At 35.7% G+C, this 144179-nt stretch overlaps 1 protein-coding gene and 1 pseudogene across 4 annotated transcripts; one reads left to right on the top strand and one right to left on the bottom strand.

Annotated features, from left to right (window-relative positions):
- Positions 1–33669: 33669 nt before the first annotated feature.
- On the top strand, positions 33670–34489 carry LOC119508252 (annotated as a pseudogene).
- Positions 34490–38738: 4249 nt separating this feature from the next.
- On the bottom strand, positions 38739–138095 carry TNPO1 (transportin 1). 4 transcript variants are annotated; one of them, XM_037800812.1, is made up of 25 exons: positions 137985–138095; positions 108004–108117; positions 105061–105136; positions 101331–101480; positions 96774–96880; positions 93467–93600; positions 87607–87688; positions 83605–83727; positions 81543–81661; positions 70977–71037; positions 70261–70429; positions 66317–66469; positions 65420–65645; positions 63272–63443; positions 62148–62234; positions 61267–61374; positions 60991–61149; positions 60823–60910; positions 58352–58450; positions 58052–58147; positions 55349–55424; positions 54371–54470; positions 51986–52060; positions 46582–46724; positions 38739–44453 (listed from the first exon to the last, which is right to left on the bottom strand). In XM_037800812.1, the coding sequence occupies exons 1-24, from the start codon at positions 137997–137999 to the stop codon at positions 46617–46619; spliced, it is 2697 nt and encodes an 898-aa protein (XP_037656740.1). In that variant the 5' UTR covers positions 138000–138095; the 3' UTR covers positions 38739–44453; positions 46582–46616. The 4 variants fall into 4 exon arrangements, with proteins under 4 accessions (XP_037656740.1, XP_037656741.1, XP_037656742.1 ...); XM_037800813.1 differs by lacking the exon at positions 137985–138095 and adding an exon at positions 108251–108365; XM_037800814.1 differs by lacking the exon at positions 137985–138095 and adding an exon at positions 108255–108362.
- Positions 138096–144179: the final 6084 nt, after the last annotated feature.

Raw genomic sequence — 144179 nt, 5'->3', positions numbered from 1 at the left:
TATAGCAAGTCTTATGTATACCCAACAGAATAAATTCAAAACATTTCCATACTGTAATTCATGGTGATGAAATTGCACCAAAGACAAAACAAGATCTTAAAAATGGAGAGAAAAGGCAGATCACCTATGAAATGATAACAATTAGACTAAAGACTGACTTCTTAAAATCAACAACATAAACCTTGAGAGAGTGGAATAACATCTTCAATGTGTTGAGGGAAAATAAACATTAATCTAGAAATATCTTCCAAGTAAAATTATCTTTCAAGAAAGAAAGAAATTTTTTTTTTCAGACAGGCAGACGTAGAGTTTACGCACAGACCTTCACTACAGGGAAATTGTAAGGTATGTTCTTCAAGCATGTAAAAATAACTTTAGATGGAAGATTCAAGATATATGAAAAAATGATAAGCGAAGTTAGTAAATAAATGAATAAATATATAATATATACATATATAATAAGTATAAGATTATCTATAATGTGTATAATAATATATGAATAATCTAGAAATTAAATATATGAAATAAAAATAATACATAATTTATAGAGTTATAAAAAGGGATAGGGACTGAGGCAAGATGGCGGCATAGAGAGGAGTGGAAGCTAAGCAGTCCCCCTGGAACAACTACAAAAAACCAGAAACAACTAGTAAATAATCCAGAATAACTGCGGGGGGACAAACGAGACTATCCACTCATCATACACCAACCTGAATTGGGAGGAATGCCCGAGAACACAGCATAAAATCTGTAAGTAAAACCTGCGGAACCAGGTTGGGAGACCCCCTCCCCCATAGCCCAAGCTGCGGAGCCGCGTGGTGCCTGAGAGAAGCTCTCTCCCAGCAAGCAAATACAGCTCAGCTGAGCTCCAATTGGGGTTTTAAGTAGCGAGTGTGAACTGCTCACTACAGGTACGCAACCCCAAAAAACAGACAGAGGCTTTGGGTGACGACTGACCTGGGAGAGCCGGAGGGTCGCCTTGACTGGGTCTGAAGGGGACTATCTGTTTCTTTTTCGGCTCAGTGGAGAAAGCCCCAGTCATTTTAAGTTTCCAGGGCTGTGACTCGGGGAAGGGTGGAGACACCACAAGCAGAGAGCAAGACCATTGAAATGCTAATGACCTCCACCTGGGGGCTCTGTCTTCTCTAGGAGGAAAGGGGTGGGGCCCTTTCCATTCAGAACCAGACCCCAGAGCCTGGGGGAACATGGCCACACCTCCTCACACCAGTCAAGAATTACAGGCTAACAGGCATCACCTGCTGGGCAGAAAAGCACAGTGACCTGAGGCATCACAGGGTGGAGCAATTTTCTAAGACACACCCGCAGGGAAACCAGATACTGAATATTTCTTCCCTCTGTTCTGGTCTGGGAAAACCTGATTTGGATAAACAAGGAAACCATGACTAGACAACAGAAAATTATAACCTACACTAAGAAAAACAAAGTTATGGCCCAGTCAAAGGAACAAACGTACACTTCAACTGAGATACAGGAATTTAAACAACTAATGCTAAATCAATTCAAAAAGTTTAGAGAAGATATTGCAAAAGAGATAGAGGCTGTAAAGGAAGCACTGGACCTGTATACGGCAGAAATCAAAAGTTCAAAAAACCTACTGGTAGAATCTATGGAAATGAAAGGCACAACACAAGAGATGAAAGACACAATGGAAACATACAACAACAGATCTCAAGAGGCAGAAGAAAACACTCAGGAACTGGAGAACAAAACACCTGAAAGCCTACACACAAAGGAGCAGATGGAGAAAAGAATGAAAAAATATGAGCAACGTCTCCGGGAACTCAAAGATGAAACAAAGTACAATAATGTACGTATCATTGGTGTCCCAGAAGGAGAAGAGAGGGGAAAGGGGGCAGAAGCAATAATAGAGGAAATAATTCATGAAAATTTCCCATCTCTTAAGAAAGACATAAAATTACAGATCCAAGAAGCGCAGCGTACTCCAAACAGAAGAGATATGAATAGGCCTACGCCAAGACACTTAATAATCAGATTATCAAATGTCAAAGACAAAGAGAGAATCCTGAAAGCAGCAAGAGAAAAGCAATCCATTACATACAAAAGAAGCTTAATAAGACTATGTGCGGATCTCTCAGTAGAAACCATGGAGGCAAGAAGGAAGTGGTGTGATATGTTTAAGATACTGAAAGAGAAAAACCACCAACCAAGAATCCTGTATCCAGCAAAGCTGTCCTTCAAATATGAGGGAGAGCTCAAAATATTTTCTGACAAACAGACAATGAGAGACTTTGTGAACAAGATACCTGCCCTACAGGAAATACTAAAGGGAGCACTACAGGGTGATAGAAGACAGGAGTGTGTGGTTTGGAACACAATTTTGGGAGATGGTAGCACAACAATGTAAGTACACTGAACAAAGGTAACTATGAATACGGTTGAGAGAGGAAGATGGGGAGCACGTGAGACACCACAAGAAAGGAGGAAAGATAATGACTGGGACTCTGTAACTTGGTGAAATCTAGAGTATTCAACAATTGTGATAAAATGTACAAATATGTTCTTTTACGAGGGAGAACAAGCAAATGTCAACCTTGCAAGGTGTTAAAAATGGGGAGGCATTGGGGGAGGGATGCAATCAGCATAAACTAGAGACTGTAACTAATAGAATCATTGTATTATGCTTCCTTTAATGTAACAAAGGTGATATACTAAGGTAAATGCAGATAAGAGGGGGGGATAGGAGAGGCATGTTAGACACTTGACATTGGTGGTATTGTCTGATTCTTAATGGTGGGTAATGTCCATGATCAACTGTACAAATACTAGAAATCACTTCATGAACCAGAACAAATGTATGACAATACAATTAGAAGTTAATAATAGAGGGGCATATAGGAAAGAACTATATACCTATTACAAACTATATACTACAGTTAGTAGTATTTCAACATTTTTTCATAAACAGTAACAAACGTACTATATCAATACTAGGAGTCAACAATTGAGGGGGGTTGGTTAGGGATAGGGGAGGATTAGAGTTTCCTTTTCTTTTTTTCTTTTTTCATCTTTCACTTTATTTCTTGTCTGGAGTAATGAAAAGTTTCTAAAAATTGAACAAAAATTAAGTGTGATGGATGCACAGCTGTATGAGGGTACCCAGGGGCAAGTGATTGTACACTTTGGATCTTTGGATAATTGTATGGTATCTGAACAATCTCAATAAAAATGAAAAAAAAAAAAAAAAAAAAGAGACAACCAAAGGGAAACAACTTGCAGGCGTTTAGCTGTACAAGCCTGGAGAAAGGCCTGAGCTAGAGAAGAAAATGGGGTCACCAGCTTATCACTGGTATTTAAAGCCTGGGAGAGAATGAGATGACCCAGGAATGTGAAAAGGAGAAGTAACTATTACTAAATTGATAAAAATCAATTTATATGATGCTCAGATATATCTCATAGGGATATGCACATGGTTGATGTCCAGCATTTTTTGGACAGGTGGAGGGAGAAGTGCCCATGAAGGATATGGAGGTAAGAGGAGAACCACAAGGGTGATGTCATGGGAGCCAAAAGATGAGGCTGTTTCTGGAAGGTGGTTGTGCTCAAATGAATGTTGCTGGAAGGTCAAACAAGGTGAGAACAGAGACATGGATTTGACTTGGAAACCACAGTTTTAATTGAAGGGTGGGGAAGAAACCTGAGCGGAGAGTGTGCAAGTGAAGATGAGCCAGGGAAGTCGAGATGCACCAAGGCTGAGCCTTTTGATAAGTTCAGCTGGAAAGGGAAGCAGAGAAATTGGGGTGGGAGCTGGAGAGAAAAGTTAGGTGAGAGGAGGGCTTCTGTTTGTTTACTATGGAAGACAGTAGAGAATGTTTGCATGCTGGTGGGCTAATTTCCTGGAAAGGGAGGAGAAAATGTGAACCGTTGCAGGAGCCACATCCTCAAGAAGGCAGGAGAGGACCCACCGCATAAGAGCAGAGGTGACCTGCGAGTAGAGGTGGCCTCACAAAGATGCAGCTGCAAAAATGGCCCTCACAGACCTGGTTAGTGTGAAATAGCAGCGCGTCCCAAAGTAATTTGGGTGGAGAATAAAAATAAATGTGCAGGACCTCCCTGAGGAGCTGGGGGAAAATGCAGAGGTGTTGGGCTTCCTCACCTGGATGGTTGCTGATGTTCTCACAAACACTGAGGACTGGTGTTTTGATGTGCCGAGCCCTCTATCTTGGGACTTGCCCTTATGAAGCTCGTTACTGCAAAGGAGAGGCTAAACCTGCTTATAATTGTGCCTAAGAGTCTCTCCCTGAGTACCTCTTTGTTGCTCAGATGTGGCCCTCTCTCTCTAGCTAAGCCAAATTGGTGGGTGAACTCACTGCCCTCCCCCCTACATGGGATCTGACTCCCAGGGGTGTCAATCTCCCTGGCAACACAGGATATGACTCCCGGGGATGAATCTGGACCCAGCCTCGTGGAACTGAGAACATCTTCTTGACCAAAAGGGGGATGCGAAATGAAACGAAATAAAGTTTCAGTGGCTGAGAGATTCCAAATGGAGTCCAGAGGTGATTCTGGTGGGCATTTTTATGGACTATATAGACAAACCTTTTTAGGTTATAATGTATTGGAGTAGCTAGAAGGAAATACCTGAAAGTATCAAACAAGGCAACCCAGTAGCCTTGACTCTTAAAGACGATTGTATAGCAATGTAGCTTACAAGGGGTGACAGTGTGATTGTGAAAACCTTGTGGATCACACTCCCTTTATCCAGTGTATGAATGGATGAGTAGAAAATGGGGACAAAAAGCTAAATGAAAAATAGGGTGGGGGGGATGATTTGGGTGTTCTTTTTTACTTTTATTTTTTATTCTTATTTTCACTTTTTCGGGTACAAGAAAAATGTTCAAAAAATAGATTGGGGTGATGAATGCACAACTATATGATGGTACTGTGAACAATTGATTGTACACTTTGGATGATTGTATGGTATGTGAATATATCTCAATAAAATTGAATTTAAAAAAAAAAAAAAAAAAAAGGGATAGGACTAAAATACTATTCAACAATAGCACATTAGTTACAGAGAGTGATGACTTGAGTTAAAATGTTCCAAGGCACTTAGATTGTTCAAGAAAAAAGAAAAGATACTGGTTAATTTAGACACCATTGGATGACATTATTGGGTGTGCATAGTAAAAGAGCTGAGGTCAACACAAAGTAATAAAATTAAAGTATATAACTTTCAAATAGTTTAATCAATCAAAAAAAAATCAAGGAGGGAGAAGGAAAGAGAAAAGGAACAGAACATGATGGGACAGAGAGAAAGCAGAAATAAACCCATACATAATAGTAATCACATACTTGTAAACAGATTAAACTCTCCAGTTAAAAGACAAAGATTAACAGAATGGATTTAAAAAAGCAAATCAAATTATGCTTCCTTATTTTTTTAAATGAGACACCTAAAAGATAAGGAAAGGTAGCAAGTAAAATGATGGAAAAAATACACCAGGCAATACAAACCAAAAAAAGGAAAGAAAAAAAAAAAAATGCTGGTGCAATAAACTTCATTTAATACAAAAGAAATTTTAATTAAAAAACATTACTAGAGAAAAAATGGCTCTTTGCATAAATAATAATAATAATAATTATTATTATTCCCTGGGAAATTCTAATGACTCCTAACAAGATATTTTTGAAATACATAACAAGATATTTTTGAAATACATAAAGCAAATAGTCAAACAAGCGCAGAGGAAAATAGGAAAATAGGAAAGTTCACAGTCATAGTAAGAGATTTTAATATACCTCTCTCAGTAATTGATAGATCAAGCAGACAAAAATAAGTAAATATATAGAAGTTTGAATATCAAAATTAACATGCTCAATTTTATGAATAAAACCGTTTATATGAAGAAACCATTACTACCCACAACTGGAAAACACACATTCTTCTCAAGAACACACAAGATATTTCTAAAAATTGATAATATGCTCAGCCATAAAGCAAGTCTCAAAAATTTCAAACGTAAGTATCACATATAGACTACATTCACTGATCATGATACAATTAAAATAGAAGTCAACAACAATGACAACAAAAATCTAGGAAAACTCCGTATATTTGGAAATGGAATCACATTTTAAAATTGTAAACATCAAGAAAGAAATCATGGAGGAATTTAGGAAATATTTATAAGTGAAAGATAACAAGAATACTATACAACCAAACATTGGAGTTGTGCTAAAACAATACCTAGACAGAAATCTGTAGCTTCAAAAGCTTGTTTTGGAAGGGAAAAGAGACTCAAAATTAATAACCTAAGAATTATCATACAAAGTTAGAAAAATAAAGCAGAATAAATCTAAATAAAGTAGAAGCAATGTAATAGTAAAGATAAGGGCAGAAAATAATGAAGTAAAAAATGATGATATAATGAGGCATCATTTCACACCAAATAGGATGACAAAAACAAAAAAGATATGTTAGGTAAATAAACGGGCCTCTTGATTTTATATTGATGAGGTCCATGTCGGACTTCTGACCTATAAGATAATAAATTGCATTGTTTTAAGCTATTAAGTTTGGATAATTTGTTACAGTAACAACAGGAAACCTATAAAACAGATACTAACAAGTGTTGACAAGGATGTGGAGAAATTGGAATCTTCATAGATTGCTAGTGGGATTGTTAAATGGTGCAGACAATTTGGAAAATAGTTTGGCAGTTTCTTGAAATGTTAAAACATAGAGTTACCATATGGTTTAGTTGACTAAAGCTGACAACAGGCAATATACCAGAAATGGGTTGGCTTTTGCAACGGGACTTATTAACTTACAAGTTTACAGTTCTGAGGCTGTGAAAATGTCCAAATCAAGGCATCAACAGGTGATGGTTTCTCCCCAAAGACTGGCTACCAGCGATCTGGGACTCCTCCATCACATGGTAAGGCACATGGTTGGTGTTTGCTGGTCCTTCTCTCCTAGGTTTCCTTGCTTTTAGCTTCTGGCTTCTTCTCTCTCTGCTTCTCTGGCTTTCTCCATGTCTTTTATCTTCTAATTAAGGACTCCAGTAAGAGTGTTAAGACCCACCTGGGGCATGCATAAACTGAAATAACATAATCAAAAGGACTCACCCACAATAGGTCTACACCCACAGGAATGGATTAGCTTTAAAAACATGATCTTTTCTGGGGTAACATACAGCTTCAAGCCCTCATGCCATATGACCTAGCAATCCCACTCCTAGGTGTTTATCCAAGAGATTGTAAACATATGTCCATAGAAAAACTTGTACACAGAAATGTTCATAGCAGCATTATTCATAATAGCCAAAAAATGGAAGCAACTCAAATGTCTAGCAACTAATGAACGGATAAATAGTAACAAATAAACAATGGGTAATCCACACCAGTGTTCTGCCATTAGAAGGAATGAAGTTCTGATACATGCTACAATATGAATGAACCTTGAAAACATTATGCTGAATGGAAGAAGTCAGGCACAAAAGGTCACATATTGTATAATTCTACTTTCATAATGTCCAGAATAGGCAAATCCATAGTGACAGAAATTAAAGTAGTGGTTGTCAAGGTATTGGTGGAGGAGGGAAGCACGAGTATAGGCTCTCTTTTTGGAGTGATGGAAATGTACTATGGACTTAGATAGTGGTGATGGTTGCATAACTTTGTAAATATACTAAAAGCCACAGAACCGTACACTTTTAATAGGGCGAATTTGTGGTATGTGAATTATATCTCAATTTTTATAAAGGTCATTATTCAAAAGTCAGATGCATTTCTATACATAAGGAACAATCAGTTTGAAAATGTAATTTAATTAATAAATACCATTCATAACTGTCCTAAAGCATCTCTATTCCTTTATACTCACAGGGCTGATATACCTGAAAAATCAGATATAGAATACGATACACGGGATGCAAAATTAAGCCACAAATAAATTCACAGAATTACCAAGTACAAATTCCACTACTGATTGTGGGACCCTGATAATGATAATGGGGGCATTCAGGAGAATGTGGATTACTCCAAGTTCCTTGAACATTCAAGCCCCCTGAGCTTTCAGTGCCGGCAGAAGTTGCCACTACAACTCTGTTGAATTACTTTTGTCTTGCTTGCAGACTTTATAATAATGGGACTTGAGATAGGTTAACTTGCAAGGGAATGTGAATTTTTCGTCTCTGCCCCCAACCCTGCTAATGGCCTGTAGACCCCTAACTAGAGTCAGATCCCAGCCTGCCCTGGGGGGATAGGTTCAAAGTCTCTCAAGAAAAAGGAGCTTACACATTCAAGATTTTTCTAATATAAATCAGCAAAATATATGTAGAAATGGATTCTAAGAGTTCCATTTCAGGAAAGTAGAAAGATAACTTCAGATCTGGCTGAATTTTTCAAGTTGGAAGTGTTTACCAGAGATTTTGAATTCATTAGTTCAAAAGCTGGAAATTGTCCTAGCAGTTTTCATGATCAGTTGACTAAAACCTGGATTCAGTGGTGGCATAAATTAAATGAAATCAAGATGCCAGACATTCCTTGGTTTAATGAACAGGAAAGATGCCAAATACTTAGGGAGATAGGAATGTTGAAGTGGATTTATCACCCACTTTCTAACTATGCCCTGTCAGAAGGCCTAGAAGACATTCTGTCCCTCAAAGAACTGAGAAATTACTTTGGTGAGGGAATCATCAGCAGTCTTGAAAGTACTGTAGTTGTCCTCAGGAATGAATGCAAGGAATGCTGCTCTTGAAATGAGATTGCTGATGATGGTGGGAATGAGTGGATTTCAGAGTGGCAGAAGCCAAAGGACACACTGAACTCAGAGATAAGGGGAGCATGATTACCATGACAGGTAAAAGGGCCAGAACCTGAACTGTCTGAAGAATTTATGCCACAGAAATCTTTGGCAGTAACTAATTGATCATTGATTATGGTGCCCCTGGGACAATAGCAGATAAGCAGCCTTCTAATTTCTTATTTGATTTGTGTGTGTGTATGTGTGTGTGTGTGTGTGTGTGTGTGTGTGTGTGTGTACATATTCAAACAAACAACAAAACTCTAGGCCTGAAAACAGGCTCCCTGCAGCACAATTACAAATAAAATATGCACTTGCTTCCAGCCATTTATCAAGGTGAGTGTGCACTGGGGAAGGAGAAATGCCTTAAATTTGAGAAAATTGCTGGCCTATGACTCTGAACTTATATATAAATCCTTGAAGCCTCTGAATGCAGCTACAGGATACCAGGCAGAGGGAGAGCTTATGGCATTTAGATGATGCATGGAGTTTTGGCAAATCTGTCCCACAATAAATCCAATGGGTCCACGGAACCACCTAAAGTTATCTTCCAAGTAAATGAGATGGAATGGACATATTTGGAAGTAGCAAAAAAAAAAAAAAAAAAGCCCCAGTGGACGGTATGCATGCCAAGCATATTCCTTCCTGCTCCCACTATTTAGCAGCAGTTCTACCTCATGATAATCAAAGCCAATCACCCCACCAGTAAGATCAGTCCCTCTTTTGCCTACTGGTCCATTGTCCTAACAAGCCCAAAGTGAACAAGTAGCAGTCGTACCTTTCAGTTTAGTGGGACTCTCCCTGTGTTTCCTGTGCAAGCATCTCTGGGGAACAGGTCCTCTACATCCACAGAGTTGAAAGTTAAGGCAGCAAGAAGCACAAATTGCCCAGCTGGGTTACTGGGTGTGATGGTGTGCTTGCAGCACCAGTGCCCAACAGGTGAGGGTGATGCTCAGTGGACAGGTGCAGCTGTGGGCTGTTGGCAACCTACATTCCAGCAACAGGGAGATGGCAGCACTGGTTTTGTAAAGAGGATCTGGATGGACACCAATGGATCTACTATACCAACCAACTGCTGAACTGTAGCTTTCAAAAAAAAGCTTGGCTCACTTCACCAGCTAAAGAACTCCAACAAACTGAGGTACTGGTTGAAAGTAAGAGAATACTGAATGAGGAGAGGAAGAAGGATGTTGCAAATATCAACTAGTGCCCACTAACTGGCTGCAGGAGAAAAATAAGGACTACAGCAGCCATCCATGGTCTCTTCCTCGCCTTGTTGTTAATATATAACATTAATATGTAATACCTAATATATTAATATATAACCAATAGTTAATATATTAATATATAATATGTAATATATAACATTAATATATAATATGTTTTTTCCTGCAACTTAAATCTCTTTTTTTAATAAATCTTCATTTTATTGAGATACATTCACATACCACACAGTCATACAAAACAAATCGTACATTCAATTGTTCACAGTACCATTACCTAGTTGTACATTCATCACCTAAATCAATCCCTGACACCTTCATTAGCACACACACAAAAATAACAAGAATAATAATTAAAGTGAAAAAGAGCAATTGAAGTAAAAAAGAACACTGGGTACCTTTGTCTGTTTGTTTGTTTGTTTCCTTCCCCTGTTTTTCTACTCATCCATCCATAAACTAGACAAAGGGGAGTGTGGTCCATATGGCTTTCCCAATCCCATTGTCACCCCTCATAAGCTACATTTTTATACAATTGTCATCCAGATTCATGGGTTCTGGGTTGCAGTTTGATAGTTTCAGGTATCTACCACCAGCTACCCAATTCATTAGAACCTAAAAAGGGCTGTCTATATTGTGCGTAAGAGTGCCCACCAGAGTGACCTCTTGGCTCCTTTTGGAATCTCTCAGCCACTGAAGCTTATTTCATTTCCTTTCACATCCCCCTTTTGGTCAAGAAGATGTTCTCCATCCCACGATGCCAGGTCTACATTCCTCCCCAGGAGTCATATTCCACGTTGCCAGGGAGATTCACTCCCCTGGGTGTCTGATCCCACATAATGGGGAGGGCAGTGATTTCACCTTTCAAGTTGGCTTAGGTAGAGAGAGAGAGCCACATCTGAGCAACAAAGAGGCATTTGGGAGGAGGCTCTTAGGCACAATTATAGGGAGGCCTAGCCTCTCCTTTGCAACAACAGTCTTCCCAAGGGTAAATCCTGTGGTAGAGGGCTCAACCCATCAAACCACCAGTCCCCCATGTCTGTGGTCATGTTAGCAACCATCGAGGTGGTGTAGGCCAATACCCCTGCATTCTCCACAGGCTCCTCAAGGGGGCTCTACATATTTTTTTTCCTTGTTTTTTTTTTTTAACTTCTTTTTTTAAATCAAGTGTATGAAAAGTAAAAAAATTAAAAAGAAACATACAGTAAAAGAACATTTCAAAGAGACCATAACAAGGGAGTAAGAAAAAGACAACTAACCTAAGATAACTACTTTACTTCCAACATGTTCCTACTCTACCCCAAGAAAGTTACCTAATATAGCAACATTTCTGTGAACTTGTTCCTACTGTACCCATCAGAAATTAACAGACCATAGTCATTCCTGGGCATTCCCAGAACATTAAATTTACCCATTATAGCTTATCTGTTCTTCTTGGATTATTGTTCCCCCTTCCTTAATTGCTCTCTATTGATAGTTCCCCTACATTCTACATTATAAATCATTTGTTTTACATTTTTCAAAGTTCACATAAATGGTAGCATATAATATTTCTCTTTTTGTGCCTGGCTTATTTCACTCAGCATTATGTCTTCAAGGTTCATCCATGTTGTCATATGTTTCACAAGATCGTTCCTTCTCACTGCCATGTAGTATTCCATCGTGTGTATATACTACGTTTTATTTATCCACTCATCTGTTGAAGGACATTTGGGTTGTTTCCATCTCTTGGCAATTGTGAATAATACTGCTATGAACATTGGCGTGCAGATATCTGTTCGTGTCACTGCTTTCTGATCTTCCGGGTATATACCAAAAAGTGCAATCGCTGGATCGAACGGTAACTCTATATCTAGTTTTCTAAGGAACTGCCAGACTGACTTCCAGAGTGGCTGTCCAACCAACAATGAATAAGAGTTCCAATTTCTCCACATCCCCTCCAGCATTTGTAGTTTCCTGTTTGTTTAATGGCAGCCATTCTAACCGGTGTTAGATGGTATCTCATTGTGGTCTTAATTTGCATCTCTCTAATAGCTAGTGAAGCTGAACATTTTTTCATGTGTTTCTTGGCCATTTGTATTTCCTCTTCAGAGAACTGTCTTTTCATATCTTTTGCCCATTTTATAATTGGGCCGTCTGTACTACTGTCATTGAGTTGTAGGATTTCTTTATATATGCAAGATATCAGTCTTTTGTCAGATACATGGTTTCCAAAAATTTTTTCCCATTAAGGTGGCTGCCTCTTCACCTTTTTGAGAAATTCCTTTGAGGTACAGAAACTTCTAAGCTTGAGGAGTTCCCATGTATCTATTTTTTCTTTTGTTGCTTGTGCTTTGGGTGTAAAGTCTAGGAAGTGCCCACCTAGTACAAGGTCTTGAAGATGTTTTCCTACATTATCTTCTAGGAGTTTTATGGTACTTTCTTTTATATTGAGATCTTTAGTCCATTTTGAGTTAATTTTTGTGTAGGGTGTGAGGTAGGGGTCCTCTTTCATTCTTTTGGATATGGATATCCAACTCTCCCAGCCCCATTTGTTGAAAAGACCATTATGACCCAGTTCAGTGACTTTGGGAGCCTTATCAAAGATCAGTCAGCCATAGATCTGGGGGTCTATCTCCGAATTCTCAATTCGATTCCATTGATCTATATGTCTATCTTTGTGCCAGAATCATGCTGTTTTGACAACTGTGGCTTTATAATAAGTTTCAAAGTCAGGGAGTGTAAGTCCTCCCACTTTGTTTTTCTTTTTTAGAGTGTCTTTAGCAATTTGAGGCATCTTCCCTTTCCAAATAAATTTGATAACTAGCTTTTCCAAGTCTGCAAAGTAGGTTGTTTGAATTTTGATTGGGATTGCATTGAATCTGTAGATGAGTTTGGGTAGAATTGACATCTTAATGACATTTAGCCTTCCTATCCATGAACATGGAATATTTTTCCATCTTTTAAGATCCCCTTCTATTTCTTTTAGTAGGGTTATGTAGTTTTCTTTGTATAGGTCTTTTACATCTTTGGTTAAGTTGATTCCTAGGTACTTGATTTTTTTAGTTGCTATTGAAAATGGTATCTTTTTCTTGAGTGTCTCTTCAGTTTGTTCATTTCTAGCATATAGAAACATTACTGACTTATGTGCATTAATCTTGTATCCCGCTACTTTGCTAAATTTGTTTATTAGCTCTAGTAGCTGTATCGTCGATTTCTCAGGGTTTTCCAGGTATAAGATCATATCATCTGCAAACAATGACAGTTTTACTTCTTCTTTTCCAATTTGGATGCCTTTTATTTCTTTGTCTTGCCGGATTGCCCTGGCTAGTACTTCCAGCACAATGTTGAATAACAGTGGTGATAGCGGGCATCCTTGTCTTGTTCCTGAACTTAGAGGGAAGGCTTTCAGTCTCTCACAATTCAGTACTATGCTGGCTGTGGGTTTTTCATATATGCTCTTTATCATATTGAGGAAGTTTCCTTCAATTCCTACCTTTTGAAGTGTTTTTATCAAAAAGGGATTTGGGATTTTGTCAAATGCTTTTTCAGCATCTATTGAGATGATCATTTGATTTTTCCCTTTTGAATTTTTAATGTGTTGTAATACATTGATTGATTTTCTTATGTTGAACCATCCTTGCATGTCTGGAATGAACCCCACTTGGTCATGGTATATGATTTTCTTAATGTGTCTTTGGATTCGATTTGCAAGTATTTTGTTGAGGATTTTTGCATCTATATTCGTTAGGGAGATTGGCCAGTAGTTTTCCTTTTTTGTAGCATCTTTGCCTGGTTTTGGTATTAGATTAATGTTAGCTTCATAAAATGAGTTAGGTAGTGTTCCATTTTCTTTGATGTTTTGAAAGAGTTTAAGTAAGATTGGTGTCAGTTCTTTTTGGAAAGTTTGGTAGAATTTCCCTGTGAAGCCATCTGGCCCTGGGCATTTATTTGTGGGAAGATTTTTGATGACGATTGGATCTCTTTGCTTGTGATGGGTTGGTTGAGGTCTTCTATTTCTTCTCTGGTCAGTCTAGGTTGTTCATATGTTTCCAGGAAATTGCCCATTTCCTCTACATTATCCAGTTTGTTGCCATACAGTTGTTCATAGTATCCTCTTATAACTTTTTTTAAATTTCTTCACGATCTGCAGTTATGTCACGTTTTTCATTCATTATTTTGTTTATATGGGTCTTCTCTCTTTTTGATTTTGTCAGTCTAGCTAGGGGCTTGTCAATCTTGTTGATCTTCTCAAAGAACCAACTTTTGGTTATGTTTATTCTCTCTATTGTTTTTTTGTTCTCTATGTCATTTATTTCTGCTTTAATCCTTGTTATTTCTTTTCTTCTACTTGGTTTAGGGTTGGTTTGGTGTTCATTTTCTAGCTTCTTCAGTTGATCCATTAGTTCTTTGATTTTGGCTCTTTCTTCCTTTTTAATATATGCATTTAGTGCTATAAATTTCCCCATCAGTACTGCTTTTGCTGCATCCCATAGGTTTTGGTATGTTGTGTTCTCATTTTCATTCATCTCTATATATTTAGCAATTTCTCTTGCTATTTCTTCTTTTACCCACTGATTGTTTAGGAGTGTGTTGTTTAACCTCCAGGTATTTGTGAATTTTCTAAGTCTCTGATGGTTATTGACTTCTAATTGTATTCCATTGTGGTCTGAGAATGTGCTTTGAATAATTTCAATCTTTTTAAATTTATTGAGGCTTGTTTTATGTCCCAGCATATGATCTATTCTGGAGAAAGTTCCATGAGCACTAGAGAAGTATGTGTATCCTGGTGATTTGAGATATAATGTTCTATATATGTCTGTTAAATCTAATTCATTTATCAGATTGTTTAGGTTTTCAATTTCCTTATTGGTCTTCCGTCTGGTTGATCTATCTATAGGAGAGAGTGATGTGTTGAAGTCTCCCACAATTATTGTGGAAGCATCAATTGCTTCCTTTAGTTTTGCCAGTGTTTCTCTCATGTATTTTGTGGCACCTTGATTGGGTGCATAGACATTTATGATTGTTATTTCTTCTTGTTGAATTGCCCCTTTTATTAGTATGTAGGGGCCTTCTTTGTCTCTCAAAACATCCCTGCTTTTAAAGTCTATTTTATCTGAGATTAATATTGCTACTCCTGCTTTCTTTTGGCTGTAGCTTGCATGAAATATTTTTTTCCATCCTTTCACTTTCAATTTCTTTGTGTCCCTGTGTCTAATATGAGTCTCTTGTACGCAACATATTGATGGTTCATTTTTTTTTAATCCATTCAGCGAATCTATATCTTTTAATTGGGGAGTTTAATCCATTTACATTCAACGTTATAACCGTGAAGGCATTTCTTGAATCAGCCATCTTATCCTTTGGTTTATGTTTGTCATATATATTTTTCTCCTCTCTCTATTAATATCCTTTAATGTACCCATACAAAATCTCTTTAGTACTGAACCTTTCTCCAAGTCTCTCTCTCTTTTCTTTGTTTCTCTGTCTGTAGGGCTCCCTTTAGTATCTTCAGTAGGGCAGGTCTCTTGTTGGCAAATTCTCTCAGCATTTTTTTGTCTGTGAAAAATTTAAGCTCTCCCTGAAATTTGAAGGAGAGCTTTGCTGGATAAAGTATTCTTGGTTGGAAATTTTTCTCACTCAGAATTTTAAACATATCATGCCACTGCCTTCTCGCCTCCATGGTGGCTGCTGATTAGTCACTGCTTAGTCTTATGCTGTTTCCTTTGTATGTGGTGAATTGCTTTTCTCTTGCTGCTTTCAGAACTTGCTCCTTCTCTTCTGTGTTTGACAGTGTGATCAGAATATGTCTTGGAGTGGGTTTATTTGGATTTATTGTATTTGGAGTTTGCTGGGCATTTGTGATTTGTGTATTTATGGTGTTTAGAAGATTTGGGAAGTTTTCCCCAACAATTTCTTTGAATACTCTTCCTAGACCTTTACCCATTTCTTCCACTTCTGGAACACCAATGAGTCTTATATTTGGACGTTTTATATTATCTATCATATCCCTGAGGTCCATTTCGATTTTTTCGATTTTTTTCCCATTCTTTCTTTTGTGCTTTCATTTTCCATTCTGTCATCTTCCAGGTCACTGATTCATTGTTCAACTTCCCCTAGTCTTGTAGTATGAGTATCCAGAATCTTTTTAATTTGGTCAACAGTTTCTTTAATTTCCATAAGATCATCTATTTTTTTATTTAGCCTTGCAATGTCTTCTTTATGCTCTTCTAGGGTCTTCTTTATGTAGCTTATATCCTGGGCCATGGTCTTCTTGATGTCTTTTAAATCCTTTGCCATGCTTTCGTTCCTTGATTGTGTTTCTTTGATTAATTCTGCAAGGAACTTCGTTTCTTCTGATAACTTGATTTGTGTGTTTGGAGTTGGATTCTCCATATCGTCTGGTTTTATCATATGCATTGAGATTTTCTGTTGTTTTTGGCCTCTTGGCATTTACTCTGCTCGACAGGGTTCTTTTAATTTGTTAAAAAAAAAAGAAACCTATCTAATTTTTCAGAAACACTGTTTGGTGACGTACACTTTCTCTAACTAACCAGCAGATGGTGTCTGTGAGTCATCTATACCTCATAAGTCAGTTCTCCACCTTGTCCCTGCGTTATATGGGGAAACGATTCTTGTGGGGTCCAGCCGGAGAACTCAGCCTGGGTGTGTTGCTGGAGCTGTCCGTCCCGAATGCGGGGCGCTTGTACGGGTGGTCAGGGAGGAAGGACAGCCTCAATATTCAAATCACCCCGGTTCCCAGAGATTCAAGGCCACCGCAAGAGTCCAAGCCTTCATTTCATTTCAGCCCCAGCCCCTCTCTCTCGATGTCCCACAGACCACCGGACTTGGCGTAGTGTGTCTGGGATCTCGGAGCAGGTCCCCCCGCCCAGCCGCGATCCTCCAGGACCTCTGCTGAGGTAATGCTGTGCTATGTTATCAGCGCACGCCGTCCCTCAAGGGAAGCCCTGGGCCGCCGGGCTGAGCCGGCTCGCTTTCAGCTTTATGCAAAAATGGCCAAACGGGGCATTTCCACACCCCACTCCTCGCACAGTTCCTCTTTCCCAGCTCCGGGACAACTGGCGGGGCTCTGGGCTGTGGGCACGGCCCCAGGCAGGAGTTTATCCAGCCCCCCCAGGTGCGAGCTGCTAGCCGCGGGGATTCTTTTGGCTTCTGGCTCTCTGCTCCATTCCTCCGGCCCCAGGGATATCTGCAGTGGGCTATCTTCCAGGCCAGACACCAAGAGGCCAGCCCAGCCCCCTCTTGCTGTGTTGTACTGCGTGTTTCTCATAATCGCACCTGCAGCGGCTCCTGGCTTTTCCCCTTTTTTCTTTTCTTTTCTTTTTTTTTTTTATTAAAAGAGCCCGTTGGTCTCCAGACGCCAAACCCTGGCTTCCCTGGATCGCTGCGTGGCTGCGGGACTTTCAGCCAGCTTACTCACTCGTTTCAGAATGCAGACTCTCAGTTTCACCAAGTATACAGCCCCTGGGAACTAGCAGATCTCGTCCAGCTGGCACATCACTGTAACCAGTATTCTGGGTCACTCTCTGGTCCTTATCTAGTGTTTTCCATGGAGGTGTTCCTTAGCCCTTTCTCACCTAGCCGCCATCTTGGTTTCTCCATCATTTTGATATTATATATCCCCTGATGCAAGATGATAATGAGGGCACTTTGCCTCTGCGTTCTTCCTCAAAACCCATAATTCCAGTTTAATCATGAGAAAATGTCAGACAATCCCAAATTGAGGGATATTTTACAAAATATCTTATCAATAATCTTCAAAATTGTCCAGGTCATGAAAAACAATGAAATTCAGAGAAACTGTTAAAGATTGGAGGAGACTTAGGAGACAGGATAACTAAACAAGTGTTATGCAGAAACATAAAACAGGGAGATATGATGGTAGGTTAGTTTGACTGGTTAGGAAAGATCCCTGTGGGGTGGTGACATTGAAGCTAAAATATAGAAATAATATGTTATATGTTCACCAACAACTCCCCACCCACACCATAACCTGTGTAATCTACTTTCTGTCTACATTAATTTGCTTATTCTAGGTATTTCATATAAGTGGAACCATATTCTATTTGTCCTTTTGTGTTTGGTTTATTTCACACAACATATCTTCAAAGTTTACCCATGCATCATAATTTCATTCTTTTTATGGTTGAATATTCCATTGTATGTATAGACCATATTTTGTGTATCTGTTCATTTGGTGATGGACACTTGGGTTGTTTCCACCTTTTGGCTACTGCGAATAATGCTGCTATGAACATTGGTATACAAATACCTGTTGGAATTGGGATTAAAAAAATTGGGATTACAAAATTCCTAAAATTGGGATTGCTGGACCACATGGTAATTTCATGTTCAGTTTTCTGAGGAACTGCCAAACTTCTCCACAGCAGGAGCACCATGTTACTATTCCACCAACAACATACAAGGGTTCCAGTTTCTTTGCATTCCTGCCATCAGTTTTTTTTAATTGCATCCTAATAGGTGTGAAGTGGAATCTCATGGTTTTCACTTGCATGCAAAGATGTTGTGCATCTTTTCATGTGCTTATTGGCCATTTGTATATCTTCTGTATATTTTTGGATAAATATTTTCTATTTAAGTCCTTTGCTCACTTTTTACTTGGGTTGTCTTTTTGTTGGGTTGCATTAGGTCTTTCTATATTCTGGATATTAAACCTTTAACAGATAAATGGTCTGCAACTATTTTCTCCAATTCTGAAAGATGTCTTTTCCCTTTCTTGGTAATGACTTTTGATGTACAAGTTTTAAACTCTGATGAAGTCCATTTTATCTATTTTTTCTTTCATTGCACATATTTTTTAATCATATTTTTTATTGTGGAATATAACATATATACAAAGAAGTGATACGTTTCCAAGTGAAATTTACCAAGTAGGTAGCAAATTTCAAAGAATGTTATGGGTTACAGTTCCATAGTTTCAGTTATTTCCTTATTGTGAAATATATATGAAAAAAGGTAATAATTTCAAAGTACAATTTAACAATTAGTTATATAGGAAATTTCCAAAAATGCTTTGAGATACAGTACCATAGTTTCAGTTATTTCCTTATTGTGAAATATATATACAAAAAGGTATGTATAACTTCAAATTACAATTTAACAAGTAGCTATAGAACAAATTTCAAAGAAAGCTATGTGTTACAGTTCTACCAACTGTAATTATATAGAGATTCAGTGTTCATAATCCTTTGTTAAATTCCACCATGTCTGTTGCTACCCCTTCCTCTAGTTTAATCACTTTCCCCATCTTCAGGGATGTTGAAGCAGTCATCACCTTAACTTGTTCATGTTGAAAAGGGTTGTCGACATTATGGGAAAAAGGTACGTATCTAGTTGATATTCTTGAAGAGGCTATCGACTTTAGGTTTTGAGAGTTAGCTGGAATAGGAGTTCTCTGAAGGATTTAAGTTTCTAAAGAATAAACTTGGTGAGTGAAACCTTTGTAGAGTCTCAGATAGGGATCCGGGTTTTAGGATTTTCGGGACCACTATTGACTTGGGCTTATCATACTGACGCTATTTGGCATATCTAGCCGAAGCGTGCATAAGAGTAACCTCCATGACAACCTCTCAACTCTATTTGAATTCTCCCAGTCACTCAAACCTTATTCTGTAGCCTTTCTTTCCCCTCTTTGGTCAAAAAGACATTCTCAACCTGTTAATGCCAGGGTCAGGTTCATTCCTGGAATCCGTGTCCCATGTCACCAGGAAGACTCCTTCACCTGAGGGGTCCTGTCCCACACCAGGGGAGGGTGATGAATTTATTTGCAGAGTTGGGTTTAAAAAGAGAAAGTCCACATTTGAGCAACAAAAGAGGTTCTCTGGAGGTGACTCCTAGGCATAATTAAAAGTGGGCTTAGCCTCCTTTACAACCATAAGTTTCACAAGAGCAAGCCTCAAGATCAAGGATTGACTTAAAAGTAGGGGGCTCCTAAGTTCACACAGCATATATTATGTCCATGATTATCCATCCACATCTCACATTATCATCACTTAGTTGTACAATCCTCATCAATCTCCATTTTAAACAACTTAAACATTTTAAACAATTGCTGTCTCTTATATTGAGGACTTCAATCCACTTAGAGTTAATTTTTGTATAGAGTATGAGGAAAGAGGTCCAGATATCCACTTCTCCCACCCCACTTGCTGAAGAGACTGTTCTGTCCCAGTCCAGTGGATTTGGGGGCCTTATCAAAAATTAGCAAACCATACATCTGGGGATCTATTTCCAACTCTCAATTTGATTCCATTGATCAATATGTCTATCTTTTTGCCATACCATGTGTTTTGCTAGTGTGGCTTTATAGTAGGCATCAAAGTCTGGAAGTATAAGTTCTCCCACTTCATTCTTTTTTTTAACAATTCAAGTCCCTTTTCCCTTTGAAATAAATTTAATAACTAGCTTTTCCAAGTCTGCAAAGTAGGTTGTTGGAATTTTGATTGGAAATGCATTGAATCTATAGATCAGTTTGGATAGAATTGATATCTTAATGATGTTTAGCCTTCCATCCATGAGCTCAGAATATCTTTCCACCTATTTAGGTCCTTTTAAATTTTTTAGTAAAGTTTTGTAATTTTCTGTATAGAGGTCTTTTACATCCTTGGTTAAGTTTATTCCTAGGTATTTGATTTTTTTTTGGTTGCTACTGTGAATGTAATTTTTTTTTTGATTGCCTCTTTGGTTAGGTCATCATTAGTGTACGGGAACATTACTGATTAATCTTGTCTCCTGCCACTCTGTGAATTTGTTTATTAGCTCAAGTAGCTGTGTCGTCGATTTCTCAGGATTTTCCAAATATAAGATCATATCATCTGGTAATAATGACAGTTTTACTTCTTCCTTTCCAAATTGGATACATTTTATTTCTTTGTCTTGATGAATTGCTCTTGCTAGAACTTCTAGAACAATGTTGAATAATAGAGGTGACAGTGAGTATCCTTGTCTTGTTCTCAATCTTAGGGAAGATTTTCAGCCTCTCACCATTGAGTACTATGCTGGCTGCAGATTTTTCTTATATGCCCTTTATCATATTGAGGAAATTTCCTTCAATTCATACCTTTTGAAGTGTTTTATCTAAAAGGATGTTGAATGTTGTCAAATGCTTTTTCAGCATCTATTGAGATGATAATTTGATTTTTCCCTTTTGATTTGTTAATGTGTTGTATTACATTGATTTTCTTACGTTGAACCACCCTTGCATGCCTGCAATGAACCCTACTTGGCCATGGTGTATAATTCTTTCAATGTGCCTTTGGATTTGATTTGCAAGTATTTTGTTGAGAATTTTTGCCTCTAAATTCATTAGGGAGATTGGCCTATAGGTTTTCCTTTCTCATAGGAAAACCTATAGGTTTTTGGTGTCAGAGTGATATTAGTTCATAAAATGAGTTAGGTAGTTTTCCATTTTCTTCAAGTTTTTGAAAGCGTTTAAGTAAGATTGGTGTCAGTTCCTTTTGGTGTCTTTTGTAACAAGACTGTTTTTAATTTTGGTGAAGTTCAATATACCAAATTTTTTTCATTTGTTGCTTGCACTATTGGTGACATAAATAAGAAATCATTTCTTAATCCAAGGTCACAAAGATTTATGCCTATAGTTTCTTCTAAGAGTTTTATAGTTTTAGCTCTTATATTCGGGTCTTTGATCCATATGGAATTACTTTTTTTTCATTTTTTTATTGTGAACTTAACATATATACATAACAGTGATAACTTTCAATGTACAGTTTCACAAGTAGTTAGAGCAAATCTCAAAGAATGTCATGGGTAACAGTTCCATAACTTCAGCCATTTCCATTATTGTAAAATATAACATACATACAGAAAGGTGCAATCTCTTAATATACAGCTCAACAAAAAGTCATATAGGTAATTACAAAAATTGTTATGGGTTACAGTTCCACAGTTTCAGTTCTTTCCTTATTATGCAATACAAGGTATATACAAAAAGGTGAAGACCTTCAAGGCACAATTCAACAAGCAGCTATAGAGCAAATCCCAAGGGATGCTATGGGCTACGGTTCCACCGTGTCATTTACCTCCTTCCAGCCATTCCAACACCCCAGCATCCCAAAAATATATATAATTTTATAAAGTTTCAGTATTCATAGACCTTTGTTCAATCTTATCTTGTTTGTTGCTACTCCTTCCTCTCACTTAATCTCTTTCTCCATCTCCAGAGGTGTCTAGGCCTAACTTGTTCATATTAAAAGGGGGTGTCAACAGTATTGGGAAGGGCGCTGCATCTGATAGTTGATCTTAAAGAGGCTGTTGCCTCTGGGTTTTAGGACTTGTCTGGCATAGAAACACTTTGGTGGATTTAAGTTTCTGAAAGATAAAACGTAGTGAGTGCTTTTTTTATAGAATATCAGGTAGGGACCTAGGTATTTGGGGACTACTTTTGGTAAGGGCATGGCATGTTGTGGCCAGTTGGGATGTATAGCTGGAGCTTGCATAAGAGAAATCTCCAGGATAGCCTCTTGAATCTATTTGGGATCTCTCAGCCCCTGTGACCTCAGGTTGTTACTCCCCTTGCCCCCCTTTTGGTCAAGTAGGCATTTTCAATCCCTCACTGCCAGGGCCAGGCTCATTCCTGGAATTCATGTCCCACATCGTCAGGGAGATTCATTCCCCTGGGAGTCATGAGGGGGAGGTTAATGAATTTATTCGCCAAATTGGGCTTAGAGAGAGAAAGGCCACATCTGAGCAACAAAGAGGTTGCCTGGAGGTGCCTCTTAAGCATAATTATAGGAGGGCTCAGACTTCTATTTACAACCCTAAATTTCACAAGAGCAAGTCTCAAGTCAAAGGCTTGATTTATTACGTAGTGGGTTCCTAACTTCACTTAACATATTCTATCCCAAGATAAACGGTCAGTTTCTGACATTATCTTCACTTTGTTGTGCACTCATCATCACTCTCAACTTTAAACAATTATCATAACATAATACATCCCAGAGCTCTTATCAGCTGCTAATTATTCATCCCTAGTATTAGAGTTGGTAAGATATTCCTATTAAATATAGTTGTTAATATGTAACGGGTAGTTTTTCCATACCATTCTGTTGTTAACCCTCTGCAGCAGTGTCATACCTTATAAATATATCACACTAACACTTATTTAGGTTTGTGGTGCTACTCTGTGGGTTACTTGCCTTTAAACAACCATTTGCGAATATGTTCACCTTCAATGCATCACTTATACTTATAATCCCATTAAAACCATAGTCACTCCTGACCATTCCCATACCATTAAGATTACCTTCATTAACACATCTGTACATATTATTGTCCCACCTTCACTATGTTCTGAATATCTCTAGGTCCCCTATATTCTACATTTTAAGACACTTATTTTACATTTTCACAGAGTTCACATTAGAGGTAACATACAATATCTCTCCTTTTGTGTCTGGCTTATTTCACTCAACAGTATGTCTTCAGGGTTCATCCATTTTGTCATATGTTTCATGATCTCATTCCTTCTTACTGCCACATTGTATTCCATCATGTGTACATAACACATTTTGTTTATCCACTCATCTGTTGAAGGACATTTGGATTGATTCTGTCTCTTGGCAATTGTGAACAATGCCACTATGAACATCAGTGTGCAAATATCTGTTCATGTCACTGCTTTCAGATATTCTGGGTATATACCAAGAAGTGAAGTTGCTGGGTAGCTCAATATCTAGTTTTCTGTGGAACCACCAAACTGTCCTCCAGAGTGGCTATACCATTATACAGTCCTACCAGCAATGAATAAACGTTCCAATTGCTCGACATCTTCTCCAGCATTTGTAGTTTCCTGTTTCTTTAATGGCAGCCATTCTAATTGGTGTGAGATGATAGTTCATTGTGGTCTTTATTTGCATCTCCCCAATAGCTAGTGAAGATGAACATTTTTTCATGTGTTTTTTAACCATTTATATTTCCTCTTCAGAGAAAGGTCCTTGTATATCTTTTGCCCATTTTATAATTGGGCTGTTTGTACTATTGTCATTGAGTTGTAGGATTTCTTTTTATATGCAAGATATCAGTCTCTTATCAGACACATGGTTTCCAAATATTTTTTTCCCATTGAGTTGGCTGCCTCTTTATCTTTTTTTGACAAATTCCTTTGAGGTACAAAAACTTCTAAGTTTGAAGAGTTCCCATTTATCTATTTTTTTCTTTTGTTGCTTGTGCTTTGGGTATAAGGTCTAGGAAGTTACTGCCTAATACAACGTCTTGAGATATTTCCCTATGTTATCTTCTAGGAGTTTTATGGTACTGTCTCTTATGTTGAGGTCTTTAACCCATTTTGAGTTAATTTTTGTGTAGGGTGTGAGGTAGGGGTCCTCCTTCATTCTTTTGGATATGGATATCCAGTTCTCCCAGACCCCATTTGTTGAAGAGACTGTTAAGTCCCAGTTCAGTGGATTTGAAGGCCTTATCAAAAATCAGTTGACCATAGATCTGGGGGTCTATTTCTGAATTCTCAATTCAATTGCATTGATCAATATGTCTATCTTTATGCCAATACCATGCTGTTTAGACTACTGTGGCTTTATAATAAGCTTCAAAGTCAGGAAGTGTAAGTCCTCCCACTTTGTTTTTCTTTTTCAGAATGTTTTTAGCAATTTGAGGCATATTTTCCTTCCAAATAAATTTGATAACTAGCTTTTCCAATTCTCCAAAGTAAGTTGTTGGAATTTTGATTGGAATTGCATTGAATCAGTAGATCAGTTTGGGTAGGATTGACATCATAACGCCTTTAGCCTTCTTGTCCAGGAATATGGAATCTCTTTAGGTCAACTTCTATTACTTTTAGTAAAGTTATGTAATTTGCTATGTATAGGTCTTTTACATCTTTGGTTAAGTTTATTCCTAGGTACTTGATTTTTTTAGTTGCTATTGAGAATGGAATCTTTTTCTTGAGTGATCCTTCAGTTAGGTCATTTCTAGTGTATAGGAACATTACTGACTTTTGTGTATTAATCTTGTATCCTATCACTTTGCTAAATTTGTTTATTAGCTCAAGTAGCTGTGTCATCAATTTCTTAGGGTTTTCCAAATATAATATCATATCATCTGCAAATAATGGCAGTTTTACTTCTTCCTTTCCAACCTGGATACCTTTTATTTCTTTGTCTTGGTGAATTGCTCTGGCTAGCCCTTCTAGCACAATGTTGAATAATAGAGGTGACAGTGGGCATCCTTGTCTCATACCTGATCTTAGAGGGAAGGCTTCCAGTCTCTTGCCATTGAGTACTATGCTGTTTGTGGATTTTTCATATATGTTCTTTATCATCTTGAGGAAGTTTCCTTCAATTCCTACTTTTTGAAGTGTTTTTATCCAAAAAAAGATGCTGGATTTTGTCAAATGCTTTTTCAGTATCTATTGTGATGATCATTTGATTTTTCACTTTTGATTTGTTAATGTGTTGTATTAATGTGTTGATTTTCTTATGTTGAACCACCCTTGCATGCTTGGAATGAACCCCACTTGGTCATGGTGTACAATTTTTTTTAAATGTGTCTTTGGATTCAATTTGCAAGTATCTTGTTGAGAATTTTTGCATGTATATTCACTAGGGAGATTGGCCTGTAGTTTTCCTTTTTGTTGCATCTTTATCTGGTTTTGGTATTAGATGGATGTTGGCTTCATAAATTGAGTTGGTGTTCAATATTCTGCAATTTTTTTGACAGCATTTAAGTAGGATTGTTGTCAGTTCTTTTTGAAAAGTTCACAGAATACCCCTGTGAAGCCATCTGGCCCTGGACTTCTATTTTTAGGAAGCTTTTTGATGACTGATTGGATCTCTTTGTTTGTGATTGGTTGGTTGAGGTCTCCTATTTCTTCTCTGATCAGTCTAGGTTGTTCCTGTGTTTCCAGGAAATTATCCATTTCCTCTAAATTCTCTAGTTTGTTGGCATACAGTTGTTTATAGTATCGTCTTATGATTTTTAAAATTTCTTTGGGATCCACAGTAATGTCCCCTCTCTCATTTCCGATTCTGTTTATTTGGGTCTTCTCTCTTTTTTACTTTGTCAGTCTAGCTAAGTGTCTGTCAGTCTTGTTGATCTTCTCAAAGAACCAACTTTTGGTTTTATTTATTCTATTGTTTTTTTTGTTCTCCAAATCATTTATTTCTGCTTTAAACCTTGTTATTTCTTTTCTTCTACTTGCTTTAGGATTAGTTTCCTGTTCATTTTCTAGCTTCATCAATTGTTCCATTAGTTCTTTGATTTTAGCTCTTTCTTTCTTTCTATAATATGTATTTAGCGATATAAAATTTCCCCTCAATACCACCATCGCTGCATCCCATAAGTTTTGACATGTTGTATTCTCATTTTCATTCGTCTCTAGTTATTTAGCAATTTCTTCTTTGATCCACTGACTGTTTAGAAGTGTTCTGTTTAACCTCCAGATATTTGTGAATGTTCTAGATCTTTGATGATTATTGACTTCTCATTGTATTCCACTGTGATCAGAAAATGTGCTTTGAATAATTTTAATCTTTTTAAATTTATTGAGGCTTCTTTTATGCCCCAGAATATGATCTATCTGGAGAAAGTTCCATGAGCACTAGAGAAGAATGCATATCCTGGTGATTTGTGAGGTAATACTCTATATATGTCTGTTATGTCTAATTCATTTATCACATTGGTTAGGTTCTCAGTTTCATTATTGGCCTTCTGTCTGGTTGATCTATCTAAAGGAGAGAGTGATGTTTTTAATTCTTCCACAATTATTGTGGAAACATCTATTGCTTACTACAGTTTTGCCAATGTTTGTCTCATATACTTTGGAACACCTTGATTTTGTGCATAAACATTTATGATTATTGTCTTTTCTTGATGAATTTTCCCTTTTATTGGTATATGATGTCCTTTTTGTCTCTTATGAACTTCTTGCATTTAAAGTCTATTCTATCTGAAATTAATATTGCTACCCCTGCTTTCTTTTGGCTGTAGCTTGAAAGGAATATTTTTCTCCATCCTTTCACTTTCAATTTCTTTTTGTCACTGGGTGTAAGATGAGTCTCTTGTAAACAACATAGTGATGGTTGATATTTTTTATCCATTCTGCCAATCTATATCTTTTAATTGGGGAGTTTAATCCATTCACATTCAATGTTGTTACTGTGAAGGCAGTTCTTGAATCAGCCATCTTATCCCTCAGTTTTTATTTGTCAGATGTGTTTTTCCCCCTCTCTCTATTTCCTTTAAGGTACCCTTACTAAAACTCTTCAGTACCGTGCTCTACTCCAGTCCTCTCACTTCTTTCTTTTTATTCTCAGCTGATAGAGCTCTCTTTAGTATTTCTTGTAGGGAAGGTCTCTTGTTAGCAAATTCTCTCAGCATTTGTATGTCTGTGAAAATTTTAAGCTCTCCCTCAATTTTGAAGGAGAGCTTTACTGGCTAAAGAATCCACAGTTGGCAATTTTTCCCTTTCAGAATTTTAAATACCACATACCACTGCCTTCTTGCCTCCACGGTGCCCAGTGAGTAGTCACTATTTAGTCTTATGTTGTTTCCCTTGTATGTGGTGAATCGCTTATCTCTTGGTGCTTTCAGAACTTTCTCTTTCTCTTTAGCATTTGATAATCTGATCAGAATATGTCTTGGAGTGGGTTTATTTGGATTTATTCTATTTGGAGTTCACTAGGCATCTTTGATTTGTATATCTGTATCATTTAGCAGGGTTGGGAAGTTTTCCACAACAATGTCTTTGAATACTCTTCCTAGTCTTTTACCCTACTCTTCCCCTTCTAAAATACCAATGATTCTTATATTTGTGTGCTTCATGTTGTCCATCATCTCCCTGAGATCTATTTCAAATTTTAAAATTTTTTTTCGCCATTCTTTTGTGCTTTAACTTTCCATCATACTATCTTCAAGTTCTTTAATTTGTTCCTCTACTTCTCCAAATCTGGTGTTATGTGTCTTGAATCTTTTTAATTTGATCAGCAGTATCTTTTATTTCCATAAGATCTACTATTTTTTATTTACTCTTGAAAATTCTTCTTTATGCTCTGCTAGGGTCTCCTTCATGTCCTTTATATTCCAAGCCATGATATTGATGTTTGTGAATACTTCTTTGATTAATTGCTCCAAATTCTGTGTCTCCTCTGCTTTTTTAATTTGGGCATTTGGGTTATCCATCTCTTCTGTTTTTTCATATGCTTTATAATTTTCTGTTGTGTTTGGCCTCTTGGTATTTGCTTTCCTTAATAGGGTTCTTTTAGGAAATGCAGGCTTATTTGAATATTTAGTGATAATTTGACAGTGCTACAGCTTGGTGGAGTGCACTTTCCCTGACCTACCAGTAGATGGTGCTCCTGAGACACCTCATACTCTCAAGTTATTTCTCCCCAACTTTCTCTATGCACTGAGTGGGGGCCCAAACCATGTGGAGGTCCAATCAGTGCACTAATTTTCTGTGTGCAGTGGAGATTGCCATCCCTGTGGGTGGGGGCATGTCCTGTGCAGTATTGCAGGGAGTCTGCTCCAGGACACAGTGGTCCTGGCTGTTCCCAGGGTGCAGTTGGAGTATCCTTGGGATGCAGAACTGCACATTGTCACCCTCCAGCTCAGATTCCCCACTGTTCCTCTCTGCTGTGGGCCCATAATTTCTAGCATTGGGAGAGGGCTCCTGCCATTTCCCTGCAGCACCACTCTTCTAGGCTGTGTGCACCATGGGCTTCCATGAAGGAAGAGTGGGTGCTGTCACAAGCCCACTGAATCCAAATTCCCTCAAGGAAGCTTTCAGCCATGGTGCCATGAAGGGGTGTCTCCCAGCCAGCTGCAAAGATGGCTGCTCAGGGAGTGGAAAATACCCCCTTCTGTGATCATCTGCATGCTCGAAAGATCTGTCCATGGCATGGGGGCTTTTGGCTGTGGGTCTGCAAAGGGTTATCACCCATGCCAGGTACTGAGGAGGGTGCCCAGGGCATGGAAGGGTACTCCCATTGTGCTTGACTGCTGCTGTGGCTGCCCATTACCCAGTTGCACTCCAGGTCAAACACTCACCCTTCTCCAAATGCAGCCTCTCAGTTTCTCCAAGTATACAGTCACTATGGGTGTAGAAGTTCCTGCCCAGCTGGTGGAACCCTGGAGCTGTTCTGGAGCACTTTCTGTCCTTTATCTAGTATTTTTCATGGAGGAGAATTTTGCTCTGTCTCTCCTCATCCACCATCTTGGATCCCCCCAGTACTTAGTCTTATATTGTTTCCCTTGTATATGGTGAATTGCTTCTCCCTTGCTGCTTTCAGAACATTATCCTTCTATTCAGCATTTGTGAATCTGATCAGTATGTGTCTTGTAGTGCATTTATTTGGATTCATTCTATTTAGAGTTTGTTGGCCATCTTTGATTTGCATATTTATGTTGTTTAGAATGGTTGGAAAGTTTTCCTCTACTATATCTTGAAACACTTTTGCTAGCCCTTTATTCTCTTCTCCTTCTGGGACACCAATGATTCTTACATTTGTTCACTTTATGTTGTCCATCATTTCCCTGAGATCCATTTCAAATTTTTTTTTTATTTTTTTTCACCATTTGTTCTTTTGTGTGTTTGCATTCAATTGCTTTGACCTCTAGTTCACTTATTCTTTTTTCTGCCTCTTCAAATTTGCTGCTGTATGTCTCTAGTATGTTTTAAATTTGACCCACAATGTCTTTTATTTCTACAAGACCTGCTATTTTTTATTTATTTTAAAATTCTTCTTTATGCCCTTTTAGAGTCCTCTTGATGTCCTTTATGACTTTAGCCATCTTGTTGAAATTGTTTTGGAGATTTGTGTGTGCTTCTTTAATTAATTGCTCCAAATTTTATGTCTCTTCCGGCTTTTTATTTTTTCATTTGGCTTGTCCATATCTTCTAGATTTGTCATGTGCTTTATGATTTTCTGTTGGCCTCAGGACATTTGCTTGTCTTGATAAGGTTATTTTGGGAAACACAGGATTATTTGAGCATTTATATATAATTTGGCAGAGCTGCATCTTGCTGGAGTGCAGTTTCCTTCTCCTGCCAGTAGTAGGCCTTCTTGAGCCACCTTTTACTCTCAAGCCAGTCTTCCCTGTACTTCTCTTATGTGCTGGGTGTTATCCAAACTGGGTGGGGATCCAATCAGTGCACCTGTTCTCCGTGTGCTCTGGGGACTGCCTGCCCTGGGATTGTGATGTGGGCCCTGTGCAGTTTGGCAGGGAATCTGCTCAAGGCACCCTCCAACAGCATTTGCCCCTTGGACAAGCTAAGTGAGAACTCACAGACACTTAAAGAGAGACGCTAAGACAGACATTTTGGAGAGAAGCTAAGATATGTAACCTAGAGTTTGCCCCTGGGAGAAGCAAGGAGGACTCACAGGAGCTGAGAGAAGCTAAGAGAGGTGCTTAGACAGAAACACCCTGGAAGAAACAAGAAGAAAGCAAAGAGAAGCTAAGAGAGACAAAAGCCCAGAGACATTTTGGAGAAAGCCATTTTGAAACCAGAACCTAGGAGAAGGACTAGCACACATCACCATATGCCTTCCCATGAGGAAGAGGTTCCTTCCCAGAGGAACCCCAGATGCCATCGGCCTTTCTTCAGAGAATGTACTGTCCTGTTGAGCCTTAATTGGGACATTTTCATGGCCTTACAACTGTAAATTTGTGAACTAATAAACCCCCTTTGTAAAAGCCAATTCATTTCTGGTGTACTGCATTCTGGCAGCTTAAGCAAACCAAAACAGATTTTGGTACCAGAGAAGTGGGGTGCTGTGATACACAAATGCTAAAAATGCTGGAATGACTTTATAAATGGATAAGGGAAAGATTCTGGAAGAATTGTGATATGCTTCATAGAAAAGGCCTGGATTGCTTTTGAAGAGACTGTTGGTAGAAATATGGACTTTAAGGATACTTCCAATGAGGCTTTAGAAATGATTAATGTCATTGCCAATTGGAAGAAAGGTGATCCTTGTTTTAAAATGGCAGATAATTTGGCAAAATTGAGTCCTGGTGTAAGATGGAAAGCAGAATTTGAAAATGATGAATTGGGATACTTAGCTGAAGAGATCCCCAAACTAAATGTGGAAAATGCAGCCTGACTTCTCCTTGCAGCTATTCTTGGGTACAAAGAAACCAGAAATTGATGGTCTGGAATATCCTGGGCTTCCAGAAAGCAAGACCCCAGAAGATAGTACCCCATGTGAGTATTTGACCAGCCAGCCACTTCAGTAGAAGCCAGGATTGGAGATGGAGTTATCCAGGAAGGATTTGTGAAAAGTCATACTGTCTGGTGGTTTCAACCCCTGTATGCTGCATGCCAAGCCAACAAATTTTTGTGAGATCTGTATAAACCGAACCACAGCCAGTCTGGACTAAAAGGGACAGAAAAGGGAAAAATTGGAGGAAAGATGACTTCAAAGGCAGAACCACAGAACCTAAGGTCTAGAGTCAAGAAACGTCAGGCCAGTAGAGTGGACCTACCCCTGCACGAACAGGGTGAGTTTGCCCCGAGTTTAAGAGTGCTGCAAGTGTTCTCAGATGGCTGGGGAACTGAGGGGAGTTTGGCCACTGTTGCTTGGAAAATGTTGCTGTCCCAGGCTCTAGAGAGGAGCACATTCCCCAGGAGTTGGGCAGAGCCTGGCCACCACCCCACTGTTTGGAGAGGGGAGAGCCCGTGCCCCGGAAATGGCAGAGTCCACATGTAGTCTCCATACTTGAAGAGGGTGGGGCTGAGAACAAGGTGATCTCCCCAATACTTGGCTGTGTTAGAGAAATCACACCAACATTTGGAGAACAGGGCCATCACGAAAGCCATTGGAAAGGGTGAGACTCCTGCTCTCTCAAGCCCCAAGGATAAAACAGCTTTCTATAGGTAACTCTCAGACTTTGAAATCTAAAGGAGTTTGTCCTGCAGGTTTTAGGAAATGTTTGGATTCCATGACCCCTGTTTTCTTTCCAATTTCTCCCTATGGCAATGGGAATGTTTATCCTATGACCATCCCTCCTCTATATGGGAAGCAGATGACTTGTTCTAAGTTTCACAGGTTCACAGCCAGAGGGGAATTTTTGCCTTAGAACAAACCACGCCTGTAACTGATTTTGATTTTGTTACTGAAATGATTTAAGTTTTTGTGATTTTGTGATTTAATTAATGTACTTTGCATACAGAAACAACATGCCTTTTTGGAGTCCAGAGGGTGGAATGTGCTGGTTTGAATGTTATGTACCCCATAAAAGACTGTTCTTTTAATTCACTCTTGTGAGGGTAGACCTACTGTGGGTGGGAGCTTTTGATTCGGTCATTTCCATGGAGATGTCACCCCACACACACACTGAATTGTGGGTGGGATCTTTGATTATTTCCATGAAGATGTGACCCCAACCATTCAAGATGAATCTTAGTTTACCAGAATCTTTAGGAAAGCTCAGGGAGAGCACTCAGGGCTAACACAGACCCAGAAGCCTGGAGAACCCTGGAGATGCAAAGCTAAGAGATAAAGCCCAGAGTTTCGCCCTGGAGAAGCTGAGAACCCAAAGATGCTTAAAGAGAAAGCCACTGGGATCAGAAGCTGAAAGCAATGCAACCCAGGAGCAAAGGACCAGCAGACACCAGCCACATGCCTTCCTGGCTGACAGAGGTGTTTCAGACGCCATCGGCCTTTCTTCAGTGAAGGTATCTTCTTGTTGATGCTTTAGTTTGGACACTTCTATGGCCTTAGAACTGTAAATTTGTAATCTAATAAATCCCCTTTATAAAAGCCAGTACATTTCTGGTATATTGCATTTTGGCAGCTTTAGAAAACTGAAACAGGGATGTGATACATCTCAGGCTACTTTGGCCTCCCCACTCTTCACAGCTTTCAAATTTCTTGAACAATTTGTTTTTAAAAAATCAAAGCCACTTTAACTCAGCTTTGAGAGAAAGGGAAGTCCAAGATCTTTAGGAATATATAGCCATACAAAAATGAGAAAATCATCAGTGACTTCCACATTGCTAAAAGCAAAAATTTCTGCTTCTTACTCTATACTGTAGAATACAATGCTCCTCTTGTGTTACTACTCAATTCTTAGACCTCAGTTTTGGAGTGCTCCAGGTTCAGTTCTTGCATCTTTTGTCTTTACCCAGTTCTTGGATAATGTTATTCAATTTATGGTCTGAAGTACCATTTATACACTGGTCACTTTAAGTTTTCCATTTTCAGTCATGTTCTCCCTTAAACTCCAACAGCTCCGCCTTACATGGATGTCTCAAGCCAAATTCCACATTCTATTTGTTAGTTGCAATTCCACCTGTCCACCTACTTGGGTCAGGCCAAGTCTTTAGAACCAACTTTGATTCTTCCCTCAGAACCCATCATCATAAAATCTTGATTTCTCCTTTAAAATACACCCAGATATTCAACCACTTTTCACCTCTTCCACTACTACACTGATCCAAATCATCATAACTCCCCTTATCTGCTCCAAGCTGTCCCTGGCCAAGGGCAGTTTCATCTTGGCGGCACTGCAGAGACCTCTGCACAGGATGCCCCCAACCCCCTCAGGCTTCTCCCCTCTTGGCTGGGAGCCCCCCGGGCTTGTAGGCTCCTTGGATCTGATTATCATGTGGTGAAGTGCAGGCCCGGGGAGGGTCGTTACCGCTGAGGAGACACGATCGTGATCAAGATGACAGAGATCTTGACAACTCATCCTAAGAAACTGCACCACCAGCTGAATGCCCTGTTGGAACAGGAGTCTAGACGTCAGCCCAAGTTCTGCTGCTTTGAGTTTGCATTTCCTAACGGCCTCAGTGTGACTGCAAGGCTAATGGATTTTGAAGCAAAATATCTTAAGTTTAATTCAGTTATTTAGCTTTTGATACATTTTCCCTAGCTGTGAATTTACTGGACAGACTCCTGCCCAAAATGAAGATACAGTGCAAGCAGCTTAGGTGTGTTGGGCTGAGCTGCTTTTATTTGGTCATAAAATCAACTGACTTGATCTGTACAAGCCAGCATAGGTTCACAGTTTCAGATTTAATGAGTATGGAAATTACTGTGTTGGAAAGTCACAGCTACTACTGTTTTTTCAATTTCTGCAACTCTATTATTCACTCATTCAAGAGAACATGTTACGTGAAAGGAGAAATAGCCTTAATTTTTAAAGACTAGAAGTTCAACTTGGGTATCCCACTGCAGGATTACATTTTCTAAAGCAAAGCTTTCTGTGTTGCCATTATCTATCACTGCACTGGAGATCCAAGTGCAGAAGTATGTAGAACTAACAGGAGTAGAATGTCTTCAGAAACATTCCAACATAAATGGCAGAGATTTGATCTTCTGGCAAGAACTTGTATTCAAATGTTTAACTGAATATTCAAACAAGTATTCCAAATCAAATGTTTATAAGTTGAAATGGATTGTTTTTGGGCATACTGCATGACAACTGAAGAATGTTTACTACAGAATCACCCAACCTTCCAACAATTGCTGAAATGGTTCCTTAATCAGATTATTACAGCAGCAGTATCTCTTCTCTGAAGCATTTTCCCACAACCCTGAGCTATGGATTCATTAGTGCTATAACAGATTTAAGCTGTGAAATTTCAAAACATCGTAACTAGATTAACATCAATGTTCTGACTTGGGAAAACTGCCTTAGTATTATGCATCTATGATGCCTACAAATCAGCTAACAGCATAAATATGAAACTAAGGATAAACCTAGGAAGGTAAACTGTGAATCTTCATTTCTAATATTGATCTAAATTTCAATATTGGATCAATATATTTTAAGTGGTACTGAAAGTGGTAACCTACTTAAATCATCTTGTGTGCATCTTAAATTGTGAGCTTTACATCAAAACCAACATTTCACATGTGCCCTTTTCAAGCGTAAGTTTACTATTTTAGGCAGTATAAGTAGTTTCTTGGTACTCACAGGTGCCAAATAAGTGATAAACTAAAGGTGTGTACTTATTGATACATGGTAATTACCTTTAAATTTGAGGGAATTTTACATAAAGCAAAAAATATAGACCTGGTAAGGCTGGCATATTAACATTTTTTCTAGAACACAGATGTTTATATTCATGATAAAAACTTACAGAATTTACTGCCTAAATCTAGTCCCACTGAGAAAATTAGTTTCTCTTTTAACAAAATAAGTTATCACCCCAAAAACTTACTTTACCCCACCAAAGCACTCTACAGTTTTTACTAAAATAGCCATTTCCCTAATTTAGAATTCTGCTTAAAAGGAAGAGAGTATACTTTCAGTAATGCCTATACTGTGTGAAAACAGTCTTAAATAAGAAGGCATCCTCATAATAGGTCATGTTCAGGATTTTCCATGTTAAGTCAGTGAAGGTAAAAGGGTCTATAGTATGTGCAAAAATGTGTAGACTGGGTCCATCCAGAATGGCAGTAACCAATTCAGATTTACTTTTGACATGTTATGGATAAAAACAGACACTGAAAAATAAACCAAAGAACAACAGTAATACCTAAAGTTATACCCAACTTTCATAAACTATGTTTGTGGATGTTTTCAGTTTTCCCAAATGGCTGATACATTCCAGTATTTTGAATATATCAGTGTTAATTTTGAGCTGGCAGAGGTAACCTAACAAACTACTACGTTTGGTACTAAAGGATATACCTTTCAATAAAATTACTGAAAAGGAAAACAAAAACTCTCCCGATTACAATAGCCTCTTCAGTGGGTATCCTTGCTTCTGCCCTTATTCTATGGTGCATTCTCGGTTATATCACTTTCCTACTCAAAACTCGTCAGCACCCCTCTACTTACATTGTAAAGTTGACCCATACCACCTGGCTTGTAGTTCTCAGATCTTATCTACTACTCTTCTCCATTGCTCACTGTGTTCAAACTACAGCCATCTCATTTTCAATACATGCCCATCACATTACTGTCTTGGGAGTTGGATTTTTTGCTCACTTTGCCTGAGGCACTCTACCTAAACATCCATAGGCTCACACCTCCCAATCCCATTAAAAGTAGCACGTCTCCCCCACTATCATTTCCTGCTTGTTCTCACTGGCACTTGCTACTCATGTAACAAACTATTTTACTTATCTGTCCTCCATGAGACCAGGGAAAAATACCTGTGTTAACTGTTAAATACGTACTATGAAAACAAGAGATTTCATAAAAAAATTTTTTTAAATTAGAAAACTGAGCTATTAAAAAAAAACAAACTGCTGAACACATATGTGAACATTGAAGCATACGGACATTTGTCCTAACTTTGGATCTAAAAGTAAAAAGTTAAGAAATAACTTCTGAATGACCAACACTAAGACAACTGTGTAAACTGTTCATATAGAATACTATGTAGCTACATAACAAAGCATATTTATTAATAGACAAATTGGGATACAATATGAGTAAAAATGAAATGCACAAATTCACTACATATTCCTATGCAGAAAAATATCAACAATAGTCTTAACACTGGGTAGTTTTATTTAAATTCATTTAAAAGTAAATTTATATTGTCTTTAAGCTTAAGTCACTTGTTTAATGAAGCTTTTCAAAAGAAAACATAATGATGAAAAGAAATTATTTGGAATAAAATTAACCGGGGCAAGAACACTATAATATGCACAGCTAAGAATTACATTAATGTCTGGCACAAAGACCTAAAGGTTCTTAGTATAACGATTCTCCCCTGTTACTCTTGCTAATGGTTTAGAAATTCTAAAATGTGACTTATAAACTGTGTCAACTGTACACTGGAGATATATGTGGATGTTTCAGGAGGGTCTTTTGACTTTTGCATTGAATTACAAGACCTTGAGATTAATTAACTCATATCCCTAAATTTGTAGATGACAGTCATAGCTTTAGCAACATCTGTATTCAACTGCATACTACAGAGGAAATACAAATTCAGAGCTGTGTACCTCCAACTGCTAATTGTTTCTTTTTCCCTTTTGCAACAACCTTGTCTTATAGCTGCTGTACGTAAGGGCACTCTTCAAAAATTCAACAGTACATTGGGAACTTTGTTCCAAGTTATGTACAAACTGGGCTACACACACACACTCAGCACTGAAATTAAATCTCGAATTTTCCATGGGTAAATATGCTTTTACAATCTAAAATACACTGACTTCCTTTTGCAAATCCCAATCTTGGGAAAAAAAAAAAAATCCCTAGTCAAAAATGACAAATAATTTTCCAACCATTCCTAAAGAATCACATGTAAATTACTGGAATCAAGTTGATTATGAAATCATTTCAAGATAAAAATCCCTGTCAGTCAATTAAAAAGTAGATGTATAGTGAAAACAGCCTTATTCATTTGCCATTATTAAGATGGCTTAATCACTTAAACTGAGATTAAAGATCATTTACCTGAAACTAATCTTATTTTAGTTTCATTAAAATGAAAAAATACCGAAGAAGACAATTTTTAGTTTCAGGCACATTTTCTTGTAGGGCAGCAAATAAGAATCTTGAACAATTAATGATTAGGCTATTTATAATTATCTTCTCTCACAACTTAAGTCCTAAATTCTGGAAACTTAAAGTCTATCTTGAAGGTGTGTCACATTTTTTTTTTCCTACTGTGAACTTTAACATATACTAACAGTGACAACTTTCAATGTATGATTTCACAAGTAGTTAAGAGAGCAAATCTCAAAGAATGTCATGGGTCACAGTTCCACAACTTCAGCCATTTCCATTATTATAAAACATAACATACATACATAAAGGTGTCATCTCTCGATGTAAAGCTCAACAAGCAGTCATATAGGTAACTTCAAAAACTATTACGGGTTACAGTTCCACAATTTCAGTTCTTTTCTTATTTATACAAGGTATATACAAAAGGTAAAGACCTTCAAGGCACAATTAAACAAGCAGCTACAGAGCAAATCCCAAGGGATGCTACAGGCTACAGTTCCACCATGTCATTTACCTCTGAAGATATGCTTTAGAATGTGATACTCAAGTTTCAATTTTTGTTCTCTTCAACACCATCAAGATATATCAAATACTTCATGTGTAAATAAAGAGAAGAAACCTGAGCCGCCGCCTCCTTAAAATTTTTTTTGGATTGCACTGAATGGTCTTTATTCTAAGACCCCCTCCTGTTAAAAAATATCCTAAACCTCAAATAAAAAACCAGGCTTGACAGTTACACACAAATCTTCTTAAAATGTATTAATACATTTAATTTTAATTAGGAACATGCAGCTATAATAATGGATTACAACCTGAAGAATAAACTTCTACTTGCATAAATGTTAATTTCCAAAATTACAAAATGAGTCTTAATTTTTAAAGGGTTAACACAAAGCCTTAAAAGGACACACATTCACACATACATGCAATTTATCCTTACATCAATGTTTTATGACTTTACCTTTCGTTATAATTCCATTTTTGCAGAGTAGTATCTCCCATCCTCCCCTCTCCCCCCAAAAGCTGACTACCTGGAGTCAACTGTTAGAAATTTATCAACAGGAGTAATTAGAAAGTGGGAAAAAGTTTTAAACTCCACTATAAAGGAAAAAAATCTCAAGTTTAAAAATAGATGGTGCTAAACCACAAGAATGCACTAACGTGTAAGCTAAAAAGAACAAATTTAAAAAGCAGAATAACCGCCCCCTTTCCCCCAAATAACCAAACAAAAAAACACAACATAACAAGACCTATCTGGACTCAAAATTCAGGGGAAAGGGAAGCTTATTTCCTTTCATTAAAGATCAGAGTGCAACATCTATAGTTAAACAATTTTATTAACATAGTCAAGCAGTGATTAACATTCACATCTATTATGTCACATCATACAAATGTAAATACAAAATTACTACAGTACAATATATATTCTCTGCATGATCCAAAATATTTGGTGGCCCCAAAAAACTCTCTTTAAAATTCAGCAGCTTATCAAAAATTAAAACCGTATTCTATTTAAAATGAAGATCTGTTAGCACAGTTAGACTTCAAGAAATATCAATTTTAGTACAGTTTGAGAAGTTGCAGGAGGATATGTTTGAAGGACACATTCTAACATAGTGTGGCAGGTACAGGAAACACCAGATTTAAAGCTTTTAAGCATAACTCATACAACCTAAGTTGTCAGCAGAAAGATCCAGTTATTTATAACTAAAGCTAAAACTACCAAATTATTGCACCCAATGTTAACATGAATATTAAGTGTAAAACTTTTTATATTATGAAGTGAAGTCATTTACAATGTTTAAACAGCTCTTTTTACAAGATGATAACCTATTAATTATACAGTGTCGTCTAAATATTATCTCCATAAAATCAGCCAATCTTAATTTGGTTATATATTGACCGAGGAAAAACAAGGAAGTAACATGGGGAAAGCACAACAGAACTCCTTTTATGAGTTTGTTAAATAGAGAACCAACACTGCCTTGTAGGCTAACCATAATATATTAGGCTTTTAGGAAGACAGACCTGTGAAACAGTTAATTCTGCGTAAGTATAAGGGGATTCTATGGTAGTTGAACAAAAAGTGTAACCAAGGGGAAACTACTGGCTTTCTAATTAGTGATATAGTGCTTGGCTAATAAATTTGGCCTGGTTTTAAAATGTACAAAGGGTGAAAAAAAAAATCATGTTAACTTCCCTCAAAATCATGCATACATTCAAATATTGTTTGTTTGTTTGTTTGTTTTTTTTTAAACACAATACACTCTGGGATACAAACCACAACAGAAAAAGTTGCTGTAGCTTAAATGTATACCTTAAAATTCAAATGAATAATAAGTAGGCATAAAAATAAAGAATCCTCTACATATAAGTCTCACAATGGGGGAAAGATCATCAGACAAAAAAAAAAAAAAAAAAAAAAAAAGTCACAAGTCATTATGAAAAGTATACAGCTGAATGAAACTTATGTTAAATTTAATTTTTGAGGGGCATTAAAGTTATCTCCGTATTTAATACAGTATGAAAGGTACTAAGTTGGTGTACAATAATATTGCGTGATATTACTAGATAATTTGTTAAAAACACAGCTCTTTACTGATCTCATTTTTCTTCTAGACTACCACAGGCCCTTAAAATTTGAAGTTTTTTAAAGACTTCAATGTCTACACTTCAGTAACAGTACTAGTAGCAAATAAGTGTCCCCTCCCTTGTATTATTTGCAAAAAAGAAAAACAAAAGACAGGCAAACAAAAAAATAGTAAGTAAAGCTGTGTGTGTTTTAAAGTACTACCAAAGAAAGGACAAACTGCAGTCATGCATGATACACTCTTCTCCCGGGAAGAATGTTTTTGCACCAGTATCCTGTTAATACATTCAATATGAATAATATAATTAACTATATGAAGCAAAAACAAAACAAAACAAAACAAAACCCAACACCTTTTTCCCTCATGGTAAAGGATTTAATTTAAATTTAGACTAAGGGTTTAAGACAGAGTTAGTCTAACTCTGGCATTTCAGTTACACAGGGTGATATGATACAAGGGAGAACAAATTTCCACTTTCCTATCTTGGGGGTTTGGAGAAAAGGACGACTAGACCAACTTACTTTCAGGTAAACTTGCATGCAAAAAAAAAAAAAAGCTTGCCAGGATGGATTTGTAGTACCCCAGTCTGGTAAAATAAGGGTTAGAAGTCAGATGAAATGGGAAGATTCTCAATGAAATATACTAAAAAACAAAGAATACAAGTATAATGACTCTTTATATAAGCATGTCATCAAAGCAAAAAATGATACAAGAGTATTCACCTGAGATAAAACTTGTATCTGAACACTTTATAACTGAGTAGACAAAGCATTTCAATAAAGTCAGTTGAAATTACTTTAAAATATACATCTGATCCTATTTTACAATATATGCAATTTAAGCAATTCAGATCAATGAAAAAGTCTTAAAAGAAATCACAGTGTTTATCAATATGTTAATTACAAAATGTATGCTACTTGTTTTGTTTTTAAGATGTAATGGCTTAGTTAAGTGTTTTAAAATCTATTCTGAAATCTAACTTGCCTCACAAAATCAAGTAGCAATAATGTAAAGCATCAGAAATGGCTCTTAAAGATTATTTACATGTTGATTATTTGGGAAATAACCAACCAAAAATACGTAAAAAAGGGATTTTTTTTTTTACACAGTATGAAGTCATTAAAGAGATTAGACAATACAAAAAAGCAGAATTCTTCCTGAATAAATGAATATCTGTGGCACTAAGTTACTAATGTACTATAATATGGAGCCAACATGCATTTAAATTATATTAAATACACTTTCTGTTTCCAACTTAGGTTGATCAGCAGCTTTTGTTGTTAGAATCCTTCAAAGAGAAAAGCTCAAACAGGAAAAAGAAGGCATATATAAAACAGTAAACACTGACCTCCTGAGGTTCCTACAACATAAAAATATTCAAGTAGAAAATCTACATCACTTAGCAGCGGCTATTTCTGTAGTTGAGCACACTAACAGCACTTTAGTGTGTAAGGAGCAGATGAAGTAAGCCGTGCTTTAAGCATGCCAAGAGGCAGAAACACTGGAATGTAACAAAGACAAACTCACAATTTCATAGACATTCTGTCAACATTCAAAACTACTAAGACTATACCACAAGAATTAAGTTGCTTTTTATATATCCCATGATGTTATTAAAAGTTTTATCAGAACAATAAATGCTAAATCAGATAGAGCTTACCTCAAAAGATAACTTAAATGGCTTCTGCAAATTCCTGTACTATACTAAACACATCTGAAATAAATTTAATTAGGAAGAAATCAAATAATCTTGGGGGTGGGGACCCAATTTCATGTTGCCTTTCAAATTCATTTTATTTCTTATTTTAAAATTAAATTTCCTAATAATTTAAAAACAGGTCCAAGTGGGTACTAAAAATAGGTACATATTCTTACAACATTATTTATCTGCCTAATTGGAAACTGATTTTTTATCAAACAGGTGACAACACTGCTTTCAGTCAATATATAATTGCTAATCACAGATCCAGATTACTATACTGAAGGTTGTTTTTATTTATTTGCTTACTGTTTAGAGAGTAATGTTATCATTTCCTTCCATTTGAAATATTTGCCTCCTTTTCCAGAATATTAAAAATATCTCCCATATTAAGTTCTAAAAAGTATTGAAGTACTAAGGATAAAATAGCTATCCTTCTCAGGTTTTAAAGACTGAAGTACAAAGCGAATTTTCAGCTCCCAATCAGGCAATGGTAGTAGAAAGCAAAATGCCACACACCCTTTGGATCCAAATGATAATTAAAAAAAAAGGGGGGGGTGCACATTACAAAATATTGTTCAATTTAGGCTCTACAGACTGAAATTTGCAAAGCCAATGCAGAGGAAAGGTGAAAGAATGTTAAAAAAAACACAAGAACACATATACACACATACAGTAACAAAAACCTTTCCGCATGCTATCATGCATTTGAAAATTTTTGAAACAGTATTTATAAATTCACACGCACACAGCTCAAAACTTCAGTGCAATGGCTGTATCATTTAACACCTTTAGAGAATAGAACCATGCAAACAGGAGCAACTGCTTATAAAAATGGTTATTCAGTATTTATTCTGCAATGCAAAGGTGACAAACTAAAATATAAAAAAGGTTGTTATGGCTTAACATTTTTGTTGCAGATTAAATATGCAGCATTGAAAAATGGAAAGGTGTGGCATCATCTCTGACCAGCAGAGTTAAAAGAAAAATCCCTCCATTTTCCTTCATCATCATGGGATACACTGTTCAGGCAATCCAAATTAATAAAGACTTGCACTTTCATATGGACACAAGATCAAGTGTACCAGTTAGGTTTTCACATTCACAGTATATAAGAAAATACACATGAAAGGAAAAGTAAAGGGTTAACTTAACAAGGATTTATTCACAGGAATACATGTAAGTAGAGAAAAATAACAGAAAAGCTAAACAAATGAAATGAAGAGGATCCAAACTAACTTTCACTCTGTAGCTTTAAACTTGCACCCTTTGTGCATATATTTAGGGCACAGAGGGCCACCAACATGCGCCAATACAGTGTAGGAACCCTGCATTACATCCATTAACTTAAACATATCTTTAAGATCATGCTTTGAACAAAAAAAAGAAAGCTTAGAAGGCAATATGTTGAGTGGGAATAAACATTGAAATATAGCAATCATGTCTTCAACTTCTACAATTGTCTTTATGTGCTGACTAACATTTATGCAGCCTTTTACAGATCTTTTACCATGTAATTTAAGTTTTAGAAGTTTTGATAAAATCACTAGTATATAACCATGCAGAAAGCACATCACACTGACAGCACAGAGGCAAAGATTTTGCACGGGTATATCAGCTTTCCACATTGTGCAGGTTACACACAATACAATATCAATCTTATTCCTAACAGATCCTAAAAAGATATTTCAAGGCCTAGCTGTAAACTACAGTACTTTATATCTATATTCTTAAAAATGATATCCACAAATCTTAAAAAAGGAATTTTAAATGCAGGGCTATATCGAATTGGTAAACTGCAACACAAACTGGCGCAACATAGGTAAATGAATACCAGTCTCAGTCTATGTGATGCAAGCATGCTACTCTCCCACTAATTTAAATTACTTTCAATCACTATGAGCCAGAATGCATGCCTGAACCTTAAACTGCACATTAAAAATAATATTTTGGCCTAGAAATTAAATCTAATGAAATACAGCCATCAAATTATACCCACTACATTAATGTCCTAATGCAAAATTAAGGTGTCAACCTTTAGTTTGATATGCCCAACCCCATTTATTGTTCCCTCCCTGCCCATCCCACAAAGGTAAAAGGAGTGACTCATTTGGCATTTCACAGGGTGGTTCATTGTTTAAATTTGTTTCATTTTATTTCCAACTTCTTTTGGGGTACCTTAAATTGTAACTTCCAAGAACCTGCTTCTACTATGGGTAGGCAAGCTGATTTTAATTATATTAGCTTCATTTATGTAATTTCTTTATCAGCATGCAAAACAAGGCCCCATCATGTGGAAAAACTTATATAAAATTTTTTAAATTAAAAAAAAAAAAGCTTCTTTACTGTTTGTAACCCCATTCTTAGGTTTCCTTTATTGTGCACTATAGAATTTTTTCCTCTTTCTTATCCCTATGCATCATTTATATGGTTCTTGTTTTGGTACAATTCCCCGTATTTCAGAATGTACTGTTTTGTGAGTAGACTGAATAGACTTTTTTTTTTTTGCTTCTTCACATCCAGTGCGGAGTTGTAATTGGAGACAGATTTCCACCCACAAAGGCTCCAGATGTTAAAACGTTTCCCAACATCGACTTAATACAGTGACGGCAACACCTCCCTCCCGCCCCTCCCAGTAGGGTTGGGATTGTACTGTATTCCCTACTGGTTTACCCTTCCCCCTGTAAGGGGTAACATTTTCCCTGGGTGCAGAGGCTCCCTCATAGTCTCCAAGACTGAAGGACCTGTAAGATAAAACAAAAACAAAAAAACAACCTTTATAATTTAACAATTGTTCTTTCAAAGCCACTGGAATACAACAATTTTAATCAAGTAACAATGCTAGCTCTAACTATAAAGAAAATGATAAATTAGACAACTTGCCTAAGGCCTAAGATCATGCTAGTCAATTTTACCCTATGTTGCTTCATTCTGTCGTATGAAAAGTGATGTCAAGATGGGGACATGCATATAGAGGTGTGTAGCACTTCACACAGATAAAATGTGCCTTGTAGGTTACTATCAGTCTCATCCTATATCCCTTTCTGCACAATGGGCCCCAAGGGAAACTGCTTATTTCTCACATACCAAATCACCTTATTTCTTTCAAAGTTAAATAGCACTTTCTTCAAGATAATCACGTTCCTTAGTGAAAAGAAGTGTTCATTACCACAATAGGGTGATTGTAGTCAACAAATATTAAAGTAAATTTTAACACATGCCTTCTCAATGTATCTAATTATTATTACTTTTGACTCCACTTTTACTTGGTCCTTCCTATATTCTGGGGTCACTTGATTTTCCTGATAAGGACTTTCTTCAGTGTTAACATGGCTTTGATGACGAGAAGGACATTCATAAAGAAATAAAGATAGATTATGAGGAGATGCTTAGCTAGCACCTGACAATGGTCCATTCACAAGAAAACTCTACTACCCACTCAAACCAAACTTTGGATTATTTATGATGGTTCACGTGAATTCACAGAGGGCAAGAAGTCCATCTGTGAAGAAGTACAAGTAAACCCTTTTGTCCTGCCTCTGATAAAAGAGAGTGTAAAAAGGCAGGAATAAAATTACATATCTACTTGTATCTCTAATTAGAAAACTGAGAATTATTTCATACCTTCTCTTAGAAATAGTTATCACTACAGTGAATTTGTCACTGGTGATAATGACAGAAACCACTGAAGGTAACAATAAATTTAAAAGTATTTATGACAGAAACCACTGAAGGTAACAATAAATTTAAAAGTATTTAGTACTTGTTCCACTGTTGAACTTGACAGCCCTGTGAAGCAAAAAGTCATTCTCATGTACAGCATTCTCATGATTTAACATGTAAGTGTATCAAGCACTTTTCTGAAATATTAAGGCCATGAGACAGCTCCAAGGACTCAAGACCAGGGTGGGACAACACAAACAAAGGACTGGGAAACATTCCAGAGGCTGGAATCCATTTTGACTGCCTTCTAGGTTAAAAACCTTAAATCTAGGCTCAGAGTAAGAAGCAAGCAAACAAAAACTCCAATTCAAAGTAGAGGGTACTTAAACTTGGTGTAAACATTCTGTAGCACACTAAGCACACCCTCTGGCTTTCCAGTAAAATACTTGAAATCAACATCAAAACCTAAAGAAGGGTGTCCAAACTAGCTCATAGTACTGGCCATATATTCCTGAAATTTATTGAGCCAACTTATTGTGTGCTAGGCAATACACTAAGTTTTGGCATCACATATAATATCATAACACTCACAATAACTCAATGAGGGAACTGGGGCTAAAAAAACTGGGATTACTACTACTCCCCTACCACCCCAAATCAAAACAGAATCTTCCATTATTCATTATAAAACCCAGTACTGGGTATGTATGAAATGCTTGTTATCTATGAAGCCAAAACTAGATTTTCCCTGAAGTGTAAGAAGCATAGAAAGCCCTTAGATGTATCAGAGATTATAAATTATTATTTCAAAATTGGACCACTTCTGTGAATACTAATGTCCTCTAGCAGGGCAAAAATAGGAGGGGAGGGAATAAAGAGGGAAGGGAGAGGGAAGGGAAGAAAGCAGAAAGAGAAGAAAGGAATAGTTAAAAGCAATGTTGAGAAATAATAAGACATGTATTTTTCCTTCTAACCTAGGATTCAGAAATAGAGCCATTCATTCTATTTTACTTGCAAATTATTTGCAAAAATTCTCTAGCCTTCGTTTAAATCATTTTAAATTTAATGCACCAATAAATGAGACTATGTTTTATTTAATTGCTGGGTTAAATCCCTGTAGAATACAAATGTTTTTATTCTACTCAGCAGTTTTAGATAGCAGCCCTCAGTTTCTTCATTCAGAAAACTTTCAATTGCTTGATAACTTACCCCTAATTATGGGACTGCAGCCTAAGTGCATGAGTTTAAACACCATAAAAAGCTGCAAGACGCTCTTTTAAGGGAAGAGGAAACTGATCAGAGAAACGCCTCCAATTTTCATCCCCAACTTGATTTTTAAATCCATGAAGGATCTGCAGAATGAAAAACCATGTTTATCAATAACAAAAAAGGAAAACTCAGATCTGCATAGCTTCTGAAGTCAAACTATTTTAAAATTTTTTCCATTTAAAAAGTTTTTCTCAAATGTTGGATTCCACATCATTCCGTCTTGCCTAAAAACGCACCTCATAAACTTAACTTTGCTTTGAGAAGTTTGTAATTCATCAGCAAGTGTCTGTAACAGATGTGTACTGAGCAATCACTGACAAAGTATTAGTAAAATGCAAAGTACAGAATTCATTTAAGGAACAAAATTTTAATGCTACATTATGTGTTTTCAAACTAGAAATACGCAAATTTTGGGTTTATGGTGATAATTTCACAAATTTTAATATTAGATAATTCAAAGTGTAACAGCATTTCATTTCTTATGTTGTTATACTTGATTGCTGACTGAAATTATTCAAAAAGTGGCATTAGCAAAGCAAAGAACTATATAAATTTTATCCCTGTGGAAGCCACTTAGATTTACTCTGTTCAACAGCTGCAGATTATACTCCAAAGCTCAGTCAGCCATCTTGGAAATATATGCTATTTTGCATAACTGGGACATAATGGGAACTCATGAAGCAATGATACTGTTTGGGAAAATAAGTTAAAAGTGCATGCTTTACTGACAGAAAAGTCACTGCTGTACCTTAAAATCAGGCCAATTTTTTCCTTTTTATAGTAGCATATATACAACCTAAAATTTCCCCCTTTTAACTGCATTCAAATATATTATTCATTGCTGGTAATTACATTCACAATGTTGTGCTGCCATCATCAACATCAATTACCAAAACTTTCCCATAGTCCCAAAAGAAATTCTGCACATTTTAATCCTTAATTCCCTATTTCCTAACCTACCTCAACCCCTGGTAATCTAGACTATATTCTAACTGTATGAGTTTGCTGATTTCAATTATTTCAGTGAGATCAAACAACATTCGTCCTTTTGTACCTGGTTTATTTCAGTTAGCATGAGGTCTTCAAGACTCATCCTCTTGTCTCATGTATCAGAACTTCATTCCCTCATGTGGCTGAATAATATTCCATTGTGTGTACATACCACATTTTGTTTATCCATTCTTCAGTTGATGGATACTTAGACACTTCTTTCTTTTGGCAATTACGAATAACGCCACTATGAATATCATAAAGTGTATCTGTTTGAGTACCTGCTTTCAATTCTTTTGGCTATTTACCTAGAAGTGAGATTACTGGGTCATACAGTGATTGTATACTTAACTTTTTTGAGGAACTGCCAAAACCTGTTTTCCTAGTAGCTGCATGATTTTACATTCCCACTGGCAATGAATGAGTGTTGTTTCTATTTCTCCCATTCTTTCCAACACCAGTAATTTTGTGTTTGTTTTAAAATAGAAGCCATTTTACTGTATGTGAAATGGTATCTCATTGTGATTGAAATTGGTTATTTCCCTAATGGCTAAGCATGTTGAACATCTTTTCGTGTCCTTTTTGGCCACTGGTATCTTCTCTGGAGAAATGTCTATCCAAGACTTTTTGTCCATTTAACAATTGGAAAATTGTCTTTCTGCTGTTGAATTGTAGGATTTCGTTAAATATTCTGGATATTATAATCTTGTAGATATATGCTTTCCAAATATTTTCTCCCATAGGGCAGGCTGTCATTTTACTCTCATGATAAAATCCTTTGAGGACCCGAAGTTTGTAATTTTGATGAGGTTCCATTAACCTATTTTTTCTTTTGTTGCTTGTGCTTTGGGTATAAAGTCTAAGAAACCTTTGCCTTGCACAAGGTCCTGAATATGCTTCCCTATGTTTTCTGCTAGGTGTTTGATAGCACTGGCTCTTGAATTTAGGTCTTTGATCCATTTTGAGTTGACTTTTGTATATGGTGTGAAGCAGGGGTCCACCTTCATTCTTTTGCAAATGGAGACTCAGTGTACCCAGTACCATTTGTTGAAGAGACTATTCTTTCCCAATTTGGTGGTCTTTGCCCCCTTATCAATAATCAGTTGGCCATAAACATGTGGGTTGATTTCAGAGCTCTCAATTCCATTGGTCTATTTTTCCTTGTGCTAGTACCATGCTGTTTTTATTACTGTGGCTTTGTAATAAGTTTTAACATTGAGAAGTATAAGTCCTCCAACAGTGTTCTTTCTTAGGGACCCTTTTTCTACCATATATATTTGATGACTGGCTTTTCCATTTCTGTAAAGGTGGCTATTAGAATTTTGATTGAGACTGCATTGAATCTGTAACTGCTTTGGTAGAATTGCCAAAGTGACAGTATTCAGTCTTCCAATCCATGAACTATGGAATGTCCTTACCTTTATTTAGTTGTTCTTTGATGTCTTTCAGCAATGTTTTGAAGTTGTCTGTGTATAAGTCCTTTACATCTTTGGTTAGATTTATTTCTATGTATGATTCTTTTAGTTGCTATTGTAAACAGAAGTTTTTCCAATTGTTCACTGCTACTGTGTAGACATACCACTGATTTTTGGATGGTGATCTTTAATAACATGACTTTGTTTCCAGGATTTTCTGTAAGTAGGATCATGTCATCTGCAAACAGGGAAAACTTTACTTCTTCCTTTCCAATCTCTATGCCTTTTATTTCTTTTTCTTGCCTAATTGCTCAGGCTATAACTTCCAGTATAATGTTTAATAACAGCGGTGGCAGTGAGCATCCTTGTCTTGCTCCTGATGTTACAGGGAAAGTTTTCAGTCTGTCACCAGTACATATTATGTTAGTTGTGTGTTTTTCACATACGCCCTTCATTGTGTTGAGGAATTTTCCTTCTATTCCCAGTTTTCTAAGTGTTTTTATCAAGAAGGGGTACTAGATCATCAAATGCCTTTTCTGCATCAATGGAGATGACCATGTAGGTTTTTTTCCACATCTGGTGTGGTAGAATACAAAGATTTTATATTGACTCACCCATGCCTACCTGGGATAAAACCCACTTGATCATTGTGTGTAATTCTTTAAATGTGCTGTTGGATTTGGTTTGCTAGTATTTTTGCATCCAAATCGTGAGATACTGGTCTGTAATTTTCTTTTCTTGTGGTATCTTTATCTGGATTTGGTATGAGGGTGACGTTGGCTTCATAGAACGAATTAAGGCATGTTCCCTCCTTTTCTTCTTTTGGAGGAAACTGAGCAGGATTGGTGTTAATAATTCTTGTAATGTTTGGTAAAATTCTCCTGAAAAGCCATCCGGTCCTGAGTTTTCCTTTGCTGGGATGTTTTTGATTACTGACTCAATCTCTTTACTAGTTACTGGTCTGTTGAAATCTTCTATTACTCCTTGAGTCACTGTAGGTAGTTTGTTTCAAGCAATTTGTTCACTTCTGCTAACTTACCTAATTTGTTGGCATACAGCTAATCATAGTATCCTTGTACAGTCCCATTTATTTCAGTGGGGTCAGTAGCAGTGTCTCACTCTTCATTTCTGATTTCAGTAATTCTTGTCCTCTTTTTCTTTGTCAGTCTAGCCCAAGACTTGTCAATTGTACTTATCTGTTCTAAGAACCAACTTTTGGTTTTATTGATTCTCTTTGGTTTTAAAATTCTCTATTTCATTTATCTGTGTTCTAATCTTTATTTCCTTCCTTCTGCTCACTTTGGGTTTAGTTTGCTTTTCTCTTCCTAGTTCTTCCAGTTTTGAGGTTAGTTCTCTGACGAGAAATCTTTCTTCTTTTTTAATATAAGCATTTAGAGCTATGAATTTCTCTCTCAGATCTGCCTGTGCTGCATTGCATTGGTTTTGGTATGCTGTATTTTCATTTTCATTCACCTAAAGATACTTCCTATTTTCTCTTGTGATTTCCTCTTTAATCCATTGGTAAAGTGTATGTTGTTTAATTTCCATGTATTTGTGAATTTTCCATTTCTCTTTCTGTAGTTGATTTGAAGCTTCATTCCACTGTGGTCACAGAAAATACAGTTTGATTTCAACTGATATCAATTTATGGAGATTTGTTTTGTGATCTTAGATATAGTCTATCCTGGAGAATGATCCATGTATTCTTGAGAAGTATGTGTGTTCTGTTGTTAGGTAAATTTGTATACATGTCTAATAGATTTAGTTTGTTTAGGGCATCATGCATACGTTGTATTTCCTTACTGAAATTCTATCTAGATGGTCTACCCATTTTTGAAAGTGGTGCATTTAAGTCTCCTACTATTAATGCAGAATCATCTATTTCTCCCTGCAGATCTGTCAATACTTGATTCATATATTATGGGTCTCTGCTGTTAGGTACATATATATTTGTAGTTTTTGTGTCTTGTTAAATTGACCCCTTTATCAGTATATACTGACCTTCTTTGTATCTCATAACGGTTTTTGCCTGATGTTAACAGTTTTTGCCTATATCTCTTTAACAGTTTTTACCTGGTATCAGTACAGCTATCCCAGATAACGGTTTTTGCCTGATGTTAACAGTTTTTGCCTATATCTCTTTAACAGTTTTTACCTGGTATCAGTACAGCTATCCCAGATTTCTTTTGATTACTACTTGCATGGCATATTTTTTTCCCCTTCCTTTCACTACCAACCTACTTAGGTCTTTAAATTTAAGGTGAGTTCTTATACACAACTATTTTATCCATTGGGTCATGCTATTTTATCTATTCTGCTAATCTCTACCTTTTGACTGGAGAGCTTAATCCCTTTACATTTAAAGTCACTACTGATAATGCAATACTTTCTCTTCTGACATTTTGCTTTTAGTCTTTGGAAGGCTTGCACATTTTTTGTCCCTCAATTCTTCCATTAATACTTACTTACGTATTTATTTGACTTTTCTTTTTTTTTTTTTTTGCATTGTACCATATTGAGTCCCTTTTTCTATCTGTTCATATTTTTCATGTCTTTTCCTTGTGGTTACCATGGGGTCAAAACTTAACATTCTAAATATACAATAATCATATCTGATTTGAACCCAAGTTGACTTCAATAGCTTACATATGCACTGTTCCTTTACCCCTTACCATCTACCTTTTTCATACTTGTTACAAATTATATCTTTGTTCACTGTATAGTTTCTACCCCAAACTACAGATTTATCATTACTTTTTTTGTATTTCCATTTTGGCACCTGTAGGAAGTTAAGAAGTAGAGTTACATACTCCAACTTTTATTTACCAAGAACAAAGGTTTACCATTACAGACATGAAGAGGCTAAGCGTCATTTAAACACAGGAACAACTAGGATTATAGCAGTCCCAAGACAAGGTATCACAGACACTTTTAGTTACCTTACAGAACATGTCTCTGAGATCATCTTTTGGGTTAATCCATGATGCAACAGCATCACAAAAAAATATAAAATCCTGTAACAAGAAACACATTTTACATTGATGTATCTACCAGAGATATCAAAAAATACATAAACTTCAGAAGTTATGACATGAAAGAATCCTAGCTATAAAAAAAAAAACCACACACATTGAAAATGATAAAAAGAAATTAGGAGTGATTACTTTGTCCCTTCCGTATCACTCCATCATGAAAGAAACTGCACGCATTCAGTATATATTTGAAACTTCAATGCCGTATTGTATTTTACCTCAGAAAACAAACTAAATCCCATTCCAGTAAGTGTTCAGCATCAGTAAGAGGCTGAATTCAACAAATTTGCATAAACAAAGCAAAACAAAAATGCATGATTAGATTAAAGGCTTATATAAATTCAGTATCCTTACAGTTCTGACTGGCCTAGAAATACAGTTTAGTATATACCAAATGTGCTTGACTTATGTATAGGCATTAAGAAAACTAAATTTGAAGACCTATCTTCAGGCAAAGTGAAATGACAAAAAAAAAAATTAAAAAATAAAAACTATTAAGCAGTTATAAACCCAACTCAACCCACTCAACGAGAACAATAAAAAACCAAACTACAACATTTAAAATACTGCTGATGGTCTTTAAAATTTACTATTAGATTCGGAGAACCTCATTAGTTTCAAAATTTACCTAATACTCCGTGTATGTGAGTATGTGTATAAAATACTTTTATTAAAGCAAATAAAATGCTTGGTTTGTTCAAATTATGACTCCTCATGTCTTCCAAATATCAAAAAGTCTAATGTTGAAAATTTAAATATACATATACCCAGAATTTGTCATTAAAAATTTTAAAATAAAATCAAAACTTAAGACTTTATTAAAAAGCCATAATTCCAATAAAGTATGTCAATTATAGTAGAAAAGTAGAAATTTCTAGCAACTCTTCTGGAGGGATTTTGTTACCAAAAGTTTGTTACTTTTTACTATTTTAAATGCTAATGCAAAACCAAAAAAAAAGGGTAACTAAAATCTCGTAATCTTCCTAATTTTTTAAATGTGGCATGTCACATTAGCTACTTCTAAAACACACTTAAATGACAAAAGGTTCTTAAGTATGGAAAAAAAAAATACCAAAAGGTTATCTTGCACGAGGTAATACTGTCTTATTCTAATATTAAGTTGATGTCTTATGATTGTAAAATTAGTCAAAAGATTTTTCCATTCTAATTTGTATGTTTTCAATGTCTTATCATCTTCATCAATTTGAATTTTATAAGCTGATAATTCATAGTATTTCTAAAACTGAGTTAACAAACAACACAATATTACTAGATAGGATATATCAAAAGGGCTCAGTTTTAAAATGTTTAAAGCACCTTTGTCTTAGAAGTGAAAGGTTTTCACTTCCAAGAAATAAAAACCCTCAGGAAATAAATGTCAACTAGCCTAGTTAATGTACTTAAAAAAAAAACACACAAAACCCCCCCCCTAAAAACTCTTATCCAGAAAGCCACTCAAAACAAACGTATAATTTAATGATAGTATAGGGCTAGTATCCTTCCACTTACCAAGCAAATCAAGTAGAATTTTTGCCATTCTCTACAAAAGTCCTTCCATATGTCCTATTTGAATCTCAACCTCTTTAATATCTCCCTAAAGTAACCATTACTTTGACTTTTTCAGCAATCATTTCCTTGCATATCTTTGTAGTTGCATCCTTCAAGTCTACAGGTCTAGACACCAAAATTTAGTTTGCTGCCCACCCTTCCAATTAATTTGATTTTGTGTTGCAGGTCTCTTGTAATTTATAGGTTTCTCTTCCATTGCTTTCTTTTCCTTATAATTTATCTGTTGAAGAACCTGGATCATTTACCTAGTTTCCCATAGCCTGCATTTTGTTGATTGCATACACATGGTATAGTGCAACATTTCCTGTTTTCCATATCCTGCAAACTGGCAACTGGATCGAGTTTTGATCAGATTCATGTTTGATCATGTTGCCAAGTAAATTAAAAAAAAAAAAAAAAAAAAAAATCTGAATGTGGATAAAAGAAAATTTGGATTACTTAGTTCCAGACACAAATAAATACCTTAGTAGATTTAATCTGCTATTACTTAAGATCTTATTTCCTGACAAAAAAAAAAAAAAAAAAAAAAAGGAAATAAAAGCAGGCATTATTTCAAGATACTGTGAAATACACAATGTTTAAAATGTCTAATTGTGTTTTAATAACTTTAAAAAAACGTAATATAAAATATCTTTGTAATTAAAGTCTTAAACTACTTTTTCCTTTAAAATTTCATTATTCACAATATTAAAAGTTAAAAATACATCTTTGTAGTCATCTTACTTGGATTACTCCACTGGGATTCACACCGATCATGGTACAAATCCCACGGAATGCAGAATCTTTTTCCTCATTGTCCCTTATGTTTCTCAGAGAGGTGCACCTATTAAATTACAGAATTAAGTTTAGAATATAAGTACAAAGTAAGTTCAATTACAATACTCATGGACAGTATTTAATGGAATAAGCACCACAATACAGAAAAAGATTATATTCATGGAATTTTCAGAAAGCTGAAGTTTCTTACACTACCTATATGTTAGGCCCATCTAATCTCAATATAGAAAACAATGAAATTCACACTTCCTTAATAATAGATTGCATCTGAAATGGACAACTGATTTGAATCTCCCATCTAAACTATGTTAATGAGGTTGAGCCATGAGTAAATTGACAAATTAATTTTTAAAATTCTATTATGTCTTGAATTCCATTAAACACTAATAAAAATGATTTGAACTGAAAGCTTATCAATTGAAAAAGGAGAACACAGAATATACTGTCACAATATAAACTATTATACAACTTATGGTGTAGATGTTTGACATTTACATCAAGCAAAAAAGATTTTTATACATAAATTTAAACACGTATTTCTTAATGCAATCCAAGTTTTCAAATTAATTCTAAAAAAGAAACGTAATGTAAAAACCTAAATTTTTATAGTATTTGCATGCATCTTTATTCTTCTGGTGGATATTTAAATGCTTTTATGTATAATCAAGCTTTTTAACACAGCAAGCATGTGACAATCTTATCCCATGCATCAATTAGTCGTTAGCCACAACATAAAATAAATATACATGACGATGCTACTGAAAAACCTCACAAACCTGATAGGACAAGATTAGTCACATGGTTGGCAATGATAAAGGACTGTGATTTTTGTAACCAACTGAAAATATATCTAAAAGTGAGATAGAAAGAGAAGGAAAGAGTGAAGAAAAATGAATTAAAAAAAAAAGATTGAATAATACACACCAGGGTCTTATAAACTGCTGTAGCATGGGGGCCACCTCTTGAGGACAAACGTAACCAAGACGACCAATTGTTATTGCTAAGGTAACGCAATCACGGTTATACACCACCAAACGCCAACCAAGACATGAGCAAATGAGGGGGAAGGAGAAAAAATAAAGAAAAAACAACAAATAACTCAGAAACAGAAACCAACAGAATTTGTGTATGATAATAAACATAAGATTTCACCAGTGCTGTTTATTACCACCCCCTAAAATGAGGGGCAGCAACATATATGGCATACTCTTGGAAAAGAAAAACAAAAGGAATCAAAAAAACTTTAAAATTGAGAGAACACCAAAAACCATAATAAACTGCTTTTCTAGCCTAGTTAAGTGTCAAGATATTCTCAGTTAATAATGTGAGATTAAAAGGATGGATTCAGAGCATCTTCATTAAAAGCCAATCAAAACTTCAAAATTTAATAAAGAAATGTAAAGTTTTTCGCCAAGAAATACCAGTAAACGTGAGTAAATTTCTGAATTGTCTACTTGAACACATTTCTCTGTAGTTCAAATAACAGACTACTAATTTCAAATCACATTTGACACAAAACTACTAAAAGAAAATGGACAGTCCACTATAATAAGATATGATATGTGGACCAAAGGAAATATTCTGTCTTTGCTATAAAAGGCACAGCACAAAACAGATGATAAAACATTATACTGATTACAAGCTAATATTTTGTTTTAAAAGTTTTTAACCAGGAATTAAACATGTTCACATCAAAAGTCTTTAAACTTACAAAGAGTTAACATGAGTGCAACTTAGAACTGCATTCTGCAATTCAAAGGTATATACATATAAATACATTTATACACAACAGGGAATAAAATACAAACAAAAAACAAACTATGGGGTGCTTTAATGGTGTTCTCTCAAAAACTTACAGGTTAACCTTTCATAAAAAAGGGTGGGGGGATAAAGAAAAATGTTTAAGGATTACTTGAAGCAAACTACACAGATAATACTAAAATCCAGCAGATTCATATGAAGCAAGAGAAAGAAAACCTATGTTCAAAAGACACAAACTATGCAACATTCTCATTAAACAGGCAAGTATGAACAATCCAATGAAACATGCGATAAAGCAGATGATGGTCCATTTAAAAAGTTCAGTGCAGGATATACTAATTTGAAAAACGCAAATACTCGTATAACTAAGGAATTGGCTTTATCAAATTTTAAGATAATGGCAATTAAGTTGTAAAAATTACAGACATTAGCCATAAACAATGATTTTATTTGAATTGAAAAACCAACAGACCACCCTTTTGGGAAGGAATAGGCAAAACACTGTCATGCAGCTACTTGTGCAAAGAGTAACTCAATGAATTCAAACTGTGTTTCTCAATCACAGCAATTCAATCCAGGAAAACTTGAAGAGTACTGCCTACCATCTTATGATTTATTTAGGATGGAATCATCCTTAGAATATAATCTTATATATAAAGCCAATTTGTTAAAGGAACTATAACAAATTCACCAGCTGATATCCCACAGGAAACTTTAATATACATTACACTCAACATTTATTTGCAGTTATGCATTCACATTTAAAAATAAGTTTAACTTCAACAATAATTTTATAATGGCAACTGTTTCAAAACTGCATGTCATGTATAGGTACTGCATTCTAAAAAGATAAATCCTGGCAAAGTTGCATAACATACTATATATACATTTTATACTTTAAACAAGAAAATCCAATTCACCTTGTGAACAAACAGTACCTATACAGCCAAACAGCCAGATAACTATTTCATAATGAAAAGATTTCCTTCCATACCAATAAACTTATCAATATTTAACCACATTACGGTTAAAAAAAAAAAAAAAAAAAAAAACTTAAAAAAGTTTCCAGAGTTTAAGTTCAAGTTCCTTTGAAAACAAACTTTCTTATATAGAAAATGTAATTTTAATCTTTGTACAGAAATTTGAGCAAGATCCTCATTGACTATGAATAAAACACCAGAATTAACTTACTATATAAAGAAAGGAATATGCTTAACTGAAAACAAAATATCAGGCAAAGTAGAAAGAAAAGAACCCAATCAACTCCCAATGTGTTCTATAGTATGGAAGGTATTCTTTAATATAAACATGCTCTCTATAAATGCAAAAGAGAAACGAGCCTCCTCGATATAAAACCCATAAGATATCACTCAAGTTCCCAATTGGAAGAAAATTACAGTATGAAACATATATGCCACTATTAACCAATGAGCCACTCAATTGTAATTTGGGCCAAATTTTTCCAGATTAAAAAAAATATATTCTTTCCCAGCTCTCATCACTTCAAAGTATAAATGCTTCAGATGTGCAAAGAGACACACTTTTAGAAGTTACTCTCTGAATTAATTTAAAAGCAAAATACATATGATTGAATAGTTATCCTGGTTGGGATCAATTTTAAGGAATATTAAAACACTGAAACAGAGGAGAAAAGTTTTTTTTGAAAGTTTCTGAAAGCTAGTTTAGGAGTATAGCTAAAATAATACATTTCATTACTATTTCATTACTGAGAATACAAAAGAGCTGTTACTAACAAGCTGGGTTTTTACAGCTAGCCAGCTAACTTTGCTTTGGTTTCTCTACGCATCTTAATTTAAAATTAAAAACTAATATTTTCTTCACTGTAACAGTTCAATCATATGGTACCTGTATTCTCTAACAACGTCTTTGGTGTGTTGGGTCTGTTAATGATTTCTACAAGCTGGTGCAACACCATAGGAATATAAGGCTGCATCTCTATGCCTAGATCACCCAAAAAAGAGAAAACAAAAAGAAAGATTTGAATGTTAAAATATCAATGTAAAATACTTTGCTGCTCTTATAAAACTGTGATATGTTACATAAAGCTCATTTAAATAAGAAAACAAAAAAGAAATTACGAAAATATCAAATATCAAATATCAAGGCACCTAATTTTCATAATTTTAAAGGAAAAAAATATCTTACCCATTTGAATGGAAATTTCTCCAATTGCCCATGTGGCATTGTTGCAGACTGAAATGAACTCTGGATTTAGGTTGGTTCCCAATATTGGCATGAAATCAGCTGGGGGGAAAAACATTTAAAAAACTGGTGTAAACAGCAGTTTATTATGCTTACATTACAACACCAATTATAAAAGTGTTGATAAAACAGGCAATTGCATTTAAAAATATATATTTTAAAGGCATCTGTTATATTTATCTTAAGTAACTGAAGGGTCAGGAGGCAATACCTAGTCACTGAACTGTCATATGAAGCAAACCCAGGATATGTTAAGTTTTGGTATATTTTAGGTACCATAACAAAAAAGTTTATCAGAGTAATGTCTTTTATCATCAGACTGAAAAAATTCAGAATAAAAGGGAAAAAACATAAAATAAAATGGGATTTTCTTTAAAGTTAAGCTTTTCACAAGATCAATGTTTCTGGCTTTTAAAGCAACTTTCAACCCTAATGCTCAGACTGTGGTCTCTTACCATTTTCCAATGAAAGAAACGAAGGCTTTTCAGAGAACTGCCTGCTTACCAGGTTAATGGCAGGAAGTGTACAAATGTACAAGCCTGGACCAGAAATGACTCAGAAGTCAACCTGATTAAGTTCCCACTGTCAATGGAAGGACAACTGGAGCATCCTGAGTACATATTCATATTCAAGAAACAAAAACCAATACCCCAAAATATAGCAGACACTTTTGGAGGATGCTAGGTATCAATTCATTATTTTGAGAACTGGCAATAAAGGGAGAAAAATGAAGCAATTACTCTGCCTCTCCTATATTATCTGTACTACTTCACGGTAACAATTTGTTGACAGAGAGAAATTTCTATTTATACAAATATTCCCACTATTTAATGAAGCATTAAAATATCATTTTTTTAACTCATAATAAATTAATGGATCCAATCCAGAGCTTTCAACTTCAGCAGTATTGACATTTTGGGGCCAGATAATTCCTTGTTGTGGGGGGTTGTCTTGTACACTGCAGGATATTGAACAGCATCCTTGGTCTCAATCCAGTAGATGCCAGTATCACACCCTAGAAGTTGAACCAAAAATGTCTCCACACATTGCCCAATGTCACCTAGGGTGCAAAACTGCCTTCAATTGAGAACCACTGATCTAAGCAATAAGCACACAATACTGTCTATGAAGTTTTAAGAAAAACAACAACAAAAAAAATCCGAATCCAATGTGAATGTCATTAAACTTCAATCTCTAGATCTAACCGCTAATTTATAGGTCATATAAGGGGCATGTTAAATTACACCAAGGAAATGCAATCAGCAAAATCCACTGTGTGGGAAACTCTTTAGGACGAATGACCTATTTCATGAACAACAAATAACAATCATAAGGAAGAGAAATGCACTGAAATATTAAAGCTGAAATGATATGTCTGAGATTTGCTTTAGAATATCTGGGGTCATCGTGTCTGTGCATGGATGACGGTATATAAAAACCAAGATTGTACATGTTCTGATAACTGTTGAAAGCTGGATATTAAAGTGCTCATTATACTATTTTTCTACCTTTGTATGTTTAAAATCTATTTATAATAAAATGTTCAAAACAATCCTTTCACACATTCAACACAAAAAAACTAAATTAGGTGGTAAACATCTGCATGATAGGCTTCCTTCCCTTAAGACAAGAATTCATTATACTTTAAGTAGGAAAAAGCTAGGTAAACAATTAGGCTTAAATTTGATAGCTCTTTACAAGACAATGTTAATATGCAAAGTTCAGACTTATTATTTAAAAGCATAACTTTATTGAATGAAAAAACCATTTAGCTTAATGTTTTAAAATAAGGTTTAAATCATGTCAAATAATTGTCATCCCAGACATCGGGATGCAGAAAGGAAGAATAAAACCCCAATTAATCCATGGATTTGAGAGCAATTCACGTTATATTATCCAAGCAATCCCTTGTTATATGTATCTTCACCAAAGGTTAAGGCAAATGCTTGGCTATTAAAATAGAAACAAATCATTACTTACTTTTACTCTGATAATCATTTAATAAGTTTCCTATGATATCTGAAAAAAGTATGCTGTTTTATCAGAAAAGAAAACCTGATTATTTCTGGGTACTTCCACCAAAGAGGCTACTAAAAATGTTATCTACCAACTAGCATATAGTACCAAGGCTTCACTGGTAGACAAGTCTTTTAACTCTAAAGCAGTATTTTTCCAATTTTTCCCCAGTCACAGAAGTGTCCAAAAAGCTGCTGAAGTGATGGTAAGTGCAATGGAATGAAACACATGGGTTCCCATCTTGCCTGCTTTAATCAGAGCAGCTTTAACTAGTAAAATGTGCATTTATAAATGTTGGGATGCCATAAGATTTCAGTTTATTACAAATTACAGCTGGCATAAATATAATGCTAATAATGTTAAAAAATCACATCCATAGCAGTAGAAAATAGTCATACCTATACAAGGCTTAACATGCTGAAAGCAAGCTTTCGTCAGGTCACCTAACAGGGCAAAGGAACTCTGTCGAACTTCTGGCATTTTATCCTAAAAGAATTAGGGAGAAATTAACCCAATGTGACACACAGAACAAGGTTACAATTCTTTTATAATTTACGAAGTCTCACCTGCATGCATTGGTACATTAGTGTTAGAATGTTACTTCGTGCTACTAGCTGCTCAATGTTGCCTCCAAGTCCTTCAGCCAGGCCACTGAGTAAATCAAGAGCCACTATCATAAAATCTTTATCTGGAGCTTCATACTGATCTGGTTGAGCATTATTCAGCTGAAATTAAACATAGTATTTGAGTCAATTGCTGAAAAAGTTTATATATATTATGCGTATCCCCAGAAAAATGTTTATGATGCTAAGAGAAAGATATATATAAAAAAATAAAAATACCATGGCTTGTGCAAGAGTCTTCTGTACTAGATTTACACAACGCTGATATACAGGTTCACAATAAGGGAGGAAGCCAGACTGCAGGGCTGTGGCAACTGAAGATAGGCACTAGAAAGAAAAAAGTACATAAACACAGGTTCTTATGCTGGTATTTACTAAATGCGAAGACCAGTATTTACTAAATTTTCTGGCTATATCTGAGACTATGACAAACACTTCAAACTGTACTCAACAAGATCCTGATCATCTGTAAGTCTGCTCTACTAGTTTACAGTGGCAATTTATCTTTTCAAATCTCTTCTTTGGATGGCATTCATTGCTGTAAGTTTGCCAAGCCAATAGTATACTCATAAGAAAATGTAAAAACTTAAACTAGACAGAAAAGGTGTAGAGTGAAGTCCCTCCTTTCTAGTACCTAGTCCCAATGCTACTTCATATATATGTGTGAGTATATACATATACTAGATAGAATATAACAGAATTTAAGCTATGTATGTTAATTATGGTATAGCTATATATCTAAATAAAATACTGTTGAATAGACATAGCTATACATATGCTGATATGGAAAGATCTAGATATTTATCATCAATTAAGTAGAGAAGTTTAGAGAACAGCAAAAATGGGATCTTTTGTCTGTTTTTCTTTTTGTTAAAGTCTAACACGTCCATTATGCTTTTTCTCTTTTACAGTATTTCTTTGTATATGTGTTAGGCTAACAAGAAGTTACATATTTATTCAGCATTTCAACAAATGGTTCAGAATGAAAATTTATTAACACTTGACTTACTTATTATCACATATAACCATTTTTGATTAGGACATGTATTTTTAAATTAAATACACTGTTAGATTAATCAAATGCTACCAGCTTACCATACCTCAAGTAAAGGGAAGAGATCTTTATCTTCGTCCTTTAACATGTTCCACTTCTGGATCAGTGGAGGCATTAGCATCTGAATATATTCCTATATACAATGATGAAAAACACATAGAACTCCACTAATTACATGCAAATAAGCCCATTTTCAGTCTAGAAAAATGAAAACCCATCTAGAGCAACTATGTCAAATCATTCTTACCTCTACTTTGTCCCTTTTAAAAATTTCCCTTTCTTTTACTTACCTTTTAATCTACATGACTTTGTTCTAGGTTTGTCATCTTACACCTATTTTAAAATTAAATATATACATACAGACTACATAAGAATATGTTACTTGTTAAGTCACAATCAAGGATGAAGCTAAATCCCTTTGTACACCCTCCTATGACTGAACTCATTTAGTCCTACAGCCTGTGACATGTAACGTGACTGTTGCTGTACGATTTTAGAAACTATTTTGAGGCATGTGTAGACAAGAAGAATCAAAATATTTAAGTGTCCTTATTTAAACTGAAGAACAGTCCTTAAAATCAAGTAAACAAGCACAGAATCATGTAAAGAGACAAATTCTAAAGGGTCTAAGATCCTCAGAAAAGAAAGCAAAAGGAACCAGAGCAAACCAAATTAACACCAAAGCAAAGCATACCACACCTCAAAACAAGCATAACTTAAAATAAAAATAATTTCTTAGACACTTGATACAGCAGTCAAATATGTTAAATCTTTCTATTCTTCAGCAGGGAATTTTGAGCTATATTAAAATTCTGGTATTACTCAAATCTTATTTTCTAAAAATACAATTCCATTCTCTCTTTTCCCTACTTTTAACTTTGCTAGAGACAGGATTTGGCTTTCCCAGTCAAACTTCTTTTGTACCGTGATTTAGCATTTTGTACCTATTACACAACTTTCTAATTGTATTATTTAGTGTGATCCCCCTATCTGGAAAAGCCAAGAGTATAAAAACTTTTTTTAAAATCCTTTTCCTTTTTAAGACTTTATTCTTAAAGCAGCAAATGTTATTTGTTCATATCCCTCTGGAACATTTTAATGTTAATTTAATATTAACATTTAATAACTATTCTACATAATTTTTAATAATAGTTAACCACGAATACTTACTGGTTTGTTTAAATGATGTCCTACTGAATCTGCTAATGTTCCTATGGCATCGTAAAGAATGAGCAGGTTCTTATGCTGGTATTTACTAAATGCGAAGACCAGGGTATCAAGTATATAAGCAAGGTAAGGAACAAGTTCTGTACAAGCCTCCTCTTCTAGGGTAGCAAAGGCACTACAATTTTTAGAAAAGAAAATGATTACTTACTGTTGTATAAAGTGAATAGTTTATAAAAGAGATAGGAAACTAAGTCTCTCATTTAAAAAACTTCTATTTACACTTTACATGCCCATTTCCTTGCTTCACCAAACCATATGCTTATTTTTATTATTTCTCTCCCATTCCTCATCATTTCTTCTTTTCCATAGGCTGTCACCCATAGACATTTACTTAATTATAATGGTAAAACCTGAGACTAAAATGTTTCTAGTACTTAGATTATTTCATTCAATACATTTATTTGGTACTATCTATTTATTTAGTCAGCGAGTGCTGAGAATACTGCGAAGAACAAAACACAGTTCCTGTTCTCAGGGAGTTTACAGTTTAGTGATTGCTACAGATCCTTAAAACAGAATTTCAACCTGTTAGGCTCTAATTTACACTTTAGCCTTCACATGTACATCAAGGGTCACAAGGCTATAGAAAATTTTTTAACAGTGTGTTTGAGATGTATAAGAGTTTGCATTATAGTAACTGTTACAGATCACTGAAATTGCAATTTCAAACTGTTAGGCTCTAATGTACACCTTATACTGCACACGTACATCAACGGTCACAGAACTATAGAAAATTTTTTTACACTGTCTTTGAGATTTATAAACAAATAGCAATATTGCTACTTCTGAAATGTTTCTCTAAGCCCCACACTGTGCATTATTTCAAATTTACCTCACCTATTAGGAGAATTATATAAGGATAAAATTTCAGTGTTTCAGTGCAATTATGTTCAACTAAGACCTAAATTTGTCTCAAATAAGATACATCCAGCTTTAAATTTCTAAAATGTTTGTATATTTTCTATTTTATCCAATCAGGGATTTCCTAAAGTGACAGGCTAAAGCCATTTGTTAAAAAAGTCTTATTCATTATCATTACGAACTATTCATTTCCTTCATAGCGGTTGCCATAAATTCCAATTACGTAGTTCTTTGGTATCCCCTACTAGCCTGGAAGATCCAAGAAGGCAGGGTCTGTAAATCTAGCACCTTGTATATGCCTAACAATTAATAGCTCAAAAAATGAGTAAACAACAGAAACTTAAACATATTTGTATCCTTCCCCAACTTTTAAAAAACTTAGTGCTACTATCACCATGGTCTCCCTTGTTCAACTTTCATCTCATTAAGAATTACAACTCTTCCAGATACTGTTTCAGGTCTGGTAAATCCCAACTCCATTTAAATTTACTTTCCTCTTTTCAAAAGTTATTTCTATCAACAAAGTCAATAGTAAAAGCAATTCTATTTGAATAAACAAGAGCCGTAAACATAAATGTCAGAACTCGTATAAAACACAGGTTATATGTGCAGTATAAAACTAACTGCAGGTCTAATATAAAAACAGGCAGCTCCAAACCCAAGTGACGGAGGAGCTGCTGGAGCAGATCCACCAAGCACACCAGGGGTACAGTTGATAAGTGACATCTATGGTTACGATGCGACTTTGCATCCGAAATATTGGTGGTTGACCTGTAAACTAAGAAGTTGGACTGCTGAGATGTGAATGTGCTTCAACTTTCTTATTTCTTCCAGAGTAGGGCCCTTGCCCTTGCCCATCAGGATGTCTCTGGGAATTAGGGTAAAATAAGATTCTACTGTTATCACAGCCACTGAGTGGGAAGAAAAAGAATGGAGGAAGAAACTGCAGAGATTGCTGTCTAGTTAGTCACATTTGGATTTATAAAATTATCAGGTGTCAGGTACAGAGGCCAAAATTTTTGCAGCTAAACAAATCAGATTAGTGACTCAAAAATCTTACTAAGAAGAAAATGCAAGGAAAACAATTTTCTGACACAACTGGAAAGGTTTTCAACATGAACCATCCCATTAATGGCATAATACCAACACTGGATCACAAGACTGAAAATTAGTTTCCCCACTGAATTACCAAACCCCCCAACAATGAACAATTTGTTATGAATCTCCCACCTGCAGGCAGCTTCTTGTACTCTCTTGTTGCTATCCAGGATACGCTTTAGCAATTCTGTCATTAATGGCTTCAGGTATGTGTCTGGTGGCTGGCTGACTACCCAGTGTGCATAGCGGCTAAGAGTCCAGCACGTTATAGAACGCACAAGAGCCTTTTTATCAGAGAGGCACTGAATGAGGTGAGGAATGAGCTCAGGCAAGTATGGAATCATGCCTTGCATGCAACCTAGAAAAAATTATAGAAATCTTTCAAAACGTACTATAATTTGATTAAAACAAAACTATTTCAATTGAATACTAAACTGGTACAGGCATCCACATAAAAGATTCAGATCATTTCTACCGCAGTAAATATTTCTGTAATAATCTGTTTCAGTATTATCTGGTAGGGTAAAGACCTCACTTTACCTCTGCTACACGCAAATTTATGACTTTCAGTAACGTCTGTAAAACATTTAAATTTCTTGGAAACAGAATGTTTACATGGATGTTTAATAGTCAGGAAAGAATGAATGTAATCATTTAATATGACTATCTTGCCTTATCACGTTCCCCAGACTTACCTAAGGAACAAAATCATTTTCCTAGCAGTGAGAATGCTTCGAACACCAGAGTCCTCTTATTCCATTCCCTTTATTATAACAAAAGGCATTTGCAAAATATTTGGCTGGGGTTTGGATTATGTCTGTGGCTGATTAATAGTTAACTGGCTCAAAGTAGAAACTCTTCCTAAAATGGATTTGGGATTCGAAATAATCTTTGTAAGGTTAATAAGGATAAGTCTTATGTATCTCACAAGAGAGCAAAGAAAGTATGCAAATTCAACAGTGCTTTAGAGTAACAATCCTTACAAGCGCCTATTAAAAACCTTACAATTCAAACTTGATATAGGCTTACCTTCAGCAATTGCTCCTAAAACCAAGATGCCTGATTCTTTAACCACCCATTCATGATGAAAAAGTAGCTCTTTCAAAAGGGGCAAAATATGTGGCAAAAGCTCATCCCGATACACATTTGCAAGAACATCTAGGGCAGCAGCAGAACATTTTCCTACAGAAATATTTAATTAAAAATTAATTTTATCATTTGATTACATATATTAAAAATGACTATTCTCCCTGGCAACGTGGGACATGACTTGCGGGGATGAGTTTGGCCCTGGCATTGTGGGACTGAGAAGGCCTTCTTGGACCAAAAGGGGGAAGAGATAAGAAATAAAATAAAGTTGCTAAGAAATTTCAAATAGAGTTGAGAGGTCATTCTGGAGGTTATTCTTATGCATTATATAGATATTCCTTTTTAGTTTTTACTGTATTGGAATAGCTAGAAGGAAAGACCTGGAACTGATGAACTGCAACCCAGGAGCCTTGATTCTTGACTATATAGCTTACATCGTGTGATTGTAAAAACTTTGTGGCTCCCACTCCGTTTATCCAGCATATGGACAGATAGGCAGAAAAATGAGGACAAAAAGTAAATGAATAATAGGGAGGGACAGAGGGTATGGGTTGTTTTGGGTATTCTTTTTTACTTTAATTTTTATTCTTTTTTTTTGTGGTAATGAAAACATTCAATAATTGATTGTGGTGGTGAACGTACAACTATATAATGGTACTGTGAATTGACTGTACACTGTGGATGATTGTATGGTTTACGAATATATCTCAATGAAATTTTATTCCTACCTCTCTAGACTTTCTAAGAATACAATTAAACAGGAGTTCAGTATGTCTGATTGAAAAGGAGATATATAGTATCTATGTGTCACAAAACTGGGGCTACTACTTTTGATCCTACCACTTTACTCTGTGACCCTGAGCAAAGCACAATCACTAAGAATAGTTTCCCTTCCTAGTAAATAAGTGTTCTTTTATCTATCTATAATATTACCTAGACAGCATCTTATGTGTCTACACATCAACGAGATTTATTGATTCAAATATGAAGGAAGTACACAGCGTTGTGAAGGATAAAAGATTCAAAACCAAAAGTAAACACGATGAAATATATGAGATGCATTGGCAAGTAAAGAACACAGTGTGCTTTAAAAGAAAAAATTATATATATATATAAAAAGTCTGCTCTACCCTGCCCAAAATACTTGTGAAGATCAGATGTCGTAATATAATGTTCCTCCCCAAACAATATGGTTAGTGTGTTCTTTTAAACAAGCTGACTCTGGTGCCTCTAAGATAAACCTTTATAGTAACTATAATTGTTCGTAAGAGTAACAGCAATTGTGGGTAGAAGGTTAAACAAAACCTTCCTCTTGCACTGAGAATTTTACTCTCTGTTAATAGCTCTATTTGTCACACCACGATAAAGATGGCATGTGTTAATTGTGTCACTAAGTAATATTGTTTGTGATAAAAACTTATACTTGACAAATCGTACCTGGATAGGGAATTCTATGTATGAACTTACCTAAAGAGAAGCAATGCTCTGAGCTTCTCTTTGTGCAGCAACTCCTTAACCGGGTCTATCTCCTACAGGGACTCTATGATTTTTCCTTCCTAAGAGGTATGAGGCTTTTACAGGGTGGATCCCACATTTGATCAGTGTGGGTCTGGGTGCCTGATCCCTTGGGGTTAGGAGGGTGAGGTGAGGAGCAAAGAACCTAAACCCTCAGACAACTGTATGAACTACTGTGTGGACAGTCGTAAGGATGCCTGTAGAAGAGAAAGTGTCTTCTAAAACACTATTTTCAAATGTTGTCATGGTCTTTTACACCATGACATGTGACGAATAGTACAAAAAGCATAGGAGCTAAGACTGCTGGCACCTTAGTACAAATTAAGGCAGTGGCACCAAATCGTACTAGCAGCCACTGCATTATTCTACACCACACACTCACAGCATAAAACAAAAACATGCCAGTTTCATTTACAAATGCCCTTGACAAAGCAGTACAAAATTTTATGAAGTATCTATTCTTGAAGAAATGTCTTTTTCAGTATGGTGTGACACAATGGGAAGCACACATAAAACACTCCTGTCACATACAGAACTCAAAAAGTTAAACAGAGAGTTACCATACAATCAGGCAATTCTACTTCTAGGTATGTATCTCCAAAAGAAGGAAAGAAATCAAGTATCCACTGACAGAATGGATAATCAAAATATACGTGTAATGGAGTATTATTCAGCCTTAAAAAGGAATGAAGTTCTGATACAAGCTATAACATGGATGAACCTTGAAGACATCATGTTGAGATAACTCAGACATGAAAGGGTAAATATTGTACGATCCCAATTGCACGGTTTCTGCTTGGGGTCATGAAAAGTTATGGGCAATGGATGGTGGTGAATGACATTAACACCAATGAAGTGTGTACTTGAAAATGGTTAAAATGGGAACTTTTTAAATATTGCACGATCCCACTTGAATGGTTTCTGCTTGGGGTCATGAAAAGATTTGGGCAATGGACGGTGGTGAATGACATTAATACCATGTAAGTGTGCACATTACTGTTACATAGATATTACCACAATTTTTAAAAAAGAAGATTATGGTTATCTTGAGAAAAAGCACCGCACAACTGTTTGAATTACAAGCTGAAATTGCTGTTTTACGTGTAAGAACAACTAACATACAAATTACAGTTAAGCGGACTTGGGTATTTGCCAGACATATTCTTGAAAAAGAATGAAACGCATCTGTCATTTTAAGGAAAACAGTTGACATTGTTGTCAATGATGAAAATTCAAGCTTTTAAGCAAAAAATCAGAATTCTGTAAACTTGTATTTGCTGCTGTGAGCTTGACAGTGTCCAATACTTAAAGACTTTTCTGATGAGATACACAGTAGTATTAATTAATGACTTTTTTCATTGTCTAAAAAAATGTGTCAATGTTTGGAAAAACTGTATAACTTAGTGAACCATTATTTTCCTAATGCCCAATGCATATTACATAATCATAAGTGGATAAAAATTCATTTAAAATGAAAAGCAGACAAATGGATTTAAGAATATTTAAGTTCAATTTAAGAATATAAATAGTCCATTGATGCATTCGTATATCCATTTTGTTGTAACCATTGTATGTGCACATCTCTTGGCGGCACCATAGAAAAACACCACTTAATAATTCAATGGAAACCTATCTTCTTGCTAATATTTCAATATATTCTGATAATTAATTCTCTTAGACACATTATACTTACTGTACCTCTTGCTTTATGTCTCATTTTAAATTGAGCATTAAATATTTGTAGCTCTGCCAATATCTATAGAGGTCTGTTATCATTTGTCTTTTGTCAAATTTTTGAACCCAAGAAAGGCAGGAATACATTTTCCCCCCAATTGAGTTGGTGTTGTGCATTTTTGGTTATCACAACACTCATGGCTTTGGGACTCTGAATTGGTAAATACTCATGAAAAAGGAGGATACATTCTGTGCGATCTCAACCACACAAAAATGTACACTCAATTGTATGTTTACACAAAGGACCTAGTAGGATATGTCCAGAACACTAAGAGAATAAATGTGCATTGCTGTAAAACAAAAAAACAAACAAAAAAACACAAAAAACACAAAAAACACACAACATTCAGTATTGATGTTGCTGCTTCTGGAGATAGAAAGAAGACTGGTAGTTGCCTAGGGTTAGGAGTATCTGGAAAAAGGGCTGGAAAACGGGAGTGGTTTCCAATGGCTGAAGAATTTCTTTTTAAGGAGATGGAAAAGCTCTAAAATAAATGGTGGTAATGGCCGCACATTCTGCGAATATACTAAAAACCACTGAACTGTACACTTTAAATAGGTAAATTGTATGGTAAGTGAATTTTAACACATTAAAGTTGTTATTAAAGCAGGAAATAAGCTTTTCTCTCTCTTACTTAGATTCCAGTCAGAAATTGTATCATCATCATCAATTTCATCATCATCATCATCTTCCTCTTCAATTCCATCTTCATCATGCTGCTGCGCTACTGTCCTTGATCGATGAAAACGTGGCCTTATATCCTGCTCACTATCAGGAATTGTTTCATCTTCTTCAACATCACCCTGTTTTTTAAAAACCAGAAACTTTGGCTGATATTCATTTTAAGCTAATAATACATACATGAGTAAAGAAATCAGAATACCCAGTGATGGGGTAATGCATAGTTTGAAAAAGTTCTGGAGCATTCTGAAGTATACCTCCTGATTAAGAACCACTCCCCTGTGCAGAACATATTTCTTTGTGAAGAATGAACTAACATACGGCAACTGTTAAATATTAGGCACTTTCACCCACACTACACCACTTCCTATTGGTTGGTATCATCTAATGTACTTGAATCAAAATCAGATTAGCATATTTAAGAAGCCATATTTTCAAATAAGCTCCAAATAATTTAAATTTATATCCATAGAAAATTGATAATCCAATTAAGATGGAATAAGTTCATTGTTATGTTTGCTTATATCTTTAAATTTCTGTAGACTATATACAATAGTGAGCCTTATTTACATACTCTATTCTAAATAAATGTTCCTGTTGGCCAAATCCACAGATTTTCTAACTAAATATAAAAATCATCTTCCATATTCATCAGAATAGTTTCCTTACCTTAAGGAGGATAATATCTATATCTGAATACTTCATTCCATTCACTAACACAGGAATCAACCTATAAATAAATGAATTAATGAAAGAAAGATCCAAAGATCTCAACAAAATTAAGTCCCTACACAGTAACTCATATTAATAACCATATGTATGCTAATACCACCAATAAAACAATCACTGGTAATACTGTTTTAGGTCATATTCAGTGATGAGTCTGCATTTCTCAAATGATTAATCCTCACACATCTATTGGGTTTTTTACATACTCATTCAGGAGAACCACTGGATGTAATCTTAGCAGGGATAATGTAGCTTACTAGTGGTGCTTAGAAATAAAAATTAAAAACAAAAAATAGCAATTTCCCCCCTAAGAATATCCCAAACATACCAACAAACATCCTCAAATTTTAATGCTCAATACTCCTTGAAATAGCAGCCAAAAAACCTGGAAATAATCTAAATATCCTTCATTTAGGGCATAACTAAAAATAAATTACATTTAAGTGGGGGAAAAAACCCACATGTAAAACACAAATTTGATTTGTGTTTTAAAATATATATATATATATACGTGTATATATATATATTTTTAAAAAGAATATATATATATATATGTATATATAGATATATGAAATCAGCCAGTTACTTGCATACATAGATCATCTAGGAAAGCTACACGAGCAAATGACACGTATGAACAGGGGAGTGTGTAGGCCTAAGAGCAATAAAATTTATTTTTTATTTCCAAATGGTGTGACATCTTTAAAATTAGCCTATAACCAGCATTTGTATTTCTTTTATAAAAAAAATGTGTTTAAACTATTAAAACATAGCCTAAAGGAATTTATCCAAAAGGAATCATGCAAAATTAGAAGATCTTTATGAACAAAGTTACAGTTTTCATAAAAAAGAAATTTTTAATTTCTTAAGAAACTAAATTTCTGGTAACAAAAAAAACAGTTAAATAAATCAAGATATCGTACCCACTTGAGTATTATATAGTCATCATGAAAACAGAACCAAGATTTCAGTAAACATGGAATTTTAGGTATACCTGGAATATTTATGACATCTAGTTAAAAAAATTTTTTTAATATGTCAGTAAAGCTCAAAACACTAACTTCAGTTTCTCTTGCAACTGTGACAGTTTTAAGCTTTGACTCTCCCTGCTCTCTCACTGGCCTACCATATACACCTGAAAAGTCTTCTGAGAATAAAAGGTATGAGAGTTCTTTGGAAACATACTTAACAACAAAATCCACAGCTCTGTATTTCCAAATTCTACCTTTAATTTCCCCCATGCTTTATTTTAGGTGGCTTAGGGAAAGTGTGAATAGGCAAAAGAAACTCATATACATTGAGTGCCAGACACTCATACTCAATAAGCTAACTGTGGGCTTATGAATAAACACCCTTCCTTATAACCTAGCAAGAAAGGTATTATGACTACCATTTTACAAATGAGAAAACAGGCTCAGAGATGTTACATCATTTCCTCAAGGTCATAAATAAGTTAATAAATAGGAGAGTAAGTATTAAAAAACTGTTTGGGCATGACTCCAAAAATAATTCTCTTTCTGCTACACCAGAGCAGAAATATTACTCTGCATATTAGTATCTTTAGTCTTTGCTGAGGATTTACTTCAAATAGTTACATGCTGTAATTTCAAATAAATAAATAAATAAATATGAAGTCCTCTTTGAGTACAACTCCAACCATATCAATGAGATAATTTTGCAAGCCCTCATTAAGTAAAGGAACACTAATAGGGAAAAGGAAACAATGGGATCTAAAATTTCCAGGTTAGGTTTAAAAGATGTGATTTAGCCAAACACCTCTTACTCAAATCTTTCTAAACTCTAAAATTAAACATTATGGCTAATACAATAAAACTGGATACCTTTATAATACATAAAACCCAATTTTATAAGCTACACTGGTTCATTTAGATCACCAATAGGTAAATTATCAATAACCTTTGTCAATTATTTCAGGGAAATGGTGAGAATAGATGTGAGACTATAAAATACTGTAGCATTAACAGGAGGTGGTAAAGAAGTAAGGACAGTGAGCCCCATCTATTCTTCGGCACTTAACTGTGAATTTTTTAGATGGAAGAAACTGCAGCAAGTTAAAAAGTAACAGGAAAAAGAGGCAATAGAAGAGGAAAAGCTAAGAGAGAGAATATTAATCTGATGGATGAGAAAAGGTTATGTTATCCAGACTGTAAGTAGAGAGACTGGATAGGAAGACAACCCATGTGAAAATATATCTGTATGTTTTGAGATCACCTGTTTTCTGTATATGGCAGAAGTCTTCAAAGTGAATGAAGAATACCTCAGAAGACTAACAAAGGTTTCAAATAGTTGCCCTTATGGATGGAAGATATAAGATGGAACAAGAAAGATCAGCAGATAGTGTGAATGTCTACCTGAACTTGAAGACAGGATTTCTAGTGGCCTCAATCCACCTGGGAGTGTAACTTTTCTCAACAGTACTCAACAGCTTGGTTAAAGAAACTTAATCCAGACAGGCGAGAGAGAAATGCAGGGAAGCTGGAGGTTTATGGTAAATATGGTTGATTTGTGGATCCATGTTGTCTATACCAGAGTAAGAATGAAAAGAAGACTATCAACTGAGATCAAGAGAACATGAAGAGATCAAGGGCCTTGTCATGGGCTGATAGATGTACACGTAGGAAATATGGGTCTGGTAAGGTTGGACAAATTAAGAAATGAGGTTGTAAAGTGAGAATTAACTGTCACCATGTGGCAATCTTACACTGACCAATTCCAGCTTACCATCATGCAAGGCATACCATTATTTTTGCACAATCTGTTAACAAGCTTTTCCCTGAAGCTTCCTGTAGCCATTAAAACTAAGAGTTTTTAATGCAACATCATGTAAGGTGATGATACTACTATCAACAATGAATGGTTACTGAGAATTTAAATATATGCTGGGCACTAGGTTAAGTTGCCTTGCATGAATTACCTCTTTTAATCCATACAACTGTCCTATGAGATAAATATTATCCTAATTTTTCTTTCCAGATGAGAATTTAATTAACTTGCTTTGCCCAAGGTCACCCAGAAATTAAACTCAGTATTTCTAAAACTAGTCCTCAAGAATAAAGGTGTGAAAAACTCAAAATGATTTTGGGAAGAAAAGAAATTAAGACCTGCTCTATCAGAGACAAAATTGACTATTAAATGTAAAACAATCAAATCAAAAGTCATTCATTGATGGCTCTAGCCAACAACAAGAGTAGCAATACCAGAGGAGTGGGAGAACTAGATTTCCAGAGTCATAACAACATAATATCCAAAATATCCAATTCCCAACAAAACAAAAACAGAGGACAGAATGACCCATTCACAGGGAAAAAGAAAAAGAATCTGCCAAAAACCATCACTGAGGCATCTTACACACTGGAACTACTGGTCAAAGATTTTAGATCAACTGTGTTAAATACACTCAATGAGCTAAAAAAAATTCATACACAAAAACTAAAGAAACCTAAGAATATACTGAATAAAACAAAGAGAAAGAAATTATGAAACGCAACCAAACAGAAATTCCGGAACTGAAACGTACAGTAATTGAAATGAAAACTCACTAGATAGATTCAGTACAGATCTGAACAGGCAGAGGAAAGTATTAGTGACTCTGAAGACAACAGAACTGAAAAAATAGTGTGAGAAATGAAAAGAAAAAATAAAGAAGAAAAGTGAGCAGGGCTCAAAGACCTGTGGGACACCATGAAGCAAACTAACATATGCTTCATTGGAGTCCCAGAAGGATACAAGAGCAGGAAAGGGAGAAAAGTATTTGAAGAAATACTGGATAAAAACTTCCCAAATCTGATGAAAGATGAATATATGCATCCAGGAAGCTGAATGAACTCCAAGGTGGTAGACTCTAAGAGAGCTATACAATATAGTGACATTGTCAAAATCTGAAGACAAAGAGAGGACTCTGAAAGCAGTGAGAAGTGACTTATCACATAAAAAGGAGCCCCAATAAAATTAACAGTAGATGTCTCACCAGAAACCATGGAGGGCAGAAGACAATGGAAGAGCACATTTAAAGTCCTTAGAGAAAACACGTGTCAATCAAGAATTCTACATCCAGCAAAATTATCTTTCAAAAATAAAGGAGAATTTAAAACATTTACAGATAAAAGCTGAAAGAGTTGATTACCAGAAGACCTGCCTATAAGAAATGTCAAAGGGAGTCCTTCAAGCTGAAATAAAAGGACACCAGAAAGTAACTCAAAGCCATAAGAAATAAAGAACACTGGTAAAGGTAATCACATAGGTAAATATAAAATCCTGTATTACGGTACCTTTTAGTTTGTAAATGCTTCCCCCTGCCCCCATTTGACTCGTCAAATGTGTAAATAACATTAAAATCTACATTAATGTGCATACAATGTATAGATGTAATCTGAGACAATAATAATATAAAGGAAGAGGGATAAAGATATACGGCAGAGTTTGTATCGAAACTAGGTTGGTACCAGTTGAACTAGTTTGTTATTAGTTTAAGGTGTTCATTGTAATTACATGGTAACCACTAAAAACATAACTAAAAAATATAGAGGAAAGAAAAAAAGAAGGGTATCAAAATGGTACACTAAACAACTAAATGCAAAAAAGGCAGTAATGGAAAAATTGAATGGAAAAAAAATGCATTCAAGACATACAGCAAACAGCCTAAATAGCAGAGGAAAAATTATTCCTTTTTAGTTACTACTTTAAATATCAATGGATTAAACACACTTATTAAAGGGCAGAGATTGATAGGATGAAAAAGCACGATTCATCTACAGGCTGCCTGCAAGAGATTCACTTTAGGTATAAAAACATAAAGATGGTAAAAGTAAAAGAGTAGAAAAAGATATTCCATATAAACAGTAATTAAAAAAGAGCAGAAGTGGCTATTTATTCCCAGACAAAATAGACTAGATTGAAAAAGATTACAAGAGACACAAGTAGAAACATACATGCCCCTTACAACAGAGCCTCAAAATATATGAACCAAAAATTGAGAGAAAGGGAAGGGTGGAAAAAAAATGGACAGAAATGAAGAGACAAATATATTTCTACAATAATGGTTGGAGACTTCAATACACCACTTTCAATAACTAACAGAACATCTAAACAGAAGATTAATAAAGAAATAAAGGACCTGAACAACACTATTAACCAATTAGACCAACTGGATGTATATAAAACACTCCACCCAAGAACAGCAGAATTCACATTCTTATGTATACATGCAACATTTTCTAGGATAGACCATATGTAAGGATGCAAGTCAAATATTAATAAATTGAAAAATATTGAAAACAGGGAAAGTATCTTCTTAGATCACAATGGAATAAAGCTAGAAATCAATAACAGAAAACTGGAAAATTAAAAAACATGTGGAAGTTAAAAACACACTCTTCACCAATGAGTAAAAGAAGAAATCAAAAAGGAAATTAGGAAATATCTTGAAACATAGTAAAATGAAAACACAACATACCAAAACGTATGGGGTACAGGAACGGCAGAACTCCTGAGGAAAATTTATAGCTCTAAAATCCCTACATTGAAGAAGAACAAACATCTCAATTCAGAGACCTAATCTCAGAGCTGGAGGATCTAGAAAAAGCAGAGCCACTAAACCCAAAGTTAACAGAAGGAGGGAAACAACAAAGATTAAATGGAGGTAAATGAAACTGAGGGAAAAAAAAAAAAAAAAAGAACCAAAGAAACCTTTAACTAAATTGACAAAGGAGGAGAGAGGACACAAAAACTAAAATCAGGACTGATAGTGGGGACAAAACTGCTGACTTTATGGAAACAAAAAAAGAACTATAAGAAGGTACTATGAATAACTGTATGTCAACAAATCAGAAAACCTGGATGAAACTGACAAATTCCTAGAATCATATAAATTACCCAATCTGATGGAAGAAGAAATAGAAAAATCTCAACAAGTAAAGAAATAGAATCAGTAATTAAAAATTCCCCAAAAAAGAAAAGTCCAGGGACAAGACAAGGCTTCACTGCTGAATTCCACCAAACTTTTAAGAAGATTTCACTAACACCAACACCAATCTTTCTCAAATTCTTTGAAGAAACAAAAGAAGGATTACTTATCTCATTCTGACGCCACCATTACCCAGATACCAAAGCCAGGTTAAAAAAGCACAAGAAAATTACAGACAAACATAGATGCAAAAATCCTCAACAAAATTCTAGCAACACAAATCCCATCAATATGTTAAACGGATTATACACCATGAGCAAGTGGGATTTATTCCAGGAATCCAAGGATGGTTTAACCTAAGAAAATCAATACAATAAACCACATTAATAGAACACAGGGCAAAAAAAAACCACAGGGTCTTTTCAACTGATGCAGAAAAGGTATTTGACAAAATCCAACAGACTTCATGATTACAATCCTCAGAAAACTAGGTATAGAGAGGAACTTTCTCAACCTGGTAAGGGTAATTAATGAAAAATACACAGCAAATATCATACAAAATGCTGAAAGACTGAAAAGCTCTCCTCCTATGATCAGGAACAAGACAAAGATGGCTGCTGTCACCACTGTTATTCAATACTGTGCTGGAGGTCCTGGCCAGAGCAAGCAGGCAAGAGAAAAAAATAAAAGGTATTCAAATTGCAAACGAAGAAGAAAATTATCCCTATTTGCAGACGACATGATCCTGTATATAGAAAATCCCAAAGAATCCACAAGAAAGCTTCCAGAAGTAATAAATGAATGCAGCAGAGTTGTAGAGTACAAGATAAACATGTAGAAGTCAACTGGGGTTCTATACCCCAGTAATGAAAAATCTCAAAAAGAAATAAAAAAAATAATTCCATTTTCAAAAGCATCCAAAAGAATAAAATACCTAGGAATTAATTTAACCAATGAGGTGAGAAGACTTGTACACTGAAAACTACAAAACACTGCTGAGAGAAATTAGGGGACTTAATTAAATGGAAGGATATCCCAAGCTGATGTATTGAAAACTCAATATTGTTAAGATGTCAAGACTACCTAAAGTGATCTACAAATCCAATACAATCCCTATCAAAATTCCAGCAGCCCTTTTTTCAGAAATGGAAAAGGTGAACCTCAAATTCATGTGGAATTATAAGAACCCCAAATAGCCTAAACAATCTTGAAAAAAGAAAAACAAAGTTGGAGGTCTCACCCTTCCTGCTTTCAAAACTTATTACAAAACTACAGTAATTAAAACAGGGTGGTACCGGCATACAGATAGGCATAAAAACAACTGGAAAAGAATTGAGAGCCGAGAGATAACAATGCCATTTGATTTTTGACAAGGGTGCAAGTCCAGTCCATTCAGTAGGGAAACAGCAGCCTATGCAATAAATAGTACTGGGACAACTGGGGATTGAAAAGCAAAAGAATGAAGGTAGACCCCTACCTCTCACTATATACAAAAATTAATTCAAAATGGATCAATGACCTAAACAGAAGGGTTAATGCTATAAAACTCTTACAAGAAAACAGGGAAATATCTTCAGAATCCTGTAGTAGGTAATGGATTTTTAGATTTTACATCAAAAGCACAAGCAACAAAAGAAAAAGTAGATAAATGAGACTTCATCAAAATTAAAAACTTGTGCATCAAGGGACATTATCAGCAATGTGAAAATGTAACATACAGAATAGGAGAAACTATTTGGAAACCATATAGCCAATAAAGGTTTAATATCCACAATATAGAAAGAACAACTACAATTCAACAACCAAAAGACAAACAATCCAGTAAAAAATAGGCCAAGGATTTGAATAGACATTGCTCCAAAGCAAATATTCAGATGCCAGTAAGTAAATGAAAAGATGCTCAACACCATTAGCCATTAGGAAACTGCAAATTCAAACAACAATGTGCTACCTCTTCATACTAACTAGAATAGCTATTAATAAAACAAAAATTAACAAGTGTTGGAAAGGATGTAAAAAATAGGAACACTCATTGTTGGCAGGAATATAAAATGGTGCAGACACTGTGGAAGACAGTTTGGCAGTTCCTCAGAAAGTTATGTTTAGAATTACCATATGACTTGGCAATCCCATTTCTAGGTATATAACAAAAAGAACTGTAAGCAGGAACTCGAACAGGTATTTGCACACCAACATTCATAGCAGCATTTTCCACAACTGCCAAAAGATGGAAGCAATCCAAGTGTCCATCAACAGAGCAATCCAAGTGTCCATCAACAGATGAATGGATGAACAAATTATGGTGTATACATATAATAAAATATTATTCACCTGTAAAAAGTGAGGTGTTGGTACATATTACAATATGGATGAAACCTGAAGATATGTTGAGTAAAATTACCCAGACATAAAAGAACAAATGTTATATGTTTTCTCTTATATGTATAAGCAAATTCATAGAGACAGTAAACAGAAGAGCTGTTAAGGGTGGGGAGAGGGAGGTGAGAGAACACAGAGTTACTGCTAAATGAGTATGAGTTTTGGTTTGAGATGAATGAAAATAGTCCGGAAACAGTGGGGAAAGTAACACTGATCGTCAAGATGCTTAATGTCAAAGAACTCTTCACTTAAAAATTAAACACACACACAAACAAAATGGTACAGTACTTGTGAAAAAAAATAGATTAAAATAGGTAACAGAATTGAATGCCATCCCTTGCTATATTAATTCCTTCTATGTGATTTCAAATTAATGGGAGTGTTCTCATTACAGTATGAACAATTTCTTGCTCATACACAGCAAATGTCTGGTTAACAGCTAGAAAAAAAAAGTTCTCTTATTATACCTTTGTCTCAGCATCAGATTGATGTTGATACATTTTCCCATCCTGTCAATATATTATTTCAACTAAAATTAGAAGCAAGTTTGTTTTACATAAAAATGGTTACCAAATACTGGTACAGAAGACAGAATTCAAACCCAGTTATCACTGGCTTGAGTTGTCTGCATTAAATAGCAGAGCTAAATATGAAGTGCAAATCATTTAGCCAACTACCATGTTCCTGCTTGCTTTATTACGTTTAAATGTTTATAAGTGTGACCACAAAGAACACCTATCTATAACTGCATATTATCAATATTTCCTGAATGTTAACAGCTTAGTTTTCATTAATAGAACCTTTGCAGTTACTATAATAAATGTATGCTAAGCAAATGTGACTTTATGACCCTACAGCAAGCGTATCACAAAAGGGGCATCAAAATTAGGGAGGAAAGGAAGAATAGATTTCTCAAGGAGAAAAAAACCCATTCAGTACATCAACTTGCACTTTCCTCTTAAATAAATTTCAGATTGACTAGAAGAAAATACAAGTGGAATTGCTGCTTTTTCAGTGGGGAAAGAATTTTTTAGAAAAGACCGCAAAGAAAGGAGGAGTAAACTAAGAAAATCAGAACATCCACATACCATACCATCTGAAAAAATGTATTGTCACTAATATTAAAACAAGGGTTTTTGCTTTTTGACTATCCAGTTGGCAAAGATTAGAGAAATTATAATAATTAACAGCCAAAGTTTTAATAGGATGGACACTGAAGGTAGGGTGTACATTGACATGTCTTCCTTGGAGAGCAATTTGGAAAATTCATGGGGAGTCTTTAAAGTTTTCATAGCTTTTGATCTTAGTCAAAATCACTCCTATGAATTCTACTCCAAGGAAACAATCATTTATGGACAAAGACATTCACTACAAGATTATTTATAAAAAAATGGAAAACAACCTAAATAGTCATCGACAGAGATATAGTCAATTACATAAGCATGTAACCATGGTATACACCCCACGATGGACTCATACACAGTCACTAAAGTTTTAAAGAATAATGAGATGGTGGAAAGCTCAGAACACACAATAACCAAACAGAGAAAACCACAAAATTGTATGATCAAATTTTTAAGAATTATAGATCAGATGCCATGTTAACCTCTTTACATATCATCTAATTTCATCTCCCCCAACAGTCTGATATTATATGGTATTTGCACAGAAAAAAAGGCCAACATCTCAAAAATACTAACAGTAATTATTCCAGGGCGGTGAAAATTCAAGAGATTCAAAATTTTTCTATTTTAATTTTCTTCCGTGAGTCTATATTACTTATTTTCAGAAGAAGGTAAGCATCATTTTAAAAAGTAACTGACCTTAAGAGCACTCTCTGGCTTAAAATAGGCTTAAACATAGGTTAACTAAAAATTCCATAGTGTACCAACTAGTGGGAAATCATTTTGGGGAAGGGGATCCCATTAGTGTCCAAATAGAAGGATTAAAAATAGAAGAGAACTATGTCAAGGATATCCAGTATTTACTGTTTTAGAATAAACTACCCTCACGTAATTAAAAAAAAAAAAGTAATTGCTTCTTGAAAAATCTTTTTACCTATGCACTAAAATTAAGTCTGACTTCTTTAGAACTTCATTCCCTAATGGCAGAAGAATGTAACCTAAAAATATAAAAATGAGGAGTCATTGTCAAGAAATTAATTAAATTTAAGAGCAAGACAGCATATATAAAGGAAAACTTACTTAGGAAGATGCCTTATGAGTACATCTTTGCATATCGGCTGCTCAGCCAAAGTGAGCCAAAATTCACAAGCTTCTAAAGCCACATTTTCATCTTGATCTTGGGTCCTCTGCAGCATGTACTGTAAACAAAGGGATCTTAATATTACTGAGCTTAAATCATACAATTAAAATAAACTCAATCCTACATCAGCAAGTTAATGGCCCTTTGCTATGGCCTTGTTCTTCACAGTGGTTCTCAACCTTAGCTTTGGATTATTTTTAAAAGCTGCTTAGGTGATTCTAAAATGCAGTCAAATTTAACAACCACTGCTTTGGAATGTTGCCCAATGAAAAGTGTTCAGAGCATGTACTGTTCATCTGCTTATGAAGAGGCGTATCTTGTTTTATGAAACCACGGAGACTGAAATGAGTATTAATAAATCACATATTAAGCCTTCTTGGAAAAATCAAGATAAAGAACATTATAATAACACATAACAACTCGAGACTTTATTTGTAAAATGTTTAGACTTGCATGTATTTATAGGAAGGAATGTATACATATCCAACTTATAAAAGTTAAAATTTTTCATTTTTGCAAAGTAGTGCCTATAAATTCCTTAGGGTGAATATAATTTATAATTTCCAACAAAATAATTTATAACTTCCAACAAAACAGACTGATCATGTCCTCTGAACATGCTGAGACGAATTTCCTCTTAAAGTAGCGTGTTATCGCAAAATCTATTCAGAGGCATAGTGTTTACCCTTTTTTAAGAAACTCCTCCAGACACAACCAAGATAAAGATAATCATAAGTACTCTTGTGATATCCCAGTTTACCTGGGGCTGGAATTGGGGTCAACTGATGAGTTCCTTGTACTTATCCTCTGACAGATTGATTGAAACATATGACATAACAAAATGTAACAGCTGTGACAGGCCAGTTCCCCATTACATGCCGTATCATGTCCTACTCCTACTGTACATGTTGGAGAAAGAACTGTAGCTTTACAAATTAAGTTCCTCAGCTTTGTTCTGACACTAGCAATAGATAAAATGTCTTTAAACTTCAGGATAATTCCAAACTTTCTCACTGAACTCTCAACCAACCCCATCTGACTCTATTAAACATGTTAACAGACAGAATAGGCTCATCAAAGAAAACATTGTTTGTCTCCATCATAAACTGCTACACATCCTTTTCTCTATGACTATCTTTTCTAAAAGGAGTTGCAGCACACCATGGATGCTAACCTTTGCTTAAGTCTTAGCACCCACCCTTTAAAAAATACATTCCCTATTTATCCCCTTCCTTCATACCATATGGACCTATGGAAGTGAAAGGGAGGCTGCAGATAATATACTATTTAAAACATTTGCAATGCTCTACGATACTCACATACAACTTATACCTAGCAATACAAAAATAAGGTGGTACACCTGACTCTAGCAGTACTTAGTAATGCCTATACAATAAATTTCATTTTTTCAGTTATTATATATCTTTTTTTAAAAATATGGCTAAGCTATTATATATTCCTTTTTAAAAATATGGCTAAGAACTTCCTAGTAAAATTATTTTAAACATACAGGTATTGAACGAGACCCTTTTAAAATCTAAGTGTTTTCCTGGAAATAAGTGTAACGGTTATGTCTTTTCTACTCAGAAATCTCATCATTGCCATAAATCACAAGTTGTTCAGATGAATTTTACCAGCAATGGAAAGAAAGCAAACTCTTATCTTTAATTCTAAAGTCCAATGACACAAGAGTATGTCAGTCTCCCAAAGTTTGATTTACCATTTAACCTATGTGTAGTAAACACCATCTAAATATCTCCTAGTTACCCAGGTTAAAAGCTATCTGCTCTTTTAAGTAACTCCCCCCACCCCCTTAACATCTTAACTCTCATGAAAGAAAAATTACCATATAGATAATTAAAAATCTTAGGACAATCATAACTATTGTTTATACCCACCCTCCCAAACAACTGTGTGAAATAAACTGAAAAAACCGTGATTTCTCAATATATATTTGGGGCCCAAAGTTTTTCTAGGGAGAAAGACTTTAAATTCAGTTACCTCAACTATATTATGCATGTGAGGAAGCAGGCGATCCATTCTAACTTCAAGCAACATCACAAGAGCTCGGCACACATTTTTCCGTACCTCTGGTTCTTCATCACCAGCCAATGCAAAGAGATTCTATTATACAAGAAAACACATTTTTGTTTTCCTAGTTTAAAAATCCAATACATTAAGAAGGTTTATACATACTAATGAACAATCTGCACCTTGGTGTCATTTGAAAGACATTCTTTCTGATCTAAAAGTAGATCAGTTGTATTCTGAAGTCATTTTTAGTTTGCAAAATTAAAGTTATGTGGCTAGGACATAAGGGCTTTCATCTAGCTCATCCAGAAGCAGAGATAATCATTGAAACACAATTTGATTTTACCCCTCTGACAAGACAGTGTTTCTACCTACCCTGATTCTTGAGCTAGTAATGGGTAAATTTCTACAAAAGCATCAATAACTGGGAAATATATACTCGGTTTCTAACAACTTAACCTTAAATTGCTGTTCACTGAGTTAACTACAGAAAAAAGGGTGCAATAAAAGTAGCAATCTTACACTCTTCCTAACAAGTTTCTCTACAAGGTACAATAGAATGCCTGAATGAACAACAGACTATTTCCTTTAATCTTCAAAACTCCGAGATGTTATTGTTCATTTAATTTTACATGTAGGGAAATGAAGTTTTTCAACTTGGTAGCCAGTGGGAGTATTTCAATTTGGTTTTCATGGAATCAAGTACACACTCATTTTATTATACCAATAAGCCTCCCCTCCACCAGATAACAAGCTGTCTCTCCTAGGGATTACAAGTGTGGATGTGAGAAGAAAATGAAGCCTTTTCCATCTCATTTATGAGGTCTTATTTACTTACACACACACACACACACACACACACACACTCTCTCTCTCTCTCTCTCTCAGATTAAAAGCAGTAAACAGATTATTAAAAAAAAAAATCCACTGTGTCCTATTGTATTTTCTCAGGAAATCACAGAAATGTCTCCAAAAAGATGACCCTGAAATCATATAATGAGAAAGGGATAAGATGACGGCCTTCAACAATCAAATGTAATGATATATGAAGTATGGTTGTAGCATTTTAAAAATAGCCTCTTCTCTGACAATGCTCACTTTATCCTATTTCTAAGATAACAAGATTTTTCCAAGTCCTGCCTCCACATCTGAAGCTTTCAAAATTCTGTAGTTCCTCTTTTAATCAGATATTTTACATAGCCAGAGAAGAATAATGTGCTTTTCCAGCAGGACCTGCCTGTATGTTAGATATCCATCTTTCATTAAATTTGATATTGACTTAACAATTTATAATTTAAATTATTTCATAAATTCACTTTAGAAAACAGCATCTGAGTGAGAAGGATCCAGTGCTATCACCTACAGTTGCCACTTGTTATTACTGTCACTGAATAAATATCCAGTTTTGCCAAAGTATATGTTATAGCAATGTATCAGTAACCAATTCCCTTTCATTAGCATTATGGCAAGACTTTGCAGCCGTAACATCACCCCCAATGAAGACACTGATGAATTGAAGGAACCAATTAATTAAATCCATTTATTCATTTAACAAATATTTATCAAGGAGCTATCCTATGTCAGACACTATTCTAAGTGAAGAGATTTAGCTATGAACAACAGAGAAAAATCCCTCTTTTCACAGAGTTTTTATATTCTAAAAGTATGGTATGTGAGAATGTTAAAAATGCTCTGGGGAAAAATGAAACAGGAAGGGGAAAAGGGAATGCTGGGAGACATTTTCACCTTCACATGTTACTACCTACTGCTCTGAAGAAAGTCTTTTGGCATTTTTGCAAACTGCCTACTCTAGCACAAGATGGCTTACTATATTTAGATTTGTATAAAACAGTGCTTCTCAAACTATTTATAGTTAAGGACTAGTTTTTACTTTTAAATTTCTAATCTGCTATCTACTATAAAAACTTCTTGATGCTCACTTCCCTTCTCATCTCATCATGTACTAGTACCAAACTGTTTTTGGACTAGCACTACTCTTGGATCCATACTTTGAGAAGCGCTGTTGTAAAATACTAGAATATCTAAATCTAAATTTATCTACAATGAACATGCCTGAGAATCTGAAAGAACAAAGAATAGTGATAAAATGACAATCTCAGAAGGCTCTAAGAATCTTCCAGAGGTTTACTGCTTTCGTAGGATGGAGAACTAACCGAAACTTGCAGTACCATGGAAGTGTTAATATAGCATTTAACACAAATACAAAGTATTTTTTTAAATGTTGTGAAATGACCTAGCTCTGCCTTCTGAGTACAGTTCTATGGAATTTCTATTTTCAGAAAATTTAAGTTCTTTTGATCTAAGTTATATTTCCTTATAAAACATTGGTGTGTCCAGCACTGTAACCTTTATTAAGCTGTCAAAAATACTAAGGTGAAATATTAATATAGTTACAACTACTATTACTTCTAAAAGTAATAGCAGCTAATATTTACAGTGCTTACTCTGTGGCAGGCATTGCTCCAATTTATTTACATGAACTATGTGCTGGTTTGAATCTGTTATATACCCCATAAAAGAATAGGTTCTTTTAATCCACTCTTGTGGGGGCAGACCTACTGTGGGTGGGATCTTTTGATTAGATTACTTCCATGGAGATGTGACCCCACCCATTCAAGGTAGGTCTTAATTAGTTTACTGAAGTCCCTGAAGAGAGCTCAGAGAGAGAGAGAACTCAGAGCCGAAAGACCCAGATGCTTGGAGATGCTAAGCTAAGAGATGAAGTCCAGAGATTGCTCCAGAAAGGCTAAGAGAGGACCCCTAGACGCTTAGAAAGAAATACCCTGGGAGAAACAAGCAAGGACACACAGGTGAGAAAGAAAAGCTAAGACAGAAGCCCAGAGACATTTTAGAGAAAGCAACAGAAAGGAAACGCTAACCCAGAGAGAGACCCAGCAGACTCCGGCCATGTGCTTTCCCATGCGACAGAGGAACCCCAGATGCCACCGGCCTTTCTTCAAAGAAGATATCATACTACCAATGCCTTAACTGGGACATTTTCATGACCTCAAACTGTAAATTTGTGAACTAATAACCCCCCCATTGTAAAAGTCAATCAACTTACGGTATTTTGCATCCCAGCAGCTTTAGCAAACCGGAACAAACTACCTTAAAACAGTCCAACAGGTAGGACTGTTACTCTAATTGAAAGCAGGGACTCAAACAGATATACACAATGATATTCATAGTGGCATTATTCACAATTGCCAAAAGATAGAAGTGTCTAAGTGTCCATCAACTGAAGAATGGATAAACAAAATGTGCTATGTACACAAACAGCTTAATTTTACTGACTATGAAACTGGAAAGTTAGATCTAGTGCCCAAGGTCACACAGCTAGTAAGCTGTGGAGTGGGGATTTGAACCCGGGCAGTCTTACTCTAATCTTATCTACTAATACAATTCCACCTCTAGACCAAATTATGCTGAAAACACCTTGCAGGCATAACATATGTTTTTGTATACTGAAAAGAAATTTATGAAAATTACGCCGTCTTCTTGCTTTTATGAAAAAGTTAAAAGATGCTTATTGAGATTTAAGAGTCTGTTTTCCCCCTTGATACTTCCAATTTTACAACAGAAAACTAGAAATACTATCCTTTGTCTGTGCCTTCAGATTCTTTGATAAAGCATATTTATCCAACTTTGCCAATCTTTCTCATTTCAAATATTGCAAATGAGCTGGGAGATTAAATTCCCATATGCAATTTAAACAGAATAGCAGACATTTTTAAAGTAGGCAATTTATTATACAAACATCCCCCTCATGATCAATATTTGCATCATGATACAAGTAGGAAAATAACAAAAAGTACTTTAATTTCAGTTAACAAAAATTACAAAGTTTATATTGTACCCAATTTTAATGCTATTGAAATAATTTAACTAAATATTAGCCGTTTACATAATTATAAACTATTATACTTGTGAAAAGAGAGGAACAACTCTTACCTCAATAAATGAATCAATGTGTAACATCAGAGCTTGAGTCCTACTGATGATAAACTGATTGACACATGCAACAGCATGAGACCTAGAAACAAAAATTTTAAATTTAAAACATGCTCACTGCAGTTTTTTTTATTTATAGAAGATCAGTAAGAGCTTAAATATTCCTCCATAAAAAAGTGATTGTCTACATACAACCATATATATACCCATTAGAAGCATGAGCCAAATCTCTTTGTATATTAATTGAGAAAGAAGGTGAAATGCAAGTTGCAGAGCAGTATGTTAGTGTTTCTAAGCAACTGAAAATTGTCTGAAAAAGCAGGTGCAAATTTTTAATAGCGGCTACACTGTGGCTGGGCAGTGGAGGGTGGGGGGGGATTGGGGAGAGCATAATGGGGATTTATTTTATATACCTACAGATTTAAGAATAATGGCATTAATTCCTTTTGAAAGTAAAAATAATGAAGTGTCTATGTCTGTGTGTTCTGGCATACCAAGTTCAATCTCCCAGCAATTCTTAACGATACTACCTTCAACATATACCCTTAATCCAATCACTTCTCATTATCTCTACTTCTTCCCTAGGCCAAACCATGATTTCTCCTGGGGATTACTGCAATAGGCTATAAATGGTTTCCAGGCCTCCACTATAGCCGGTTCGGCACACATGAGTAAGATCACATTACTCTGTTCAGATCCTTCAAGTGAAACTTAAATCTAGTTTTTATGGCCCAGACCAGCAGTCAGCAAACATTTTCTGCAAAGGACCAACTAGTAAAGATTTTAGATTATGAAGGCAACATAAGATCTCTAGCAACTGTCACCATCATTTGAAAACAAAAACAAAAACCACAAAACATGCAACATATAAAATATAGAGACCAATTTTTACTCCTACGTTATGGGCTAGACTTGGCCTCATGAGTCAGTTTGCCAACCCCTGGCCTAGATAATCCCATATAACATGGATCCTACCTACCTCCCTAACTTCATTTCCTACTATGCTACAGCCAAAGTTTTTTTCTTCTGTTACTCTAAAAGGTGATTGTAACTTCAGGGCTTTTGCACTTACTATATCCATTCTCCTAAATGTTCTTTCTCTAGATGTTTCAAAGATTTGCAGCCTTACTTTTGCTCAGGGTCTCTGCAGAAATGTTACCTTCACGAAGAGCATTCTATGCAAAATACCTCTGGTGTATCTCCTTATTCTCATTATTTTCCATAATATTTATCACTACCTGAAATATTACTTGTTATGTTCCTCTGCCTTCTACTCCTGAAATATAAACTTACTTAGATATACTTATCTTAGATATACTTATCTTAGAAGTATATCACAAGTTAATTAGGACTTGCCCACAAAATAAAACTAGAAAAAGGAACATGTATATATTCCTGGGACACTGTCTGCAGAAACCTTAGAAATAATGTAAAGACCCTTCATGTTTTAAAGAAAAATGAGGCCCAAGTGTCTTACCCAAAAGTGTAGCTAGCTAGGTAAGGGGTCTTCTGACTTCTACACCATGCCTCCTCCTTCATATTTCTTTGTGTGCATATAGGACAAAATTTAAAAGGCATAAAGGAGGAAAGTCTCTCTCTTCAGCCTCATCCCCCAGAAGCAAATACTACTAGCATTCCCCAAATAACTTTTTTCTATTTTTATTTACAAACACTCTATACCCACACCAGCTAAAAACTCCCCTTCCATCCAGTGACCTCTAATCTATTTTCTGTTTCTGCAAATTTGGTATTTCTAGGTATCTCTCATAAGTGACTTACCATACAATATTTGTCTTTATATGCCTTGCCTATTTCACTTAGCATGTTTGAAAATTCTTCCATGTTGGAGCATGTCTCAAAACTTCATTCCTTTTTATGGTCACATTAACATTCCACTGTGGGTATGTACTACATTTTGTTTATCCATTCATTTGGTGACGGACACTAAGGTTGCTTCTTACTTTTTGGCTATTATGAATAATGTCTCTATAAACACTGTTATATGTGATACCCTGTTATCACTTTCTTTGGGTATATACCTAGGTGTGGAATTGTGGAGTCATATGATAATACTACAAATAACTTTTTGAGGAACTGACATATTGCTTCTCACAGTGGATGAGCCATTTTACACTCCCATCAAAAATGCAACAAAGTATCAATTTCTCCACATCCTCTCAAATAATTTCTAAAAATTTACAAATCGTTTAGTTCTGACAACTATGTTCTTTAAACCTCAATGTCTTTTTGGTAAAAGAATTTAGCATTAATATAGAAAAGTTGCTTTTCTATACATCATCAGCAAAAGAAGACATAAAAAACAATAAAAGGTAACTTACAGTTACCATTCATAACAGTGTCAGAGAAGACCATGTACCTAGGAATAAATCTAATAAAATATCCTCAAGACCTCATATGGGAAAAGTAGAAAACTTTATTAAGAAATTAGTATTATGATGATGTCTATTTCCTCTAAATTAATCTATGAATCAATGCAATTCCAACAGAAATTTTAACAAATTCAAATTTGTTAATTCTAGATTTTATAAGGAAGAGAAGATACCCCTAGTGGCTAGGATGTAGGTTCTATAAGGAACCAGATCTAGGGTAAAAATATATACAGACAATAAACCTAGAACAAGTGACTATCCATGCATATAAAATTAAAATAAAAACTTCTTTATAGTATCTGATGATTAAACAACAACAGAGGCACATATTCACACATTTTAATCAATTTCTTAATTAAATCTGTCTCTAGCACAATGTCACTGGCAATTTTCTGAAGAATGAATTTTTTTAATATGGTCTCTTCATTACAGATCTTAATATTTTTACACTGGAAAAACAAAAAACAAAAAACAAAAAACACTACCTTTAGAGGTAAATGAGATATTTAGTAAGCTCAGAGTAAATTCTCACAAATGGAGGATATCCTCAATTGTAGTATTTCATCCTGGAATGCCTGAGGATTTCAAGCCAAGTATCATTTTTTTTAGTCTTTCTTCAAGAAATACTACAGTAAGATAAAATTCTTCAAAAATAAGTTGTTTATTTATGTTTATTTCAAATGTTCTGCAATAGTTACACGCTGTACACCAGTAGGCCCTCTTATTTTCATCTCATTATGGGACAAAATATAAATTTACCCTACTACAAATAGAAGACAACATCAAAAAATTCTTCCAAGTTGAGATAGTACGGAGTGCAATTAAAAAACTAAAAATTATCCCTCCATGTACCATTTGAGCTCTCATTTAATCCGTCCAGCTCCTTACTTGCTTTGCAGGAATTCACTCCAATATCTTCCTGTTATAAGCTTTGCTTTAAATAAATGAAATCTGCCAAAAACTGCAAAAGCTCAAAATTTTGCCCTAAGATGTATAGATGTATCAGAACTCAATCTGAAGCTAAGGCAACAAAACAGTGTGTACCTGACCAATGGAATGAGGGGCTCATAAACAGACTTAAGACATATGGAACTTTGCATATGAGAGAAGTGATATTTTAAATCAATAGAAGAAAAGAAAGGGTGATTTAAAAAATAGGTTAGGAAAATATTATCCATATTAAAAAGATAGATGTATCCCTATCTCACATCACACCCAGAAAGACTACAGATGTATGAAGATCTTAAATGTCAAAACCAAACACAACTTTAAAACACTTAGTAAATGATACTCCCTTTATCCAGTGTATAGGCAGATCAGTCAAAAAATAAAGACAAAAAACATATAAATAATAGGGGGAGATAAGGGGTATGGGATGTTTTGGGTGTTCTTTTTACATTTTTCTTTATTTTGGAGTAATGAAAATGTTCTAAAATTGGTTGTGGCAATAAATGCACAACTATATGAGACTGTGAACCCTTGACTGTATACTTTGGATGGATCATATGGTGTGTGAATATATCTCAATAAAACTGCATTAAAAAAAAAAAACAAAATCCTTAGTACAGACAAAAAAAAGGGGGGGGGGGGGGGAGAAGACATTCTCCATACACAAAACTGATGAACGGATGAGAATTTCTTCCAGTCAGCGGCGCACCAAACAACCCAATAGAAAAAAGAACAGAAAAAGGCAACACATACCGGCAATACATCTATGATGAGATGTTCAATGCCATTAATAACAGGGAATGAAGTACAACAGCAAGAAAATGAGATACCTTTTAATATAAATTTATGATAAACAAAAATTCAATTGTGTGACAATACCAAACACTGAAAGAACATGTATAGTCACAGAATCTTATATTCTTCCAATAAAGAGTATAAATTGGTACAACCACTTCGGAAAATAATTAGCTGCTTGAGTTAATCATTCACATGCCCTATGTTCCAGCAATTCAGTTCCTAGATTTTATATATACACCTAAAAGAAAAGTGAAAAAAGTGTGCAAATCACCACACTTTTTCATCACAATAGTTGAAACTGAAGGACATGAATTCCTGTATGGTTAACTATGCCAAGAAGAATAATATTTTATTTTGAAATATATTATTTCTGTGCATGAAACTACAAAAAAAATCTATTAAGTTTCCACCCTGGGTACAACACTTTAGATGAAAAGTAACTAAAATTAAGATGAACCTAAAAAGTAAACTAGAGAATTTAAGCAAGAAAAAGATGAAATAATAGCCTGATTAAACTCTAGCCACATTCTTGAAACTATAGCCATCCTTTGGAATATAGCTTAGAATCGTGAATTAAGTTCCCAAGGTTATCAGAATAGTTAAAGCCTACACACTTAAAATTCATTCACTTTGGTCCTTAAATAATGGCATCTAGAAATTACATAATTTCTATTTTATATAGTAGTTTGATTATTCTACACAAAAGCATGAAGCACTGACAACTGGAAGCTGACAATTTGAAGAGGAATGACTTTTCCACAAAACAAAAGGCAAAAAAAAGTTAGAAAAATAATAATTAGACCAAAAAAAGCTCAAACCCAAAACTAAAACAAAAAATACAACAGCCTAGAGAACTTTTGGTGAAGCTACAAAGAACCTCACATACCTCAACAGTATAATGAAGATCATGATAATCGTAGCATGATACGATAACTGATGATCACAACCTTAATCAAAGGTTATTTTAGTATTCTAAATACACTGGTAATTCAGCAACTATATACTAGTTCCAAGAACTAGTAGAGTGGGTAAACAAAGCAAACCAGGTTAACTTTAGCACCACGTAACTAGGTCTACTATGTAATTTCAGGGTGTACTCAAACATTCTGCCACCTTCATGCTTGTCTTTTTTGTTAATTCGATATAAAACCTTAAACTGAAAGGACTTAAAGCATTCAGTTTATTAATCACAAAATGAAGAAAAACCAAGAATATACCTGCACTGGGCATAAAACATGGGGCAGAAGGGAAAGAGAATAATGTATACTTAGAAGCTCAAAAAACTCAAAGCATTATGTCAGATAACCCAGTTTACTCCAGTAAGTATTCATAGATGTTTTGCCAGAGGAATGATTACACAGCTAAAAATGAAGGTATTATGCTAACCAAGATTTTTTATTCTCACACACACACACACACACACACACACACACTCACTAACCTTGGCCATAAACAAAGGAACTTCAAGTAAGCACTACTGTTAACCATTACAAATGTAATTAACCATATAGAAGGTAGAGAATTGTATCATATTTAATGAAAATCTTACCAGAGTCAACATTTTATGGGTTTTGTTATTAAAGGAGTAAATTTCAATTGTGTTAAAATCACCTTTGTGCAAAAGCCCATATCCTATGCTAATAAAAAATACTGGCAATGAACAGCAACAGTGGTTAGGCTGAGGATGTCAGAATTCATAAATTAATTTAATATTGGATAGTTACCTTATTTTTGGACTACTGTGCTTGAAGAACTGTAAAAATTTGGGAATCATGATGTTGAGAGGACGATCTAACGCATCACTATCTAAAATCTCAGCAGAATCTTCACATATCTTCTGAAGAGCACCAAATGCTCCCTGTAAAAGGCATGTATTTAAATTTCTAGAATTCATTTAAAATGAAGCCACTTTAAAAGTAAACTGAGGAATATTAACTAACATATGGATTAGTGTTCTCAGCCTACATGTAAATGCTGCCTTCTAAAATACATAAATTTAATCACTGAATTTTTTTCCCCCAGAGGTTAGTTCACTGTGTGTAGCCTGCGATACACATACTGGAGAGAAAAGCTGCTACCTCTTTATTGTAGAGAAATCATCTCTGGCTCAGAGAACTCTCCTGGTTGACACTTACACCAACAAGGATTGGTTATTGTAGCTCCAGGAGTCCTTTTCAGGTCCTGAAATCCAGCACAGAAGGAATATTTTTCTTGTCCTATTGGTTTGCAGCTGTAGATGGATTAGAAGTTCTCTTCAGGCTAAACACAAAACTTTAGGATGCCAAACCGCTCCTCCATACCGGAAGCCTTCCTGAAGGTGATTTTAGCATGTTTTCTCAGCTTCAAAAATTTAAGGTATTTCCTTGGTTATAAAATGGGATTGGAACAGTTTGGTCCAAACACTGGCTCAAGTAAGCCCAAACTGGGTAAGTGTAGTCATCTGGGAGTAACTAGCAACCATTTTGACTAGATCCCTAAGTTCTTTCCCAGGAGAAACAAACTGTTGAGTAACTCATACATTAACAACCAAACCCATGGCTGGGAATTAACCCACTCTATTGCTGGCTCAGCAGAACACCAGATTAGGAGATTTGCTACCATCCTTGAGTTCATGTACTGACACCATAATTGCAATGACTCTCTTCTGGACTTGTTCTGAATTATTTCAGATCTTCAAAGAAGAGCCAACAGCCATCCCAAAGAGTGTATCGCAGACCACCCTATATACGGATACATACTCAGTTGGGGTGAGGTTTGGGATCTGTGCCAACCATTGACTCTGGATGCAGAGTGGAGAATGACTGTGGGACTCTGCCCTGCATTATCTAGATCTCTGATTGGATCTTTACATTGGCTGCAGAAAGAGCATCATACAGCTTATCAATAAAATGGGAAAGAAATATAAGCCCAGGTGTGGCGGAGTCTAGTTTTCTGTAGTGTTTGGGGTCAAACACTGCCTTTGCATTCTTCTTGATATCTTCCACCCTTCTGATTCCTGGTCCATCTTTGTCTCCTCCCTGTGGAAACTTGAGGGTCTCACCTGTTAGTATTCTGTGGAATCCTACAGGGTGGGTTCTGGTTCCCATAGTGTGTCTGTTGCTTGGTTTCCTGGTGAGGGGGACTTGTTCCTAATCATTCCATTTTAAAACAGAAATTACTATGCCACTGAGTTACCCAAAGTCTCACTTGAAATATAATGACACATCTTTATTTTAACATTAAATGACTATATTTGGGTTGGCAGGGATTTTAATAAATATTATCTAATCCAAAAACCCTAACTCCCCTGAAATATTGTCAATTTAAGTCAATGCTATTTTTCCCTTTTTAAATATCAGTTTGTTAAAACTGAACATATAACATTTAGGTATAAATATGTTTAGCTATTCTGTGCTTCTGTTTTTGAAGCACATTAAGTGTTCCTAATCGACACCATTAAGTTATTACTTATAAACCATTCCCTGGGTATACAAAATCTGTTAAAGGGGCAGGCAATTCAAATTGGCCTACAACCATTTCCCTATAATCATTTTTGCACCAAAAGGTGTAACTCAGAGCTCTTGTACATAATATATAACCTACTTACAATTTTTTTTCAACCATTCATTTTACTGTTCATAATCCCATCAGTACAACTTTGGTGATTATTCTCCAAAGTACAGTTAATTTAAAAAACATCTAAGAGAAGGTAAGGTCCTTTAGAGTTTAAAATACCTTAAAAAAAATTGGGGGATTTTTGAAGTTTAAATTTTAATTAAAACATAGTTTCAGTTCTTAAATTTACCATGCATTAAATTAACATTAGGGATTTCTAAAATATTTGACTAGTACCTTTTTTTTTTTTTAAGTTCTAGTTGTGAAAGCCTGTTAAAGTGACTCTAAATGTGAACTTAACTACTGTGGCAATAAAAATCAAAGTAAAAACTTCAACTAAGAGCAAACATTTAGTCAATCATTCCATACCAGTAACTACAAATCTACATCTTTAGTTCAGGTACATGTCGATACCATCTACTTAAGACAAGACTTCTATACAGTAGCTCCACAATTTCATGATTACTACAGTTTAAATTTTTTGTTATTGTAAAGTGATTGCTTGAAATTCTGATCTCCTTTTATGTTATGATTAAACCAAGGCACTATTTAAATTAATTAAATGCTTTATGATGATTAAAGATTACTTGGGCTTTTCCAGCAATCTCTTTAGTGTATTTTCAAAGTATTATTAGAAAATGTGTATAGGAAAATGAAGGATTTTTTTTCTTTTACAAAGGGAGAATGGGTAGGTAAGAGTGACTTTACACACTCCTTTGCTAACTCTCTCTCCATCTTCCTATCCCTTCTCCTCCACCCCAAGTCAGAATACCATCTAACTCCTTTTTGTTAGTTTATTCCTGTGCCTGCCTTGCCTCCAAACTATCTCTAAACCCAGCTTTTCTTTCTTTTTTTTTTTTGAGAGAGAAAGCAGTCACTGCTTTTGAGAGACAAAACGGTTTCAGCTTAAAACATGTTTCTACCCAAACTGGAAGCCTGCTAATGAAAGAGATACTTAAAGTATTCATCAAACAGTGAGAAATTGTAGAAGAAATCTATACAGACTCTCTCTCAACTCCTCAAATGGAAAGGTTGTTACTGATATGATCAGTGGCAAATAACAAGAGTACATAGTTAATGTATGATTAAGCCATGAAACCTAGACAACTAAACATAATGCAGACATACACAATAGAAGGCACAGACAATTTAGAGAAGCTAAAAAAGTACTATCATACATACATAACATATATACCCAAGAATAGTTTTAGAACATGACAAAATAGACACTTCTCATCAGAAATATAGTAAAGAGGTTTTATAATTTGACAGTCTTTATAGAAAATAATAAAATAAATGATCATAAATATAAATGTAAGACACAAAGGTGACTTTAGTCTTTTAAGTTGAGAGGAAATATTTTTGTCCCTAAAGGATGCTAACGTATAATATAAGAGAACAGAAAAGAACAACTATATAAGAAGCAAACAGCGTTACCTCACAGGTGTTGTAATCTTCAGAATCCAAAAGGCTACAAAGTTTTGGTAAAAGGTCGGGCCAGTTCTGCAGTTCTCCTTTGGAGGCTATGGTTGTAATCAAAATACCTTCAAAGAAAACACACATCTTTAGGAAATCCTACTGTACTATGCAGATACTGCCATGTGAGCAAGTATGTGCACCCACATACATATCCTTTTAACTGTCCCAACCATTGTAAATAATTCTCTAAATGACCTCCATAATCACCATACCGTATTTGTGGAAAAACCACAGCATGAACCAAATCTGTTTCTAATCTTGTTTCCCAATACTTAAACCTCTAAGTTCTTTTTACCAAGCATCTGTACAAAAGGCTGCAACTTTTTCTTCTCCAACAATAGCAAGAATAGTTCCCCTAATTAAAATTACTCCAATTTTGTAAGTTATATAGAAAAGAACAGAAGGAAACATACCAAAAGGTTATCAGTACTTATCACTGGATGATAAGTTTATGTTATAAGTTTGTTAAGTTCAAATAATAGGTATATTTAGAAACTAAGAACAGCCCCCTAGTGTAATCTGTGATCATAGCCATGGACTAAGAACAGCTCCTTAGCATAACGTGTGATCACAGCCACTGACTATGGTAAGGAGAGCACGGTAGATGAGCATCAACTGAGAACAATCTCACATGTCCACTCTTTTTGCAACACTCTCCCATCATGTAGACAGGCAACATACTCCTACAGCACTTCACACTTACTGCATATCATGGATGTATTGCCAGCAAGGTGATCTTGTAGGCTGAGTGGAACATGTTGATTGATCATGTTGCTTTGACTGCCTGGATTACTCCAATTGTGTTGTGCAGCTTAGTTGTGACAGTGGATTATGCAAATACACAAAAGTGTAACAAAATTTTTTTATTAATATTTTTTCTGCCTTAGTAGATATACACTCAAAATGCCTGCCATATAGTAAGTACTCAGTGATCATTACTGAACACCAAATTCCACTGTTTATGTGTATAAATTTTCCTTTTCTATTTTTGAGTAAATTTGTTGGCAAATATTTACCCTCCACTACAAAAATTAAATTATATGGTAAGAATCAATGTATTGTTAGCATTTTAAAGGTACAACCCCTATAATAAAAGTCTTCCAAAAGCAGCAAATACAGACCTACTCCTTCTTGCCATTTTTTCTTTCCTCAAGTTAAAATATAAAAGAATTGAGGGAAAGAGACTGATCTAGATCTGCCTGAAAGAAACCAAGCATGTCTTAAACAAGACTACGAACAAGCTATAATAAAAATTAAACACCATCTACAACTTGGTACCACAATCTGTTGATACCGTTTTTGCATTCATTAAAGAATGCTGATAGATGAACAAATTCCAAATTTATCTCATCCTACAATTTCATTCACTACCAAAATATCTTCCAATACCTAGTATACTTGCAAAAATTGAAACATGATAAATAATTCTCAGTTTACAACAAATATGGGAGTGAAAATTGGTATGAATGGCAATACCTATTTTAACTTAAAATGTTTAAATAACACACTCTGACCCAGTAATGCCACTCCTACAAATCCTATAGAAATATTTTCACAAGTGTATAAGTAACACACACAAAAGGATGTTCACTGAAATTTTACAAATAAATCATCTACTTTTTAAAAAAGAGCAACAATTCTAGTCAATGGATTACCATACAGTTTTTAAAATGTGGTCCATCCAATCCTTGACAATATCTCCAATATATATTAAGGTTAAAAATTAAAAAGGCAAAACGCAAAAAAATACAGTTGTACTGACCCTGTTAAAAATTATGCACCTAAAAAAAAAGATCTGTACCAATACTCAAGCTTTCACGATATATACATTTCTACAGTGTTAACTTTTTAATAACCAGCAAGTCCAATTTTACAATCAGTAATTTATTCTTTATTAATTAAAATATTAAATACTATGTTGCAAGCATTGTATTAAGTGCTAAGAAATAAAAATACAAGTAATACATGGTCCTTGCCCTTAAAGAGCTTAGTTAGCACTGTGGTTCTCAATCCACTGGATTCTGACCACTACAGGACATCCAGAACTGTCTGGAGACATTTTTGGTTGTAACAACAGGCGGTATGGCTGCCATTAGCCATGTAGTAGGCAGAGGCCAGGGATGCTGATTAACATCCTATGATGCGTAGAACAGCCCAACAATAAAAAATTATCGGGTCCAAAATGTGAATTGTGCTGCAGCTGACAAACCCTGGTTCTAAAGAAATAGAGATCTCTTAAACTAGTAAGATAGTATACTTATGCTACTATACAGATAGCAAGAATTTTCTACTAAAGATAATGAGTGACAATTGTTTCCCAATTCTTAGAAATGCCTTTCAGAAACCTAGAGTAATTATTTTGCTTTTAAAATATCTTCCTAAAATTTTTTTTTAAACCTTTTTATTATGTGAACTAAAATCAACCAATTTAAGAGAAAGACAGACAAACAAAAAAACAAAAAATTTCCCCAATTTACTTGGCTGGAAATCATCAATGTTTCTAAATAAATAAGCTCACCAATTTTCCTGAAGCAAAAGAATTTATTTTATTAAAAAATTCAAAAGGATCATGATTCATTAGATGAGACAGATACATGATTAAATACTTTAGACTCTTAATGCTATGCTCCCCAAATAATTTCTCTCTTCTTTGGTATGTGAGTCCTACTGATCATCTTTACTAGTCTGCATCCAAAAAACAAAAACAAAACAAAAATGAGAGGGGGGCAAAAAAAGTTTTTTGTAAAAAAATTTAGACTGGACAATTTAACTGGATAAGCTGTTCAACTTCTTTCAGGCTGACAGCTTCAATTTACTCTATTTTTATCACAGGCTTATTTAAATAGAATGTTTCAAACATATATAAATGAGAAATGTAACAAAATAAATGTATCCTTTACTCAACTTCAACAACATTCATAAACACATGGCCAACTTTGCTTCATTTATATTTCTATCCATGTCACAACTAAAAACTCCCAATTGTTTTTGGATCAAATCACAGACATCATATCATTATTTAAAATATACTGCAGGTACTTCTAAAGTTCCTTCAATTATTTTTTTAGTGGAGTAAAAAAAAAAAATTCCATTTGATTAGTTTCTATACTCAAAACTGCAGTGATCTCTCACAATCAGAATACTTAGTACATAATACTAACTAGAACAAAATACAAACTAGAACACTTTAAAACCAAGGACCTTTCGTATTCTATTAATAGATACCAAGAAATAAAAATTATCCCCAAGTATTTCATTTCCACTCATCTCCATTTTTAAATAAGATGTTAAGTCAGAAGATACTTTAAGTGCTTAATTAATTACCAAGATAAATGCTGCTTGCAAACGTTCAAAAACCTTTAGGGAACACAGGAATCCAGCACTCAGCAGATGTAACCAATTCTTTCCCCAGAAAAAGTCAGAAATTAACTTTCAATTTCTAATCTTTCAAATTTAAGACACAAAGTACTGTAAGGTTTGAGTCAACTGGTACTTAAAGATCTAGGAAGTCTCTTTTCTCAAACCACAAACACCCCTAACCACTTCATTTAAAATAAGGGTTAATGACATTGTTTAATGTAAGACTGTCTAGAGGGAAGTTACAGAGCCTCTGTTTTATAAGCAAGAAAGAACTGGGTGCTTTTCCGGGTCAATAAAAGTCAAGTTTACAATGAGACAAAAAACACAAAACTAAGGAATACAAAAATTAAGGGTATGACTCACTATAAAGGTTCTAAACTGATTTCCATTTAACCAACCTGCCAGATTAACAGAAGCTTTCCAGGTTCCCTGTAAAATTTAGCTGCATTAAGCCATGGCATACTGAATGTTGTCCACTAGTAAGCTACTCTATAGTACACCTACCTATTTCTGCTTCCTCCAGTTCATGTGTGTTGTTTACCAACAATCGGTTGTGTTTGCTCCCAAACCTATTTATATCAGTTGTTATATAATTATTTTACAATATTACATAGGCTGATAAAAAGAAAAAGTTATGCTTTCAATGAATACAAACAAGTTGAATGAAAAGACTAAAAACTTGCTGTTGATTAAGGTGTACACAAGGCAACTATTAAAAACTAGGGAGAAAATCTAGAATTTTATACTTAGATTGCTTTACAAAGTTTTCCTTTCCATATAAAAGAAAGTGAAACTGGAGATTAGAGCCCATGTATTAAATCAAGCAAGGGAGTCAGATAATAAGGAACTTCAATCTGTATACCCAAAGAAAAGGCCATGGTCCTAAATAAAATATCCAAGGTTATCAAACATCTCTTGTTATAACCCTTTTATTCAACTCCAGTTAAGCAACCACCAAAGACCCCGCTATCATTGGATAAGAAGGCTATTACTATAATCAAAACATTATTTCAAAACCATTCAAGTGGTAATGAAATGTTTTCCCAATCTCAATTCAACATGAAGTGAATAACAAAAATTCCTATGGAAAAGATCCGTCATATCTAAAACCAAGCCAGTCACAAAGGCAAGTGAAATTACTACAATGTAACTTACCTACGGTGGCTCTAATGAGAGGAGAGGAGTCACCAATATTATTCAAACATTCACTTTTAATAAAGTCTGTTACACCATTTGGAAAATTTTGAAAATGTGCTTTCACATTATTCTTCAAGATGAGACCACTCAATGATCTTGTGGGTTCGTCTGTAATAAACAATAGTATTACATTTTAAGTTTGTTTTAAAATGTACCAAAAACAATAACTTTAAAAAAATTATATTTAAAAACTGATATCAACATTCCAAAAATTTAATTTTCCTATAATCAGGGAGAAAATGATTATCAAAAGATTAGCTCCATGATTTAGTTCAGAGTTTCTCAACCTTGGCACTACTGACACATTTGGCTAGCTAATTCTTTGTTGTGGGATGCTACCCTATGCATTTCAGGATGTTTAGTGGCATTACTGGCCCACTAGATGCCAGTAGCACCTCTCTAGTTTGACAATCAAAAATGGTCCCAGACAATGTTAACATGCCCCCACCACCACCATCACCACCACCACCACGAGGGGAAGGAATTATCCCCGGTTGAGAACCATTGATTTAATTTGAGTTAGTTTTATCTATATACTCAAGCTTTACTGGAATGATATAAATATCAAAATAACAGATCTAAAAGATCAGTCATTAAAAATACCCTCTTAAAAAATTACGTGGACAAAGTATATATGGGATTACCTTCACATAACAAATATAATTGCCCTTAATTTTATTATGCTTTTCACTTGCCTCTGGGCTAAAAAAAAAAAAAAAGGTAAAAATTAAAAGTTTAACTACAGATGGTACAATAAATTTTCGAAAGGCAATTTAAAATTTAACACTAGACTATAACTTATAATTGATGATTTAAAACTGGCATCACCACTAACAATATTAACAATAATTGACATCTTCTGGATGCTTATTATGTATTAAATACTGCTGAGTGCTTTCTAAGCAGTACAGCATTTAATCCTTAGAACTTCATGAGACAGGTATTATCCATATGAAGCTAAGGCATTTGTCTGAGTCCAACAAAGTTTCTACATGGGAAGCCAAAATGTCAACAACCTTGAGAGTCGAGTTCCAGAGTCTACACTCTATATAGCATCGCCCTCCTCAAAGGGATACAAGCCACAAACAGCTGGCATCTAAAACAGAATATGCTATATAGTATGGCTGTTTTACATCTCTTATTAAGAAAAAAAAAATACCCCAAGTTTGTTCTAGTTCTAGTTGGTAGTATGTTCCCAAAGTTTAATTTGGCATTGAAATCTTCAAGGGTGGAGGAACATGGAAAGGCAAAAAGCAAAATTTCTCTGGACATAAAACTCATTTAGGCAAACACAGCCTAAGAGCATTTATATCATCATTTAAAAACTTTCCAGTTTCAATTATAATCCATTCCAGTGAGTAACAAAATGAAAAAAATACACTTGCTTCCCAATCTAAATTCTCTTTAAAGTTTAAAACTGCCATGAAATAAATGAATAGCCAGTTATTTAACTTCCTGGAGTAGTAAGTTTTCTTTTCTTTGGTCTTCTTTAAATTGGCTCTTAATTCACAGCCATGTAATTGTATTTTAAGTGGCATGTGTATTTGTTTACAAGAAATACACTATACTGTTTTTGCAATAAAGGCTACCAAATGAAGAGTCTTAATAAGCCACAACATCACAACATGAGATGGGGCAATTAAAAATGAAAAAATGTACAGCCCCTGCCCAAAATCTACTATTAAGTAAAAATTTCACTGGGCCTCAATTTGCTCATTTGTAAAGTAAGGGAATTAGACCAGTTTATCCCTGAGGTCTCTTCCAGTTACAAAATTCTGTTCTAAGTTTAGTGTTTAAAAATTAATATAAGCAATGGAGATAAAATTACTAAAGGAGGATTTTTACTATAAGATGTTAGTTATGTTACAGATGGCCACAATGCTAAGATTTTTTAAAATGGAAAACTAGATATAGCCAACTCATGTCCCAATTTTTCCAGGGGAAAAAACATTAGTAAACACAAGAAGAAATATCAGGTATCATACATATAAAGTTCTTACTATGTCCTTTGAGAAACTATGCCCACATGAACAGAAGAAATACATTCTAAAATAAAACACTTTCCAATAAACATTTTATGGTTTTGTAATTAATAGGTCTCTGTGGAAGCAGTTACACCCAACCTCTTTTACCACTATTTGTATTGCAAGGCTTTTTTAAATTACATTTTAAGAACACTTATATCCTAAGAAAACCTTGACGAAGAGTGTAATGTTGTAACAATCTTAAAACTTGGAACCTAAGGTAGGAACGGGACAGAGTAGATGGTTTAGCAAAAGTAAGTTTAAAACGTTCAAGTAGAACAATCACAGATTAGAAAATTCATTTACTAAATATTTTAGTGCTTTAAAAACAAATATTGATTACTGATCACCAACCATGTGTGAATAAAATAAAATTTTTATATTAAAAAGCAATTTATCATATACAGTTTTCAAACTAGCTATACTAATTGCTGAATTTAAAAGATATGCTGAAGGAATTCCTAGTTGCTTAATACTCAGATTTAAAATTTTTCTATTATGCTCCTTAATCACAAACAAATCCCCTAAATTAACTAGAAAATTATTTGAAGACAATTTAAAATGAATCACTATAGTGTAGATGGATTATCAAAATCTGAATAAAATGCAAGATAGGACCATTAGCCTGTTAGAGCTCGAAGCTGAAACCTTACAGATGGTCTGTAGTCTAACCCAGGTATGGTTAAAAGAAGCAAGAGAGGTTAAATGATTTAGTGTCAAAGTAGAGTCTAAAACTTGATATTTCCCAACTCCAAATGCTATGTCTTTACTAACTGCACTCTGGCTTCTGAAACAGTAATCACTGAATAGTGTATAGCATACTTTCATTCAGAGGCCAGAAAGTTGCTCAATAATATTTGAGTGCTTTCCATGTGCATGACAATGTTCTAGGAAGGGAATACTCAATACTCAAATAAGAGCACTATGAAGAACACCCCTAACTACAATGGCAGCTCCATGAGGGCAGAGCTTCTTTCTTGTTTGGTTGGTTCACTTTTCTTTCCAGAGCTTGCAAATTACCCGGAAAGGAGGAAGTGCTTAATCTTTGTGAAATAAATAATATCTGCTGGGGCACAATAAATGTATTAGAAAACAATCAAATGGCATGTCATTTAAAAATGAGGCTAGTATTCACGCTTTAAACACATAAGTTAATTTAAATTTAAAATTGTTGCAGAATAGTTAACAAAAAATTTTCATGTACACTGTTAAGTTTTGCTTTATCCGAACTTCCAAATTTTTCTACAATGAACATACAGAGTCTAGTGTCCTACAACGAACATAGTATTATGAAAAAAACTTGTAAAAAATACTCAGCGTTTCATTTTTATATATTCAATTATTAAACCCTGCATTATTAATCTGTGTACTAAAAACATTAATCCTTGTGATATTCATGTACAAGGATTGAAGTAAAACACCAAAATAGACTTTGCAACACTTTTTATTTATAAAGGATGAGGGAATTTATTATATAAACACCCAATTAACAACGGAATGCTTATTAAACATATATCTAAATGCCTAGGGTGCTTGGAACTCTCCATCCCACATAAACCATGCGGATATTACGAAATCAAATTCTTCGAAATGAATTAATAGCCAGTATATTTTAATAGGTTTTAAAGTTCCTTTAAATATTTACAAACACAGACACTACTTACCTTCAGATTTTAATTTTGTAAGAACAAAAATCAGGTAGTTGTTAAAATCTGGATATTGGTTGAGTTGTTCCAGTTTCTAGAACAAACAGTAGTTAAGGAAACCTCCTAGGGTAATCTAAGGAAGAAATTAAGCGTTTTCCATACTGAAATAGAAAATTCCTTTGTGATGTTTTTAGCCTGGCATTTTTACTAAGAATAAAGTATCTCTTTAAATCTAACTAACAATTCACTATTTCAAGAATGCTCTAGTGTTGCTTAAACTTCTTAGATGTTTATGGCTGAAATACTAAAATTACCATATATGACTACATCAATTATAGCCAATACAATGTAAGCAAGTTCCTGCTTCACCATGTTCAACATAGCAAAAATTTCTGCAAAACAGAATCTTTTATGATTATTTGAACTTTAATACATGTTGACCAGAAAAATAAGTAAAAATAATGACAAAATTAAAATGTACTTCAAAGAAAACGAGTCTTTTAAAGATTAAGAGAAATTAACTTTACAAAATGACTTTTAATTTAAAAAGCTTTTATTAGACTTATTCTTTAGATTTCAAAAAATTAAGGTAAAATGCCATTTATGCCTAAGTCCACACATCCAATCTCATTATGTAATAAAAGTTAGCATTATTAGATTACTGTACTGCAACAGTACTACAATTGTTTCTCCCCAAGATCTAACATTTCCAGTGACACAAATTTGCAGGTATTTCACCGCTGTTGGCAGGCAGCAGTGACATAATGCTACATATCTTTCTTCATGCCTTCATTCTTAACCTCTAAAATGCTTGCCAATTGTCCTTTATTACATATAAAGATTCAAATGTTTTTACTCAAAGAACCTTATAAACTTCTGAGGAAACCCACAACAAACTCTAGGTACATATATTAGATATTTTTTGCAAATCTGAATACTCTTAATATTTAGGGGTCAAAAGTAAATCAACTAGCAAAATACATACTCCAGCAAAATTCTGAAGTCTAACTACTTTTAATGACCAAGACAAACCCAGAGAAGTGATTTTGTGCTTCAGTGAATGACCAAAATTAGCAGCCACTAAAACGCTGAAAGGTCTAAATTTTTCATAAATTGCCCTGAAAAGTTTATTTTCTCACAACTCAAGTATTAATCTATACTATTATAAGAGCCTTTCAAAAAGCACTCAAGCATATACAAAAACAGTAATTAAATATGTTCTTTCCTAAAGAGACACAAAAGACATCATCAGGGATTTTGAAAATATAAAGGGTTGAATATTTTTAATTAATTAATGCTCTTCCTTTATCAGTAACAGAAATTTAATCCGTTCCTTGCTCAGAAGGCATGCTATACTCTAGGCACACAGAATAAACTGAAATTTAACTGTTAGTCCAAGCACAGTACTGGGCATATAAAAGGTACTTAATAAATATATACTAAAACAAGAAACTATGATATATAGTGTTACAGTAAAATTACAATGTGGCTATGGCTTGGCTAATTTAAGAAACTAATAACCTTATCATATAATACCTATAATTTATTAAATATCAACCTCATCACTCCTAGAGCTGTTGGCTATGACATCACAAATTAAGACCAAAGCACAGCAGGGTTTCAGATAAAAGCTCCAATACACCCCAAACCTACTCTTCTTTCCTCAATACTAGCAGTATTCAAACAAAACGGCTTTTAAAAAACGCAAGCAGTCCTAAATCACTACTCCTTCCATTATTGAAGGAGGCAGTATTATATTAACCAAGAAGTAGAGCACATATTTACTCAACTTCATACTTAAGTTTTTAGTTACAGTGATGCAGTACTTCTCAGAAACTTATTTATCTGAGCTTCTCATGTATTTATTTATACATGTATTCATGTATTTAACTTCAGCTTTATAGAGTTTTAAATTTAAATAAGCCAGAATAACACTGAGTTTACTTATCAAATCACTTACTAATGTTGCTGCTTATGAACAACAGAAACCAAACGGTTTTCCTGCAAAAAATACAACGTTTTTTTTTAAAGAACTAATTTCCTTCGGTTTAAATTAACAGGGGTAAATAGGTGAGCATTTACGATCAGGTGAATGAATTTGTTTCCCTTACAGGATCCAGTAAGACTTCTCCATTTGTCCACAGGTTAGGGCACTGCAAAAGCATATGTAACAGCTTTTGCTTCTCTTCTTAACCTTCGTCTCCAAAACTGTAGCAATAGGGCCGCTCACTACACCAGCAAACTCGGTAAAGATGTAGATAACTGAGTAGTCTTGAACCAAAGCTTTAAAAAGAAAACCTCACTTGAGAGCCAGAGAACTTGCATCAGGTGTTAACATGAACAGCCTCAGGGTGAGGCCTGATCAGAGACCCCTTCCTGCTACCTCAAGGCTTCCAGCCCTTTTAGGGCAAGGGAACGAGAAAAAAAAAACTCAGGCTCAACATCGCGGCATTCAAACCCCGCGCCGGCTCCACCCCATTTCTGGCTCGGCCGAGAGCAGCATGAAGCACACAGCGCCCCCGCCCCCCCCAGGCCTTTCTCTTCGTCCAACACCCCCACCCCATCAGGCGCATTGTGTAGGCCCGGGGTGTCGGGAGCCCGCGCCGGCACCAGGACCACCCGCCTCCAGCAGGTATGCGGCAGGCGGCGGAGACGTGGCGGTCCGACCCGCGCACATGTCGCGATCGCGGGCGGCTGCCCCCACCTCCCGCGGGCCGGAAGCCGGCGGCACCCCCGGCCGGGGCACGAGGGCCGCTTGCGCGAGGGGCCGGGCAGCGGCGGCGGGCGGGCCTCTCCCTGCGGACGGGAGGGAAGGAGGCAGGGAAGAAGGGAGGAAGGAGGGAGGGAGGGAGCCGGGGAGTGGGAGGAGGGGGAGGGGCGGTAGGGAGACACCCGGCCCCGGGACATGGCCCGCCGCGCGGGCCAGCTGCGCGGGCGGCGGTGAGGCCTTGGAAAGGATACTTGTTGCACGGTTCTCTGGATGGTGGTGTCTGGGGACTGGGACTCCTTCAGCAGCTGCAGGATTTGCTGAAGCCCCTGCTCGTCAGGTTTCCACTCATACTCCATCTTGGTTTGCTGCAAATAAAGCCAGACACAGGAAGAGACGGAGCAAATGTTATTCCCCGTGCACAGGCCCGAGGGCTTTCCGCGCCGAGCAACACCCTTCTCACCGCCAGAACGACCCTTGTCCTCCCCAGACGCCTCGGACCTGCCTGGGCTGACCAGAAGGAAGTCTCCAACAGTAAAACCCGGCGGAACTGCTCCCAGCAGCCCGGCCGCCAATGTCTGCTGCTACCGCCGCGGCCGCCGAGCGCAGGGAGCCGACCAGACTGAGTCACCGCGAATTTGCAATCTGGCCCTAAGATCCGCTCACGGGAGCCCCCTGGGTCCTAGTGCCAGGCAGTTTTCTCCAACCCAGCCTTACTCTAGTTCTGTCCAGAAGACTACTACTGACTTAAGGGTGAATCAAAAGTCAAGTCCTTATAAAAACTGCTGCGAAACACCTGAAGAAATCTGGTTTTGGTTATTTTAAGTAAACATGTCGAAATAATGAAGAGTGATTGAAAGAGAGGAAAAACCCTGGCTGCTCAACAATTAGTGAGCAGGAATGTAAAAATTTACACTTCAATTTGATATATAAAGCACTACATATTAATATTTAGTCTAAAATATTAATGGTGCATTACAGTCACAACCCACATCTCGAAAAGTATTAAATGCAATAGTTTCAGAACTCGACTGAAAAAAAGTTGCATTCTTTCATAGACTTCAACTTTTAAACTCAAGTGAAATTAATTCCATCATGAAATAACTACATTCCCATGTATGTCCCATTAACTATGGATTTTGAGCTGAAGACAAGAAAAATAATGTAATTTTACATGGGTAGCGTTTAATTCTATTAAAGTTTTCACATACATTTTCTCATTTGATTCCCACTACAACTTGGTGAGGTATTATTCGCCCCATTTGGCAAATAAGGCACAAAAAGATTTGAGCAAATTAGCAGTTCATTATTGATGACTGGGATGAGATACTGATACGAGTTGCATCTGCTACAGTCAATTGAAACATTACAACAATGACAAAGTTTCATTAAAACTAAATGCTTAAACAAAAACAAGACTTAAGTACAAGTCTGAATTTTGTGTAAGAAACCAAACTAAGTTTGAGAGGGTTTTTAAATGTAGCTCTATTACTAAGAGATGGTTTTGCAGTTGAAATCAATACAAGTCCCTCTCTAGTAGGGGTTTAAAAAAAAAAAAAATTACCTGACCTTACTAACTGCACCTCTTTAGTTAGCATTGTTTTACGTTTTTATTGCCTTATTCCTCCTCCCACCACCTCCTTTATTTCTATTTTCTGCTTATTATCCTGCAATCTGGCCTTGCTCACCACTTTCTATTGACTTCCTAAATGGCCCCACCTAGTACTGCTGTTCTTATACCAACCAACCACCTGTGTTATACCTATGTAACCAACACCTGGATCAAGATACAGATCATTTGCCAGTACTCAGACATCTCTCTTGCGCCTACTCCCAGTCATCACCCCTCCCCAAGGTAATCCCTGTTCTAATTTCTGTCACTATAGATTTTTCCCTCCCTGTCCCTCCCTCTTTTCTTCTTTTTCCTTCAAAGACTTTACATTAACGCTACAGTTTTGTTTTGTTTTTTAAACACATAACAGCATGGCCATCATTCCAGGTCAATACAGATAGATTTAACTCACTTTGAAATTCACATTGGTCTGCAGAATGGATAGAACATAATTTGTTCAACTATTTCCTGATGGGCTTTCAGGTTGCTTTTATTTTTATTTTTTTGCCACTATGAACAACACAGCCTAAACATTCTTGTACCAGTGTGTATCTATACAGTAGTGGCAACCCAGTGGAATTATTAGGCCAGAGAATGTTACAGATTATTTTTCAAAAACAGCAATTTATCCTTACCAACAATATGTTTCCCGTATTCTCCACTAGCATGGAGTTAAAAATTTTTGTGAATCCAGTCAGTGAAAATTTAATTTCCCCAGATACTAGCAGGGTGGGGAACGTAAAAAATCTAAGCCCTGGTAATGATTTGGGGATGCTACCGCATATCCTACCTGTTGAGGTGACATTCTGATAGTCTACTTAATTCCCTAACTGCCCTTTTCAACAAGAAACTAAAGCCAGGGGCCAAAGGCAGCTAAGTCCGAAAGCATATTCACCATCACATCCATCCTGAGGGATGGCTGCAATATCTGAATATCAGGTAAGTGCCATGCTTCCTTCCTTATACCTTGCACTCAAATAAATAGGATTCTTTTTCTTTCCAAACAGCTTAGTATTAAGAACATTTAATTTGGCCTCTGATGATGGGATAGGTAGACCTGAGATAAACTGCTTCCCTATGCTTCCTTTACTCAAGTAAAAATTCTGAGAGCTGAAGAATAGAATCTCAGAAATATTTGATAATTGCTTGATAAGAGACCCCATGCCACTATGAACTTCTCCATCTCATTCTAATAGTCACTAAAATTAGGAACAATTTTATTCCAGGGTAGCCAGAGAGACTGCAGGGTTAATTAGATAATGTCTCAAGTACTTCAAGCCAACCAAGCATATCAGAATTATTATATGAAGTAGAAAACAATTTACCTGAATAGTAAACCACATCTATATTAATCAAATAGCATATCAAGATTAACATGGGATTTGTAATGAAATCTGAATATTAATTGGGGTTTGTTTTTAGATGTTAAAGACTCAGATCTAAATGTTTCCAAAAAAGGGAAGCAGTAATTAAAATTTTTCTCCTTTAGAGTACATAAATCATAGCTGATTGGCCTGTGACATTCAATGGTGACAAAAAGGCATTTTGATAGGCCAAATGGCAGTTATTTGAAGAACTATCTAGATGGAAGATGGCAGGAGAATAAAAAGTAGGCTGCAAGAGGTGAGTCACTGTAACATACTACTTTGGGCCTTCAGAAGACTAAAACTTACTTAAGAGCCCCAGACTATTAAGAACTTAACTTTACAGGACAAATTTGATTTTGCATTGAAAATAGTGTAAGATAAGGAAGCCAGACTGATTGGAAAAATAAAAAATATTGAGCCTTTTTCCTGCTGGAGAATTCCCATAACTTTCTCTTTAAAGGGAAAATAAAATTCAAAAAGTGATTCCAGTCTGAAACACAACTGTTTGTTTAAATAACAAAAAAAAATCTTTTTCTGGCTTTAAAAGGAAACTATTTTAGACGTCTTAAAACTCTCCAATAGTAAAAACTGCAAGAAATTAAAAATTTTCTTTCATATCCCTATTCTCCAAAAGTATTTAAATGACTGTCTTTTAAAAGAAAGGACACAGGAGCTCTGGACTCAGCAGACCGAAGTCTGAATCCTAGTTCTTCTACTTAGTAGCAGTGAAAACCTGGGCAAGTTAATCTCTCTGAGCCTCAGTTTCCAAACTATAAAACCAGAATATATCAAATCTATAATCGATTATAGGCACACAATATGAATAGAAAAATAGTATTTTAATTATTATATGTCAATAGATTTCCACTGCCTGTAAGATAACATTTCTTTTCATGGAAGAAGGCTCTTCATGATCTAACCCAGCACCTTCAGGGACAGCTTTAACTCCTACAACTCAACCTCCTAATTATGCTCCACCAATACTACCATTGCCTCTCATACCTTTGAGCTTTTGAATGGGGATTTCCTGTCTGGAATGCCATCTCTAAACTTGACTGGCAAATTTCTTTTTGCGGAGATATGCACGTTCACACAACCGCATATTTATTGAGAGTCTTCTCTTGGCACTATGATTGTTGATGGATATTATTTCCTCTCTGTGACATTATTCCAGGGCCTCTCCACAAAACTGAAGTGTTTTTTCCTTACAGATCCACATGATAGATTATGTCCATATCCATTCTAGAAACTGTCATATTGTACTATAATTATTAGCAGGTCTGTGTTAGCAATAGGGATCATGTACTCCTTGAGAGCAGGGACACTTTCTTTTTGCCCTCCTTGCCCTTTTAACCTGGGATTCAATAAATATTTGTTGAATAAACACTATTGTTGTTGCTATTAATTCACTGAATAAACATTAAATTGTGCAACGACTATGGGCTTAGTAGCCTTGGAGAGTCAAAGGTAAGCAAAATACAATTCTTGCCCCCGTTATGTCCTCATTTAGTGTGACAGATGTGCTCTGTCACAGCAGTATGTGAATAACGTGCAATAGGAAGAGAGGGGAAAGCCCCTTTCAGGGCTTCTCCCCCCACCCCCTGCCTTGTAATTTCAATGAAATTCAGGTTATAGGTTTCCATTTACATGTTGAATCACTATAAATATGGTAAATGTGGCCATTGGTGACATGATCTCCCAAAATGGTGAAAAATTCTTGGTAGAGTTCCAAACAAAACAAGGTACAATTTTCCTTCAAAAACACAATAGTTTTATTCCTGGAAAATTCAACAAATATTAATACCCTGCAAAAAAGTTCTGTATTTATATGTAAAACTGAGCTAGGTTCTTGGCTCTGGCAGCTACAAACAGATTTTCCTCCTGTGTTACTATCTAGTGGGACATTCTAAAGTCATGTAGGGTTTAGGACAATTCCTCATGGTGAACTTCTTGCACCCTGAGCACTCTAACTCCCTGCCCCCTACTAAATACCAAAATCATCTCACAATCACTGGGACACCCCCAGAGAGCAGCACTGCCTCAGAGGAGAATGACTATGTTAAAGAAAGACAAGGGACTTTGAGAACATTATGCTAACCCGGTTAGGAGGTCAGGAAAGGACTTCCTTAAGGAAGTAACTTTAAGGCTGAGGCCCAAGAGGAAATTAGCAAAAAGCAAAAGTGAGAGGAAGGCAGAGGCTAAAAGGACCTTGTAGACCATGTTAGGAAGTTTGCGAAGGATTTTAAATTCATAAAAGAAATGATCAAATACAATATCTGGAAAAGGAGGGAAGTAAAAATGGGGAAGGAGAGGTTCATATTCTGTTTGATAACTTCAGTATTATGTTAATTTTTTACAATAAGCACACTATTCCTAGAATAAAAATAATGATTATAAGAATCCCATCAGGCCCCCTTGAAGAGCTGGAGAAGGATGCAGAGGTGTTGGACTTCCTCACCTGGATTGTTGCCGATGTTCTCACAAACACTGGGGACTGGCGGCTTGATGTGCTGAGCCCTCTGTCTTGGGGCTTGTCCCTATGAAGCTTGTTGCTGCAAGGAGAGGCTAAACCTGCCTATAATTGTGCCTAAGAGTCTCCCTGAGTGCCTCTTTGTTGCTCAGATGTGGCCCTCTCTCTTTAACTAAGCCACCTTGGTGGGTGATCTCGCTGCCCTCCCTCCTACGTGGAACTTGACTCCCAGGTGTGTAAATCTCCCTGGCAACGAAGGATATGACTCCCGGGGATGAATCTGGACCCAGCATCGTGGGAGTGAGAACATCTTCTTAACCAAAAGGGGGATGCGAAATGAAACGAAATAAAGCTTCAGTGGCTGAGAGATTTCAAATGGAGTCAAGAGGTCACTCTGGTAGACATTCTAACACACTATACAGATAACACTTTTTAGGTTTTAATATACTAAAATAGCTAGAAGTAAACACCTGAAACTACCAAATTCCAATCCAGTAGCCTTGACTCTTGAAGACGACTGTATAACAATGTAGCTTACAAGGGGTGACAGTGTGACTGTGAAAACCTTGCGGATCGCACTCCCTTTATCCAGTGTATGGATGGATAAGTAGAAAAATGGGGACAAAACCTAAATGAAATACAGGGTGGGATGGGGGGGGAGGTGATTTGAGTGTTCTTTTTTTATTTTTATTTTTTTATTCTTATTCTGATTCTTTCTGTTGTAAGGAAAATGTTCAAAAATAGACTGGGGTGATGAATGCACAACTATAAGATGGTACTGTGAACAGCTGATTGTACACCATGGATGACTGTATGGTATGTGAATATAACTCAATAAAACTGAATTAAAAAAAAAAAATAACAACAACAACAAAAAAAACCCCATCAGGCCGCAATGTGGGAAATCACTGGAGGGGCAGGAGGAGTCACAGGAAGATCAAACTGCCCAACATTTAAACTGGAGTTTCAGTATGTGAGGGGAAGGGCAGTCTTGCTTCATGGACCGTCAAAATGAAAAATTCTGGTATATAAACATTAAATACTTAAGTGCATCTATCATTTTGTCAATAATAATTAGTAACAGCTAATATTTTTGAGTACTAGGCAGTGTTTTAAGCACTTAGATGTGTTAACTAATTTAGTCCTCACAACTCTGTGACATTGGTATTAATATTAACCTCATTTTACAGATAAGTAAATTAAGACACAGAGAAGTTACCTACCTGCCCAACCTTACTCAGCTAGTAAATAACATAGTTGTGATTTTAAAACCCAACTAATCTGGCTCCAGAGCCAGTCTCTAATTCGCTGATAGCCTTTCCAACAAAAACAGCAATTTCTGTAAATGGGAAACTAGTAATATCCTGAATAAAACCATATGTATACTAAAAAAACCAACATATATTTGGTACTTTTGTAGTGAGAAAAAGAAAAGTAAAAATCATCTTTCGTTATTGTAAAAATCACAATAGATCTAAAGAACTAGTATGTATATATATATTAAAAATTAAATATTTAAATAACATTTTTTACTAAATAAGTTCAAAATATTTAAATCTAATCTTCACAACATCCCTTAGTTGCATGTAGGTGGCTAGTATTATCTTCACTTGACAAAGAGATAAATCAAAACACAGAGCTGAAGTAATTTGCTGAATTATTTGCACAATATTAATCAGATATGTAGACTTCCAAAGTAAATGTCTCTTATACTATTCTGTTTTTTAAAGCAAAAGGATGCTGTGATGGACAATGAAGAAATGAAAGATATCCAAAGGGCTAAAAAGAACATGCTATTTTAAAGAAAATAGTTATTTAATAAAAACTTTTATGAGAAATTGAAACAAAGCTCAGCTATGAAGGGAAAGTCAAAAGGCAACTGATTATTAATAACTTTTAAAAAATAAATTTTTAAAAAATGTCAGAGACTCGAAACCCTGATAAACTCATTAAATTATAGCTATCAATGGGCCAGAAAGTCCTTCATGAGAAACTACACAGTAATCAGAGCATGTTATGGATCAAGAAAGAAGGGGGGAAAAGCAAAATCAATTATTGAGCCCAAGCTAGTTGAGGGAATGAGATCAACTAGATTAGAAGGGCAGGGACCACAGCTTGTGGGTCTTTCTGATGTTACAAGGTACTTGGCACATAACAGGTGATTGATGGATTAGGGTGAATCACCACTTGGAAGAATTATGGTAAGAGATTAAAATTATAATTTTCTGGCATTACAAATTTATCATCATTATCTAAGAGCTAAAAGATTAACAGACAAAGAGAAAATGGAAAACAGGTACTAAGGAACTTAAAAATATATATATTCTTAGAGTGCCCTTCCAGGAAGACCTCTGAAGATGATTAGATATGCTGCTCAAATGCTAAAGTTTACAAAAATAAACAGAAATAGCCTGGTATCAAAATGAGTGGGTGATACAAAGGAAAGCTTGATTTCAAAACTCAGTTCAACTTACAATCAGGCACTTCCTAAACTTCAGCTCATTTAATATTCATAAGAGCAATATAAGGTAGATACTAAACCCATTTTAAATTAGCTGAGGTTCAGAAAGGTTAAGTAGCTTGCTCAGCTAGTATGTGACAGGGTGGGTAGTCAATACCAAATCTGTGTGATTCCAAAGTCTGGACTGTGCCTAGTAATAACAGCAACCCTGTTATCGCTAATGGAACACTTTTACGTGCCAGATTTTATGCTAAGTGCATGATCTCATTTAATTCCATGAGTATGTATGAATATTACCTCCATTTTACAAAAGAGGAACAGGCTTAGGAGAAGTTAAGCAATGTGTCACACAGATATTAATGAACAAAGCTAGGACTCAAGCCAAGATATACCCAACTCCAGACCCCTTTCACTGAACCACTCTGCCATATTATTCTCATTCTGTCACCTCTGTGAACAAACAAACCCTTAAGAGAACTCTTGGGAAAACCAGAAGGCTCTTGGACATATTTCTCTTTTCCTTGCTATTCCATGCATTATCAAGAATTCAACAGCTCTTGATGAGTGTCTACTTTCTTCAATACAACCACTTCAGGTGTGATAACTGGACTGTGCTTTTTAAGAGTTCAAATTTTTCGTTTTTAATCAAAACAAAAGACTAATACCTCCCATATATTTAAATTTTGGTCATGACACTGTCACACTCAAAACACTAACTCCCTGTTAGCTTCTACATCAGATTTAACTATCAGTTGGTCTCACTCTCCTTGTATGGTTAAGCTACTAAACCAGTGGTTCACTATCCTGACTGCACATTATAATCACCATGGAATTATTTTAAAATGTGAAGCCTGTCCCCCACCTCCATCACTGATTAGATATGTGGATGGTGCCTAGGAACCTAAACACGAACATTTTTAAAAAGACTCCCAGAGTTACCCTATATAGAATTCTAATACAAACCTGTAGAGAATTACAATATCAAACTCAGTGAATCTGCTCCTGACAATTTTCATTAGTTTCTTACTGTAATGAGCAGCAGTGTTCTAACTGTGCTAGAAATGACAGAGAATACGAGAACAAGGAATAGAATGTAGACTACACTATATGATGATAGTGTGAACAACTGATTGTATACTGTGGATGACTGTAGGGTATGTGAATATATTTCAAAAAAACCGAATTGGAAAAAAAGAATGTAGACTACACTGACTAATATGGAAACATTACTAATCACTAGAAATATGTCTTTGGTGAAAACTAAAACATAAAAACATAGTGTTTAGAATAACACAATAATTTGCACTACTTAGTAAGGAATGGGTATGGTCAAAAGCTATTAAGAACAATGTTCATTCACTTTGTAATTTAACAGTGACAGAGGCTGGGCAAGTAGCTGCATTTAAATTCTAAGACAGCAATGGAAACATGGGAAAAGTTCCAGATTTGGGAGAAGAATATAAGAGTTTTCTTCTAGCAAGTTGTAAGTAAGACATATTAGACAATTGTGACCCTTGATTGGCCAAATATGATTTAAATTCATGAAAATCAACTTATGTTGCAAATGATAATCACATATTTCTTCAAATGGTAATATTAAGTCATTCAGAAAACAAAAAATAAACCCTTTTAAATAATATACCCACATATTAAAATCCAAATATACAAAATAAGTAAATTAGCACTGTAGGACTTATTAAAGAGCTTTACTAGGGATCTTTCCATTGCTACAATAAACCTCAGAGCTATTTATTTAAATAGTTCAATTGACTATTGTCATTGCCTAGTCAACTCTACTTCAGCAGTTTTCATTTCTGTAACGTCAATTAAGAAAAAAAAGCTTTTTAAAAGTCTTCTCTAAATATTATAACAAGATTGTAAATTCCATTTTAGAATGTTGACTGATCACTGCCATATGGTTTCAAGTAATACAGAGCTCAATAATTTTCAAAGTACCTTCATATTTTAATCTCATTTGATTTCTCAAAACTACCCTGGGGGGTTGAGGAAACAGTTTCAGTCGTGTTAATGTTAAGTAACATGCCCAAAGTCACTCAGCTAGTAAAATGTTAAGAGTTGGGGTTAGAATATATGCCTTCCTATTCCTGGCCCACTGTTTCTACTACTCCAAACTGTCTCTTTAATTCACAGTTCAGTAAATATGTAAGTGTAATCAATTAAAAGAGTAGCCTTTCTTTAAGTAACATTGGTCTATCCTGTTTGTTTACTTGCTGGTTTATGTTAGGCATACATGCAACATGGAGACATCTGTATGTACACCAGCAAGCCTATGATGGCTCTTGGTAAAATAATGGCATTGAATGATTAAAACGATACCAGTTACCAGGCAAGCTACTGATTATACCTGCACTTACTGTATCTAAGGAACCTGTAAAAAGGCCTATTATACAAATAGCCAAATACGTTTCTGTGAAACACATCTGAAATGCTAAAGTAAGGCAATAAGACGTAGGATACAATATTTTAAAATCCACTTTACATGGAGACATACCTGTACATTTTGTGAGAGGAAGCAAAGTAATTTTTGGTGACTACAAGTACACTGCTTCACTGCAGTCATATTGCTCCTAAAGTTCTGAAGTGAAAGGACCCCAGAAATTTCTCATTCATGACCAACAGTATCCTTATTAAAGTATAATGTATTGATTCAATAAAGCACATTTTCAGGTATAATAAGAAAAAGGAAACACCACTGTGTTCACTGGCAAAGGCTGAATCAGAAAAGGATCAGAGAAGTTTAGACAGTAAAATAGAAAGGTGAAAAATGGAAAGTGGTTAGTAGGCTGATTATCATTAACTTTTATCTAATCTTTCCTTTGTTCACTGAAATCACACACATACCAAGGGTATCAATTAGATTTCAGTTGAAGGAAGACAGGTGAAAAAAATCAGGAAAGGAAATCAATTTTTACAATTCTAGTTCCTGAGGTAAATCTTGTTCTATACTATTTATTGCTATTAAGCAGCAAGGTAGGATGGTGAAAAACATGAGTTCAGGAGTCATACTTACATGGGTTCAAACCCTGTGCTCTCAGTTACTGGCTTTGTATTTTTTAAGAAAATTACTTAACTTTCTGAGTCACAGGCTAGTCATCTGTGAAATGGGTTGATGAGAAGATTAAATGAAACCGTAAAGTATCTCAATAGTAAGTACTTACTGTTTGTTCCCTTCACAGTTCACCCTCCACTAAAATTATCCTCAAAAGACAGAGTTACTGATGGCAACTTGTATCAAACATTATGATGAAGATTACCTAAATTGTTTTCTTCCTTAAAAGAACACATAATAAATGGGCTATTTAACTTGTCATTTAAATGAAGTGAAAGTCTAAAGACATAGAAAAATCAAAGGAGAAATATTGGAGGAATAAGAGGAACAACAACAACAAAAAAGAAACTGAAATCAAGTAGCATATATTAAATCAGTTATGAATGAAATCAGTCTGCGAAAATTTTCTAGGAGCAAAAACTAAATAGTTTAGGGCAGTCTCCATAGTATGCAAAGAGAAATGTCAAATGACAGATGATGGTATCATACAACCAACCAACCGTTCAGTAAAAAAACACAACAGCATATATTCTGCAAGTGCTAAAGTGTGTTTTTCTATTCCTGTAACAAAGAAACAATGAGACTCAACCCACATTAATGAAACATAAAAAAATTAATGAGTATAAAAGCTAGAATGAAATATGAGTTGGTAAGGAAATCTGAGATTACGCTGGACACAAAGGATAACACTAATCTACTATATATACCAAGAAAATATTCAGTTTATAAGCATATATCCTTTTTAACTGAATTGTAAGTTAAAAAGATTACTGTAGTCTTGAAATACAAATAGTTACTGAGTTATCCACCAATTGAATATCATGTCCTTATCACCATCTCCCTCATCCCATGAAATTGGAATTTATCAATTTCAATTTTAACTGCAACTAAATAATAGAAATCATAGCATCTTATTTTCAGAATAAAAGGAGCGTTAGACAACATCTATTCAATCCTCTTAAAAGATGGGGAAGCCAAGACACAAAAATCAATACCATTACAAATTAAGGGGATGAATTTGATTTCTATTTTTTTAAATACAGCTAGAATATTGAGTTCTATATCTTGCGGTTCGAACCACCTCCCCCACCTCCCATCCCCTGCAGAGTGCACTAATTTTCTGATAGATATCTATCACTAAATCCAAGGGCCTTTTCTAAAGGGAACTGGGTTAGCCTACTGCCCAGGCCTAAGGAATGGGCCTAATGGCAAGGTTTATTTTTTGTGACCTCATTCCCTAAGCACAATTGATTAGACCAGGACTGGGCACCTGAACCTCCACATGATAAATCCTAGCACAAAAAGATGAACTAAATCAAATGGATTTCCTTTCTCAGGAATATACACAGGAAATACTAAGATCTCTTATCATTTACCAAATTGGAAAGCAAAAGCTAAAAGGTAATGATGGCCACTGTTCGATTCCATCTGCAAGGCAAATTACGGAGGGACAGAAATTGTAAGCAAGCACAGAGGAGAATGGACTGGCACAGGAGAAGCATGGAAGTGCTGAGCAAGATCACGTGGTCCACCAGACAGAGAGTAACTACACTGGGAGGTGCCTTGCTACCTAGTAGCTTTCTATTTCTAATCCATGAATGACTTTGACTACACCTCCCCCTTTCCTCTTAAGGCAATCTGAATGAGTTTCTCTTCCTTGGAATCAAAAGAAGTTAAACAAAATAGAAATATTAAGTAGCTATTCAAATATATATATCACATGAACTACATTTCAAAGGACACACATCTCTTAAGACTTAACTCTGGAAAGTACCAATGTTTACATATGCTTTTTTTAAACAAATATAAGAGCTCTTGGCATATGACAGCAATACAAAGTTAGATGTTCCAAGATACATTAATAACTTCACTTAACTGTAAAACTCATTTAGAACTGTTCAGCACACAGAAGAAAATTCATGAGCGGAAATACAACTATAAACAAGAGAAAATGCTGTACCTTATTAGTAATCAAAAAATGTAATAATGAAGTAATGTTTTTAGTTAATTAGCAAAGATAATTTTTGAATGATAATATCCTATGTTACTGAGGCTATGATGAGTCAGCTTTAACAAATTACTGAAGGTTAGTATAAACTAATATAACTTATCGGAAATCAACTCAGCAATCCATATGAAGAGACATATAGAATTTTATACCCTTTGCCCCCATGATTCCACTTCTGACACTGCTTCCTAGGAAAGGAATCTTATTACTGGAAAGAAATTTTCTTCTCAAAGATTTTATTCCAGGATTATTTCTAGTATTAACAATAAATACATGGGTAAAAAACACAACATTCAACTGATGGTCTATTATGCAGTCATTAAAGAAGATGGTTATTTTCTGTAATGACATGGAAAATGTTTATGATTAAAAAATGGAAAAATGATAAAAAGTTGTATATAGAGTACAGTTATGAATAAGTAAAAAATATGTTAAGAAAAAACTGTATTATATAAATGAAAAAGACTGGAGGGAAACTGAAAAGCTAGCAGTATGTTAGGATGTTAGGACTGTAAGCCCTTTTTTCTTCTCTCTCTTACAAAAATTTTCAATATTGTGCCTATATTACCTTTTTAACAAAAATAAATAATAAAAAGCTCCAACAGTGTAATTGTTTGAAGTCATGCTTAGCACAGAGGCAAAAGGCCCCAGAGAACATTACTATTTTATATACAATGCTTGCTGTTCATAATGATGACCGAGTCATCAAGTTTAAACTACATTGTTTTTTTTACTTTTTAAGAAGGCAGGAAGATGTAAAATATAGTTTAGAAAGTTTTTGTGAAAATTCTTAAAGTTTATGGTGCTTAAAGAATTAGGTTTTTGCTACCTAGAAAATTAATGTACTAGGAATAATCTTTTCTCAGATTATGCCATTAAAAGGAGCAGTGATATGAAGATGATATTGAAAATAAAATCTTTATAGTAATTGAAATAAACTGATTTGATTAGACTTTCAAGTACAACAATTATACCAGAACTGTTGTCTTATAATTTCAGAGACCCAGTCTCAGAGAAAGGACATTCTGAAAATTACAGAAGTTTCACTTTTACTTAGATATGAGAGTTATTATAGATTCTACACTTGTCATTGTTTTAATATCATTTGTGTGTGGAAATCATTTTTAATAATGTTAGCATAACAACAAATTCATGCTACGACTTACTTAAATGCTCTGAAATACTAAGTAATGATATTCAAAAACATTAATACTACTACAAAATTTAAAATAAAAATTTTCTTAAATATCAAAAAAGAAATCATATTACAAGCACCTTTCATCAACTTCCTAATTTTTCAAAACACTCATGCACATTTTGAAAATATCACTTAAGAAAAAAATTCAATAAATAGCTCAATTAATCTATGTATTGAACCAGAAGAATTTTTTTAAAAGTCTAGGATATAAAGACCAAAAGCAAATTAAAATGAACTCTAGCCTTACGAGAGAACCTATAATTCTGTAAAATGGTTCTTGAGATTTCTGTAGTAACAAGTTCTACAGATTCTCTCAATAATCATTACTACAAAATTTTGAAGAAAAAATTACATATTTATGCATGGTAAGAAAATTTCTACTGCAGAAATAAATTTAAAATAAATGGGCACATACCACAAATAATTTAAATCTGTCATTTAGCACACAATGAACTTGGCTAATGCTCTAGTACTTTTCATCTGGTTAATCAACCATTTGTATTATACAGTTATTTAATCCTTACTCTAAGAAAATAAATCACATTTTTATCTAAAATTAAGACCTCAGAAAACAAGAATGAAAACTTTTAAGATAAAAAATGAATTTCATTTTTCTTGACCCTTTTAACACTTACTGTTTGACTCCATGACCATGATTCACAATTCCAAATGCTTATTTTTATATGCACTTACTCAAAGAACTCTTGATCAGTAAATACAATTTAAAAGCACACAGAAACTCATCAGAAAAATCTAAATTAACACCCGTTACATCAAAATTAACATACTTTTCAGAGATGAGTGTTTGCAAATAAAATTTCAAGCCTACAAATATTTTGTTTTCATAAGTTCAAGTTATTTTAAGAGCTTTTAGAAGTTGTGAAGAGTTTAAGAAGAGCGATTAAAGCAGTTTAGTTTTTTACACTGCCTCAACGAAAAAGTATAAGAACAATGGCTTGTTTCTTGACATCTTAAAATAAGATAAAAATGAAAAAGTGTTAATATCTAATAATATTCTATCAATCCCTCCACCCCCTAATTTATAGGCTTAAATTTCTAAGCCACTGTTATACAAAACTCATACAGTCAAAAACCTCTGGTTAAACAACATAAATAATCTAGAAAAAAATTATGTTAGAATCATCAATGGATTCTTAATATATTTTTCTGCCTAAGGAAGCTAATATAATAACTAAAAGGGATGAAAAGAAAACGTATGCCCACAAATTACCTTCACTTAAAACAAATGGTATAGTTCTGTGTGTCTATTTAGTCTATGCGATAGATACCATCCATGATCATACATCCTTAATTGGTAGACACAGGATTCTAACTGCCTCAGAAGCACACTATTGGAGATAGGCAGCAAGATGGTGGCATAGAGAGGAGTGGAAGTTAGTTAGTCCCCCGGAATAACTAATGAAAAACCAGGAACAACTACTAAACAATCTGGAATAACTTCTGGGGAACAACAACGACCGTCCACACATTGTACACCAACCTGGATTGGGAGGAATGCCTGAGAACGCAGCATAAAATCTGTAAGTAATAGCTGTGGAAATGCACTGGGAGCCCCCCTCACCCATGGCAGGCCAAACGGCAAAATCTCACTGTGGAAGAAAGCAGCACTCTCTGAACAAGTGAATATTTCTCAGTCCAGCTCCAACTGGGGTCTTTAATTAACAAATGTGGACTGCTCAACACAAGCTACAAATCCCCAACAAGCAGAGGCTTTTAGTGATGTCTGACCTTAAAGAACCAGAAGACTCTGCTGTCCTGGGAGGGGGAGCCCATAAAACCAGGTGTTACTACAGGCCAATGAGTAAAATTGGGGGTCCATGGGCTGGCTCTGAAAGGGGACTCTCTGTTCCTTTTTCTGTCTCTCAACCTGAGCAAGCTCAGTGGAGAAAACCTCAGCCATTTTCAGTTCCCAGCACTGTGACCCAGACAACGGTGGAGAGAGCAGAGTCAAAGAGACAACCTATTTAAACACAGATGATAACTCCCTAGGGGGTGTATCTTCCTGAAGAGGAAGGAGGTGGTATCCAGCTCTACTACTGGCCTTCCATGAAGAACCAGACACCAGATACTGGGAGAAAACAACCAAAACAGAAACTAAGGGGGCCACACCTCCTTACACCAGTTGGGAGACACAGGCTGACAGGCGCCACCTGCTGGGCAGGTTAGGAAAAGTACAGCAGCTAGAGGCCTCACAGAGTGTGTCAATATTCTAAGACACACCCTCAGGGAAACCTGGTACTGAATATTGCCCCCTTATGAGACCTGAGCCTGTTCTGGTCTGGGAAAATCTGATTGGGGTAACCAAGGAAACCAGATGCCTAGACAACAGAAAACTACAAACTACCCTAAGAAAAATGAAGATATAGCCCAAAGGAACAAACTTTTTACTTCAACTGAGATACAGGAATTGAAACAACTAACGCTAAATCAATTCAACAAGTTTAGGGAAGATATGGCAAAAGAGATGAAGGGTATAATGAAAGCACTGGGCGAACATAAGGTAGAAATAGAAAGTTTGAAAAAAACTGGCAGAATCTATGGAAATGAAGGCACAACAGAAGAGATGAAAAACACAAAGGAGACATACAACAGCAGATCTCAAGAGGCAGAAGAAAACACTCAGGAACTGGAGAACAAGACACCTGAAATCCTACACACAAAAGAACAGATAGGGAAAAGAATGGAAAAATATGAGCAACATCTCAGGGAACTGAATGACAACATGAAATGCACGAATGTCCATGTCATGGGTGTTCCAGAAGAAGAGAAGGGAAAAGGAGCAGAAGCAAAATAGAGGAAATAATCAATGAAACTTTCCCATCTCTTATAAAGTCATAAAATTACAGATCCAAGAAGCACAGCATACCCCAAACAGAATAGACCTGAATATGCCTACGCCAAGACACTTAACAGTCAGAGTATCAAATGTCAAAGATAAAGAGAGAGAGAATCCTGAAAGCAGCAAGAGAAAAGCAAGCCATCACATACAAAGGAAGCTTGATAAGACTTTGTGTGGATTTCTCAATAGAAACCATGGAGGCAAGAAGGAAGTGGGGTGATATATTTAAGATACTGAAAGAGAAAAACCACCAAGAATCCTATATCCAGCAAAATTGTCCTTCAAATATGAGGGAGAGTTTAAAATATTCTCTGACAAACAGACAATGACAGAGTTTGTGAACAAGATACCTGCTCTACAGGAAATACTAAAGGGAGCACTACAGACAGAGAGGAAAAGACAGGAGTGAGAGGTTTGGAACACCATTTTGAGTGATGGTAGCACAGCAATGTAAGTACACTGAACAAAGATGACTGTGAGGATGGTTGAAAGAGGAAGGTTAGGAGCATATGGGACACCAGAAGGAAAGAGGAAAGATAAAAGACTGGACTGTATAACTCAGTGAAACCTCGAGTGTGCAACAATAGTGATAAAATGTACGAATATGTTTTTACATGAGGGAGAACAAATGAATGTCAACTCTGCAAGGTGTAAAAAATAAGGTAGTATGGGGGGAAAATACAATCAATGCAAACTAGAGACTATAGTTAACAGAAACACTGTATTATGCATCCTTTAATGTAACAAAGGCAATATACCAAAGCTAAATGTATGTAAGAGGGAGACATAAGGGAGGGGTATGGGACTTGGGAGTGGTTGTCTCACTCTTTATTCTACTTTAGTTTAATTCTATCTCTCCTTTTGTTGCTTCCTAGCTGTCATGTTTTTTCTCCCCCCTTTCTTTTTCTTTTGTCTCTCTACCCTCTTTCACTCTTCCTCCTTCTTTGTGGAAGAAATGGAGATGTCCTTATATAGATAGTGGTGAGGGTGGTGAATACATAAATATGTGACTATACAGGGAACCATCAATTGTTTACTTAGGATGGAATGCATGGTGTGTGAACAAACTGTCTTAAAAAATAACAGGTTGATGAAGACACCTTGAGGGCACTATATTGAGAGAAATAAGTTACACATAAGGACAAATATTGAGGGGTCTCACTGACAGGAACAAATTATAATATGTAAACTCATAGACATGAAATATAAGTTACCAGGATATAGGACAAGGCTAAAGAATGGGGAGCGGTTGCTTATTATGAGCAGAATGTTCTACTAGGTTGAACTTAAAGTGTTTGGAAATGGACAGAGGTGACAGTAGCATGTTGTGAGAACAACTAACAGTGCTGAATGGTGTGTGAATGTGGTGGAAAGGGAAAGCTCAGAGTCATGTATGTCAGCAGAAGGAAAGTTGGAGGTTAAGAGATGGGAATGTATATAACAGTGAATCTTGTGGTGGGCAATGTCCATGATTAACTAACTGTACAAATATTAAAAATCTCTTTCATGAAGTAGAACAAATGTATGACAATAGAAACAGAAGTCAATAATAGAGGGGCATATAGGAAAAAATATATACCTATTGCAAACTATATACTACAGTGAGTAGTATTTTAACATTCTTTCATCAACAGTAACAAATGTACTATACCAATACTATGAGTCAATAATGGAGGGGGCGTGGCTAGGGGTATGGGAGGATTTGAGTTTCTTTTTTTTGTCTTTATTTCTTTTTCTGGAGTAATGATAATGTTCTAAAAATTGAAAAAAATTATTTGTGGTGATGGATGCACAGCTGTATGATGGTACCGTGGGCAACTGATTGTATACTTTGTATCTTTGGATAATTGTATGGTATATGAACAATCTCAATAAAATAAAATAACATAAATAAATAAAGCTTTTCAGTTGGTTCTAAAAAAAAAAGCAAAGGTTATTTGGAGACACAGAAAGTGAATCTATCTAAGTCATATGCAATGATACACCACTAAAAAAATAATTTCATATAGCAACTAATCCATATTATTTACAGTTAATAAAATATTTACTCTCCAGTCAATAAGATTATACATTCTTATGGGGAGTAGTACGCATATGCTGGAAGGAAGGAACTCCAAAAATTAAATCAACAAGAAAACATGTATTAAGTACTTCTGTATGCAGGATTTTATAGCTGAAAAGTACAATTATAATAAAAGAAAAGTCTGGAGTGAATAGGATGAATTAGGAAATTCCTACAATTTCTTTAAGTTATTAAATTTGGCTAGGCATTTAAATGAATGTGAACCAACAGCATTTGAGATGTCCAGGAATTTCTATTTTCCAGAATAAGGAAGATTAATTTTACCTGAAATAAAAATTTTGCCCTGGTTCCTAAGCAATTCAAATTCTATTAGAGTCGCACATGGAGTGTGTAAATGTGCAGGTTGCGTTTTACAAATAAAACTTGTCTGCAGTGTATCTGAATCAGCAAGTGCCAATACCAAAGCAAAAAAATGCTATAAAGAATATTACTGGGACATTTGACAAAATGGTAATATGGACTATAAAAAACTGCATTTCCTGAATTCATAACTGTATTATAGTGTTACAGAAAAATAACCTGGCTCTTAGGATATACATACTAAAGTAATAAGGGGTAAAGTGAAATGTATGCAACTCGCTCTCAAATGGTCTGATAAAACGAAGTGTGTATGTGTGTGCAGAGAGTGAGACAGAGAGGGAAACAAATGTGGCCAATGTTAAAAATTAGTGAATCTGGGTAAAGTGTTCTCTGTTTTATTCTTGAAACTTTTCTGTAAGTCTGAAATTTTTTTAAAATAAAATTCTACACTCCCTTCCATTCACAGAAATTGAAAGTTGTGTACAGTCATTGTCTCTTCCCTTCTTTACTCCTTGTTGCCAAACCTAGTGATTCCTTCTTGGCCTCATCTTAAGTATTCCAGTGTTCAACACAGGCAACCACTCTCCTCCAAAGGTTTTCATCTCTTAGTCCTCTGGTACCACATCTCCCTGGTTTTCCTTTTATCTCATTAGCCGCTCTTTGTCAGTCCCTTTTGCTAGCTCCCTCACCCCTTAAATGCTAGTTTGCCCCCAAGCATGGATCCTAGGTTTCTTTCTTTTATTTATGTAATCTCATCCAGTTCATGTTAATAAACAACAACCTAACTCCAGACTCAAGTACCAAATTCTTATAAGACATAGCCACTTGTTGGTTAAATGGGCATCTCAAACTTTGCTGGCTGAAACAGAATTTTTGATTCTCTCCCCACCCCATTCAATCCTGCTCCTTCTCCAGTTGCTTAACATCACTAAATGCCAACACTGTTCACCCAGTTGTTCAGGCCCAAATACTAAGAGGTCATCTGTGCCAGTTTGGATGTATTATGTCCCCCAAAATGCCATTATCTTTAATGCAATCCTGTGGGGGCAGATGTATTGGTGTTGATTAGGGTGGCACCTTGTGACTGAATGTTTCCATGGAGGTGTGGCTCCACCCATTCAGCATGGATCATTACTGGATCACCTGAGTACTTTAAAAAGAGCCACACAGGATGCAGCCTAGAGAAGAACGTCCTGGAAGAAAGCCATTTTGAAACCAGAACTCGGGAGCAGACGCCAGCCACATGCCTTCCCAACTCACAGAGGTTTTCCAGATGCCATTGGCCATCCTCCAGGGAAGGTACCCTATCATCGATGCCTTACCTTGGACACTTAATAACCTTAAGACTGTAACTCTGTAACCAAATAAACCCCTTTAATAAAAGCCAATCCATTTCTAGCACTTTGCATTCTGGCAGCATTAGCAAACAGGAACATCATCCTTGATTCTTCTCTTTGCCTCACATCCCAAATTCAAACCATCAGCTAATCCTGTCAAACTGTATCCTAAAAGATTCCTTCAAACTATACTCTCAACCTGACTATTTCTTACCCCTTCCACTGTTCCCCCTAGTCCAACTACTATGGTTTCCAAGAGCATGGCTACTACAATAGATTTCCCCGCCTCTTCTCTTGTTCCCTTTACAGGCTATTCTCCACAAAGCAGCAAAAATGATCTTGCTGAAGCTGTAAGTCATTCATGTCTTCCCCCCTATCAAAACCTTCCAATAATTTCCTATCACATTTAGAGTAAACCTAATTTCTTTACCATAGCCTACAAAACTACACCTAACCTGGGCCCCTGTCTCTCTCTCTCTCTAAACTCATCTCTTAGAAGTTTCTTGCCCACCTTGCTCACCATAGTCCAGCCACACTGGATTTCTTGCCATTCCCTGATCATGCGCAGCTTGTTCCCACCTCAGGGCCTTCTTTACTTTTGCATTCTCTTTCCCCAAATATTCCTATTCTTCACTACTTCCCCTCATTCACTCAATCAGATTGCTAGCCAAATATGACATTCTCCCCCTCCCCTCACCCTGCCCCTTTACTCTGAAACTCAAGCCCCCTTTTACTACCTCTCTTAATCCTGGTCTCTTCCCTAGAGGTACTCTAGTATCAGCTTAATGGGTATCCTTGTAGAGCTCTTTTCTGTGCATTTAAATATATATTCATGTGTGTGTGTATGCACAGCTGTAGAAATAATAAAAAGGGTTTATTTCTGTTCTATAACAAGCCATTCAAAATATGCCTAGCTTTTCTAACCATTATATATAGCTCTGTTTCATTATTTAACTCAGTATGGTTTGTTGATGAACACAACTTATTTACAATTTTCCACCCATTACAAAAAATAAATTGGTTTAGCATATTTATCGAGTACTTACTATATCCTATTATATCCTAGATCCTAGTACTTACCATTAATAAAGTATACATATTTACTGAGTGCCTATTATGTCCTAGGCACCACTTTAGTTGCTGCAGATATAGCAGTAAATAAAACAAAGACCTTTGCCCTCTTGGAACTTATGTTTTGGGGAGGAGAACGACAATAAACACATAGTGCAATAAAACACAATAACATAAAGATAATAAAACAAACTTATTCTGTGTAGAGACAGATAGTACACGTTTTAGGCTTTGTGGGCCACAGATGTCCCTGTCACATATTCTTCTTTGTTTTGTTTTACAACTCTTTAAAAATATAACACTATTCTTAGCTCACAGGCTATATACAAACAGGCCACAGGATCAAGGAACTGTAGCTTGCTGACTCCTGATATAATGTATTAGCAGGTGCTATGCAAAGTAAAAAGAAACACAGGATTAGTAGAATGGAGGTGTGGGGGGGAATTAAATAGGGTGTTCAGAGCAGACCTCATTGAGAAGGTAAGACCTGAGCAAAGACATGAGAGGTGAGGCCAGTGAGCCAAGGAGATATTTGGGAGAAGTACATTCCAGACAGCAGAACCAGCTGGTGCAAAGTCCCTAAAGTAGGAACATGACTGATATGTTTAAGATATAGCAAGTGAAAGTGGTAGTAGGAAATGAGGTCAGGGAGGTAAGAGAGAGGGAAGTGAGTTGAGCAGTTTGTATAGAACCTTATAGGCCATTGAAGACTAGCCTTTCTCTGGGTGAAAGGGGGAGCTATTGCAGGGCTCTGAATGTAATTTTTAAAAGGCTCACTGTGGCTACTGTATTGAGAAAACTGTTAGGAAGGGATAGAGTAGGATGGGAAGATCAGATAGTAATGGTAGTAACTTAGATGAGCTTGGCAGTAGTGGAGGGGTGAGGAATGGCAGGCTTCGGATGTATTTTGATGCTAAATAAAACAGGCTGTCCTGACAGAATGATCTGATGAATGAAAGAAAAAAGAAGACAAGGATAATTCCAAGGTTTGATGGAGTTGCTATTGACAGAAGTGGGGAAGTCTGTGGGGAGAGCAAGTACTGGGGAGAAAATTTAGGAGTTCAGTTCTGGACATGCTGAGTTTGAGTCTATTATCAGACATTCAGGTAGAGATGGTGAATAAAAAGTTGGACATATGAGTCTGGAATTAGGGAGAGAGGTCAGGACTAAAGACCTAAATTTGGACATCAGTGGCATTTAGTGGTATTTAACGCCACAAGACTGAATAAAGTCATCAAAGCAGCGAATACAGATCGAAAACCGAAAGACTGCTGGGGTCCTCCATTAAGAGTTCAGTGCAAAGAAAAGCAAAGAAGAAATAAAATGAGCCAACACTGACGTAGGAGATAACCAGAAGTATGTGGTGTCTTGCAAGCCAAAGAAAACAGGTGTTTCAAGGAGATGGTAGCAAACAGCTGTGTCAAATGCTGCTGACAGGTCAAGTGTGATGAAGAGAATCGATTGTATCATGGCACTTAGCAACATGGAGGTTACTGGTGAACCTGAGAAGCCATTTTAGTGCAAGTGGTGCAGACGAAGGCCGGACTGGAGTGGCTTTAATAGAGTATAAAAGGAGAAAATTTGGCCATGGCAAGGATAGACCACTCTTTCAAGGAATACTGCTGCAAAAGGAGACAGAAAAAAAAAGAGAGAGAGAGAGAGAGAGGAAATAGCTGGTGAAGAAGTGTGTCAAAGTTTTTTTGTTTCCTTTTTTTAAGATGGGAGAAATAATAGCATATTTGTTTGCTAACAGAAATGGTCCAATAAAGAGAAAAAATTGATGAGGTAGAAGGATTGGAGCTGAAGCAATGGCCTTGAGAGAGAATGGGATCCAGTACAAAAGCAGAGACAAGAACATGGGCAGTTAATCTAAGTCAATAAGCAGGAAGGATTGGTGCAGATGCCGGTAGGTACATGAGGTGGAGGGAGTCTCTTCTGACTGCTTCAATTTTCTTAGGAAAGGAGGAAGCAAAGTCATGAGCTGAAAGTGTGGATGAGAAAAGAGATATTGGACATTTGAGGAAAAGAATATATCAAAAGTCACTTAGGATGTAGAGTGAACAGACTAGGAAAATAGTGTGATGAACAGGCAGCATTAAGGACTCACTTGGGGTTTATGGTCACGTGTGGCTGTGTACCTTTATCCAGCCACACTCAGTTATATAGGTACAGGTGCAGAGTTGATTTTATAGGGTTATGGTTTTGTCAACCAAGCAAAAAGCGAGGGGAGGGTATCCAACGGAGTGATTAAAACAATCATGGAATTTAAACTAAGAAAGAAAGTAAGGGGAAGGGAAACAGCAATATGATCAACGGACTGGCGATTCTGGTAGGTCCAAAAGATGGTTGGTTGGGTTGGGGCACTATAAGTAGTCAACTGTAAAAATGGGAAGTAGTGGTCACAGAGAAGAATACATGGATTGATAATCGTCGAGGGGCTATAGTTATTGATAATGCAAGAGGGTAATTAACCCTGCAGCTAGTGGGTGAGGTAGATGAGAAGAGCACTGGAGAGAGGACTAGGAAATGAGAGGCCAAGGTCCTAGAAGGTTCAGGTACGTATATTCTTCTCAATTTTAATATAAAGCCCGTGGCAGTATTGGAGAGGGACAGTAAGCTTGGAGCTAAAATTATTGAGAAATGAGGAATGACCTGGAAGTTAGTAGTTCACAGCAATTGTGAGGGGTGGTGGATTATACAATCTGATGATATAACCCAAAGGCGAGGATTTTGGCCCAAAGGTGAGGATTGGGGGGTGGGGGTGGGGGACAGAATGGTCAGAAAGCAGCAAAGAGAAGCATGCAGACACCTGTCCCACTTCCAGGAACAGTGGTAGGAAAGCTATGGAAGAGAAGTAACAGCCACAACTGCACAGTGGGGGCACGTTTCCGTTGGAGCAAGAAAGTGAAGGGAATGTGAATAGCTTGAAACTAGATTTTATGGATGATGGACTATAAGTTCCAAAGGGCACAGTAGAAGAGTATGAGTTGTGGAGGTATTAAAAAAGAAAGAGACAGACAGACAAGTACAGACCTTTTTATGAACTGAAGTGCAGACGAAAGGAGACCTGAAAGTCTGGAGGTTCTTTGGCGACTGAACATACACGACTCCTAATAAACCCATGTTTTCCTAAGAAATGGAAATTGCCGGAATAAAAGTATTTTAAACTTTAAAATTACAATAGCTATACTAATTTATTCCCAATGGCAAGGTATAAGTTTCCCTAAAACTTGTGAATACATATTAGCAAAATCTTTTCACTTTTGCCAACATGATGAGGAAAAAAATTCAGCTTTAACTAGCATTTCTGTAGTAGTGAGGTTGAACATTATTTCATGTTTGTTAGCCAGCTTATTTTCTCTTCTGCAAATTTGCCCATTTAAAAAATGAGTTGTCTGTCTTTTGCTTATTTGCTTATAAAATTGATTTATACTGCTTAAAAAGAACCTATTTTTCTATTTTATTCTGCTTTTAATGACTTACACATTTCAATGTTTTAAGTTCCTAATTTCAAATATTTCAATGGCTCATGTTAAGGCAACACAAGGATCTATATGTTTTCTCTTCCCCAAATTTCTCTATACTGTATACCAGATGACAGCAAATTAATGCTCGCCAGCCAAATCTGGCCACACCCATTAGTTTCTGTACTGTCTATGGCCGCTTTCACACTAATGGCAGAGTTAAATAGCTGCTACGGAGCCAATATGGTCCACAAAGCTGACAATATTTATCTGGCCCTTTATAGAAAAAGTTTGTGAATCCCTGCTCTACACCCTTTTTGCTGACATATTCTGAAATGTTGCTCCCACTCCCCACCCATTTCCCCATCCTCTCTTACTTTGCACTTATTTGTTTCCTCCCTACCCTCCTCCCCCCCGCCCCGCCCCAGTATGTAAACTCTCTAGAGGACAACAGACAATCCACACGTTAGTAAGCACTAAATGTCTAGAATGAATGAATGGCATACAAAGTCCTTCAGTTTCCCATATTTCTCGTCATTTCCCTGCTTTTCTATGCTTCAACCAAAATAAACTATATGTTCTTAGTTATTTTTCCAAAACGTTATTTCTAAAGGCAGTATAATCGTCAATGGCTCTAGAGTTTTATATTAGTTTCTTTAAAGTTTTGAGAGGATACCACCAAGCCCTAATCATTTATTTGCATCCATTTAGTGCGTTCACCACGATTTGCTGAAATACTTTTAACTCTTTACTTAGCAAATACAAAAGCAACAGAATTCCTTGCACTCTTTTCATCTATGGCACCTGAGGATTAAGGAGTTCCACTGATGATTATTTTACTAATGGCTTCAAAGTCAAGTGTAAAATACAACTCAATTGTGGGTTTTTATTCCTTTAATTTTCAGTACAAAATTAGTCTTAGTCTGCCATACCTTATAGAAAGTCTTGTGCTCTTCCTCTGCATTTCTCCAACAAGACTTAATTTCCTGTGACAGAGGTTTCCCTGTCTTTTTCAAGTTACTTATTTAACGGACCTTTTCACTTTTCTTATCATCCAAACTTGATTATATAGTTCCCCTTCTACTTTTTTGATTTTCTCTCCCCTATTTGTGTTAAGATCATAAATGAGAGTGTTTCAACCACAAATACTTGTTGCATTCATTTTAGAACCCAGATTTATATATTCATTGCCCATTATATATCATCCAGGTAAGGCTTTTTTTTTCTAAAATATATGCAGATAATTAAAACCCTGTCTGGTTTAACTTTGTAGCTTAACCATTCATTATTGCTAGCTCAATTTAACTATCTACGTAGTCCATGATCTACAGTTAGTCACAAGACTCTAAATATATATTACATAAAAATTTAAAAGTAAAGAGCATGAACTTTGCAATCTTGCAGGTCTAGATTCAGATCCAGGCTTGAACACTCTGAATCCTTCAGCAAAGTACTTACCTATCTTCAGTTCCCCATGTACAGCACAGGTTATGATAATAAATGAGAATAATGTATGTAAAAGTAATAATGTATGTTAAAATAATGCCTAGCACATTACAAGGAAATAAATTAATTCACTCCATCTTTCCATACATCCCAAGCAATAAGGACCATAAATACTACATTTTCTCAATTTATTTTAAGTCCATTATTAAATTTTGTTAAGTAAAAGCAATTTGACAATATGGACTATGGATATTCATATATTTCGAGCCGAAATTTTCACTTTGGGTGATCTCTTAATGAAATAATCTAAAATGCAGAAAGCATTTCACGTACAAGGATGTTCATTGCAGTGTTTCTTTATAACTGCAAAAAAATTAGAAACTTGCTAACCATCCAATAGGAAAATGTTTAATTATGAAACACACAAATGATCATTGATGTCATTAAAAAAGATGCTGACAAAGTAATTTAATAGCATGAAAAAACACTATAGTGCTAGTGAAGAAAGATCACAAAATTATGCATATAGTAAAGTCTCAACTGCGTAAAAATTGAACTCAGAAAAAATATTGGAAGGAAATGAACCACAGAGTTTACAGTCGTTAGCTCACAGTCCTGATATTATGAGTGGTTTTCTATAGTTTTCTAAAATAATAAACAATGATGATGGCAATGATAATGACAGTTATAATTTATGGAGTGGTTACTACATGCCAAGTCCAGTTCGAAGAGCTTACTGTATTAACTCACTTAATCCTTATAACATTATGAAATGAGATAACTGAGGCTCACTGAGATTAAATAATTTTGCCCAAAGTCACACGGTGAAGGGAGGAGGTGCCACGATTTGAACATCAAACAATCTGGCTCTAGAGCCCCTGTTCCTAACTACTGAGAAGTTTTGCTTTATTTTTACATTTTAACATTAAATTAAAAAGGGATATATCATTCCAAAAGTTGTGCTCTTCCACAGTCATCAGTTTTCTTTCAGTTCTGAGTTCAAATATTTGCTGTGCCATCAGGTACCATTTTGGAATAAGATGTAGCCATCATTCCTGTTGAGGTTCTATATCTACTCCAGAAAATTCCAAGACAAATCCGTAGCCCTATTTCCTATTCCAACATTTCACTTACCTATTGAGACTCTGGAACTCTTAACATTCTTTCTTATTACATCTACTGACAGCACTTTAAGGAACCCTAGTGTGGAGGACCTGGAACAACCAAACTTGCCCTCTCTCTTATACTAACATCCACCCATACAATTACAAATCAGTTACCACCCTGCCAACACTCATGGGATATCTACCATGGCACTGGTGGAATGGACCAATTAGAAAGATTGTCAACAGGTGGGGAGTTCCCCTGTGAAGAGCCTTTTCAGAAACTATATGATTCTTCCCTTTGGAGACGGTCTTGTTTTCCCGTTTTTTGAAAACCTCATCAGTTGTTTCGATTCTCTCAGCTTTCTCATCCTTTTGCTAGCAAACCAAACTGGTTTTTTCCCTTCTCTTTTTGGTAGGTAGGTGTATTTGTAGCACCAATATATATTCAAGAAATCAATCCCAGGGAGAAATTATTCATGATTTATACACTGGGCAATAAAAATAATTCCTGCTTACTGCTGTGCTCCGCTATGCTACATTTGACAAATTTTTTTCATTACATATGTCACTTGCCTTCTTTATAACCAAATTTATTTTCTAGAAAAAAAAATTTGCTAGTTCCAAGATGGTTAAGCAATTCTTCTAAACACAGGACGTTTACATTTCAATACACTTCATTTACAGCATTTAGAAAAACTGAGTTCTTGTGATGGCTTTAACATTATATAAATAGGGAAAACTATAGTCGTAAAACAATAAATAATTAACAAATGTTGACATTGGAAATATCGACAACCAAAATGATATATTACATTTTAACCAAAACCTTATTCTGCTCACATTATATAATGGTAATAAGTTTGATTACTTTAAAAGATTATTACATAAATTCCTTGAATACCTAAGACTTTCAAAGATGCAACCATATCAAGGCTAACCCAGGGTGGGAGCCTCTTTTAGAAAAAAGAAAATGGAGCATTAGGCTCTCATTAAATTATGTGAAATAAAAACCTGCACTGCCAAACTGTTAAGGGTTTATGCAACGCATATGAATGGCATATGCTGGGTAGTAAAGGGGAAATCTGTCCCTTTAAACTAATATTTCCTTCTTGCAGTTGCAAGTTTTCAACTTGGGGCATCCATTCTCTAACAATGACAGGTGTGGGGCAGGATAAAAGCAGAAAACAGTAGCGTTTCCCAAAAAACTTACATCTTCTCCAGCTTCACTGAGTATAACTTCTTTGTCATTCTAATATGAAAGCTTTGAGATAACAGCAAAACTTAAAATGCAGCAGAAATTTTACCCTAAAATTGAGGTACTTCAGGACAGCCATTTTACAAACCTAATAGGTACTTCCAAATACTGATTACACTATACATCTTGCATTTAATAAGCATCTTTTCTTTAGGGTTTAAAAAAAAAAGTACCACTTATGTACTCATCATTGAAGTTATCACTGTTCCAAGGCAGGATTGTTATTAAACTTCTTAATACAACTGTAAAAAATCAATTAGTGCATAGCCTCCAACTTTAAATTTCTAATTTTTATATTTACTGATAGACCAAACTGATCAGTGATTGTTAAGATAACGGACTTGTTATTATAAGCAATTCTGCAAAATCACGCTGACTTTCAAATCGATAAACAAATAACATGCAATCATTTTTAAAGGAAGAAAGCAATTCCCAGAACAGGTTGGTTGTGGCAGCCGGTCTGCTCCTCGGCAGCTGTTTCCTGGTGCGTGTAGCACGCGTGCGAATGGTGGTAGAAATGCAAAAAACACAAACCCACGCAAAACCTGTGCAGTTACAAATATTAAAATTACGTAAATGTGTCGGGAGGCCAAGAAGCCCAAAGGAAGAGAACACGCCTGGAGAAAGAGATCAGCTAGCTGAGTGTGCAGGCGATGGGGTACGCGGACCTGGGCACCCCGGGAGGGGAGGCCCCGCTGGGCCCGGACAAAGATTGGCCCATCCTGGGCAGTGCCCGACAGCTCCCAGAAGCAGCCGTCCCGGGGAAAGCGAACTGTGGCACCCAAGAGTCTTCAAATGCCGCGGTTTAACAGGCGGGGGCAAAAGGCCCCCCTTTTGGGGGCAGACTCTCCTCTTTCCGCCACCCCTAACGGGCCCCAGCGCCTCCTCGGACACCTAAGGAGCCGCCGCCGTCCGCCCCCTGCCCCGGTCCCACAGTAGGCCTCGGCCGGCAGCTGTTGGGCTTAGAACCACGCCGCCGCTGCCGCCGGGCTCCAAACGGCCGGGAAAGCACTGAGAGAGAAGACTGGCTCCGCGCCTCTCCCCGCTGACTGTCAGGCAACTTCGGAACTCCCGGCTTCCGCCTCCCGCCCCTCCATTCCGGGGCCGCGCACCCTCACGCCACCTACCCGGTCCCACACCATCCCAGAGGCCTCCGGCGCTCGGACTCTCTGCCGAAGCGGCGCTGCCTCCGGTCCGGGGCCAGAAATGGCTGCGGAACAAAGAGAATCTGGGCTCAGGCAAGGGCTAGTCCGATTGGCCGGGGGGCGGGGCCCGCCGCGGGAACGTTCGGCGACGGTCGCCTTGGCAACAGCGGCTGGGCTGGGAAAATCGCGGTTTGGGCCTACTGTGGCTGTAGGGCTTGCGCGGAGTGACGCGCGGGTGCTGTTCCTAATTCTGCTGTACAGCCTCCGGCCTCCATCCGCCGTAAAGCTCAGAGATACTCGCACCCCCAGCGGCCGGCGGGCTGGTCTAAGCCTCCGGCTTGCGGGCGGGGCCGCCGCGGCAGCTGCACTGTGCGGTGGAGCCGCGAGCAAAAAGGCCCAGTAAGTGTGGTTCCCAGGGGCCGTGCAGGGCCCTCCGAGAATGGTGACCTCCCCCAGCCCGACGTATAAACCCCAGAATAACCCCAAAAGTGACACCCCTGCTCTGGGAGCCCATTCAGCATCGAACATGCTGCATATCCCCCTATACCATTCCAAGGTCGGTGGTAAGGAGCAAAAATGGCTTCAGTAGATAGATGTGGGTAGATGTCTGCCTTGCTTAGTGCATGATAAACTTTTGAGGCATGCTGTATGTAGCATATAAACTGCTTCATACTTAAAATGAACTGATTTATAAAATTCAGGTTTACATTTCCAGGTGTGTATTTATATTAAACTGTGGTTTCTTGGCACTTAGAAATAAGAAACTCTCCTTAACCGGGCATCATGAGAGATTATAAATGTCTTCTATTTTCTCAACAGAAAATAATTCAAAATGGGAGAGGTAGATGTTGTTGTGCTCTATATAATGTTACATTATATAATGGTAATGAATAGATAAATTTAGTTCCCTCCCCCAGATTATAATTATGTATAAATTTATTATATATGCATATTTTAAATTTGCCTAGCTAGATGATCATTACTTCCTAAGGCAATGCTGCTACTGCTGACAATATTCCTCACAGGTATCAATGTGTGCAAAAATGTCAGCAGTTTTGACTGCCCTACTTTCAAGCACTGTATATTTTGTTTTGAAAAAGTGTAGTAGTTGTTGCCTTCCAGGCATATGCTCGATTAAACTACAGTACCTAATACTAGAAAGTGTTCTTTAATTTTCACTAAAACAGCTTATTTGTTAATCAAGTTGTGAATAATTCTCGTTTGCAACAACAGTCAATTTTATAGGAACAATTAGTTTATTTTAACTTAAATTTAGAGTAAAAAGGACCAATTTTATCATTAGGAAATTGGACCTAGCAAGGGAAAATATTTTAAATAACTTAAAAATTATAAGATTTCAATATTTTCTGAGGTTAATTTGATAATAGGTGAATACATCAAAAAGAACCCCCACAAATAAGAATAGATTGCTAAGAAAAAAATTTAATATGAACTTTGCTAAATAGCAATTTAGTATATCTGCAGGGAATTACTAACAATAGGTATATTTGTCCAGATAACAAACATGACATTTCTGCATTTGGAAAGTTACACTGTGGAATAGAGAGGGATGTGTAGTGTCTGCTAGTTTCCTAAAGAAAAGCAATAGAAATGCTTTTAAAAGGTAAAGGATTAGCAAGTAATGACAGATGCAAAGAACTACTGACACGTGATTAGTAAGGAATTCACATGATTAGTAGTTTGGAAATAATTTAAATGAATTTTTAAAATTTAGCATATGTGGGGGGTTTATTGGCCAAAATCTTTTCAAAGGAAAAAGAAAATCTTGATTGTCAAGTATTGTGAAATTGAGATTAAATTGATTATCCATTCTTTTATGAAATTTAAATGGAATTGAATTAAAATGTTAGTATAAAATAGATCTGTGCTTATCTAGGAATAAAAGATGTTTAGAAAATGTAGACTTTTTGTCTCTATCTTCTAGGTTAAATTCAAAATTCATTTTAAATGATAAATCTTTTTTACTATTAACAATGATTTATTAACATAGCTTATTTTGTTTTACTTTTTCTGTTATTTATTTTCTCTTTGCACAGTTTGTATATGAAATAGCAGATATTTGGTAGTATTTTCTCTTTATACCCAAATATAATACAAAATGCATGGTGTAAAATTTTGAAGAAATTGTTGGCATTTTTAATAACATGCTGAAATTAAAAATAGTAAATAAGCTTTGTTTTTAACCTCAAAACCTATTATAGATATGTTATATTTTTAATTTCTGCATTAAATTTTTTTTAGGATAAAATGACCAAGATAAATATCAAAGATTGGTAGATATGACAAAATAGCACTTAAGGAAGAAAAAATACCTGTAGGCTTTCACCCAGGAAGGAAAAGATGCCCACTCCCTGAGATTTAGCATTGTCAGAAAAAGCATGAAGCTTGGAGCAGGGGACCTATATGCAGATGCTGGCTTTACCACTTATGAGCAAAAGTGTGCAAAGAGCATATTAGCAGAGTGCCTGGCAGATAGGCAGAGGGCAACAAATGATAGTGTTACTAGATATTATTATACTATATAAAAGAACAAATGTTTTACTGAGAAGGAGAAATGTTTATTGAATAAAAAATAATAGGTCTGGAAGACCAAATATTTTAAATAAATATCTTTAATAGGAAATTGGTGAGTATGTAGAAACTCAGTGAGAGAAGTGAAATAACCTTTAAGGTATAAGTAAGCTTCTAAAATAGAATACTTCTGAGAAATATTGTTTCCATTTTATCCTTCTGCAAAGACATGGTATTTCTCATTTTATTGTTTATAACGTTAGACAGTTTAAGGAATTGCATTCCCATTGGAACATCTTCAGACTGGCATTAAGGAAAAAAAATTAGGTAATTATTTAGAAGAACTTAATCCAAATTTTGGAACAGTGCAGTTATGGTCAATATTGAGAAAAGTGTAAATATCTACAGGCATTTCTCATTTAAAGCAAACCCAGTATATATAAAGTTTGAATTTACAAAAAGAAAAAAAAGATAAATTAAGAAGTTATTATTAACTGGGAAAGATTAACTTTGAATGTCTTTTGATTATTATTAATACCTTCTAGAGTTAAAATATGATTTCATTTACAGAAAAGTCTACTTAGACTTCTGATTCTGGGAAGAGAGAGTAGTTGTACTTTCCTTTCCACTAAGTATAGCTAAAACCCCTGAACATTACATATATACTAAACATAAGACTGAATGGTGGAGAGGAAAAAACAGATCAGCTAGAGACTTTGGGACCCAAGAAACGACATGGTTGTTAGTTCCCAGGGTTTTCTTTAGTCTTATATATCCTAGCCTTAGAGGTAAAGAAGCCAGCAACCAGGAAACACCAATGGTGTAGACAAAAAGCCCCAAGAAAAGCCTGCTCCCTCTAGCCTATGGACTAGAAACTTTCAGAGAATAACTGCTCTGCCCCAGCCGAACACTACAGGAAAAAAAAAAAAATGTGGCACCTCCATCCCATGCCAGCAAAAGCCTAGTGAATAGCCTAGACTTCCCCCCTCACCGGGTGTAACAAAGCACCCCAAAGACTCTACCCTGCCCCGTCTCTTGCCCATCCCCAGCCCAGGGTTGGGGTGGTAGTGCTGAAGGGAGCTGGGACTTGTATCCCTGCCAAGAAATAATGAGACTGCCCAGCCCCCCTAGTAGCAGTATATCATTGGAGGCCCCCTGGGGAGCCTGGACTTCTACTTCCACCCTGCAGGGTGGAAGAGGCTGAGTGATCCCCCCAAGCTGGCACTAACACGGTGGCATCCCCCACTGCCTACTACCCCTGCCAGAGCTGTATCAGAAAAAGCCAGCAAAAACAGAAGGTTTAAATAAATCCAAAGCCTCATTACGTAATTCCCAAAATGTTCAGGTTTCACTTGAGCTCATCCAGAACAAGGAAGAGCTCAAAGTGAGATAAAAAAGATGATCAACAGTTGCCGACATCAAAATGACAGAGATGTTAGAATTATCTGACAAGGATTTTAAAGCAAATGTCATAAAATGCTTCAATGAGCAATTGTGAAAATGCTTGAAATGAAAGAAGTAGAAAGTCTCAGGAAAGAAGTAGAAGGTATAAAGAAAAACCAAATCAGAATTTTTGAACTGAAAAATGTAAGAATCAAAATAAAAAAACTCAACAGATGGGTTCAGCAACAGAATGGAGGGGACAGAGGAAAAAATCAGTGAACCTGAAAATATAACAATAGAATTCACCCAGTCTGGACAACAGGGGGAAAATAGACTGTAAATTAAATGAACGGACCTTGTGGAACTGTCTGACTATAACGAAAATCTAACATATCATTGGAATCCTGGAAGGCAAGAAGAAAGAGGGTGGAGCTAAAAATACTCAGAAATAATAGTGTTAACTTCTGAAATGTGGCAAAACACATAAACCTGCAGATTCAACAAGCTGACTGAATTTTCAGTAAAAGCATCATGATGATTAAATAAAAGAAAGACTAGTCTTTTTAACAAATGTTGCTGGGACAACTGAATAGCCATCCGCAAAAGAATCTATTTGGACCCCTACCTCATACCATATACAAAAATTAACTCAAAATGGATCAAAGAACTAAAATGTATGAGCTAAAACTATTAAATTCTTAGAAGAAAATGGAATTAGATCTTCATGACCTTGAGTTAGGCAAAGCCTTCTTTTGTGGTGATATAAAGCACAAGTGACAAAAGAAAAAAATAGACAAATTGGACTTCATAAAAATTTAAAATTTTTGTGCTTCAAAGAACATCAAGAAAGAAAGTAAAAATACAACCCACAGAATGGAAGCAAAATATGTGCAGATAATATATCTGATGAGACTTGCATCCAGAATATACAAAGAATTCTTACAACTCAATAATAAAAAGACAATCCAATTAAAAATGGGCAACAGAGCTCAGACATTTTTCCAAAGAAGATGCACAAATTGCCAATAGGAAGATGAATGTATGTTCAACATTATTAGCTATTAGCAATAATATGGTATAATAAGCTTTCATAATTTCTAAATTACGTTTGATGACTGAAGCAAAAATTATCACATTGATGTAATTAAGTGCATGTAGAGGAAATATTTACAGCAATTACATTATAATGGGTGAAGGTACAGAGATATAAAAGGAGGTAAGGTTTTTGTATTTCACTTGAACTGGAAAAATGACAATCATTTAAGTTACAGAGATTTATAGATACACATATATACACACACACATACATGTACACACAGCCAGTAAAAAGCTGTACAAAGAGACACACTCAAATATACCATAGATAAATCAAAATGGAATTCTAAAAAATGTTCAAGTACCCACAGAAGGCAGGAAAAAAGAAAACAGAGAAATGAAAAACAGGGAAAAAACAGAAAACAAAGAATAAAATGGTAGGCCTTTTTCAGTCTTGCTAGAGGTTTTTCAGTTTTATTAACACTTTCAAAGAACCAGCTTTTTGTTTCATTGATTTTTCTTTATTGTTTTCCTGTTTTAAATTTCATTGAGTTTTGCTCTTCATTATTTTCTTCTGCTTGCTTTGGATTTATTTTGCTCTTTTTCTTGATCCTTGAAGTGGGAAATTAGATTATGGGTTTGAGACTTTTCCTCCCTTCTGTTGTGTGAATTTACATTTAATCTAATGTATGCTTTAGCACTGCTTTAGTGGTGTTAAACAAATATTAAATAAAATGAAATATATTTTATTTTCATTTTCATGCAGCTCAGCGTACCTTTTTTAAATTTCCCTTGAGAATTCCTCTTTGACCAAAACATTATTTAGAAGTGTGTTGTTTAGTTTACACATGTTTGGAGATTTTCCTGTTATCTTTTTGCTATTGAGTTCTAGTTAGATTCCATTGTGGTCAAAGAACACACTCTGTATGAGTTCAATTCTTTGAAACTTGTTGAGGTTTGTTTTATGATCCATGATATGGCTCTATCCTGGTATATGTTCTGTAGGCACTTGAGAAGGATGTGTATTCTGCTGTTGTTGGGTGGTGTGTTCTATAAATGTTGATTAGATCCTTTTGGTTGATGGTTTTGTGGAGTTCTCCTGTATCCTTGCTGATTTTCCATGTTCTATAAATTTTTGAGAAAGGGGTGTTGAAGTCTCTGACTATAATTGTCTGAGTATATACAACTCTAGTGAATTATATGTACTGATGACTCCTAAATCTATAC

The sequence above is a fragment of the Choloepus didactylus genome, chromosome 13, assembly GCF_015220235.1.
Source record: "Choloepus didactylus isolate mChoDid1 chromosome 13, mChoDid1.pri, whole genome shotgun sequence".
NCBI classification, from domain to species: domain Eukaryota; kingdom Metazoa; phylum Chordata; class Mammalia; order Pilosa; family Megalonychidae; genus Choloepus; species Choloepus didactylus.
The sequence above is the reverse complement of the archived record's forward strand: the minus strand, read 5'-3'. Positions and strand labels throughout refer to the sequence as shown.

Excerpts from the sequence above, each read along its gene's own strand:
- TNPO1 (XM_037800812.1), bottom strand. Across the intron at positions 81,662-83,604 it reads ACATGCATAATATAGTTGAG|TACATGCTGCAGAGGACCCA; the intron begins GTAACTGAATTT and ends CTTTGTTTACAG. Across the intron at positions 60,911-60,990 it reads TAATGTACCAATGCATGCAG|GATAAAATGCCAGAAGTTCG; the intron begins GTGAGACTTCGT and ends TAATTCTTTTAG.